This window comes from Patagioenas fasciata, chromosome Z, assembly GCF_037038585.1.
Source record: "Patagioenas fasciata isolate bPatFas1 chromosome Z, bPatFas1.hap1, whole genome shotgun sequence".
Lineage (NCBI taxonomy): Eukaryota > Metazoa > Chordata > Aves > Columbiformes > Columbidae > Patagioenas > Patagioenas fasciata.
Window position 1 is genome coordinate 33,779,422 of NC_092560.1, and position 144,179 is coordinate 33,923,600.

Here is a 144,179-nt window from a genome sequence, read left to right on the forward strand (position 1 = left end):
CTTGCTGAATCTGAATCAAATGGAATAGGAATAGCTCAGGACTATTCCTGAACGATCAACCCTCTGAAAATGAGTTTCCTGATAAGTTATTTAATTTTCTTTCAAATTTAAAGATAATTAATCTAATTTAACACCGAAAACAGAGATTTTCAGGTATATATCGAATTTGCCTCCTAGAGGGCAGATTGTCTTTAAAACTGTAATCACTATCTCTATTTTGCAATACCACCCTACTGGCTAACTATGAATTACTCATTTTTTTAAAAAACTTTCTACTGGAACTGATCACGCTCTCTTCTTTAGTCATGCATGAACAATACTCCCTAAGCAGTCAATGCAGAGAACATAAAGTCTTGCTATCCACATTTTTCCTTGTTATATTTGTACTGCTCTTGAACTGCACAGCAATGTCCATCAGAGTTATCTGAGTGCCAGCTTAATTCAGGAGATAGAGATAAAAGCTTTCAAAATTATAAATTGCTAAAACCCAAGATGAGACTGTACACATTAGAAATCTGTCAGTAATTTCCACATAAAACATAGCTCTTTGGGAAATGCTGCATTTACAAATAGAAAACAAAATTAAAATGGGGCTGAACATAACATCCCTTTGTAAAATGCTGCTTTCAGATACTCTTAGACAGTAAGCTTTATAAACATTATTCTGTACATAGACTCATGACAAAAATCTATAGAATTATTTTAGAACATTTTCAGCATAGCAACTTGCTGTCAGGATTTCAAAGAAGTAAACATTTTTCTCAAAAATAATATTTATTCCCAATGCAAATAAAATATCCCAGAAGTTTTCAAAACACTCTGGATTGAGTTTCAAATCATATGCAATACTTACATTTATTCCCTGCCACTGTTGTGTGCCAGTTATGAACCAAGACGAGAAATAGCAGCTTCAAGAAGATTTCAGTGACAGAATCCATGTTCACATTCACTGAGACACCCGAAAGAAACAGTATCAGGAAACAGCTGGTCTATACTTCAGTCCTTCTTCTGCCTCTTCTTCTCACTGCCTCTCCTCTGCCTCGCCTCGCAGTGCTTCCCAGTGGCCAGACACCTCAGGCAAATGCACTCCGCGTCTCCTCACGCAGACACACACACACCTCCAAACCTGCTTTTCCCTCTAACAACGGCAATCCCTGAAGAGCAGCAGCGACAATCTCTCCTTCAATTTTAGGGAATCAGTCGGTGCTAACCTGCCAGGCTGCCGGCACCGCGCGGTGACTGCTGAAGCCTCAGCCCGGCAGCGGTTCCGGACACCCCTTGTGGTGACAGGTAGGAAATGTGGGGCTCTGGTGGGAGCCAGACAATAAAACAGAGCAGCCAGCACATGAGCACTGAGACGCAGCTGCTCGCTCAGTGCTCGCCTTGACCAGTTCTTTGTCATTATCTTTTTTTTTTTTTTTGAGAGAGAGAGACAAGCGGAGAGCATTAGCTGCACATAGTGCCATTCCTCGTGTTTTCTAGTATGGTATTTTGTTTACACTTTCAGCTGCAAAAGCATTAAGAGTTCTGCATTTTTGAATGAGCATATTTTGTCTGTAGTAGAAAACCTGAGCTTACAAATAAAAAAAGCAGTCTACCTTTATGTATGAAGTGAATGTAGCAGCAAATGTCAGCTGCCTCTCAGAAAAATGCAGCATGAATGTACCTGGTCAGGTTTATTGCTATTAATATTAGCATTGGAGAATTAAATTCCCAACTCCTAAGAGTAAATACTTATGATATAAAAATACAATTGTGCCAAGCTTTCACAAAAAAAAAAAAACACTTTAGACCCAAATACCAACATTGAGCACACTTTTATTTCTGTAATTTTGCAAAGAGGAACCTGTCTTTAGTCTGTCCTGATGTTTGTTATTAGCAAACTCCTGACACTAATGGGGGCAACAGCTGCATAAAAGGACCACACCAGTGGCTCCATCACTCCTGCTTCTGGAGGGCTTCCACTGTATGGGCTGTCTTTATATTTTTACTGAAATTACTAAGATGGTGCACTGCAAAAGGAAATTTCTAGTTACTACAAGGTGCGTAAACAGTAGATTTAGCAACTACAAATTCAGCCCAGTGGCCCAGACTTTGTCTTCCTGTTTCATATGAACTGGTTAGAAGCTTAGATACAGCAAAAGATTTTTCCATCCAAAGGGATTCTGGTGTGTGGGTCAGACACTAGACAGCATTGAGTTGAGTTTTCTTCTTGCATGTTGCAGACACTATGGAATTTAGTGCAAATTGCCATGTCTGGGTGTCTGGAACAACTGTGAGACAGGGATTAAATGTGAATTAAGACCCAAAATCTTCTAAACTTTACTTATTTAAAGCAACTTCCTCAGTCCTTGAAGGATGTTCTGATTCAACTAGAGAAGGAAGAGTAAACTGTATTTGGGTTTCATACCACCACAGCCAGACTAATTTATGTCTTTGAAAAATGTATTCAAGGATAAGCCAACACACCAAAAATAAAAGTACTAAAAAATGACAAATATTTTTAAAGGTGCTTAATGACGCTTAAGGTTACAGTATTTTTAAAATAGCAGATCAGTATGATTAAAATCAAGAAGGCCTATATCTAAATGACTATACTGAGCAGAAAGATTCAGGGGAAGTTAAAATAATCTGTTGTGTATCCAGTCTTCTTCTCCCCCGTATAAACTTTAATTTGTATGAAAAGCATGGAGAAACTCCATTAAAAATTATGTGGATCATAACCTGCCTTCCAGCTCTCCTAAATTTTCCCTTAAATTCCAAATTCCACTTCCAGAGTTTAGTACAACTATAGAGTAACTTGACCATAAGCTGGATTTCTTTGTCTTGTTCCTTGAGTTAATATTGACCTTCCAACTGAATTAATATGGACATAAAAATTATCCTTGTACTGCATCCCATCTCCGAAGCATATCCCATGAGACAGTTGTGGATTGTGCAGCTAGATGAAGTTTCATGTTTAAAAATAGGACAAATAACATAAAACCCTGGCAAGGAATTCTATGGAGTGATGTTCTTTAGGATTAGCTCTAAGCACCCCAGGGTTTTGAAATAGGAAGAATTATTATTCTTGTAATGCAAATTCAGTAAAATTGTGCGTAAATATTTGTCTTATAAAATAGTTTACAGTCACCGAAAAGGAACATACGACAGAGAAAGGTCATAGGATCTTCTGGGAGGGGATGAATGACAAGAAAATATACAGACGGATATAATGTACTCTTATAATTATGGAAAAGTCAGTCTTATAACAAAATAATATACTGAAATTTTTACATGTTTGTGAGTGGAAAGACAGAATTACAGAAGTGTATGCAACAGTATGGTTCTAGAATGTCACAATAACCATCTTCTTTATCCAGGGATGAATCTATGGTATCTAGAAAGTGCATTAAAATGCATAGCTTGACTCATACAATTACATATTGCCCTTCTGCAACCATGAAATGTTTCTGCTCCCATAATTTTATTTCTCTATTCTAGCATCTCATTTTCCATTTCTTTTCTGTACAATGTCTAGGATTGTCATTAACTTCTGAGTTCCTCTTGGTGGAATTCAGACAAGTGTTCCTCATTTCTGTTTTCCTGTGTAGCATTTTTACAAGTCTCTTTTCCTGTTGCCCTCTTTTTTCCTCCTTCATTTTTTCAGTGTTTTGTTTTCTTTCTCTGGTCTTGTTTTTGAAATATCCCCTGCATACCAAAAATCTTAATAATTATATTTCTCTTTGAAACAAAACATTTTGTCCATTTGATTTGATAGAGGATCTTTCCCAGTGGGTCTGAATACAGATATCATTTAGAAAGACTTCAGGTTACCCAAAATAATGACTATGTGTTGTTATAGATTCATCTTCACTGTTGAAAAATCTGAAAAATTTGATTGTGCAAAACTTGAATCATTTGATTTGGGTATTGTCAACCTTCGTTTACAAATTAATAACTTTGTAATGAAGTTATATTTCTTAGCAGACTCAAACTAAGAAAAAAATATTCCTCTATAAAATTTTTCTCACGGATCTTTTTGTCTATAAAGAGGAAACACTTTTACATTCATGCTAACCATAGTCTTGGTACTACTGTAATCTGTTTATTAATTGGAAAACAATTTTAAAATACGATAAAGACATAGGACAGTTATAAACTGTAGACTAGGGAATTAATTTTCCTCTGTCACTGACAGGAAGTCAGCTTTACAAGAGAACAATTATTTTGATTTTCAGTGTATCATAGTTATTCGCTACACATTATGTAATGACACCAAATGTAAAAAATGAATATTTACTTGCAAAGCACAATAATAGAAGTAACCAAAGTCAACAATCTCCTCACTGGTTAGCTGAAAATATTTTTTTTTAACCTTCCCTGTTAAATTCCTCATTCCCCATGGAGTTCCCAGGAACCATCAACCAAACTGGAAATTATCTATTCACTTATTACCTTGTGCATCATACCTTGCCCTGATCCAGCTCCATCAAGCTCCATTTTATATATACAACCAGCTGTGCCACTTTATCCTTATTGCAAAAGACTAGGAAGAAGGAGGTACAAATTTTAAACGTTTCTGTTGTTTCTATTCTATTTATTTCTCTTTTCTTGAACCACTCATCTGCCTCATGGCCCTGGTTAACCCTCCTTCTAGTGCCACCTGCTGCAGTTTTATTGGTATTACATGTTTCTCTTTACAGCGCCTAGTCATATAATGCAGCTGGAGAATGCATTGTTTTAATGCAAACTGAACTCTTTCAAGATCATGTAAAATCTGCTTTCCAACACTGTTAGTAACCCTGCAGAAAAACACTGCTGTAATTGTCTGAAGAGACTGCAGAGAGCAGAAATGCAAAAGACAAACATAAACCAATACTAAGTGAACAGGGACACATTATGCCAGGTAGGTCAATAATGATATTTGGAATATATTTTAGTCATTTGTAAGACAAAATAAAATCAATATACACATAATACTATTACAGAGTTTTTGTTTGTTTGTTTGTTTGTTTTGGGGTTTTTTTGGTGTGCGTTTTTTTCTTTGTTTGTTTGGGGTTTTTTAATCATTGATCTCTATAGTAGGAATGGCATAGAGCAAAAGTGCTTGTCAGAAATGAAGGCAGCATAGCTACCAGTCTTAACGTTTTTAGTTTTTTTTTCCCCGGTAGGGGCAGAATAGTACAGTTTGTCTTCTGACTGCAAAGTTGAAAGTTTCCATTCAGGCTGTATTTGTTAAAAGGAAAAATAAATAAATAGATAAATAAATAGCTAGCTATGTCCAGCACATTTTATAAATTATTGCAGCTTAATATGATTTCATTATGGATTTAAAACCTATTTATTCCTCAGGTGAGACTCAAAGCCCAGAGCAGAGCAAACATGACTCCACGCATGTGCAGAAGAATTCACTCCCTTAACATCATTGTAAATGTGGATTTGAAGGATGGGACAAGATATGTGGTTGCACAGACAGTTTAGCTACTGCTGCTGTCTGATCATTCAGATTTCTCACCTGAAAGGATGCAGTGAAAATCCTGAAGGTATTTTTTTTGAGATTTTGTGAAGATGCTTCCTTTTAGCCCTTATGAATCTTCTCATTTCACAGTGAAGGGTTTTATTCCTTCCACAGTAAATACTCTGTGTATCATGGTTCCCAACACAGTAAATTACAGTTTCAATACAGGACACTGGAAAATGAATTTATACATCTTTTAATAAATACTATTAATGTCTCACATGTGAAAAGGGTAGTTTGTAAAAGGGTAACATAAAAAATAATTTGTAGAAATATAAGAAATGGTGGGATAATAAAAGGAGGTAAGAAAACAGTCTTGTAAGCTTGATACTAAGCTACTTTCAGTGGCTTTGCTCCTAAGTGGGGTGTCTTGAAGGACAGAATAATGAAAGACATGGAGCTTGAAAGTGGACAATGGAGCCATAAAACATAACATGAATTTATAATGCCAAAGGCAGATCATAGTACACTTAGTTGATAGCTCTCTTTGATATCTGATTCCTTCTTAAAGGAAAGAAATATAAATTCTTGACATAGAATGCATATGACTATGATATCATTACGATGTTTCTTTGATAATGTAAAAAAGGTGGATTATAGCAAAGGCTATGTGCAATGAATAAGAGGAAGGTGATAACGAAAGGGACAAAAAGGTATTATCATTAAAGTATAAGCCTTGTTGAATATATTCACTTAAGGGTACAACGTGAATAGAAGGAAGAGGCTTGTGGAGCTGGTGATTTGGGAGACATCTAGGAAAATATGCAATAGTAAAATATTCAGAATGTACCTTATCTAAGGCTGAAAATGAAGGTAAACATGAATATGTTGTTTATGTAAAATTTGTTTAGACCTCTTGAAAAAAATTGCAGCATTATTAGACTTCATTTATGTGTAAGTGTTTCATGTTCAAAATCTGTCAATTCAGTGGAAAGCAGGCAATGATTCAGTTGCTACACAACAAAACATGTAACTTACACAAGCCTAATTTCTTCAGTGTTTGGAGAAAAAGCCATGTAATATAGCTTCTATATCTTAATTTGTGTGAAATTGTTCATTTGCCAACAGAATTTGTGACTGTACTAGGATACAAATCTGATGCTTTGTTGAAGCAGTGTGTAACAGAGAGATAATATGGAAGAAGAATGGCAGTGAACAGACTTGTGAAAGTTGAACAAGGTCAAAAATATGGGACTCAGCTTTTTAAAAAATGTAAATGTCTCTAAACTGAATTGTCAGGTCTCACCTGCATTGTCAGCACTTAGAGTAAGCAGCAAATAACCAGTGTTTCATTGATCTGGACCCTGGTTTTGCAGACCAGGGTCAGACTCTGCATACTGTAGGTTAACTGTTGCTGACATTGTTCAATGTGTTAAGACATACACACAGTTCTCTAAAGGGAAATTATTTTGTTCTGGTTTTTGTTTGCTTGTTTGGTTGGTTTTGTTTGTTTATTTTTCCTTTAGGTATTATTTGCAGGCATCAGAAAAGGGAAAATCACTTTATCCTTTTTGTTCTTAGCTCCCTCTTTCCCTTGTTATATCCCTATGGAAATCATATGTAAAGTATCCAGCCTGAATGTGTAGATTTACTTAAATGTGGTTTAGTAGTATAAACACCACAAGACAGTATAAACAACTCTTAATATACCACTGCCTATCTGTTAAATAAGATAATGATCTCTTCACAGAATAGAATTTCTTTGTAGGTGTTTTGCAGGGAGGTAGTCTGACTTTATGTCATTGTGAAACAGAGACACTGAGAGGAAGAGACGTTTGGAATACAAGCAGTGACAGAAAGATCAGCAACTTCTCCTCGTCTGTATGGGGAAACAATCAAGCTCTTCCAAAGGCTGTTTGATTCTGAATGTAAGATGAACAATTGTTTGTATGATTCTCTTTTATATAAAGCCAAAAAGAATAAATTCTTCTTTTCCTTTTTTTTTTTTATTGTTACAAACATGACTGGACACATTCACTCACTTATTTAAGCTGCTCTTTTGCTGAATACTGCATCAAGAACCCAGACCAGTTCTTGTCTAACAATGAGAGATCCATGGGAATTATGTATTTCTGTGTTTGATCTCTAGGGAAGTCTTATGAGATACCGCATCTCAAAGTCCTTGGATGACAAACAAGATGCTAATGAATCAGAGGTGCCTAGTAGCTTTCCCCAGCTGTTATTCTACCCTTTTTTTGCTTACTGCCAGCTTTTTTTTTTTGCTTACTTTTCCCCCAAGATTAGCAAAACAACAAAAAAGACAGTAACTACTTGGTTAAATACACAGTATCACATAGTATTGCCTTGTTTGCTTTAGTTTGTCTAGTGCTCAATACTTAGCCTCTGCACACTCATTTTTCTCCTCTTCCTGAAGGAAGTGCTTGTCTTTAAATACAAATAGCTCATGCTATTCTGCCACTACAGTTTGCTTAAAGCAGAATTAGTTTCTGAGTCCAAATATTGGTGTTCTTTGAAGCAAGAACTAATACAAAACCAAGGAGACAGAGGCAGAGCATCCAGTTTGCTAAGGGGAGGGATGTCTCAAAGGAGTACTGCAGAAGATAGGCATCTGTATCTTCATGCTAGAAATCAAGATTCCCTTCATATCCTCATGCTTGATGCAATTACAGAGAAGATTATATTCTTTAGGCCTTCCATTCTGTCATTTATCACTCCTGAAACAGTAGATAATGCTCTGGGTTTTCCACAAATCAAGATTTAATATTGATCTTTCTCAGTGATTTTCCCATAGAAGAGAATGATTCATCTGTAATATAATCTTGATTGCACTGTGCATGCCCCTGCTGATATCAGCAATACTACTAGTGCAGTTAAAAACTAAGAAGGGTTAGAAAAGATGTAGATTTTATGGAGATGAAGAAGAACACAAAGGACAGACAGACTGACAGGCATCAACATTAATTTTGTGATGCTGGAAAGCACTGCAAAGTAATCCTACAATCAGTCAAAACAATCAAGTAAAGTTTTGTTCTTGCTTCAGAACCACTCAATGGAGAAGATTGGACATAAATTCTTGAGCTTTAAAATGAACAAACAAACAAACAAACAAAACCAAGCACCAACTGCAAAAAAATAAGAGAGCAATTTTAGGTTTATTCTTAGCTTTACATCACCAAAGAGGGCCCACAGAGTATGTCTGTTGTTGCCTTCTGCAGAAACTCTCCAACTTTAATTAAAATAAACTGAAAGACATTCTATAGTCTCTTTGATCCCATCATATTTTCATTGTGGGTGCCCACACAGGGATGGCAACACAGTGGAAGTCATCTATACTGTTGATAAGCCCATTGTTCACCTGGAAAATTCTCTCCTTTCTCCTGTAATCCTTTTGCAAACTTTAAACACAGAGACAGTGTAACATAAGTCACTATTTGTCCAGTATCTGATAAACAGAGATTCAAAAGATGGGATTTTTCACTTTCATAAAGTCCTTAATGAAAAAATGCTTACAGAAGACAAGAAGATCCTAGTCAGTGTTGTACACTGATGGATCTGCTTGTTCATTTGTATGTTGTACATGATCATACATTAATCTCATATATGTCAGGTTCAATATGTTTTATAGTTGTTCTCTTCTTTGCTTTTTCATGTTTTAATAATGGGAAAGAAGAATTCTAGTATTCAGCTGTCTTTGCTCTGTTTTGAAATGCAACTTCATCATGCACTTTCTGAGTACAAATGATAATATACTTTTTATTTCTTATATAACCTATATAGGAAAAGGGATAATTAAAACCTGAAACTTTATATTGAGACAGAGTAATGAGCTCTCACTTATTTGTAACTCCATATGAATAATGCTTACTCTCTGCTTTTAATGTGTACATAGAAAAGAAGTAGTTGACAACCAATGAAACCTTTACATAGACTGGGTTTCAAAATTCCCCATTAAGTGATATTTCAAGAAGGTATTAATTTCTACCTCACATGATTTAAAAATCAGAACTTCAAAATACTCGCAAACAACAAAAACAATACAAAATGGTCTCTCTTGTATCTGTCAACAGGACTACAATTCCAGCGTTCCAGTTTCGGTCAGACAGCTATCAGTGGGAGTTTTGTTAAACCAGAAAATTAAGCCTCTGAAAGAAGAGTAATACTAGAAACCATAACATTTAAAATCTAGAATGCCATCTTCGGAACAAGTATCTGTAATTAAATTTCTGTTATTACATATGACATTTAAATAATTATTAATCTTGGATATCAGGGAAATGATAGGTTCTTGCTGTTTTGACTAACTAAAAATAACTAACTTCACTTGGATGTCAGCCAGACTCTGAAATTAGTTAACTTGAAAATTCTGCTCATATTTAATAAGAGAATAAGCATAAGCTGATAATTTTGGTGCTAGTGTAATACAGGATATTGAGTATGCTTTTCTTGCAGAGCTTTCCTGAATACGACTGAGCCATTTAGGGTAAGATCAAAAGGAAGCTATCTAAGATTTATGATTAAGGTGTTGCATCTCAAACTACAGAGCTAAAGAATTCAGCCACCCACTAGTCCTGAAAGCATCTTTGCTCCCAAAACTGTCTCTGTCTTCCAATGCTGATGCTTTTGTGATAAAATGTATTTGGTTTGTTTATGTATTTTAAGCATATTGTATTATAAAAACTTAGAGAAGCTGTTAATTAGATTGACTAATTAAAATATATAAATAAGCTGTCTCCTCATATTTATGGGCCAGAGTTCCTGTCACAAAAATCCATCTCTCTTGAAGCAACCTCTTTGAAAGCTTACACTTTAAGAAGACCCAAGATATATTTTATGTTTTTTCGAAAGCTGTTCACTTTTCCCTCATTTACAGGATCTTTATATTGGTTTGTTACAATAACGAATAAGAGACGTTGCTATTTACTCTTCATTACTTTTGTAGTTTTCTCCTGTGTGCCTGGATTATCTTCAAGGAAATTAAGCTCAGGAAATACTACAGTAATGTATACAGAAGAACTACCACAGGGAAAAGCAGCACAAGAACCAGAAAAAACATAGCAAGACTCTGTGAAGTAGATTTGCAAGTCTGCAAAATATAACATTTTCTTTATTTATTTAAAAATAAATTGACACATTCACTTTATGATCTAATAATTTTTTCCTTTTTCTACTACAGCTTTTTAGGCTGAAATATTTATAAAATAGAAGTTTTGAGGACACCATAGAAAAAGCTAGGTAGTTTCACATGTATGTACACATGCAATAAATCTACTTCCAGAAGAAGTCCTGATCTAGAATTTAGATGATGAAACTGGAAAGCTTTGCATGAGTTTCAAGGATTTTTTCCGCCTAACCCTCAGCTAGATCATTTAACCTAAGCAGTGTGCAGTTAGAGCTGACAAATTACGTTCATATTTTATGAATCAAACAATTTAATTTACTCAAGCACCTTTCAAATAGTAGAGAAAAGTTTATGTATGAACTAATTTTTCAGAAAGTTGAACTCTTGGCTTCTCGCTATAAATTAAGTCCGGCTATAGAATATTAGATCATGGTTGGACTCGATGATCCTGAGGGTCTCTTCCAACCAACACAATTCTATTCTATAAGTATTTTAAACACAACAGCTTTGAACCACCCGGTGTAGAGAAATACATGAAGCTCATGGACAAAAATTTATTTGTGTCAGCAGTACTCTACACAGGAGCTATCTACATACTAATGCCAAAAGACAGCCCCATCAGTGACATTTCAGTAGTTCATTCAGTGACTATGTTTCGGTACTAAGACAAAAACATAGAATCATTTTGGCTGAAAGAGACCCTCAAGATCATCGAGTCCAACCATAAACTAGCTCTGGCACTAAATCATGTCCCTAAGAACCTCATTTTAAACACCTCCAAGAATGGCGACTTAACCGCTTACCTGAGAAGCCTGTTCCAGTGCTTCACAACCCTTTTCATGAACAACTTTTTCCTAATATCCAATCTAAAGCATCCCTGGCACAACTTGAGACCATTTATTCCCATCACTTGCTGCTAAGAAGAAGAGACCAACGGGCTCAATGTTACAATCTCCTTTCAGGTAGTTGTAGAGAGCAATAAGGTCTCCCCTCAGCCTCCTCTTCTCCAGGCTAAACAACCCAAGTTCTCTCAGCCATTCCTCACAAGATTTGTGCTACAGATCCCTCACCAGCTTCATCGCCCTCCTCTAAACTCCCTCTAGTATATTAATGTCTTTCCTGTTGTGAGGGGCCCAAAACTGAACACGGTATTCAATATGGGGTCTCACCAGCACTGAGAACTGGGGGATGATCACTTCCCTAAACGTGCTAACCACACTATTCCTTATACAAGCCAGGATGCTGTTGGCCTTTTTGGCTACCTGCGCAAACTGCTGGCTCATGCTCAGTTGGCTGTTGATCAGCAGCCACACATCGTTTTCCACCAGGCTGCTTTCCAGCCACTCTTCCCTAAGCCTGTAATGTTGCAAGTTGTTGTTGTGACCCAAGTGCAGGACCAGGCACTTGACCTTGTTGAACCTTACACAGTTGGGCTCAGCCCATCAATCCAGTCTGTCCAGATGCTTCTGTAGAGCCTTTCTACCCTCAGGCAGACCAACACTCCCACCCAATTTGGTGTCACTTGCAGACTTACTGAGGATTCATTCAATCCCCTGGTCCAGGTTATTGATAAAGAGATTAAACAGAACTGGCCCCAATACTGAGCCTTGGGGAACACCACTTGTGACTGGCCACCAACTGGATTTGACTCCATTCACCACAACTCTTTGGGCACAATCATCCAGACAGTTCTTTACCCAGCAAGTCTATGACCATCCAAGGCATGAGGTGCCAGTTTCTCCAGAAGAATGTAATGGGAAAAAAAATATCAAAGGTTTTACTGATGTCTGAGTACACAACATCCACAGCCTTTCCCTCATCCACTAAATGGGTCACATTGTCATAGATCACATTGGTCAAGTAGGACCTGCCTTTCATATACTCATGTTGACTGGGCCTGATCACCATCTTGTCCTGTATATGCTTCACGATGGCACTCAGGAAGATCTGCTGCATGACCTTTCCCAACACCAAGGTCAGACTGACAGGTCTGTAATCTCCCAGATCCTCCTTCTGGCCCTTCTTATAAAAGAGCATCACATTTGCCAGCTTCCAGTCAAATGGGACCTCCATGGTTAGCCAGGACTGCTGATAAATAATTGAAAGGAGCTTGGTGAGCACCTCTACCAGCTCCCTCAGTACTCTTGGGTGGATCCCCATAGTCTTATGCATGTTTAAGTGGTGTAGCAAGTCACTAAGCTTTTACCCTAGGATTATTGGGGCTTCATTTTATTCTCCATCCCTGTCTTACAGCTCAGGGGTTTGTGTCTGGTCTCAATATTGAAGACTGAGGCAAAGAAGGTATTGAGTAACTCAGCCTTTCCCTCATCCTCCATCACTATGTCTGCCCATGCATCCACCAGAGGTTGGAGATTCTCCTTTACTCTGCTTTTGTTGCTGATGTATTTATAGAAGCACTTTTTGTTCCCTCTTAGAGCAGTAAGCAGGGCTCAGCTCTGATTGAGCTTTGACCCTTCTAATTCTCTTCATGCATAACTTCACAGCATCCCTGTAGTCGTCCTGAGTCATCTGCCTATTCTTCCAAAGGTTATAAATTCTTTCATTCCTGAGTTCCAGCCAAAGCTCTCTATTCTGCCAGGCTGGTCTTCTTTCTCACTGGCTTGTCTTTCGGCACACAGTGACAGCCTGCTCTTGCACCTCTAAGATTTCCTTCTTGAAGAGTGACCAACCTTCCTGGACTCCTTTGTCCTTCAGACCTGGCTCCCATGGGACTGTGCCAACCAGCCTCCTAAACAGGTCAAAGTCTGCCCTTCAGAAGTCCAGAGTGCTGACTGCCCTTCTTATTTCCCCAAGGATAGAAAACTTGGCCATTTCATGGTTACTATGTCCAAGGTGACATGTTACCCATGAGTTATGTTATCCTAAGAATAATGATGTTATCCTAATAGCCATAATTAAGATACCTGCATACCTATAACAATGTGAAGGTGTTAGAACACCCAAATAAGCACTTTGCAAAACTTTTATTTCTAATAATTACAAAGCAGCAAAAACCCCACTTAGAAGGGCAGCAAAATGCATAAAATGTGACTACCCCTTCCTCAGAAGAGTGAAGTTATTGTGCCAGAAATCTTTAAATGACAAAATACACTCTTCCTATTTTATGTCTTTCAGAATGTCTAAGCCTCTAATAAAATAAATGGACAGCCTCACTGAAGATCCCTATCTGCATTTCTTTTCTTTTTCTTTTTTTTTTTTTTTCCCCTTAGGAAATGCTTTCTTTACAACATTTGTAGTATTTCTTGTCTGAGATGGTTTAACATAAAATAATGTTTTTCCTAGTGACTTTATATCTCAGTAATAACTGAGTGACAGAAAAATTAGGTGAAACAGAGGTTTTAGGTCTTGAAAATGTATTGAGAAGTAATATAAAAAGGCATTCAGAATTTTCTTAAATATTGATTCCAAAATAAGAAAATGTTTGCATACTTTTTTAAGTTTTCTGTGTCATCATCTAATCACTAATTCAAATGTGTTCTGTAGAAATATTTTCATAGGATGAAGGCAGAGCTAAGCAAATCATTCCCAGCAAATAACATACTCAACAAATGTAAGCGTTTTCCTGATGTTATAGGGAAACCATGAATATAAATTCATAAGGCAATTCTTGTAACATCAAATGTTGCCAGATGAAGATCCTTGTGGAATAGCCATCTGCTCTTGACAGTACACAGTCCATTCTATACCATTTTCATGCCCTCTATTCCAGCTTGGGCATGGAGTCTCCTGATTTCTGAATATGACCTGCAGGGATTCAGAAAACAGACTCTGTAAAGGTGATGTATCTGGTTTTATATGATTGCCTAATAATGAGAGAAATGACTAGCTAGAGATCTAGAGATCTAGACACTACAGATCTGTGTTTAATTCTTTGCTTAGTCTGAGGAAATGCTTGTCACATATGTTCCATCTTCCAAAAGTGTTGCTTCTGAGTTTACAAAATAGAGTATTTAATGTGAAATTCAGGTTCTACGATAAACATCAGATCCCTTCCTTGTGAAAGTCCTAAACAGTAGTTTGGTTTGTTCCATCTTATTCTCTTTTTTATACTGTGAATCTTCTATTTTTGCTGCAGTCATCCAGCTTCCAGTGAAGTAGTGCAGAGTGCCTGTTCTTTGCCTTTGAGATAGCATTACAGTCAAGACATAATCCTGTGCAGCTAGAAGATAAAAACTGGAATTTGTCAGGTGAAGAATGACAGAGTGCCACAGTTTTTCATCCACTAGGCCAACAGTCCCGTGGAGGATTGGTGACCATGACATCATACCATAGAACCATGTTAGAAAAAATAATGGCGATAGGATTTTTTTTTTTAAAGTGTTCATTTGGCAGAAAAAGAAAAAAAAAATTAAAAAGCATGTTAGGATATAGTTGAGTTCAATACAAAGACTGTCTCCCTTGAACATTCTGATTCATGCCCTACAGCACATAAATACAGGTTTTCACATTAAGAAAACAAACAAGCAAAGACCACTTTTATGTTTAGCATTTATAGATAGCAGTTTGTACAGGTTGCTCTGTGTCTGGTATGAAAAGGTTAAAAATCATTCTTGATGTTCTGGTGGCCCTTTGGAAAACAAGTACTTAAAATTATGCACAGAATCCACTACTTTGTTGATTTTCTTCATAGAAGCTTGCATGGGGCTATGTTTTGGATTTGAGCTGAAAACAGTGTTGATAGCACAGGGATATTTTCATTACTGCTGAGCAGTGCTCACACAGAATCAAAAACTTCTCTGCTTGTCAGTCCACCCCACCAGCAAGGAAGCTGGTGGTACACAAGAAGCTGGGAGGGGATGCAGATAAGACAGCTGACCCCAGCTGACCAAAAAGCTATTCCATGTTACATGACATTGTGCTCAGTGTATAAAGCTGAGAGGAAGAAAAAGGAAGGGGAGGACATTCAGAGTGATGGAGTAGCTGTTACACATGATGGAGCCTTTCTTTCCTGGAAGTGGTTGAACACCTGCCTGACAATGGGAAGTAGTGAATTAATTTCTTGCTTCACTTTGGTTCCATGCATGGCTTTTTCTTAACCTATTAAATTGTCTTTATCTCAAGCCATGAGTTTTCTTGCTTTTCCTCTTCTGATTCACCCCCACATCCCACAGGGAGGAGTACACGAGCAGTTGTGTGGTGCTTAGCTACTGGCTTGGATTAAATTACAACACCATTACAGAAATGAGAATTTTTAATTGGAGGAAGGAAAGAAGAAATTGCTTCCCTGAGTGTAAATAACTTGCTGTTATAACTGTATGTACCACATACATGGATTTTCTTTGTTTTTATCTTCAAGCAGCTCTAGATACTTACTATTATCCAGAAACTACTCCTTGAGTGACAGCCTTTGCCTTCATTTCCCATACTACTTTGTGCCACAGAATGATAATAAGCTGAATGGATTCCCAGTGGGAAGACATTCAGAGTTAGAGGCAATATCTCTGCAGTCCCTGTGTCTTCCACAAGTGTTCTTTTACAATTGACATAGTAAGGGGCACTTTTTAAAGCCCCTTCACTTGTATTCTCACTTTTCTCAGAGTGGCCGTCAAAACTGACACTTGTTTTCTTTACAGGAGGTGTTCTTTTACAAACTGTTCCTTACTGTTAATAAGAAGAGCAACAGAAGAGAAGGGAGTATAAAATACATTAACCTGGCATTTTGATTGATGATCTAAAGCAATCAAAACCTGTGGGGGGCAGAGCCATAGCTTGCTCAGTTTTCTTTTCCGATTTATGCAGTCTATTATAGGTTACTATCCTGTGACTCTGAGTCCAGTGAACAGAAGTTCAGCAACAGAATATACAAGTCAAACAAATAAAACCACAAACAAAACAGCAAAGACCACACATAAACAGAAGGCAAAGATAAAAACAAACCCAAAAGAAACACATGCAAGGTAGCAATGTTAGCCTTGCTCTGGTCACAAAGGATAAGCTATGACTTATGAGGACAGAAATTTCTTAACTCAGTCCACTGGTCGAAAAAGCAGATATTTCAGACTAGAGTATCCTTCTTCCTTTGCCCCTTGTTCACATTCTCCACCTTTTGCCTTTCTTGTTGTTTAACTTCTGGCTTTACCACCAGCTTGTTCTCTGTCTCTTCCATCCCTACATCCTCTATCTTGTCCCTGCTGAATTTGGTCATGAATTTATTCTTCTAAGAGAAAGACTGCTCTGGTTGAGAATTATATGCAACATGTGAAACAGAATATAAACACAATATAAAGCTAAACAACAATGAAATATAGAAGTAAGCAGTCAGGGGTGTAGCAGATACATACAGTGTTAAAGGCAAACTAAACCAGACATCTGAGGTAATTTTAACACAAGGAAAACCCTGCATTAGGTAAATCTTAAAGAGATGTCTAGGACCTGAATATTTATCACCATGAAACTAATGAAGGTCTTTTAAAGGATAATTATAGACCCTTTTGAATACTTAAAGCTCTGTTAAGAATCTGAGAAGCATTTAAAGGACTTACATGGATATAAAAAAATAAACAAACAAAAAAAATCACACCACACTATAGAGGTGATGGTGCATTAAAGCCACAGTCTAATAAAACATCACTTTTCCATAGAATAGTTATAAAAATTATTTACAGATTTTAAAGTTTATTGACAAAGTTTGGCCATGAAGGAAATACCACCTAAACCAATTACTCCAAAGGTGCATTCTGTGGAACTAGAATACAGAAGTAGGTCTTGTGCCTATCCATCTTAGAAAATTATTAAATGTTCTTCATTGCCCTGTGTAAAATGATTCTATGTTATTGGTAGAGTGAATAAGGATACTTTTGGTCCTTATTCTGTACTGTTGTATGTGTCTAAGTAAGGTCTTAGAGTACTAGGATTCTCCAATTCCTCTGCTCAGAATATATGCACGAATCAAGCAAGCATGGCCTTCCATTTCAAAATACACAAGAAAATGATCTTATTATAACTGCTTCTGTACTGTCTGCACACTTGTGTAAAACTAGTCATAGTCCAAAAGCTATATTCAATCATAATCACTCAAAATTCATGATGGAAAATACTATCCGTGCAGTATCTGTGAATCTATTTATTGTGTTCTTGCTCAAAATCCAAAAGAAAAAGAGAAGTGTTATAGATTTTATTTTCAAAGTTTAGTTTCACAACTCAAATATGTGGTCAAATTATTTATTTGGTAGAAACTCAGCTTTGTAAAAGGGGAAAGATAATTTCAGACAGATAAACCTGATCTCTGATCACATGGTGATCTCATTCACATTTTTGAACCTAAAAGAATCTACATAGTGACTCTACTGTGTTATTTAATGAAGCTATGCTCTCTGAAATCAGTAATAATTAGGCTTTGATGATGGGTGTTGGAGCAGATATTGATACTACATATAAATAAACTGTAGTGGCATGTTTTGTTTTGGTTTTTTTCAAATACATAAAATATTTACAAGGACCTCATTTTTATCTTGATTTACAAAGCAGCAGTTACCTCTAGCATGAATGTAACAGAAAATTGTCAAATTAAGTAGCTTGTCAATTAGTAAAACAAAATGTCATTTCAAAAAAAAAAAAAGGAAATATTCCTCATTGCATTACTTTAAAATCCACATATGCATCTGTTCTCTCTCTTCAGAATGTTCTAAGACTTAAATTTTAAACCATAATAAAAGTGTGTTTAATCAGTTTTTGAAGGCAAGGGGATTTCTACTTTGTTTCATTTCTATTGTTTATTTCATGGGACAAGCTAAATAACTTTCCAAAAATTCAAGTAGCATGACAGAACTTGTTATTGAGATAAGCATCTGAATATATAGATAATAACTTGTATGGACACAAATTTGAAGGTAACCCCAACGCATACTTTGCAGTATGTAACTGAACATGCAAAGTCAATTAAAGATTTTGTCCATTTGATAATAACTGTGTGTACACTGTGCACAAAAACTAAGGTTTCCTTATGTGTATTTTTTTTTTCTTTTAGCTGTCCTCACAACAGAGCTAGAGCTTTTATAATCATCATAATAAAGACCAAAGCAGAAACAACCCCTGGAGGGTGTGAAGACCCAATGAATCTTGATTGCATTAGTAGCCTGGAGAGTCACAGGCTATGCACAGCACATTTGTGCCAGAAACCTTAATGCAGTACAGCCTCACAACAACAGAAGTACAAAAGATGTCTTTACATTCCTCACTCCTCAGTTACAGCTAGAGATTTCTTCCATTGTGCTCAATACACTCCAGATTTATCCTAAAGGTGAAGTGCAACCCAAGTCTGAAGCACCGTTATATTTATTTTGAAGATATGCATGCCCAAAAATGCTGTATAGACACACACAAATCAATACTTGGCACATTCACAGCATTTCTGGAAGGTATACAGGAATACAAGCAAAAGTGGTAGGGACAGCAGTGCATAAGTAAATACATGGAAACGGCTGATACACATGCAATGCAAGTTAAAACTGAGCATGAGATGAGCAGCAGCATAGATACTGTTGTCTTGCACTAGTCACTGTTAAGCGCACAGCAGAATTGAAACTAACCTAACCAAGTAAAAACCTGGTGACAAATTAATAATCTTTAAAATGTATATATGTGGATATATGGTAGGAGGATTTTAGGTAGAGTTTTGATTATTTTTAGAAGACTGTTTTTCCAGATCTGATCTTGACTGAGTAAAGGGAGGCTTTCACACACACACCCCATCACCCTGCCCCAGGATATTGGTGATTGCAATATGAACTAGCATCTCAGAAAAACTGTGTAGAAAAATAAGACCATTCATTTCTCTAAAAGCACTTAATTACATCTTCTAGTTATGTTCTGTATCGTCCATGAAAATGGAGCCATGTCCAGGACTGAACAGCTTATTTAAAAAAACAAAAAACTTTTCCAAGCATTAGTTTGTTTTGCACCATGATAAATCTTGGTTTATCTGTATTACAAAGATTTATACCACAAAAGTTAAGTGAAAATGTTTTAAGAAACAGCAAGTACTGAAGATTCTGAGAATAGCTGTCTAGAAAGAAAGTCACATCCTTAAATATGTGAACATTGCATTACAACCCAGAGATTTTTTCAGAAGTAGTGTCACATGCAAAAGTTTAGCGTGGGTGTTTACTCTCCTAACTCCCTGTCAAGGTGAAGGTAGCTGATGTGTATTTCACCTTAATGACGGTGTGTAGCTCCTATTAACTTTAATTGCCTAATGGATTTGTCAAGAAGAACAAGGCTGCGGAATCAACTTGCAAAGTTTCCATGAATTTTCCTAGTCAACTCAAGGTGAAATACAATAATAACATATTTACCTTGCCTAGATAAAAATGAAATCATGTTAGATGCTACAGGAAAAGGGAAAAAATATCATTTTAAACTGCTCCTTGTTTTACCAGACCGTACGTTAATTTAAAAATCAATTCACAGTCTGCTGAAATAAGTAGTGTCCAATTAAATGGGAATAATGAGACAAATGGAGCTTCAAGGTACAGGTGTGCTAAACTGTCAATTGGTAATTTCATCCAAAGATGTATCAAGGTGGAAGTCTAAGACTTCTGCACATCCTTTATTGAGTTAGTTAAAACTTGTTCACAGAAGATCTTAACAAGGTAAATTGCCGGAGCTGTGTGAAACAACTTGTATTTTATTACTACATTATGTTAATGTAAATTCCTACCCTGGTTGTTTTGGAAGAGTGTAAATGTGTCCTCCATCAGGTTATTTCAGACCTCTGCTCATTGTCTGCAATTATGAAGTTCCTGAGAAAAGAGATAAAAAATGTGAAGACATGCAGATATTTATAGTCATCCATTTGCCAACTTTGAGCATAACTTGTAACAATGTAAATTCCTAACAATTATTATTATTGAAAATACCTTACACCTTTTGGTATTTTCCTACTGAAAGTATCAGAAGCACTTTGAAATTTAGCAAGTTATTGACACCTGGAAACACAACACATATTGCAAACTGTGTGACATGAAGCTTTCAGATTGGTTAGAGTTGCCCCAAGTCCACTTCCAAACCTGCACCATTGCCCACATTTTTCACCCGTCTCATCTTTAAAACTGATCATCTCTGTGACTATATCACAACCCATCTGTGTATTTTGCCAGCACACATTAACCCAGCTTTGCATGTGGCTCTTGGAAGACATCTCAGCTCTATGGTTCCCAAGAACATATGCATCCTCCAGCAACTCTACACATCTCTCTGCCTTTAGTTAGATTATACTACTGTTGATGTTTATACGAATTTCCAGTACAAACTATTCCATGTTTTAGTGTCTTTACATCAATACTAACCAGACGTATGCATCTCACATTAATGGAATACAGATGAAGATAGAAGAATAATTCTAATATTAATTTTAACAGACATTAAATTATTGAGTTTGCTATAAATAATTATTTCATAGAGATACAAAAACATGGTTAATGTGTTTGAATGAGGTAAAATTTTGGTTTAAGGTGATTTTCACTTTAAGAGTGCTGAATACAAAATATTTGGATTTTAATAATTATTTCTATTACAAGAAAAAGTGTTACTAAAATATACAATTCATAAAACAACAAAAGAAATTGTCTAAATCTTTACTACTAGAATATTAAAAAAAAAAACCACCACAACAACAAATAAACAAGAAAACAAAAGTAAAATTGGTAGTTAAAAAAAGATGGCATGTACTGATTATGTTAAACTACAGTATGCGTACGTAGCTTATTTAAGCTACCCTTCCAGTCTTCACATTCCAATCATGGCTTATGTGACCATCTTGAACTTTGGTGAACTTTGCCCAATCAAATGTTCATGTCAATCTATAGTATTCAGTGCTCCATCATTTTTTTCTTCGTATCTTTTCTTCAGACTCCACTTTTGTTTAAAAGGTCAAATTTGGTTATTTGTAGTAAGCTCTTCAAAGGGAAAAATCTAAAAAGCAAAGACACATATAATGTACAGCATAATTCTTGGCAAAAGTAAGTAGTGTCTGAAAATGCACCACTTAAAGCACAGACGAATCCAACAACTCAATTAATATAAGTTAAGAGCAACAAGGACTTTTAGTCCATGTTAGTATAATTTATCACAGCAACCCAGTTAAAAATTACAGAATTTATTACCAGCTTGCTGATGATTGACCCAACCAGAGTAGAATATTTTTAGTGTTTTAGAGTATACTCGTTGATTTAAAAAAAAAAAAAAAAAAAAAAAAAAAAGTTTTTGTTTGTTTTTTTGGTGTGGTGGTTTCTTTGGTTTCGTTGTTGTTGTTTGTTTGTTTGTTTGTTTTTTTCCATCAGTGTAGTAAATTGTATTTATCAAGCACAAAAATTTTCCAAGTGCGTAATGTCAATAACTACCTACATAACTGAGTGTTACTATATTGTATGTTTTATTTGACTTTACAAATATAGTGCTGTCACCTGCTCAAAGCACATTTGCAACACAAACACAGCAAATGTGAACACCTACATCCTATAGCTTCAACACTGCAAACTTTCTAGATGATAACTTCATAAACAATATGTCATCTGTTAGACTGTGACATGTAAGACATAGACCCTCTTAACTCTGTCTCTTTCTTCCCCACAACACTCAGAACAACGCACAATTTTTTTAAATGACAAGCAGGTTAACAGGCATTGGATTCTGGAGTTAATTAGTCTTCACAGATAACATCCCGGCAGATTTTGTTTTAAAAGTGGTATAATTTTAACTTTCCTGCTTTTCCCATACAGCCAGGTCCCAATATATGATCCCTTAAATACCACTTGAAAATGGAAAGGAACAGAGTGAATCTTCAAATATATGGATCCATCTGACAATTGGCGGTCCACATGAAAGCTGAGACAGACTTGAGGCTTCAGAAATGGTTTCAGAATTTAGCTGGGTACAGCAGTGTTTGTTCTGTCAAACTGCATGCAAACTTCTTACAGCTGATTATGGATCTGAAAGGTCCTTAGGGCACCTGACCTTTTCCATTCTTAGACACTTGCCAGCTTATTAGTCAAGTAATTTTTTTTTTTCCCTCCAATCTCTGTCTCTTTTCCAGATGTAGTCCTGATTTCTGTAATTATCAGCTGCATAGGTGACATGTGAATATGTGAGCCCACAGTACATTATGCCCATACTCTCATACTGGAGCCAGAGTAAGATCCCTCTATCACATTTCATACACTTCCAATACAGATTTTTCTGGTGACTTTCAATGGTCTGTATCTCTAAGTATAAAAAAGTGCTGGCTTTTGCTTTGCACAGATGAAATAGAACTTTGCAAATTTTCCTACAAGAGACATTCTCACAGCTCTTCAACATTTTCTAATTAAGAAAATCTCTTAAACTATAATTATCTCAAACAAATCTTTTATTTCACTGAGGTTACAACATTAAAAACAAACAAACAAAAACCCACAAAACCCCACAGAAAATTCATTAATTTCCAAGGAGCACTCTATTGGAATTAATAAGGTGTGGGGGTTTTTTGTTTTGTTTTGTTTGGTTGTTTTTTTGGTTTTTTTATTAATAATTAAACATTTAACAATTATTTAATAAGCAAATCTAATTACAAGGCTCTTGATTAATTTAGATTCTCCTCACAGTCTGCTAGAATAAGTAGCATTTAATTAAAAAGGAACAATTAGACAAATGATGTCTGAAAATAAGTGCCAAACTACCAGACTGTAATATTAGTACTTCTCTCTGAATGTGAGTGTATGTGTACTATCACCTGCAAGGTATTTTTGCTTCCAGATAAATTTTGTGTACCAGAGAAGTTAGCCATTTACAATATGCTGAAATATGCTGCACATTGTCTAGAGATTCCTTTTCCTCATGGAAACAGCAGATTCTGCCACATCTAAAATATCAAACTAATATTTAACTGGGCATGATCTAGTCTAAAGGTCAAATCTTCATCCATGCCATCTACAGACTTTAATAGGACCAGGATATTTAGCTTTAAATCACAGAATATTTTTCTTTTTAAATTACAAGATTTATTAGATTTTTCATATAGATTTAATTTCATAGATGGGGGGTGTTGTGTCTGAGGTAACTCAGGATAAATTTACCTCAACAGTTTACTGTATAGGGGAATCAGAGTACAAGTTTCCAGAATGCTCCTCCTCAACCATAAATACAAGACAACTTACCTTTTTTTTAAAGGCTTGAAGAAAACAGCTATGGAATTCAGACAGTTATGAGAAGGTAGCATAAGATTAATCCAAACAGCAGCAATCCTTATAAGCTTCCTTTTGTTCTACAACAATACCTGAACTTTCCATCTTAGGAAGGGCTTGTATACAGGACTATCAGGTGCACCTGCTACAAACAACACTATGCAGTAATGTTGTCCCAGGGATCCCCAATGTTGAAAGCTGAATTGGAAATTGAAGGCAGCTGCTTGGGTCAACCTATCACACTGCTTTAGCGGCTGCCAGCACATGAGCTGCAGGGAAAGTCCCAGGGTAACAAGAGGCAGAGGTAAGGAGGGCACACACCTATTCCTTTCTTGTGCTTTCTAACAGCAGCAGGTGAGCCTTTAGTAAAATGTAATTTAAAATGTGTATTTAGACACTGATTCTCCTGTTCCCAAAACCCTTAGACACTGAATCTAGCATCCCTTCTGCTCTGTGCCATAATACCTGCTGCAACTATTAAATGTTTGTGCTCTATTGCAGTCTCACAAGAAGCCTTGAGCCAAAGCTGTCAGTTCAGATTAAACCACATTAGTTGCTCGCTATTACACACATGGAGGCACAGTACATGCAAAAACTTTCTACATCACAAATTATGGATTTATTTTCAAGGAAAAAAACCACAGAAATCTAACTTCTGTGGAAAAATGTGACAACATCCTCAGTCATTACTATTACAGACTTATTCAAGCATTGTCAGAAATAGCTTCAGTTCATCACTGTTAGCAGACTTATAAGATAAAGGGAAATAGTGTTACCAGGCAAAATTGATCCACAGCATAAATCTACTAGATACATTAGTGCAAGGAATCAAAAGGCTACACTGGTCTTCAGGTAAGTGTTGTCAATCCAAGAGGGAATAGAAAGCAAAGGGAAGGTTGCAAGTCAAAGAACATTTAATTGTGATTTTTTGCCAAAAGAAATTTTTTCTGCCTACCTGACACTGTCTGTGGGGTTTTCAGAATATTCTAAGCCAACTGAGAAGGCAGACCCAGACAAATTGTACAAATGTGTTGACTTCTCATGTTTAGTCTACCAAAATAAAGGGACAGAAAGTGTGTAAAATAACTGAATAGCAATCTGTCAAAAATTATTAAAAGTAAGCAGATTAAAATGAGGTAGGACATAATTCTTCCACCCCACAACAGCTTGAAACTTCAGTATAGAAAACTTTTAAAGGAATTCAAGAAAAAAGAATGCTTGAATAAACAAGCATGTCTGGAATGTGGGAGAACCAAGCTGAAATCCTTACTCCAGTGTACATGCTTGCTGCAGGAGTGATTTATGCATATGCTTCAACTGAAAATTTCTGATAAACTGTAGGCACATGACAGATTACAGGAAGATATCAAGACCCCTTTGATAGAAAGTAATGGTTCTTTATGACATCTGTCATGTAAAGTATGCTTTCTTCTAGTTTCTTAGAGAGTTGTCACAAAAGTCTTGAACTTTAAGTCCTTGGAGCAGACAAAAATACCGTTACAGTTTCTGTGTAAATGCAAGGGCCAGGAAGGAAGTTTCTTGCATCTGGGAGTCAAAAGTTTCCATATCTCTAAGTGATTCAGAAACCCTAATAAACTTGTGTTAAACACTAATAAACAGATATTTATTTCTAAGAGATTTAAAGACAGTAGATGAAAAGAATGGGTGTAGACTATTTGCCTAAAATCATTATGATATTTGAAAATTTATATCAAAAATTGAGGAAAAAAGTAAATTTATGTCATAGCAATTAGAGGAATCACCTAAATGCAGTAGCATAGATGAGAAATAAATATGTCTGGCCAACTTGTTGTTTTAGAAGCTCCACATGAAGCAATGTTGAAAAAAGTTTGGGCGCAGCTAGTACAGGGTGAAGGGTGAACTTTTACTGTGCCTTTTAATGATTTTATCATGGCTTAAGTATAACAATATTTAAATTTTAGATTAATAGAGAAGTTCTCAGTAATTTCAGTCTAGATAATAATAATAGTAATGATGGAATTATGAAGCCCTACTATTCCACTTCTTATTCTATTTTTTTTTTTTTGCCATGGATTAATTGATTAAATCTCTATCTTTCTTTGATGAATTAAGAAGATAGAAATTATACTTTTGGTGAAGATATTAAGAACCTTATTCTTGTTAAACTAAAACTCTGTATTCTTCATATCAGTAATCATTTTGCCACATTCTCAAAATTAATTTTTGTTTATTCTTATACATATTTCATGATAATTTTGGTCTTGACTAAGAGTGAATCTAGAGATCTAGAAATGTGATGGAAAAGGACTACAGTTTCACACCCGATAATGAACAATTAGCAGGCTAGATTATAAGGATGTGACACCTAGTGGGAAGAGAACCCTGGATTGTCTTCTATGACCTGTCTACTATGCCTAAAACCTAAACTGTTCCAAACTACATGAAGAGACCCATATCAATGTGAACTCATTTTACCACTACCAAAACAGCAAATGAGAAGAGGGAAATGATCTGGCTCTAAACTACAAATATATGCAGAGCTCAAGATAACACAGCAGAAGCCTGGACACTGAGAAGCTTTAAGTAAATGTTCCTCCCCGCATACTCCGTGATAGGCACTATGTGATCTGGCAGATCTCAGGATTTTACTCCAAATCATGTGACACTGCAAAGGTTCCTGTTGGAATCCCAGCTGTTGGAAAAGTTTTACTATCAAAGTATACATTACATTCAATTTTCACTCAGGCAGAAACTTATATATATAACTTTAATTGCTCCAATAGAACTTGGGCGGGGGAGGCGGGGGGAGGGGAAACACAACTGATCTGATTTGAAAGACAACACATAACTATTATGGAGTGATTGAGTTTTCTGTTCCTAGAGAAATAAGAAGGGCGGTCAGCAAAACTGTTACTCTGAACTTCCGAAGGGCAGACTTTGACCTGTTTAGGAGGCTGCTTGCCAGTGTCCCATGGGAGGCAGTCATGAAGTACAAAGGAGTCTAGGAAGGCTGGTCACTCTTCAAGAAGGAAATCGGCAGGAGCAGGCCATCACTGTGTGCCAAAAGACAAGCCAGCGGGGAAAAAAGACCAGCCTGAAAGGATAGAGAGCTTTGGCTGGAACTCAGGAATGAAAGGAGAATTTATAACTTTTGGAAGAAAAGGCAAGTGACTCAGAGAGACTACAGGGATGCTGTGAAGTTATGCATGAAGAGAATTAGAAGGGCCAAAGCTCAACCAGAGCTGAGCCTGCCTACTGCTCTAAGAGGGAACAAAAAGTGCTTCTATAAATACATCAGCAACAAAAGGAGAGTAAAGGAGAATCTCCAGCTTCTGGTGGATGTGAAATGAAACATAGTGATGGAGGATGAGGGAAAGGCTGAGGTACTCATTGCCTTTTTTTTCCTCAGTCTCTAATAGTGAGACAAGTTGTGCTTCGGGAGCAAAGCGCCCTGAGGTGGAATACAGAGATGAGGAGCAAAACGAAGCCCTAATAATCCTAGGGTAAATGCTTAGTGACCTGCTACACCACTTAGACACAGTAGTCTATGGGCAGATGGGATCCACTCGAGAGTATTGAGGGAGCTGGCAGAGGTACTCACCAGGCCACTTTCAACTATTTTTCCGCAATCCTGGTCAACTGGGAAGGTCCCAGTTGACTGGAATTTTGCAAATAGGCTGCCAACCCCACAGCATTCTCCTGGAGAAACTGGCATTATATAGATTGGACAGGTGCATTCTTTAGTGGGTAAAGAACTGGCTGGATAGCTGGGCCCTAGGAGTTGTGGTGAATGGAGTCAAATCCAGTTGGTCATGATTGTCATTCCCCAGGGCTCAGTATTGGGACCAATTCTGTTTAATATCTTTGTCTGGATGAGTGGCTTGAGTGCACACTCCGTAAGTTTGCAGATGACACCAAGCTGGATAGGAATGTTGATGTGCTTGACGGTAGGAAAGCTCTATAGAGGGACCTGGGCAGACTGGATTGGTGGGCTGAGCCCAATTGTGTGAGGTTCAACAAGTCAAAGTGCAGGGTTCTGCACTTGGATCACAACAACAGCATGCAACACTACATGCACAGGGAAGAGCGGCTGGAAAGCTCCCTGGCAGAAAAAGACCTGGAGTTGTTGATTGTCAGCCAGCTGAACATAAGCCACCAGTGTGCCTAGGTGGCCAAAAAGGCCAACAGCATCCTGGCTTCTATCAGGAATAGTCTGGCCAGCAGGACTGGGGAAGTGATCGTCCCCCTGTACTCAGTGCTGGTGAGGACCCACTTTGAACACTGTGTTCAATTTTGAGCCTCTCACAACAGGAAAGACATTAATGTACTAGAGGGCATCCAGAGGAGGGCAATGAAACTGGTGGGGGGCCTGAAGCACAAGTCTGATGAGGAGCAGCTGAGGGAACTTGGGTTGTTCAGCCTGGAGAAAAGGAGGCTGAGGGGAGACCTTATCGCTTTCTACAGCTACCTGAAAGGAGGTTGTAGCATGGAGGCTATTGGTCTCTTCTTCTCAATAGCAAGTGATAGGACGAGAGGAAATAGCCTCAAGTTGTGCCAGGGAAGGTTCCAACTGGATATTAGGGAAAAGTTCTTCACAGAAACGGTTGTGAAGCACTAGAACAGGCTGCATAGGTAAACGGTTAAGTCGCCATCCCTGGAAGTGTTTAAAAGATATATAAATGAAGTTCTTAGGCACGCGATTTAGTGTCAGAGTTATATTATGGTTGGACTCGATGATCTTGAGGGTCTCTTTCAATAAAAATGATTCTACGACTCTATGATTCTATGAAGCTCTGTGATTTTTGCACAAATCTTATGATTTATGTCATCTGCTATTTTTTAAGAATACTGAAATTAACAAAACTGAATTAAGATGTTTTCCTTACATCTCTGCCATTAAGGTATAACTTTTATTACCAGAGAAATAAGTGAGACTGTAGTGGAGAAAGAGGCAATACAGAGCATTAAACAGTTATTCAACTGTGCTATTTAAATATGTTCCAGAAAAAGTTTAATAATTTGATGAAGATGCACAATTAAGTACATCTAGCCATAAATAGTTTGCCTCTGAAAATACATTTAACTGAAAATTAAGTAAAAATATTTATTTGGCGCTGGGAAAACAAAATTTCTGTCGTTCCCAAGCAATACATAAATTAAAGTTGATAGCATTTTTTATCTTGATTTTCTCTTGCTAGATTAACAAAATTTTAGTTCCTGGTCTGTTTTGTGCAGTAATCCTGTTGTTAATGCTGTTATCCAATCAGTAAGTTACTTGTTTCTTTCCTTCCCTGTAGGTTTTGTTCCTCTTGTTTCCCCTTCCCAAAAGACTACTCCAGCTGTCAGACTACCTGGTATTCTCAGGTAACTTTTGTTGAACTGTTCTTGTAAAGAAAATTAATATAGACTACTTAAAAAGTAATAAATACAGAGAATTATAATGGTTTATTTACCTGATAGGAGGAATATCATGTGAGGGGTTACCATTATTTATTGTGATCATAATTTTCAGTTTGACAGCTACCCTGAAAAATCTGTTATTCACCTAAACCTACTTTTACCTGCTACATGCTCTTCCTTAGGATGCCTAATAGACACAATCTACTTTTAAGAAATGAAACACAAACTAGTCAGTTTGTCTCCCAGTGCTGCTCTTGTTTCTGCTCTACTCATTTTTAATACATTCTTTCTTATGGATAAAAGATTGAATGGCTGTCTGGAAATGGAAAATCTTTACTGAGCTTTATGGATCCTAAATTACAGTAAAATATCTCATGGTGGGATGGCCAACCAGGGTGCAGAACAATGAAAAAATCTAAGTTCCAACACTTAATTAATAAACTATATGAGTACTATCAGTATTCCACGATAATTGACACTTAAATACAGATTGATACCAAAGTAGGAGGAGTGGCTGATACACCAGAAGATTGTGTTCAGTGAGACCTGGACAGGCTAGAGAGTTGGGTGGAGGTGAAACTAATGAAGTACCACAAAGGCAAATGTAAGGGTCCTGCACCTAGGAGGGAATAACCTGAGGCACCAGCATAGACTAGGGGTTGAACCGGTGGAAATGAACTGTGGAGAAGGAGCTGGGAGTCCTGGTGGACAACAACTTAACCATGAGCCAGCAATGTGCCTGTGTGGCCAAGATGACCAAAGGTATCCTGGGATGCATTAGGAAGAGTCTTGAGAGTAGGTCAACAGAGATTATCTCACCCTCTACTCTGCCCTAGGGAGGACATATCTGGAGTACTGTGTCCAGTTCTGGGTTTCCCACTTTAAGAAAGACAAGGAACTATTGTAGGACTAAAACCCTGAACTTCAGCAGGGCAAATTTTGGCCTCTTCAAGGTTCTGCTTGGAAGAATCCCAGGGGTTAGGGCTCTAGAAGGTAGTGGGTCCAAGAGAGCTCGTTAATAGTCAAACATCACTTGCTTAAAGCTCAAGACTGATGCATCCCCATGAGCAAGAAATCAAGTAAAGGGAGTAGGAGGCCAGCATGGATAAGTAAGGACCTTCTGTCAAAACTCAGGTTGAAGAAGGACGTTTATGTAATGTAAAGGAAGGGACAGAACACCTGGGAGGAATATAAGGTGTCTGTTAGAGTATTACAGGGATGCAATGAGGAAGGCTAAACTCCACTTAGAATTAAATCTGGCCTGGAATGTCAAAGACAACAAGATTTTCTTCAAGTACATCAGCAGCAAAAGGAAGATCAAGGAAAATGTAGGGCTGCTGCTGAATGAGGTGGGTGCCCTGGTGATAGATGATACAGAGAAGGCAGAGTTACCGTATGCCTTTTTTGCTTCAGTCTTTACTGCTAGGTCTGACCCTCAGGAATCCCAGACCCTGGAAGTAGAAGAGAAAGCCTGACAAAAGGAACACTTTCCCTTGGTTAAGGAGGATCAGGCTAGAGATTGTTTAGGCAAAGCAAACATCCAGAGATCCATAGGCCCCAATGGAATGCACCCACGAGTGCTGAGAGAGCTGGCAGGTGTTATTGCTAAGCTGGTCTCCATCATATCTGAAAGGTCATGGAGAACAGAAGAGGTGCCTGAGGACTGGAAGAAAGCCAATGTCACTTCAGTCTTCAAAAAGGGCAAGAAGGAGGACCCAGGAAACTACACGCCAGTCAGCCTCATCTCCATCCCTGAAAAGGTGATGAAACAACTTATTCTGGACATCATCACCAAGCATGTTGAAGAAAAGAACGTTATCAGGAGTAGTCAGCATAGATTTATCAAAGCTAAATCATGTTTGACCACCCTGATAGCCTTCTAGGATGGTATGACTGGCTGGGTAGCTGAGAGCAGAACAGTGGTTGTTATGTATCTTGACTTCAGTAAGGCTTTTGACACTGTCACCACATTCTCATAGGCAAGCTCAGGAAGTGTGGATTGGATGAGTGCACAGTGAGATGGATGGAGAACTGGTTGGATGACAGAGCTCAGAGGGTTGTGAACAATGGTGCAGATTCTAGTTGGAGGCCTGTAGTTAATGGGGTTCCTCAGGGGTCAGTGTTGCCCAACAGCAGGAAAAAGGGCAATAGGCACAAACTGAAACATATGAAGTTCTGTCAGAATGTTAGGAGAAGCTTCTTTCCTTTGAGGGTGACAGAGCACTGGAGCAGGCTGTCCAGAGAGGTTGTGGAATCTCCTTCTCTGGAGATATTCAAGACTCATCTGGATGTGATCCTGTGCAATTTGCTCTGGGTGAGCCTGCTTTAGCAGGTGGGTTGGACTAGATGATTTCCAGAGGTCCCTTCTAACCCTAACTGTTCTGTGATTTTTTAAAATCAGAAGAACAAAAGGGGAGAAATTAATCAAGTTATGTAGTAAAAATTGTAATTACCCTTGGGAATTGTAAAATTATTCATTCCCATTCAATACAAAATTAACCCATTTGTAGTCTTTACATGTTCCATTAACTATAATATGGTCCTCTTCAGCAAGGAAATCACAGAACAGATGAGATTTGCTGATCCAGCATGTAATTCTCAATGCAGCACAAGAAATCCTGACAAATGAGTGCCTGTTGGAGTCTTTGAAGCTAAGGCATGACTTATAGATGTCCTATTAGGATGGCCTTACGCTTCAAAAAATATGATCTAATAGATTCAAAATCAGCAGATTCAAGCAATTTGTCATGTATTATTTTTTCAGTTTCAAGATTATTCCATAGCAGAAATAAAATACCAGTACCATTCTTTCTAAAAAATTGAGGCAAATAAACCTTCTTCTCTTTTTGGTTAATGAACTTATATTGCACAATTTTCAAATCCTGCTTTAAATATCAAAATGTTGACACCAATCACCTTGAACAAGTTTGATAGATGCATGTTTCTTTCAGGCTGCCTATCTTAATTACATCTATCTTCATAAATTTAGAATCATAAATTTGTACCATTAGCAAATTCTTAATTTTAATGGAGCACGAGTGTCAGATGAATACTTACTTTAGAATATTCATAACACTGCTAAAAGTGGATCTTGCTAACCAAATATAAGTTGAGATTAACAAATATTACATTATTCTATTGCAATTATGGAGTCAATAAGTGCCTTCTTTCTATTTTTCAACTTGCTTTGACTGTAGGCATTGAGCAAATTAAAATGTCAGTGTTAGTCCTACGTAAATACTTTATTTCCCAAAGATTTCTACTTTTACTTAAAAATACAACATGATAAATCTACCACTAATCTTTTTTCTCAGATCACTTTTCTGATCAAAATATAATTCAGTGAAAAAATAGATCTTATTTCCTCAAAGCTACTTTTAAATTAATCTCAATTCAAAACTCATAAGAAGGCATATGTAAAAAGGCCTCTGCTACATCATCAGATGCTTGGGAGAATTGGTCTTGGACCTGTAACATCTATCAAGACCTATCCTGGCAAGAAAGATCCAACATATCTCTTCCTTTCAGGGATTCTTTTCTCCTGTTGGGTAGTGAACAGACACACACAAGTAGCTTCTGAATTATTTCAGCACTGTATGCATGACTTGCACCACAATCAGGTATAAATAATGCATATTAAAAAAATCACTTCATAGGATTCAGATGTCTCAGAATCTCCTTCATACAAAGAGCTTAGACATTGAAATATATACCTTTTCTTATTTATTGCTGCTAGCAGATGGGGGTTTAGGTGTAATCAATTGAGAAAGGTGAAAGTCAAAGTAAAATCTATGACGCCAAACTTACATGGCCACAAAATACGTGTCTTCACCAGATTTAAATTTGAGAGTTTTCAATACCAAGAATAGCAGAGATGTTCATGCACAAAGTAATTTCACTCAGTCAACCATTATTATGAAATAAATCTTAAATGTATTTTAGAGCATTACTTTTTTTCAACCACGACTGCAAAATAATCTATCAGACCATCATTTAGATTTTTTTTTTTTCAGACATCTATTTCCATGTTTTTAGATAAGGAAGGTTCTAAAAGTAAAAGAAAGCCGTAAGTTATAAATGAACAGAAAGGAGTTTACTGTAGTTTTCTTATGAATGTTCAGAAGTCTGTTTCAAGATCTGTGGATTCAGAGAAATACTGCTGTTCTTGGAGATAAGTACTATGCAGTTTGAAATGCCATTTTGTGGTATGTAGGATTTTCCAGGGATACTTATGAATATGAATGCCTATGAATTTGAAATAGTCTACATCCAGGAGAATTTGTTTGTATGAATTTAACACTAAATTCAAAGACCCAGATGCCACACTGGTTTACAAATATCAGAACACCCCCACACTTGCTGGCTTACACCAGTGCGTTCAAGCGTCTCAAATGGGGTATAAGGCTGTTTTGAACTGAAACTGTGGGATCAACTTAATAATGTGCTTAAATGTGCATGTTAATCCTATTTATTTAAGAGTTACAAGTCTAATTCCACACCAAAGATGTCTATGTTGGCCATAGAATTATCAGCATTTGGATATCTGTCAAAAAAGAATTGTAGGTGCAGAGGTAAAGAAGCATCCCTTGTTTCCCAAAGGAACCTCCACCCTGAGAGACCTCTTAGCTTTCCCTTGGGATTTTGACATTGAAGAAAGGCCAACATTGAACCAACAGTCAAAATAAATTGGCAGTATAATATGAGGTAAAGCAGACCTTAAAAAATATTTTCTTAAATTACCTGTGGGTTAGTGAAAAATGAAGTAATTCAGTTTCTAGACTTCTAATATAGAAATGAACATGAGCACTGTTATTCAGCTATGTTATATTTGTTTCATATCAGTATAAGCATCATATTTTTATGTGGATTTTTTGCTTTTATTCATTTATCATAGAAAGCTATTGACATTTATTTTGCTCCAAATTTATAGAAACTGCATTGACTTCATTCTTCTAAAAACATAAAATACTTAATTATTGAGCAGATTCTATGAAAAAATCGGGAAATATTTTAATAATCTTATTATTCAAAGTTAAAGAAATCACCTTGGCTTTTAATTTATCTGTTTTTGAAGCTGATTGTACAGCAAGTACATTGGGCCAAGTGGTAATCTTTAATTTTTTTGTACACCTTTACAAAGAAGTTTAACCTGTCACTCAGATCTTGCTGATCAGTAACACCATTCCCAACCTCAGATATTCATCAGTCTTCCCCACCTCAACAAAAACAACAAGAACAATAATAATAATTAAAAAAACCAAAAAACAAAAAACAAAAACCAACCAAACAAACAAAAAAAAAACACACAAAAAAAACCCCAGGCTAAATAATGTCTTTATGTGTTGGGTTTCTATATTTCATCCTTATTTTCAGTTAGTTCTTTCTTAATTTAGTGTTAAAACCTATCAACTCTTTTTACAAGAAACTCTTGATGGAGACAACAAGCGTACATCGTGACAGCACAGTGTATATGAAACTGCATTTATGCAATTCAGAAAAAAAAATGTCAGTTGATAGCAAATATATTTAGAAATAAATATATTTTCTGTAATAAATGTGTCTATTTAATTTGAATTAGGATACAAGATGTACAGACCCATCCTTACTAGAATTACAAGAGCTAAAATGAAGGTATCAAAATAATATTCAATTACTCGAAGATTGCTGCTGAAGTTTCTGAGAAATTCAGATAACATATTTGGTCATGAGCTACATTGTACCTGCACAAGTGTAAAAAGAAATTTTAAAAATTACCTTACCTTTTATAGTATCTATAACAAAAGACAGGTAGAAACACTGGTTGTCTAGAGAAGCCATACACCCTCTATATCTGGAGATTTTCAAGCCCAACTGAATGAAGCCCTGAGCAACCTGGTGAGAGATCATGCCTTATCTTTCTGTGAACAAGAAGTTGTACCACAGATTTCCTGAGGTCCTTCTCAGCCTGAAGTGTCCTAAAATTATATTCCTACTGCGTGGACAAAGTAGATGAAAAATATAAAGAAAATAACTTTTCCTAAAACCTTGAAGAACAGGTTCAAAAGTTAGTATCTGCAGATAGAACTTCCATTTTTATTAAACAAGGTAACAAAATAGGTTCTGATTTTTTTTCCCTTTTTCCTGTAAATCTGCTTCATTACACAAAATTCTATGTAATTATAACTGTACATCTCCCTGTTGAGACTTATTCATTTCTCAACACAACAAAATCACAAAACCTAAATAGACCCAAAGAGCTAAAATAATGGTTTTCTAGTTTATTATTATTATTATTAATTTCCATTTTATGTGATACCTTTAAAAATTGTTAGAATCATTAAATGGCCTTTATAATTTCTCAATATTTGTTTTATATATTATCCTACTGTACCAAAAGGACAACCAAATGAAGTACAAATACTAGTTTAGTCACCAGTCATCCTACCCTGAATTCTAACTAAGAAGTTCCAGTTTTCTTTAGAAATTGACTAAAGGGTATGAGTGTGAAACAAGGCTAACAAATTATTCAAGTGAAGGGTTCTTTACTACTTATTGAAAAAAAAAAAAAAGTTCTTTAAATCCCTACATTTAAATAAAGTCATGTGGGCTACAAGACACAGCATAGTGAAATCAATAGTGGTATTTTCAATTAAAATTTGAAAATGCAGGAATATCGTGTGATCACAGAGTAAGATATAAAAAGAAGGTTAACTAGCAGGGTAATTGATGCATACAATTTAATGAAAAAAACTGCAAATTTTGTGAAGGAAAAGTAACGTGAATCTTAAATAAGTTCGTATCCTAATGGGACTTTAACTATGAAAACAATAAGAAGTATTTAGTACATTTCATTTTGTAATCATGTCACTACATTTCATTTCCTTCTGTTAAACCACGTTTTCCACAATTATAGAAAGAATAATAACATATTTCATAAAAAAGACACTGAAATATACTATTTACATAAAAAGATGGGTCAATAACTTGGTTCAAAAGATCCAGATATTACCAACAATTATTCAAACCAAGCATAAATTACAAAATAGTGGATTATACAACTGCAAAACACATTAATTTCCCTAAAAATAAATCTAATTTCATACAATTTATTTCTCTCCACTTGCCAACTAAAACAGCTGATACATATCTTGTCCCAGTTTTCCTGGCTAGTGCTGTCTACCAAAAGATATTTTTTCTTTATGGACCACAGCATTATCTCTTCTCAAGATAATCTGTCAACTAAGAAGAGTTTATTGTGCTCTGGATGTGCTGTGAAATGTGCAGTGGAGGTGGAACAGGCATCCTCAGGCTATATTTCTGAAGACTGCCATCTTAAGGAAACCACAGAAGCCAGCCAGTGTCCTCAAAGCACTTTTAGCACAGATGAACAGCATAACTACAATTTGAGAAAAGTACACGTTTATAAGCAAAATGCAAATTATTCACATAGATGACATGAAACATTATGCATTGACACAGAAGAAAAAAAAAAAAAAGAGAAAAGGAATACTTGTACTTCTTCTCATCCTTCCTAACAGTAGACAGACTTTAATCCTGATACTGTAAAAGTCATTTGGATTTAATTCTCCCTTTTCTCCTCGAACATATAAAGTTCATTAAACCATTTTTAGACCTCTCTCTTGCCAAGTCAATGTCTGGCACCTAAGCTTGATGGTCTTATAGACACTGAGAGAGCCAAAATAGTTGTCACATACTTCATCCAAAGGTAGGGTGGAAGTCCTCTATTCCAATTTACATCTGGTCTAATTCGCTAAACTTATTTTACGGTCAATAAAAGAAAATAGCTGCTGGAAGGCTGCAATTCATCTTATCCTGAAGTAGACATCCAAAAAAGGTTACATGGGTCATGATACAAAAGCACTTACTTCACAATAGAATTATAAAGAGAACCCTGATTAGTAGCTTGGGTGTGTATGCTAACATTGTAAGTATCTAAAGGTAAATAAGAAATTTCCATATTGGCTTAACTAAAACCATTACCTCCCTCTGAAGTATGCATATTGTTACTTGGTGGTGTTTAGATCCCTTATACAAACCTCATCTTGCATATGAACACATAACTTAGTGCTCACGGAATCACATGCTAGGATTTATTCAAACAACTCATCTCAGCCCAAACAAAATTGTAACCACTGTCTCTCAGACAGTGACTGGGATTTCCTGTTGAATTTTCAATAAAACTGAATATTATAAGAGAATCTGTGATGACAGAAAAACAGAACTCTTGAACAGGATAAAACCCAGCAATTCTAAAATTGTTGAAGTATTTGAAATCTTCTCATATAACATCTTCCTAAGCAAATTAAGGAAACATCCAAAATGCAATCTCTATGTTGCAAACCTGTTTGGAAATGGTAATCAGAAAATACTTCTGAATGTTTTATTGGAGAAGTGAAAACCTATGAGGAGAAGACCATGTTGTTTCTCTGAGTCTATTGGGATGCAGACTAAAATACGTGCACGGCATTTTTGTAGGCACTATGCTGAAGGAACCTGTCAGTTAAATGGAAAGCAAGGTTTGAGTTCACAAGAACCATGACAAAGGAGCATTGAACACAATTCCATTTTCTTGTGGAAAAAACAAACAAACACCACCCCACCCACACATTTCAATGGGTTCATGTGTGAGATTTAAGCAGGGAAAAAATATAAGCTGCAGAAATAGAGGGTCAGAATGACTGCACAGACAGTATGGGTGCAGAAAAGGGTCGAGAAAGCTAGAATGGGTCACAAAGAGTGAATGAATTAACAGTGTCTTCCTGATACGAATAGCAAATGGACAAGGCAATATAATCAGAAAGATAGGTTCAAAAATGCATGAGCATAAACTTTGCTCGGCAATCTCTCAAGAACCTTTGTGGAATTTTCCATCTTGATGCTTCAAAGAAATATATGATACCTGGAGTTAGCAAAAGAGAACACAAATAACAATCAGCTACCTATCAAGAAAGACTAAAGAGGTTAAGGTTTCTGAATTAACAAAAACCTTGATTTATCAGCTAGGATCTTACAAAGTAGAAGGAGGCAATTTCTTTCCCATTTTTCATGTTATTCTAAGTAATAGACTCAAATTATAACAGGTGAAATTTGGGTTTAACATTAGGGAACTTTTCTGATGTTAACTGCAGTTTCGTTAAAAGAGATGCCACACTTCTGTCAGATACCCCAGCAGTTGTCTGTACCAAAACGTGTAATCACAGAAATGACAAAGGCACATTTTGTATAACTACATGAACTTCATACCACTGCACATTTTTCCTGTATATAATATATAGATTTTTTGGTTTATGCATTCGCATGATACAGAACAATTCTGATCGTTCACTATCAAAAAATAGTTCCAATCCTGAAAATAAAGTCATACTGAGAATACTGACACAAATTTAAACACGGAGGGCTGAACACTCTGCTATGATGGTAATTAGTAACAAAGTTGAGGGTATTTTCAGTAGTGATGCCAACTATACATTATTTGCAGCAGCTGAACACAGTTTCAAACACAATATATTGCAGGGACTTAATTTCTGTGTTTTGCATTGAATTTACTGAGAGACTTCAGTGGTGGATGTGATGCAGACATTACAAAATAGAAAGAGCTTGCTTCACCTTTAGTAGAATTTACATGTTAGTTGAACATTAACAAAGTATAAATGTAAGTATAAATGTGTTATAATTAAGTTGCATATGTGCATGAAAAGTCAGCTAGGCTTGGTTTGGACAAGAAAAAATCTGAATGTAATCAGACTGTAGGATTGAGGCAACATCTTTAAAAATAAATAGAATCAATAAAAGCACATAAAACAGTCAAAATAGAACTGTATTTATGTTCATAACTGCTGGATGATTTTTCTCTTTCTCACACTTGTATCAAATTCAGTGAACGAAGCAGTGAATGTTTCAACTTCAAAGCATAAAGATCTGCCTGATAGAATAAATTTTTGGTTATTTGAATAAAGAAGCATATCCAAAGACCTGCAAAGTTTTTATGAGACCTTTTCCTGATGAAATAGCTGTGCTCAAAATAACAAATATGTGCAATACCTGAGACTGATATTTAGGAAAACTGTTGCACACTATGAAAATAAATTGTTGCATATACAGGCAAAATTCATAAAGAATTTAGGAGAAACTCAAGGAATATAGGTGTTACACTGAGACCTAGAACCTTTCCAGTGTATGCCATAAGCATGCAGTATCTGTTGCCCTTATTTGGTACAATGTTTTTCTTTCCAAGTCCAAGACTTCCACTGTACAGACGTGGGAATCATTTGTCCCATTTTACAGACCTTTTATGTTCATAGAGAAGGTTGCTTCTCACTGTTTCCCCAGCTTCAAATTCTACTGTGCAAGAAATTTGGGAATGTCTTTGGACCAAGCTAAGGAGTAGCTCTTTTGAATTTGAAAAGTGAAACAATATTATTTAATCTCTGTCCTCACTGAAGCAGGATGATTATTTGGCTTATTTTGAAAACATGAACTTCTAGAAAAAAAAAAAAAATAACACTTCTTAATTGTTGATCTGTTGGTGGGTTTTTTGCTAGGTTGTTTGTTTCTCACCTAACATAACTTCTAAAGATATGGCACTTTTTTTGTTGAAAATGTATAAAGTAATACAGGTTGCAATGAAGTGATGTAACTTAGTCTAACTTGTGGTGCTTCTGCTCATTATGGTTTTGTAGTAGTTAAGGGATTTAAAAATTTAACCTGGAAGCAGTCCTTTTTTAGCCTTCATCTCTACTACGCACGTTAACTTTGTCTTAAACTGCCTTATTTTAGGTGAAAACAGAAGGCAACTGTGTAAAATGTTTATTTATATTGCCTTTTCCAAGTTACTGCTTTACAGATGTCCAGTGGTCAACCTTGCGTTATCCTCAAGACTCACTTGTGTAAGAGGTGACATTTTCTAACTTGAACAAATGTTATCTTCTGAACGACGATGACTTAAACTTGCCTTTAGTAGAAGGAAGGAGGAGTTGGCAGTGTAAGAGAAGGTAATAAAATGTTTTATTCTTTAGCTTCTTATTAGATGTGGCTACCAATGAGATTTCATTTCAGGCACTTCTGATGTTAGATTTACATCATTTTGTGAGGACAAAAGTCTTTTCCATTCTAGTTAAACTCACTCTATTACCTATATTCAATATTACGAAAAATAACCTGTCTGTTTAACAAGACTCTGCAGAGGCATTCTACTTAAATTTAATTCCCAGAGGGCCTACAGTATCAAACTCATAGATAGGTTCCCACCTTTTATGGATTTACATCTCACTAAATTAAGTTCTAAAGACTTATTTAAAATCAATTTTTTTCTAACATATTTTGCCTGTGACACCTAAACTCCATGATTTTCGGTTTTTTATAATAATTATTCAAAGTGGTAGCATGCTTAGGGAAGCATTATCTTTTCTTTCATGCTGCTGAATCCCTACTATTTGAAGCAATCCATATATATATGTGGTAGTTTCAAAAATGACACTTCAGTGCTAGAAAAATGTTGATTCACAGGCACCAAAATAACATTTACAAAACTATCACATTCTCAAAGGCATTAACTAATGTTACTTCACACACTCTACTTAAAAGATACAGAAGAAACAGCAGAATTCCAACTCTGAGTTTATCAAGCAGGATTACAAGGAAAAAATATAAAAGGAATGTGGTTAGTTTAAAAAAAGGAAAACAATAAAACAGAGTAACAACAAAAAGACAATTAATGGATCTGAACAGAATCATTTTTCTGTTAATGAACAATTTACCCAGTTACCAATTAAGAGTGTGTATTTTTTATGTATGCTGCATAATATGACAACTGTTTCAACTTTCCTAGTCAAAACCACTTGGCAAAAGGTGGACTTACAGAGATGTATAATAATATTCAGCAACCAAGAACTGTGTTGCATGTATCTTACCATGTTTAAAGAAGACTATATGCTACTCCTGAAATAAATGGAAAAACATCCTGCTGTCCACCTTGCCAACAAAGTCAAGTGTCTGTCTCAGGCCATTTGCGTTGTAGAGAAGTGGGATCTTGCATGTGTATAGATTTAGTAGCTTTTAGTCCTGGTTCAGAAATGGCAGTCACAGTTCTTTTAATCTGTTTTTCTATTAGTAAATTTTTCCCTTTCCAGTGTCAGTGTTCTCCAGTTTGGCCACTATCAGGCTGTGTGTGGCGTTCTGTTCTCAAATCTTTCCGATTTCGCATCCTGTGAAATGTATTGAACTGAGCATAACTATCCATATGGTATACAAAACCTACTACAGGCTAGAATTGGATTTTTTTCACCCCAGTTTACAATTCACAGTGTTTTAAACTTATGATTGACATAGATACCAAATTTTCCAGAGTATTATCTGCTACTTAGAATAGAAATAAACAAATTTTCTTTTTCCTACTTAGGGCTTCAGGTTAAGAGGCTTATCCAGTGTTCATCAAATTCTGTAAACAGGATGAAAATGGCATGTTATGCAATGGTTCCCTGTACATTAAACCACTCAATTATCTAGAAGCTCAAGCACTCCTTTTTTGTCTACCAAACATGCACACTAAACTATCTGTCATTTGTTCCCACAATACAAAACAATTCCTTAGCAATAAGGAGAAAAAGTACAGGTATTAGTCAAGCATTTTACTTCTTTAGCAGTAGGTTAAGAAAAACATGTGGTACCATGCAAGCTTTGTTCTCCAATACTGTCCACAGTTTACAGTAATAATGCTTTTCTAATACACATGCTGTGAACTGTAGCACTTTAAAAATACGTTGTCCATAACACCATGGTAAGTTTCCATGCTATACTTATATATTTTGTTAATCCATCTCATTCAAGAACCATGTCAACCAAATCTTATAGTTCTACATTTTATCACATTCTGGTATTTATCAAATAGGCATGACAGAATAGGCAGATAGAATTTACTACTCGTGGTACAAAGAGTAATATTACACATGCCTTTTATTGTTGGTTTTGATATTGTTATTGCAAGTGGCAGAAGATCTGGGAGAGGAAAAAGCATTTCCACATTTACTATTTTATTCACATTTATTTGAAAGCTGGTTTAGAACTTTTTAAAAAATATTCATTTTAATTATTAATGGCTGCTCTACCCATTTGTGGTTGTGCCAAAACTGAGCAAGGTTTTATACAGATCTTACACAGACTTTTTTCATTTCTGCAGTCTGCACCTTGATATATCCCTAGTAAACAGTCTCATCCCCACTTGACCTTTATTTTGTTGGGCAGTGCTAAACTAAATTCAAACGCTGAAAAAAGAAGTCTAACTGCTTAAACGAGAAATACAAACTCTGTCTCTATTAGACTAAGAGTGTTCCTATGAATGGGGACAACCAACAATAACATCCTCATCATTAATCATATGTCCAAAATTAAGATTATCAGTTTCAGTTAATTTATTTAATGAGTTCAGCTTAGGTAGTTACGTAAACACTCAGTGTAACAGACAGTAATTGTATTTAAAGGGCAAACTGTAAGCCATACTGTTCTAGCAGTAAGTCACTGGAAATGAGTTTCTGGAGCAACACTGTAATGTGCTATTTTGTTAATAACCGTTTAAGAAGAAGGAAGCTTCCCCTCTGTCTCTTACATTAAAAATTTAACTGCTCTTAAAGTATGGAGAATGATTTTTGACAGTGATCACAAAGATGTAAGAAACCATATCCAATATAAAAAAATATAAATTCATCATTGAACAGATGAAAAAATACAAATTATGAGGTATTTTAATTAATAAAACTTTTCGTTTGAAGAAAAATAAAATAGGGAAAGAAAATAAAACCACAGCAACAGAAGACAACAAGTTTATGTCAAATCCCTTCTCTTGAAAATCTGATGTCTCTTCAGTTCTATTTTAATCTGTTTCTCCAAGTTTCAGGAGCTACTTCCTCAAAATATTGTATTTTTCTCTGTATGTATATATATATCTATTCAGTTAGCAGTTAGTTGGTTAGAAAGAAAACAAAGTTTTGACTAGAGTCTTTGAGTTCCATAGGAAAAAAAAAATAGATAATTTGTAATCTGTAAACATATTTAATATATATAATAAAATGATTACTTACACATTCTACAACTGCTTAGATTTATTTTCTTCCTGAAACCTTTGCTTACCCCATACCCACTCACCTAAGGGACTAAAGCACATAAATCCAAACATCTGACTCATTTGTACATGTAAACCAAACAACAGCAGGATTTGCATGTCTTAATATTTTGGCACTTATGAGCTGAGAAAAAGTTACAAGTGTCCAAGGAATTAATGGAAAAACCTTCCATTAACTTCGCTCCATTTTGAAATACTCATGCTTAACTACATAAAATGGAAGCTATGGCTCTTTGTCTGATAAAACGAAAATGCTCATTTCTGCCTCTCTAGAAGGAACAAATAGTATTTTTGAAAGATAGAACATAGTTCAGATATTTTCCCCATCTTTCACAGCTGATTATTATGCATTTTTCACTTCTCCTCTCTTTCTCAAAAGCCATTAAAAATTAGGATTCATATGAACATCATGTGTAGCAGAAAAGTCGTTCCCTTAGCAACAGAAGCAATGTGAAAACTCTTCATAGTCAAGATTCAGTTATTATTTGAGATTCAGATGTTTTGGACAATGCATATTAATTGATATCTGGTCTGGCAGATGTTCCTCTGCAGTAATGTGTCACTTAAATAAATATGACCAGATTCATGCTAGCATTAGAAGTTTTGAGGTTCTATGAAAGCATCGCATACATGACACTTCTACTCCTTGGTAAGTGCAGAATATAAACATATTAAGAGGTTTCTTCAGGTCGCTTAATAAGGATAACCTTTAATAAGAAAGTTTTCACCTTTACTTTGTTTCATGTCTTGGGGTGAAAAAGCAGAAAGGGAATAATTTTCTTGGCATCCCTCACCATACATGTCTGTAACTTGATATCTCTCCTGTAGGGATAACTGGGATGTAATAGACAGAAAAAGAACTACTTAGTTTGAAATAAACAAAAAAATATAGAATATGAATTTTGAACTTAACTCTTCTTTTCTTGTTTTGGAAAAGAAAGAGCATGTTTTTGTTACTCAAATGCATATTCATAGAACAACTACAGCTTTTCTGTTTCCAGTTTAGGGTAGCATTCTTATATCTCAGAAATGTGTGGTACCATTTAATTTAATTTAATTCCATTTAATTCCTACAGACTCACAAGTTCTCAGTGGTACCAACTGGATCACAGGTTTCTTTCCCTACTAGCACCCTGTCACCATGCATCCTCTTCAAAGGAGACCTTCTGATCCAAGGGAGGCAGCAGTCATCTCTATGCAACACAGAAACTTCAGTCTGACATTCTGCTTACATGGATATCCAGAATATTTACATTTTTATTCTTATAGTTTCCATTTGCTATTCAGATTCATTGTATGCTTTATACACCCATTTGGAAGACTAGGAATTTCTCTTACATGTTTGATTTTCCCTCTAGGCTACTGATTTGTTTTTCATTACTAGAGACTTGCTTATACAACTTATCTCAGCTGCAACTGCTTCCTATCTTTCCTCCAAAGACACTGCAGTCTGCAGTTTTATCACCTCTGAGCAGCATCTTGGCATCTGTTTTGCACCAGAACGTGCTGGCTTGTTATGATCCCAGTAAGAAAGGCACTCAGAGTCTGTAAATATCAATTCAAATACTGTTTATTAAATATAACAATACACAGAAAGAGAGAATAGTATAGGTAATCTTGCATCTCTCAGATGTTACGAATCTAGAGGTGTGCAACATAAAATGTGCCTCTAATCAGGACACAGCACACAGTGCAATTTCTGTCTGTGCTAGAGTCCATCATTGTTGGTCACTTTTTAAGTACCACCTACTAAAAGCATAGGATCAGGTCACTCCAAAATGCTGAAAATCTATCAGGAAAGGCAAAAAGCCAGCTTGGCTGAACAGGGATCTTTTTTAAATATGATGAAAAAATAAATTGCATGATCAGTGGAGGCAAGGTTAAGTGTCATGAAAGAACTACAGAGATGCTCCTCGCCACTGTAGGAAGGAAATTCACACAGCCAAAGATCGATTAGAATTGAAGCTGGCTAGTACTGTGAAGGAAAACAAAAAAGACTTTCTAAAATATGTTAATGACAAACGGCAAAGAAAGAAATAACATTGGCCCATTACTTGATGAGCATGGTCACCTCATTAACAGGGATATAAGCAAAGCCGAGACGTTTAATGCTTTCCCGCCTTTGGTCTTCAATGCCGAAGATGGACTTGAGGGTCCCCATAACCCTGGGTTAGAGAGCTATGGCTGCATGAACAATAAAATCCCAATAAATCTGGAAATGAAAGGGCATTTGCTACTTCAGCTAGATCCTTACAAGTTGATGGGGCCTGATGGAATTCATCCAAGGGTGCTTAAAGAGCTGGCTGATGTCATAGTGAGACCTCTGTCTTTTCCATGCTTCTCAGAATCTGGAGCAGCCTCAGTTGACTAGAAGCTGGCAAATGTTGTCCCAATCTACAAGAAGGGCAACAGGAATCACCCTGGTAATTACAGGTCTGTCAGCCTCAATTCTCTGCCTGGCAAAATCATGGAGAAGATTATTCTGGGAGTTATCGAAAAACATCTGAATAACAATGCAGTCATTGGTCTCAGCCAGCACTGGTTCATGAGCTTAAGTCCTACTTGTCAAACTTAATTTCTTTCTACAACAAGGTTACCCACCTACTTGACCAAGGGAAGCCTGTTGATGTGATCTTCTTGGATTTCATCAAAGCCTTTGATTCTATCTCTCACACTATGCTCCTGGACAAGATGACCAGAATAACACTGGATAAACACTCAATGCAGTGGGTGAACAATTGGCTGACAGGCCAGGCTCTTTAAAGGGTTATAGTAAATGGGGTTATGTCGGGCTGGTGACCAGTCACTAGTGGAGTTCTGCAGGGATCCACCTTAGGGCCAGCACTCTTCAATGTCTTCATAAATGACTTAGACATATGATCTAATGCCAAAGTAAGTTTACTGATGACATAAAGTTGGGAGGAACTGAGGAACTGTTGAAAGGACAGAAAGGGCCTGCAGGGGGATCAGGACAAGTTGGAGAACTGGGCAATCATGAACCACATGAAGTTTAACAAGGGCAAGTGCCTCATTTTGCACCTGGGACATGGCAACCCTGATTATACATTCAGATTGGGGAATGATATGGAGAGCAGCTCTGCAGAGGGGGACCTGGGGGTTCTGGTCGACAGCAAGTTGAACATGAGCCAGCAGTGGGCCCCTGGGCAGCCAAGAGAGCCAACCATGTCCTGGGGTGCATCAAGCACAGCATTGCCAGCTGGGTGAGGGAGGTGATTGTCCTGCTCTGCTCTGCACTGGTGTGACCTCACCTGGAGCACTGTGTGCAGTTCTGGGTGCCACAATTTAAACAAGATATGAAGCTGCTGGGGAGTGTCCAGAAGAGGACTATAAAGTTGGTGAAGGGTTTGGAGAGGAAACTGTATGTAGAGCAGCTAAATCACTTGGTTTGCTCAGCCTCGAGGAGTCTGAGGGGAGACATCATCATGGTCTACAGCTTCCTTACAGGGAGAGGAGGAGGAGCAGGTGTTGATCTCTTATTTCTGACCAACAATGACAGAACCTCAGGGAAGCAAGGTGTGCCAGGGGAGGTTTAGGTTGGACATTTGGAAAAAGTTCTTCACCCAGAGGGTGGTGGAGCACTGGAACAGGCTCCCCAGGTAGGTAGTCATGGCCCCAAGCCTGAGAGTATTCAAGAGGAGACTGGACAATGCCCTCAGACACATGGTGTGAACTGTGGGGTTGTTATACGCAAGGACAGGAAATTCTATGATTCTATAATTCTATCACAGTATCACAATATCACAGTATGTTTGGGATTGGAAGGGACCTTAAAAGATCATCTAGTCCAATCCCCCTGCTGGAGCAGGAATGCCTAGGTGAGGTCGCACAGGAACATGTCCAAGCGAGTTTTGAATGTCTCCAGGGAAGGAGACTCCACAACCCCTCTGGGCAGCCTGTTCCAGTGCTCTGTCACCCTCACTGAGAAGAAGTTTTTTTCTCAAATTTAAGTGGAACCTCTTGTGTTCCAGCTTGATCCCATTACCCCTTGTCCTATCATTGTTTGCCACCGAGAAGAACCTGGCTCCATCCTCGTGGCACTCATCCTTTATATATTTATAAACATTAATATGGTCACCCCTCAGTCTCCTCAGTCTCTTCTCCAAACTAAAGAGACCCAGCTCCCTCAGCCTTTCTTCATAAGGAAGATGCTCCACTCCCTTAATCATCTTTGTTGCCCTATGCTGGACTCTCTTCAACAGTTCCTTGTCCTTCTTGAACTGAGGGGCCCAGAACTGGACACAATATTCCAGATGTGGTCTAACCAGGGTGGAGTAGAGGGGAAGGAGGACCTCTTTCGATCTACTGACCACCCCCCTTGTAATACACCCGAGGATGCCATTGGCCTTCCTGGCCACAATGGCACAGTGCTGGCTTGTGGTCATCCTTCTGTCCACGAGGACCCCCAAGTCCCTTTCCCCTACACTGCTCTCTAATTTCCCAACCTATACTGAAACCTGGAGTTGTTCCTGCCCAGATGCAAGACTCTACACTTTCCTTCGTTAAATTCCATCAGGTTATTCCCCGCCCAACTCTCCAGCCTGTCCAGGTCCCGCTGGATGGCAGCACAGCCTTCTGGCGTGTCAGCCACTCCTCCCAGCTTAGTGTCATCAGCAAACTTGCTGATAGTACACTCAGTTCCCTCGTCTAAATCGTTAATGAATATATTGAATAATATTGGCCCCAGTACTGACCCCTGAGGCACTCTACTAGATACTGGCCTCCAACTAGACTCCGCACCATTGACTACCACTCTCTGGCTTCTCTCTTTAAGCCAGTTTGCAACCCACCTCACTACTCTATTGTCTAGACCACACTTCCTCAACTTAGCTGTGAGGATGCTGTGGGAGATTGTGTCAAAGGCTTTACTGAAGTCAAAGTAGACCACATCCACCACCCTACCATCATCCATCCACCTTGTTACATTTTCATAAAAGGCTATGATGTTGATCAAGCATGACTTACCCTTGGTAAAGCCATGCTGACTGCCCCAAATAACCCTCTTATCCTTGATATGCCTTGAAATGACACCAAGGATAAGCTGTTCCATTACTTTCCCAGGGACAGAGGTGAGGCTGACCGGTCTATAATTACCTGGGTCCTCCTTCTTGCCCTTTTTGAAGACTGGAGTGACATTTGTTTTCCTCCAGTCCTCGGGCACCTCTCCCGTTTCCCAAGACTCGGCAAAGATGATGGAGAGTGGTCTAGCAATGACCTCAGCCAGCTCCCTCAGCACCTGTGGATGCATCCCATCTGGACCCATGGATTTATGGATGTCCAGACTATTTAATTGCTCCCTAACCCAGTCCCCATCGACTAAAGCAAACTCCTCCATTGACCTGGCTTTATCCGGGGTCTCAGGGGTACAGGGCTCCCCAGGACAGCCTCCAGCAGAGTAGACAGAGACAAAGAAGGTATTCAGTAATTCTGCCTTCTCTGTATCTTCTGCCACCAGGGCACCCACCCCATTCATCAGTGGGCCTACATTTCCTCTGGTATTAATTTTATCTGCTATGTATTTGAAAAAGTTCTTTTTGCTGTCCTTGATCCCTCTCACCAGCTGTAATTCTAAGGAGGCCTTGGCTATCCTAGCTGCCTTCCTACATCCTCTAACAACAGCCTTATATTTCTCCCAAGTGGCCAGCCCTTGCTTCCATGACCTGTAGAGTACCCTGTTTTCATTTTTCACTAAAAATTAAAAAAAAAAAAACAAAACCACTTCATTCATGATTTCCACTGTCAAACATGGAAAATTTTAACACAGAACCTCTGGCTGAACTTTTTGATAAAGACAAGGCCTCACTGGTGGCATAATCACTAGTGCCACATGGGAGCTGTCTGCTAGCTCATCTGTTACCACCAGCTGGCTGAGTTTTCCTTGCAGCCACAAGTTCTGTGCAGCACAATGCATTCTGAAGGTCACACCGGATATGCAGGACAGCACAGACCTGTACCTCTGCAGATTAGCTGTTGTGTGGTCTTCTGCTCAAGATCACCATGGCATCTTCCTGCTTTGTCAGTTGGTTGTAATCTTGTATCTCGTATCTCATCAAAAAGGCATACTTGGTTTGGTCATTAAGAATTGAAGATGGATTTTTGTTTTAGAAATATTAAATTTTTTGAAAATACAAGTTCTTATGGACTTTTTACATCCAGGATGGAAATGTCAATCAAAGTGGAAAAAGAAGAATCATTAGTCTTAAGAGAAATAGCTGACTGTATATCAAGTGCAAAGAGCTGAAATTCTGGCCAGATTGTTACAAAAATTAATTAAAATATTTCCCTTTCAACTCCTGTGGCTACATTTATTTTTTGCATTCACAATGAAAGCTCCACTGCATAATATAACCCATCAAAAAAAAAAAATAGCATACAGTATACATTGGTATTTTTGCTAGTTTGAGACAAAATTACAGATTTAAAGAGATTGTAGAAGTGAAATATTTTCAGATTTTTTTCATACCTCTATTATTACAATGAAGTTCATAGTAAAACTCTAGATGAACTCCTGAGTTAATTTTCTTTTTTTCCAAGTAAACTAATAAAACAGTACTTCATACTAATCTTACCCTATCACACATAGCTTTCTAAACCATTGCTCAGTGTCATCGAGAACAAGACAAGTAAATTTTTTTTAAGTTATCAGCTGAAACAGATGAATCTAATCGGTCCACAAAGTCTCAAAAATCAGGTGATATCAAATGTAGTTGCTTTGAAGTATTAACATCTTCCACTTTTCTTTCTATTAAACAATTCCAATTTACAATGCAAAGGTTGTTATGCCATCTCTTCAAACACAGATATATTACACCATTTGTAGTTTAATATTCTAACTATCTGGAAGAAGAGATAGGATGCTGCTGTCAAGAGAAAGGATGTGGTATTAATTTATGAGATTATATAAGTTATTGATGGCTTTTCTCCTCATAAAAAGGCACCAAACTTCTCAGCTTAATGCAATTAACACTAGAAAGTACAGAAACACAAATAAACAAAGTAGTTTATTAGTAAAAGTATTTAATATAAGACTTTATAAAATTTTATCCCTCATGTTACTGAATGGGAAATTAGAGAAGTTAATGTGAGTAGTTTGAAAATGCTGAAGAAGATAATTAAAAATGGGTTAGTGCTCAGGAGATGCAGGCTCTCTAAACTGGCTCTCCAAACTACTTCACTTACATAGAGACAGGATTGTTAGAAAAAAATTCCTGAATTTAGGAAACGTGATACCCTATCCTGTGTAGATGTTTAGAGTTCTAACTGTTCCTTTATTCTGTGAGTTACTTTAGATAACCTCAGGTACAGTAAAAGGGAAAGACTTTTTTAAAATTTCTTTCCAGCTACCCCTCAGGTTACCTTTGCAATTACATAAATGCAACAAGACCACTAGATATTGGAGAGATAAAAACTTATCATGGGATGACTTGATAGAAGGGTTTACTTCTGAAGAATTAATCAATCTCAGAAAATTTAAAAAAATATATAGAGAGAAGAGAATTCATTGATTTATGGGATGAGTTCATCTCCATTGTGACTGGTGAAAAACTAGCAGAGTGACTAAGTCTGTTTTTTATTAAGATGATTCATAACTCCTTCTATAATTTGCATAGAAAGAAGTGGTGATTAGGATCTTGTTTGAGATTCATGTTAGGAAATTAGCAGCTTTGTCAATTATCCTGTTATGAATTTCTTAGTTTTCTATAAGCACTCTCATGAGATGGCAACAGATTTCTTTCAATACAAGAGTCTTTACCAATGGCATGCCAGTCTGGAGGTGTTAGTAATGTCTCCTCCTATTTAATAGTGTATCAATGTTTTGGTCTTAAAGAACTGTATTGTAGCAGTCAAGGAATAGTCATGTTACTTAGCTGCTGAGGAAATTTTCTTGTTAACCTGATAAAATCACCCTCTAAATATTCCCTTCTGATCAACTTATGTAAAGAAGTACTTAAATTATCTGTCTGTATGAAGTCCCTTCTATTGAAAGATGGTTAAATTATACTTAATGATCAACGTGAAATGAGTTGTCTTACACAGACTATTCAATAAAAATAAGAGAGCTACTGAGTGTCACACAGAAAACACCTTAGTTTGTCAAAAAACATTAAATATCTGTTGAATTCAATGCACAAAATTGTTAGCAAGAGCAGGGTCTATTAGATATTCCTGATAGATTTCCCCACAATCATTTTGGGGAAAATTTGACATATTCAATATAAAAATAAAATAAAGTCCCAGGATTGTTGCCAGGTAATGAAAGAAAATGAGTTACATATATCATAAAAGACAACAGAATATAACGGATTATTCCTGAAAGAACCAAGCCTTATGAATTATTGTACACAGTCACTAAGCAAATATTTGTAGTGGGTTGAATTTGGCTGGCTGCTGACCCCCATTTGTCTTCTTTCTCAGTCCCTTTCCTCAACAGGACAGTCAGACAAAATAAGATGGGAAAGCTCCTGGGTCAAGATAAAGACAGGGAAATCACTTACCTTTTACTGTCACAGGCAAAATAGACTTGGCATGGGCAAAATTGTTTTCATTTATTGCCAGTGTAAAAGTAGAGTTGAATGGTGAGAAAAAAAGACAACCACTCTAGCACGGGTCCTTTCCACAGAATGCCCCTTCCCTCAGGGCATGTTCACCAGCTGCAACATGGGGTCCTCCATGGATTGAAGTGTGGATGTCTGCTCTGGAATGGTCCTCTTTAGAGGCTGCAGAGGGACACCTGTTTCACCTTGGTCTTCTCCATGGACTGCAGGGGCATTTCTGCTCTGGTGTCTGGAGCATGGCCTACCCCTCATTCTCTGACATTGGTGTCAGTAGGGTTATTTATCTCAAACTTTTTCTCATTCCGCTGTTCTCACAACTCCTTCACAATGTTTTTTATGCTTTCTTAAATATGTTTTCCCAGAGGTGTTATCAGCTTTGCAGTTGAGCTTAGCTGTGTCTTGGGGTTGGTCCTCTCCTGAGCCAGCTGGGTCTCTGTCCAACATGAGACAACCCCTGGTCTTTTCTCAGAGGCCATCCCTGCAGCTCTCTCTACCCCCTCTTACCAAAACTTTGTCATGTAAACCCAATATAATTTTATGAATAGAAAAAATTTTTTTTAAATTTTACTTTAAATTTTAATGGATGTTACTTTCTTTAAAACTTACCAAAAAGGTCTGTGGCCTAGATGATTCATCAACTTTTGCAACAAACCCTTTTTTTTTCTTTTATGTGATTAAAATATTTCTCTCATTTTCAGACCTTACTTTAAGACTAGTATTTCTCATCTTAATTCTCATTAACTACTAGGGTTTCATCCTACATCTTTTAACATTGCATAGTGGCATGCCAATCACTCAGAATAGAGAAACCACACTTTTCTGCTTGAAAGTTACAATCTGAATCACCTCAGCTTTTGAATATCTTATCTGTTTGTCTCTTTATTCAAATTTCTATAAATCTCATTGCATTTCCTAGATATGTTAATGGAGAACCCCAAAATTTTTGGATAACTGATTTTCTTATTGATGAGCGCACACAAACCAAAAGAATTAAGCAGAGTGGGAAGATACGTAAAATAAAACCAGAGTCTACCACAGCTACCCTTCTACTGCAAAAGAACAAAATTCCTTTCAAGCCACAATCACATCATGATTGAGGTTGGAAGGGACATCTGGATGTCATCTGGTCGAACATGCCTTCTCAAACAGGCTCACTTGCAGTATATTTCCCGGAACCATGTCCAGATGGCTTTTTAACATCTCCACAACCTCTCTGGGCAACTTGCTTCAGTGCTCAGTCATTCTCACAGTAAGAAAAAAAATCCTGATGTTCAGGAGGAATGTCGCATGTTTCAGTTTGTGCACACTACCTCAGGTCCTGTCACTAGGCATCACTGAAGACAATCTGGCTCTGTCTTCTATATAGCCTCCCTTCAGGCATTTGTACACATGGATGACATCCTTCCCCAGACCTCTCCTTCAGGTTGAAACATCTCAGGTCTCTCAGCCTTTCCTTCCATGGGAGGTGTACAAATCCCTTAATAATCTTAGTGCTCTTTGGCTGAATTCCCTTTAGTAGCTCCTTCAGTGTCTTGTACCAGGGAGCCCAAAACTAAACACAATACTCTGGGGATCTTTTCCTTGACCTGCTGGCAACACACCTAATGAAGCCAAGGATATTTTAACCTTCTTTGCTGAAAGGACCATCAAGTTGGCCAACTTAGTATCTACTAAAGCCTCCAAGTAATTTTCTGCTAAGCTACTTTTCAGCTCAGTATACTGGTATACCAGTGCATGGGGTTATTCTTCCATAGGTGCAAGACTTTGCACTTCCCTGTGTTAAACTCCATGAAGTTTCTGTCACCTCATTTTCCTAGCTTCTCAAGGTCCCTCCCTTGGCCACTTCTCCTGATTTTGTATCATCAGAAAACTTGCTGAAGGTAAATTCTGCCCTACCATCCAGGTTATTAATGCAGATGTTGGAAGAAGTATTGAACCCTGGGGTATATCACTGGTTACCGGCCTCCAGCTAGGTTTCATGTTCATCATTCATGATCACCATTTTCTAAGCCCAGCCATTCAGCCAGTTTTCAAGCCACATCTCTGCCTAATTATCCAGGCCATACTTCAACAAATTCTCTCTGAAGATTGGAGGTTAATATTCTGTTTTCAAAATAAGGCTACTATGCTGTTTTAGGTTTTGGTCCATCAGTGGCTTTGAACATAAAGAGAGGCAGAGACAACTGACACTGTCTTGGCCCTTTTTTCTTGTTGTTGAAGTGTATGCTATGTATAGCAGCCCCCATATTTTAAATGGTTCAGCAGTTTGTATTTTCTGTAATCAACCGTGTTGTTTGTTTGTTGTTTTTGTTTTCTTTTTTACTGCTACAATACACGAGATGGTCAGAAGCCAGAAAGTTAATCAGGACACACAGCTATGCCAACTGTGAGCAATCTATTGTACATTATTTTCAGCAAACTGTGTTTGTTCATACTTTTAGCTTCTAGAAGAAAAAACAGACAGTAGAATTAACATTACTACTTTAAAGAAATATGAGAAGATAATCTAGTATTTTTCACTCCACTGTTATAAAAAATTGAAAGAATAAATCCTGACATTAGTTCTATTATTGAATGAATTCCTCTAATGAGACTCTAATGCTTCATTAAAGAATGATAAAAAAATGAAAGGGAAAGTTCTTCTCTCTTTCTCTGCCTTGTTCCCCCACCTTTCCCTTTTTAAAGTGAATCAGCTTGCCTAATGAACTAAAATCATTCAACAACCTCACTTTTTTCTTTACCAAAAGTGTTCTACTCTAGGTCTATAAACCGATTTTGAAAAGCATACCAATTATCTTAAGACCCACTTCTACTTTTAGCTCCTCGGGGACTGCATTTGCTGTCTTGCACATAACGAAAGAGAAAAGAACTGCTGTCATGAAAGATGTTTGCTGGGGAGCAGACCTGCATCTCCCCTTTCTATAGGCTAGAAGATGTTGCTATCTCTGCAAGTGATAAATGACAAATTCAATCGCAGGAAGTGTGCCAGCACTTGTAATAAAATAAATAAATAAATAAATAAATAAATAAATCCGTAGAAATAACTGAAGAAAATGTATCTTTAAAACAAACACTGCACAGCAGGTAACCTATGCTCTCCTTCTGCCTTTTAGAGTTACCTTAACTCCTTTAGGAACCCTTTGCACTTTGCTCAGATTATTTGCCGATGGTGTTATCTTTGGTAGTAGTAAATTTGCTGTTGGTCAGCCTCAGACACACAACATCAGACCTAATACCTGTAAATTTTTAGAGATTTGTCAAGGTAATAAATGTCTTGAGTACTTTTCTGGACTCTTGCTTTAGCTCAGCTGAAGATGCTGCCCTGTCTTCCCTCTACCTTTTTTTTGTTCCTATTCACATTTGCATAGAAGCTTTGCAATCACTTTGCCAACATTCCATTTTTTGAGGAAAAGGACAGAGAAAAGGAGGGTTAGTATACAAATTTTAGGTTTGGTATTCTGTGAAATAAGAGAAAATGGGGTTTGTGCTCTTCCCCACCTCCTCACTACAGTGGTTAAAGTTCTTAAAACTGAAGTGATCATCAGACTAAAACTTAAGCTCCTTGTCTCTGTGTGTACACTGAAGAATACTATAAAATACTATCCAATAATATTTGAAGCAAGACATATTTCTAACAGAAGTTTGCTTTAATCAAGCAACCTGTCATCAAGTGAAGTTTTAAAACATATTCCATGGAAGGGTATGTGGAAGGAGAGAGAGTCAGGTCCTTTAAAGCTCTCTGTCCAAGGACCTTTTAAAACCAAAAGGGATAATAAATAAAGGAGGAAGCCATAAACAAGACACGGAGACACAAACCTGAACAACAAACGGTAAGGGAGGCAGTAATGGACCTGGTCAGTTGTACTTAGTTTGATAATTACTGGAACATGCGAATATTCATTTCAGGAGAGTTACCTGATTGAGGACCTTGTCAAAAGGGGTGGTAAGGAAAAGAGAGAAGCCATGAACAATATACACAGGAACATGAAGCTCTCAGGCAAACATAACAAATAAAAAAAAAGAAACTTAGTCAGTCACACTAACTGATGGGCTACCAAGGAACAGGATGTAAGAGAGACTTTACAGCTGACAGGGTTGCAAACCTGAGAGTCCAGGATGTTAGAGGGCTAGCAGCACTGTGCAAACTGATGAAAGACTGTGGAGGACAAGGGGAGTGGGGAGGAACAAAGCGGAAGCAGGCAGAAATTGGTATAAAAGGAGCTGGTTGAATGTAGAATGTGTCAGTCAGTTTGCTTTTCTGACTGAGGCTTACACCTGTTTTCTGAAGTCCGTCCTATCTTCTTATTAAATCCCTTTTCAACTATGTTTTTGTGTAATCTGAATCTATCCTGTGTCTGTGAGTGCTGCAAGGAATAAGTGATAGCTGCTTGGGAGGCTCATGTGAGGTGAGTGAGGGGCTCAGTGCCAGCAGCTGAAGCAGGACCATGAGTCATAACCCATATGCTTGGTGCCAGATACTGGAAGGGTGCAAGTGTCTGTACCACGCCCAAACTGTGTGTGTGAGGGTCTTCTGTATGTGTAATTTACTTGCAAACCATAACCTGGACGGCTCTTAACACTATGTCTGTTGTGAAAGATTCTATTTGTTCTCCACCAGGAATTCAGAACCTCAGCATTCTGTTATTACTTGATTTGTTCATGGTAACAAAACTGTTTTCCAGATAAGCATGACTTGTTGAGGGCTTCATTGTTTAGCATCATGTTTATAATTTTCTGAGCATGCCTCTCTTTGCATTAATAACACAATTTGACTGTACTTGAGGTGAGAGAAGTTACTTTACAAATCTGCTTTAATTATATTTTAATATAAAATGGCAAGAAATGTCAGGTGGATTGAGTGAGGACAGACACCACCTTTGTTATTACGTTTCACCCTTATGAACTGAAAGTCCAGGCAAATATAGTTGCCAGCATGGGTGACTATTGTGAGTTTTCTTTGTATTAGACACATTTATGACATGCTGGTACCAAACCAAACTGATCTGTTTGCCAGCCCTGGTTCACACTTAAGCTCTTTGTTTCTGATCACTACAAAAATACCTGATTTTTGTTCTGCAAAAGAATTAGCACTTCTGCCTGAACCCAAAAGGGGTGGTTCAAAAAATGATAAATCCTAAAAATGGTAATCCTAAATGTAAATGTTATGGAAAATTCATTTCTAGGAGTATAAGAATATGACAGACACAGCACAGGAATAAACTTGAAGTATGAATCATTAGACTGAAATCAAGGAAACTTCTCAATTTTTTAATCTTATTAGCTCCTCTACTCCAAATTCCATGTATGGTCTAAGAACACCATACATTGTGAATAAGGCCATTCTTTAGGTTTAGGTGAAAAACCTGTCCACTTGAATGGATTTTCATGGCAAAGTAAATACGTAACTGGGAAGAAGGAATTCACCCTCTTCTGAGAGGTATAACTAAGAGTCTATTGCTCTCTCTCCTTGAGCTTCTGTTAATCTAATTTGTTTCTGAATATGTAGTACAGGAAGTATTTACTCTGCATTTTCAGGGAGTGAAGAAGACTGCACCATGCTGACCCTAAACCTAACTTCCCTTAACCCATCAATGGGGAAGTCTCAGGTACTTATCTCAGACACAAAACCTGGTGCTGCTTTAAAAGGTAGATGGTGATGCGAGATCAATTATAATAGCATTTATGCTGCTCTTTTTCAGGGGAGATAAACTTTTAATTTTCAAATAAAGCTTGCTTTGATGGAGTTTTGGCTGAAGCCATTGAATTGGTTCCTTTTCTATTTGTTGGTTTGTAGGCTTATTTGTTTCCTTGAGAGATTCAAACTGGACTCTTTAACTTTTACATCAATACTGTTATTTTCAGTATGGGAATTTGTTAAGTAGTGTACTAAATATTTATCTATGATGAATACATTTTTTCTAATGTGGTAAGTTTTATAGAAGTAGACTGAATCAGGAATCAGATTGGGTTGTGAAACCAATACATTTTGACTGTGTCCAACTGGACTGTGTATAGATATACATATACATCCCATTACACATATGTAAAAATATATATATTTAAAAAATAGAAGTATGTCTAACATGTACATAACAGAAACATATGCATTTCTATACTTTTTTATATAACTACTGTGAGCATTCCTGAGTTAGAAATACTGTTAAAAATGCAACTCTGAGTTCCAAGGTAAACCTATTATTAATTTAGTGGAGATTTTATTTTAAGACTCACTGAGAGAATTTTTTTCTGCCTGTTTTCTGCTGTTGTCAAAACTGTCTGCAAATAGGAAGCAATGATGCTCATTTCTTTTCTATACTGTTGACAGCAATACGACACATACATACTTACACAAATAAAAACCATTCTATATTAAAATATGAAACTCATCTAAACACATTTCAAACTGCATAAAGTGTATAAAGTATCATCAAATGACACAACTTATCTATTAAGAAAAAAACAAAACAAAACAAAAACAAAACAAACAAACAACAACAACAAAACCACCATGATGCTTAGTATTATTTAACACTTTTGAAGAGCTTGTGTACAAGAAGATATATTTTTTTTCTCCATCAGACTGTTAAACAGTATGCACTGACTGGAGCCAGAATGCAAATGTTTTGTTTTCCTTTCATATAGAAGCTTTATTTTAATAGGGATTTTCATTATTTTATGACCCTTTTAGGTTTACTACTTTATGCTGAGTCATGGAGTCTTTGTTGTTATTTATGTTCAGCTGGAGATTAAATTTTCTGTTTGTAATGGTTAAAAAGTAAACTCTTAAAAAGCATTAGAATTCTGTACAGACAGTTCCAGCTACTCTTCTGTGCACTTTTCCCAGTGGTGTCTTAAGATAATGTGTTCATTTCCATGCAAATCTGAATATGGATGTTTAAAATAATAGTTAGCAAATTTTTTTGAATGTAAATTAAATCCATCTGTATAGGTTTATAATGAAAAATCCACATATGTCTTAGAAAGCATGTAAAAATATATATCTTCCCAAAATACAAAGCAACACGGAAGGATGTGTTTCATACCTCCCTTACTTGACATTTATATGGTAAACAACTAGTGTTATTCATGATGACTGCAATTAATAAGAATAATTTATAATAGCGGAAATTATTTTAACTATATCACCAGAGTAAATTCAGTGAATTTCAGGCTAAAATTTTTATTGCTGTAATACCCTTGCTACTGCATTTTTACAACACTCATAAGACAGAGGAAACACATGCTAATTTCAGGTTTGAGGATGACCTGACACCAAAATAGTATGCTACTCTAACAGAGTACCTCTGCTCTTTTATAGTTATTTTTATTACAGAAAAGAAACAAAATATATAAAACATTAACTGTGCACTCATCCAAAATCTAGATTTTTTTTGAAAAAGAAAATTGTATTTTTAGACTGCATCTAACAAAATTCCTTTGTAAATGACAGAGAAAAAAAATCAGGCATAAGAGAGATTAGTAGACTCAAAAAGTTCAACTGCTCCTGAGGAAATGAGGCTCAGTTTACTTCAGAGTCAATTAAGACAACCTGAATTGCTACCCTATACAAAAGAAAGTAGAGTATACCTTCTCCAAATACTTTTATTCTGAGCCTACATCCATCTCAGATAATTTGAAGCAACTTTCTATTTACATCCACTGTCTTCAGACATGGAACATCAACTCTGGGGCTTCTGAACCACCTCTGCCACTTCATAACCATGGAGGGAAGAAGTCAAGTGTTTGCCCTTTGCTGCTGAAGCCAGTAGATTGTCAGTGTCCAAACAAGATAACTCTAACTACGGTAGGTACAACCCACGTGAGCTGCTGTCATACCTTTCAGTTGCACTATACTGTTACAGACACAGTAACTTTTCTGGATAAGTGCATAATATACTCAAGAGTAATTGACTACAACATAACTTCTACTGCAAAGCAAAGTGTGCCACTCATTCCTGGAGGAACTTATAACATGTATTAGAACACAGTTCAACTATTGACTTCTCCAAATTCCATGTATAATTTCAAATTGCAAGCATGTGACATCAGGGAGCACAGCTAAGCTGACATGGAAAATTTAAAAGAAATAAAATAATAGGTATGTCACATTTGAGCTAATTGTGTAAGTTACCAATATCAAGTTCAAAATCCATTAGATCACAGCTATGAAGGGGACATTAAAAAAAAAAAAAAAAGAGTCATATTAGCTAGAAAATGTACAGAATTTCTGAACATTAATTGAATATTTCTACAATGAAGTGCCTATAGCAATACTACCATGAGCTAATACTTGCATTGTGTGCCTGAAGTGAGAGAGAAATTCATTAACAGGAGTTATACTACACAGCTCATGTAAGGAGCTATGCAGAACTGAGGTGGAAAAAAAATTAAGTCCCAATATTGAGAGGACAGCTGATGGAGAAGAAGAGATAAAGCTGTATCAGAAAATTGTAAATCAGATTTAGTATAGATACATCACAAATTCAGGATATTTTTGTTAAGATAACTTTCTTATTATGCAAATTTCTCAATCTGACTTTTTAAGTTAACATTTTTTTTCAGTTAACTAAAAAACTTCTTATTTTAAGATATTAAGGTTTTTATTTTAATGAAAAGGGCTTAAAAGAAAATATTTCCATGTGAGCAATGTGTTAAAATATTCAATATTTTGTTACTGAAAAAAAACTCAAACTCCAAAGAGAAAAATTTGGAAGAAAGAATAAAAGAAGGAAAGTGAGATATAATCACTAGAAATTACTGAAACATTAACTCCAGAGGGCAAATTGAACATTGTCCCAAAGAGCAGCAGAACTTTGTTAGCAAAGAGTATCTGGAAGACTAGTAAAAGCAGACAAAAGAAAAATAAATAACTTGGTATATAGACAGTAGTTTCACGAAAGCATGAAAAATGTGTTGCCACTGACAAAATCAAGGTGTCCCACTTTGAAGATGTTACAACTTTACAAATGCATGGTAACCACAAATTGAATTATTTTGAATGGGAGAGATTCAAGAAGAAGGAGAAGTCTTGTGGATCAGCAGTCTTAGTTTTATAATAATAATGATCAATCCTTCAGCAATAATTTCGCAGACATTGTGTATAGCATACCAGGACTTCTTGTCTTATGCATGCATTATACACACTGATCTAAATGTGTATGGTCATGTTTCAGCAATAATTCACAAATATAGTTCATCCTGTAATAATCCTGTCCTACAAATAAAATTAAAATTTGGAAGTGCTTTGTTTTGTTTTGTTTTGTTTTTAAAGAACTATCAATAACTTTTTCTGTTGTTTCAAAGGTCAATGAAAAAGAAAATTTAGCTTTACTTACATGTGAAAAGTAAAGTTTCAGTTCCTAAATGGGTCAATTAACGAACTGTTCATTTTTCAATAAAACAGATTTCAAAAGCCCGCGATTTATTAAATAATTTACCATCTATTTCAAAAATGAAATTTCAAAAAAAAAAAACCCTTGGAATTTATAGTGATTAATTTGATAATTTTTCTAGGGAAAAAAAAAAGTGCATGTCACTCTGCAATCTGGACATGTGATTTAGGCACCTAATGCCTTCTTTACTGGGTGTCAGATTTATTGGTACTTTCATCCCAGAATTTTTGTAGGGTACTACTGCAATTCTTCTATTCCTAGAAAAAAAAAAAAAAGAAAAGGAAAATATCGCAGGGAAATATTTCCCTCCAACTGCAGTCAATAGTTATCAGGCTGATTAACAATCACAACTCCCAGATGTTTGCAGACATCACTGAAGGCATCACAGATGCTGAAAGACAAACAAGGTATGTCTATGTGCACGATTAATTACAAGTAATTACAAACAGCATAAATGCCATCTTGTTTGTATAGCTCATATCTTAAAAGAAACATTTAGGACAAAGGCAGTTTAGAATGTAAGGCTAGTCGCGAGCATAGAATACAGGCTACATGGAAGGAAACTTAAGATGTTAAATTGAACTTCAGGAAAGCCAATCTTTTCACCTATCTAGTCATTGCCTTTTTGAGTGCTTCCAGCTTTAAGGCCACTTCCACCAGCTCAGCAATACAGTGAACTCTTAGATGGAGCATGGCCAGGATATGTTCACCTCTGGGATAAAGGGTAAGTGCTAAAGGATAAAGAAACTAAAGCAAAACCCAGATGAAAGTTTCAAGCAGAAGCAGAAGGATAATGACTAATACAAGACAGTAAGGAAAATTTTTCAAAGAGCTAAGTTTCAAGAATCTCTTAAAATGAAGAAGCAGAACTGTTGTGAGTACAAGTGCTCAGTATGAATTAGGTAAAGGCAAAAGAGGGAACAATAATTTCAGTGAATGGTGATTTTTACTTCAAAAACATGCTCAAAGGTTTCTAGACTACAAAGCAATGCACCACATATCCAGTGAAAAGCAAAATACAGAGACATAATTATTCATAGATGTAGCATCTTCCTCTAATGAAGAAGGGGTTCTACCAGCTGGTGCTGATGAGTGAAGAAAGGGACATTAAAATATCCTAACATATATTTTGCCACAACTTGTAGATCGTTTGGTTTAATAATTGAGTTATATTGAGCTTTGCTTTTGAAACCAAGGACACATGCATAAAACAGTATTTTAGGGACTGTGTTTTGTTCTGTTTCCAGTACAAACCTCCACATACCCTGTGTCTTCTAGTGATGGAAAGGAGTCTGACAACAATTTGTACTACCCAGGAAGGTACTGGACTGATGCATGAGTGTAACTGAATATTATTATAACCAAGATTACCAAGCTGCTCATCAGATAAGTCGTTAAATCCTCTATAGTATTAAGTCAACATTTCTGAGTAAGGTGAAATTCAGATTTAAAATCTTCTGTTTTTTTTTTTTTTTTGGGGGGGGGGGGCGGTGGTGGTGGTGTTTTTTTGTTAATTTTTCATCTTCACATGATACCATTTGTACCTTATCTCGCTTTTCCTGATGTCTTCACAAAGTAGATCATCTGTGTCACTGAGGTCACTCATTTGTCACTGCTCTATTTTTCACAACTGAGAGTATTAGCATGCAATTTCTGTTCAACAATATAGTCCCTGCACTTATACTGTTTGTTGCAACACAGGAAATGTTAATCTGCACTGCACTTAGGTAATTAAATTATCCCAGTGGTGCTGTTTGCTGAAAGTGAAGTACTGGTCCTTGTTTCTGAAAATAATGTATTACATCGTTATTTTAAAAGTGATGATCCTCTTCCCTGTAGCTGAGATTTTGACTATCTTCCATTGTAAGTTGTTTTAACTATGCATTTCTTTAGTCTTCAAAAACATGTACTGACCACTCTTGCAACATGTTTCAGTTTAAACTGCCATTTTCCGTATGTTTTTGATAGATTATCTGACTCTAATTTATCTCCAGGAGCTTCTCTGCACTGACCTGCTACGCTGACTCCCTGCGTTGTTGTTCCTGGGGCTCTCGTTTCCATTTATCTTTGCCAGTCTCATCACTGTTGATGCTTGTTTTGCATGTCAGACCAGACGGTGTACCATCTTGAAGGATCCACCCTGTATGTCATCTAGCTAATTAGGGAGGCTCAATTTCTGAGGCAACAGCTTGCAGTGTCTGAGGGATCTTCTGTCAACAGACACTACCACAAATCACTATTCAGAGTGACATTAATTAATTGGTCTCTTCCCAGGATTTTTGGCAAAGATATCACACCATTTTATTAATACTAGCTCTCCCTCCTCTTCACTCTGTATTCAGCTCTATTGCAGGATTGTAAACTTTTATTATTCATATTGAAGATAATTTTTTTTTTGCCTGTTTCTGAATTGTCAGTTGATGCTTTGTCATGGGCTTGTGGCCCTCCAGTTTCTTGGCTGACTGGCTCCTTCCACAGATCTACTCATTATTGTTCACAACATGACTGGAAGGCTTTGGGATTTGCCCAGAGGTGCATTCACTCATTGTATGGTTGAACTGTTCCTTTCTTCAAAGGGAGATGAAGAACTTGTAACATAGATAAGTTTCCTTCTTCCATTATAATGGGAGAGATGGTGAATGTCAGCCTAATCACTAAATCTTCAGTACCCTTCTTTTTAAGTATTTGTTTTCAAAACTGGTCCTGCATAAACTATCTGCTTCTTAATATTAAACATGGAATGGGAAACTGGAATATGTAACTCCTGCTTTAGAACGTTTAAAGAGCAACCTTATGTGATTTAATGCAACAGTGTCTGCACAGAGGATGCACTCCTCCCCACCTCCTCTGTGGAAAAAAAAAAAAAAAAAAAAAGGAAAACATTGTGGACAATATAGTCAACAAGACATGTCTCTAAGAAATAAAAAAAAAAAAAAAGAAATACTTGTTGGAATGTACAAATTCATCCCAATTAAAGTGGAAGTATAATAAGGAATCATCTTGGTTTGCAATGGCCAAACATAATTTGTTAATTCTATGGCATATGTTTGGAGTCAACTTTAGATTTTGCCTGTTCGCTAACAATGATAGCAGCTTGCTAGTTAATTTTTAAAGTAACCTTTGGAAAACGGTGTGTTGCATCATGTTTTAGCTTCAAGGTTACTATGATACACGGGAATACAATATTTCAGTATGAATGTGAGGCTGCTCCCCATAATCTCTGAGAAACTGTGAAGACCAGAGGATGTCCCGGAAGACTGAAAGAAGGCTAATGTCAGCCCCATCTACAATAAAGGCTTAAAGGATGATCAGGAAATTATAGGCCCATCAGTCTTATTTCAGTGCCTGGGAAAGTTATGGAACAAATCCTCCTGCAGACTCTCACAAGTCAGTTTAAGCACAATTGGGAATAGGCAGTGCAGATTAACCTGATGAAAGTTGTGCTTGACAAAACTGGTTACAAGTGGTCTCTGTGGTGGGTGAGCAACTGCCCGACAGGCTGTTCCCTGAGGGTGTTGGTGAGTGGCTCCTTTTCAAATTGGCAACCTGTCATTAGTGAGGTCCCATAGGGATCAATACTGGCGCAAACACTGATGAACATCTTCATAATTTATATGCACAATGGCATCAAGTGTACCCTGCTAAAGTTTGTTTACAATATCTGTCTGACTTGGGAAGTGGATACTTTGAAAGGGAGAGCCACCCTGAAAATAACCTGGATAAGATGAGGGAACGGATTAACAAGAACTTTACCATAGAATCATAGAATATCCTGAGTTGGAAGGGACCCTCAAGGATCATTGAGTCCAACTCTTGTCCCTGCATATGACAACCCCACAGTTCACACCATGTGTCTGGGGGCATTGTCTAGTCTCTTCTTGGCTTGGCACCGTGACTACTTCCATGGGGAGCCTGTTCTATTGCTCCAATACCCACTGGGTTGCGGGCGGCAGGGAACGACATGCAGCCGACTCAGTGTGAGTGATAAAGCACGATTCAATTTATTAGCCCGAATAGCGCTCATTTATACAGTTCACACTAATTATGCCTACTACTCAATCTATGATTGGTTTAAGTCACCAATTAATCATTTACAGAGTCCTCCTACTTGAGATTAGCTAGTTGTGCACCCCCCTCATTCTTGGGGCTCTCACCTCTTCAAAGTTGTTTACGATACTCCAGGGTCTCGGTGTCCCTGCTGTTCTGCTGCTGTCAGCATGACTAGCAGTTTCAGTCAAGGCCTGAGGCCTAGTCTTGCTAGCATACTATTTAGAATTGGCTCTGCCCGTACAAACGTTCCCATGATCTGTGGCCTTTCTCATTTAGCCATTCTCCAACACTGGGTGAAGAACCTTTTCCTGATGTCTAACCTAAACCTCCCCTGGTACGTCTTCCTGCCATTCCCTCAGGTTCTGTCATTGGTTGCCAGAGAGAACAGATTGACACCTCCCCTTCCTCCTCCCTTTGTGAGGAAGCTGTAGACTGTAAGGAGGTCTTCCCTCAGTCTCATCTTCTTCAGGCTGAACAAACCAAGTGGCTTTAGCTGCTCTCCATACAGCTTCCCCTTTAAACCCTTCAACAACTTTGTAGCCCTCTTTTTGACACTATACAGCAGCTCAATATCTTTTACTTACTACGGCACCCACCCAGAACTGCATACAGTGCTCCGTGTGAAGCTGCACCAGTGTAGAGCAGAGCGAGACAATCACCTCCCTCACCTAGCTGGCAATGCTGTGCTTGATGCACCCCAGGACATGGTTGGCTCTCTTGGCTGCCAGGGCACACTGCTGGCTCATGTTCAACTTAATATTGACCAAAACGCCCAGGTCCCTCTCTGCAGAGCTGCCCTCCAGCATCTCGTCCCCCAGTCTGTATGTACAGTCAGGGTTTCTGTGTCCCAGGTGCAAAATGCAGCACTTGCTCGTTGAACTTCATGTGGTTGGTGATTGCCCACTTCTTATGAAATTCAACAAGGACAAATGTAAGGTCTTACACCTAGGAAAACATAATTCAGAAATGCATCACAGGCTGGGATCTATCCAACTGGGGAGAAGCCCTGTGGAAAGGCACCTAGGGATCCTGGTGGACAACAAGGTCAAGATGAAATAACAATTTGCTGCTGCAACAAAGAAGGCCAACTGGATGCTGAGCTGCATTAGGAAGGGCATCAGCAGCAGGTACAAAGAAGTTACTGTCTCACTCAGTGCTTATCAGGCCACACCTGGAATACTGTGTTCAGGTTTGGTCTCTGCTATTGAAAAAAGGTGTGGAAAGGCTGGAGAGGGTCCAGAGAAGGGCCACAAAGATGATCAAAGGTCTGGGAAGCTGCCATATAAGGCAGGTCTGAGAGAATGGAATTTGTTCAGCCTTGAGAGAAGGAGGCTTAGGAGAGACATAATCACCATGTTCCAGTACTTAAAGGGTGGCTACAAAGAAGATGGAGACTCACTTTTTACAAGGAATCATATGGGAAAGAGGGAGGATAATGTATCCAAGTTACTTCTAGGGAGATTCCCATTGGACACAAGAGAGAAATGTTTCACAATGATAACAATCAGCCACTGGAATAATCTTCCAAGGGAAGTGGTGGATCCTCCAATACTGGACACTTTTAAGATTCAGTCAGACAGGGTGCTTGGCCATCTTGTCCAGGCTGTGCTTTTGCCAGGAAAGTATGGACCAGATGATCCCTGTGGTCCGTTCCGAGTTGGTATTCTATGATTCTCTGGTCAGTATTATGGGATATGTCAGTGTTCTTGGGTATCTGTAATCTGAGTTCTGCTGCTGATGTATCGTTTGTTGTGTGGGTTGTTTTTTTTTTCCTCTCATTATTAGGGTTGTTGCTACACTGTTTGCAGCCATGGTAACTGCACATGCAAATATCAGGACATAATTGCAGACCTTTTTTTCTGAGTGGATCATTACATTTCATTGCTGACTGAGTAGCCAACAGTGCCAGTGTATGTTTGTTTAGGAAAACTTAGTGTAAGAAAATAATCTTTTAAAATGCAAAAAATATAATTTAATTGCATTTTTATTATGCAGGGTATATTGCTTATGTTACATGGAGAGTTAACAATAATATTGGAATCAGTAGAATTTAAATCCGTATTTTTTATACCATCAGTTTCAGATGGATTTTTTTGTATGGAGACCATAAATCTTTCTGAAATTAGCTTCTATGTGTTAAATTCTCAACAAAGGTTTTGCTTAAATATTTTTAAGCATTTAGACAGTTACAATTTTAAAAAGCTTTCTTTTTTTCTCTTATTTCATCCACTAGCAAAAAACGAGTACTTTAAAATAGAAATTTGCCCACCCATCATTTCAACAGAATTATTTGTGACTTTGCAAAGTCCATTATAATTATTAACAAAATAATAATAATACACATCGCTATTACTACTATTACTACCAGTATTGTTACTACTATTACTACTATTATTACATCATTATTATTACTATTATTACCTTTTCTGCACCTGCAAGAAAAATGTAATAAAGGATTTCAGTGTATGGTACTGACAGAAAAAACTGTGATGATCTTTGGACTTTAATAATTTAAACTGGGGGATCGGGAGCATTAATTTCAATCTGAATGTGAGGCCTTCAGAAAGCTGAAGGCCTGTTGCATTGTGTATATGTTCAATGTATAATTAAATCTGATCAATAGGATACTTTGAGTACAAAGGTGAACCTAAGCTTCTCTAATGACCTTCTATTAAAGTGCATGGAGATGACTCCTGTGACTTAATGTACGTAAAACAGAATCACTTCAGTGTCCACGGCACTTTATCACAGATCTAAACACAGTTCCTTTTTCAAGGGGCGAAAGAAGAATTTCTTCACACATTAAGAAAGAAGGGTCTCTTCCCCCAGGGAGTGACTCAAGCACCAGACTGCAGGCTGCTCTCGCTGAAAACAACATCCATCCTTCCCTTCTTCAAATGTATCACTATGCAGAAAATGCTGTGAAAAAGAGTAAAAAAAAGAAATATTAATTTATTTACTGCATACTCACATACAAGTTAAAAAACAACCTCCCTCACACCTAGCACGTTATAGTGAAATTTATTTAAAGCATAAAGATCGTAGATATCTAGATTTCACACAGCTGGGTAAGCAAAACAACTTTTCACAGTATTGAATTATCAGTGTATAAACACAGAGGAGCATTAGAGCATATTAAGAATCTGTTAGATGAGAAAACACACTAATTAAATAAGTTAAAATAAAAACATAAAGGTTTGCTTTAAAGTACTAAAGTCTGAAGTTGTTCATGATATGACATATAATATCAAGTTCCTTAAGGAAAGATTTAGAATAAAAATTTATTAAATACTGACTAGCAAAATTAAGAAGTATGTGCACATATAAAAATTAGCAAGTTGTACAGGAATGCCATTAAGTTTAGAAAAAGTAGACTATGTTTAAATTACTGTCAAATGTGGACAAGAACTTTGAATTATTTTATTTCTTTTCCATATTTCCTAGGTTTTCAGTTTAACTGTAATACTAGCTGTAAATAAAGTATATTTAACACTAACATTCCAAATAATTATCTAGTTGTGGGGGTTTTGAGCATTTTAGTTCAAACTTTTTTCTCCTCCTGGTGACCCGCTAATTACTTTTCTCCTAGCAACTCATAATTTTATGACTAATACAATAGTTTGAGCAAGTAATGTCAGATGTTTTGACTAGTTTCCTACAAGATCTGCCAAAACAAAATACAAATCAAAATTATGACGCAGGGAAAAAGAGCTTATAAACCTCTCTCCATTATGACTTATATCAGTAGTCCTTAGAACTGTTTGCAATAAAGCTGCTTAGACACTTTAAAGTATTTTTGTTTTCTTCTGAAATATAAGCCATGTATTAGCCCTTCAAAGTGTGGTGATCTGTCTCAAGCCCTGTGATAAAGAGTTTACTCTCAGATCTTCAAAATAAAAAGTATGAGAACTTCTAATATCAATATGTGTAATTTGCACTTTTAAAATTAAAATATAATTTCTGTCTTTAAATTATTTTTATTTTGAAATTAAACTAATTGCAGTCTTAATTATAGAATGATGAAGAATCAAATAATTATTTTCTGAAACAAAGTTATCTGATTTCTTTTGAAAAATATCATTTATTGACAGGTCGAGAGTGGTGAAGTTTTGTATAATCTCAAAAAACATTTGCATGGAAAAAACCAGAACTGCAATTTTTCCCAGTGTTTACTGGTTTGTTTTCCAATCTCACATTACTTAAAAATGTACTTAGTTGACATCTATCCTGGCTATCTTATTATTGCTCCTAGAAGCAGTATGGAATCTATGATACTAGTCTCCTATTACTCATATTACACTGTGTGAATATACCATAGCACAAACAAATAAACTTGATACTCAACACATTATTGGTTCTGCAGAAATATTTTATCAGATCTTCAGAAAGATAAGAAATCTGGGAAGGAAAATTGCTTGTTTGTAAACTTCACAATAATAAGAAAATAATAAAAAGTGATCTTCATTCCATTTGGAAATGTTCAAAATTCGAAAATATAGAGGAAGTTGTCTAACCCATCCCCACATTCCTATTTAAAAAACAGAAGTTCAACTCTAACAAAGATGTGCTTTGAAATATGTGATTTTGAATTCTTTGCTAACACACTCACACTCTTCTTCATTTAAAGCATCTAAATTTCCTGGTTCCTACACTTTCAGAGCACAAATAATAAAAGATTCCAATACTATCCCAATGCTGACTATCGAATAAGCTCCTTTATACAACCGAAATACCAAGTCGTATAAACTTCTAGACTTTGCTGTATGGAAAAAAATTCTGTTTCTCACTATGCATGTGTAAACATTACTGCCTGTACAAATTAGTAGGAAGGATGTATATTATATGAAAAAAGGCAAAGTTTAGACTCATTTTACATTAACAACACTGTTTATGTGTACCATAAGAATCTAGAAATAAAATGAAATTATCAAGGAGTGGAATGTTAAAATAAAAAGTAGCTAAAAATTAAACATGAATAATGACTTCTAATGTACTTACAAACTGGGTTGCTAGATCTTGTGATACACATGTATTGATTCACCTACAGGCTTACACTGAAAGAGGTGCATTTGAGAGATGGAATGCCGCAAAGAAGAAATCACAAAATAACATATGCAATAATTGTCCATAGTTAATCCTACTTTGAAGGTGTATTAGTGTTTCTTTAAGCGAACAAACAAACAAAAAACCCAAACCAAACCAAACCAAAACAAACTTCTACAAAGAAGGTAATGATGTTGAAAGGTAATGTAAAGATTTCACATTTCTGAAAGACAGATGCCTGGTTTCTGAAGAAATTCTTCTGATTCAGAATTAACATAATGACTATTTTTCTACAATTACTCCTTTCTTTTAATTATAGAATCATAGAATAGTTTGTCTTGGAAGGGACCTTAAAGATTATCTAGTTCCAACCAGTCCTGCCATGGACAGGAACACCTTTCACTAGACCAGATAGCTGAGAGGCCCATCCACCCTGGCCTTGAACACTTCCAGGGATGGTGCATCCACAACTTCTCTGGACAGCCTGTTCCAGTGTCTCACTACCCTCATGGTGAAGGATTTCTTCCATATATCTAATCTAAATCTGCCCTCTTTCAGTTTAAAGCCATTACCCCTTGTCCTGTCACAGCATGCCCTTATAAAAAGTCCTTTTCCAGCTTGCTTGTAGGTCCCCTTTAGGCACTGGAAGGCTGCAATATGATATCTCTGGAGCCTTCTCTTCTCCGGGATGAAAAACTCCAGTTCTTTCAGCCCGTCTTCGTAGGGGAGGTGCTCCAGCACTCTGACCATCTTCATAGCCCTCCTCTGGACTCACTCCGAGAAGGCCATGTCCCTCTTATGTTGGGGGCCCCAGAACTGGACACAGTATTGCAGGTGGGGTATCACAAGAGTGGACAGAAGGCCAGAATCACCTCTCTAGACCTGCTGGTCATACTTCTTTTGATGTAGCCCAGGCTTGGGTTGGCTTTCTGGACTTCAGGTGCACATTGCCAGGTCATGATGAGTTTTTAATCAATCAACATCTCCAAGTCCTTCTCCTCATGATTGCTCTTGCTCTATTCTCTGCCTAGCCTGTAGTTGTACTTGTTTAATAATCACTTCTACTGCAACTGCTTCTTACTTTACTTGTATTTTTCTTCTTGTAGTGCTACAGTTTTCTAGTAGTTAACTATCTTATGTTAGTACAGAAGTGCCATTGGACAATAAACACTGAAAAACAATAACAATGACAAGGCCAGTTGTTGAAGTCCTAACTTCTGCAGAGGACCATCTTAGTCCTAGTTGTAAAAAGGTTTCAGAAAAATGGCTTAGGCTTTACATCTGTTTCTTGCTGTCACTACTATTGCATGGATATCTCAGAGGACGTCATTCCATGCTCTGAAAACTAAGACAAACTGAAAGAGTGTCTTTTTTCCCCCTTCTGAAAAGATCATATTACTATTTATTTGGATCATATCTGTATTCTAGTGTTGGTTTTGGACTTTCAGGCAGTTTCTTAAATATAATCTGTTTTTAGATAGCCTAATCTAAGCCACTGCCTTTCAACAGAAGGTTGAAGGAATACAGTGCTAGTCTTTTTGTTGTTGTTGTTGTTGTTGTTGTTGTTGTTGCTAACTGTTCAAATGTATAGCTACAGTAGTGACACAAGATAACCACCCAAAGTACCTTTCCAAACTAGTCTTTTCTGTGGTTCTATAGAGAAGTAGCAGGAGTTCAAATCTCTTATTGGGTAAATTCTGGAAGAAATGAAACAAAAAAATACACATACAAATTTATTAATGTACATTATTCAATTCAGAAATCCCCACTGAACAAAGAAACTGGTAGGAACAATTTAACAAAAGATGTGTACAAATTTAAAAAAGTAAAAAATATAGTTATTATCAAGTGTAAGTTGTCATAAGACACAAAGATTGTTCTCTTTCACTGGTAACCACATACTTTCAAATTAGAAACAATTGGAAGGGAAATGTAACTCATCCTTTTTCAAACAGCCATTTATCTTCATAGATAGATGTATTCTCCTTGATATGTTTCTCACAATCTCGTTTGTTTTATCCACATTTCTCAATAGTCAGTTAATGATAAGGTTAAAAAATGGAAGCAGAGACACTGTAATACCTACAACCTGGCAACGAAGGACAAAGCAAACAGAATGTGTACTGGATGTAAGGGTGTGAATAGAAAATTGGAATGGAGTAACAAAAGATGGGGTGACAATAGAATAGAGAGCAAAGTGAAAAATACAGAATGAAGGTGAGAAATTAGCCAGATGCTAAGACTATTTGATGCCTTAAAAGTAACCTTTACATTTTTTTTCAGTGTAAGAGAATGGCTGTCAGGAGAAATGATACAGAAAAAATGATACAAAATGTTTCAGAGAACACTAATGCATCTAAAGACAACGCTGACAAATGAATATAAGAACAGATCCAAACTACTGTTTGAAAGTGGCTATCAGTGTAATCATCTAGAGGTATCTTCTCTGTACTTCACACATCTACTCACGCTTTAACACAATTAGCCAAATGCTCACTTTCAAACATTCAGCCTCTGAAAGAACTTGTTTAGCAATTAGACTGCAGAGATCAGTTAGGTAGGTGTTTCATATAGTCAGTACTGAATGCTAACAAAGTTCTTGGTTGTGGACATTGTTGAAACCTTCATTATTTTTTGCAGATACACAGCAAATATGCCAAACGGAGCACTGGAGCACTTTAACCACACTATATTGTTTATAATTACTGTAGATTAGCTATTGCATAGTAAACTGTTATGATACGGTCAAAACAAGTATTCAAAGTCTAACTAGATGTAACTTATGAATAGGAAAAAAGGAGTCAGTGTTTGCTCTGGTATTTAACTTAAAATATCCTTTGGTATATTTCTTTAATTTGCAGCAGTTTAGTAGCACAAGTGCAAGGTTGTTAATCAGACCCTGAGAATACAGCAATCTCCAGTCTATAGCATTTTGAAGATGGTTTCCTACTGACATGTAAATGGTGCATTCATACTCTCAGGTCAAGCCGAGACATGGCTAGGACAGACCTACAAACAAATAGTTAAGATGACTTCAAAACAGCTTTGAAACTCCTATGTCAAAGAGTTTTTTCTGGAAAACAGCATGGTTTATAGCTGCTCAAGGTTGCACTAGATCACTTGCATGCTTGTCTATACAAGCTGTAGCACTAAAACACAGATGGTGATTTAAAGTCACTAAATATATAGCCACATAACTTATGTATACTTTCAAATTCCAATCTAATTTATGGAAATTATTTAAATAAAATTCAAGAATGTCTCTTATTTCATATAAACAGACTCTGTAATTTGGTGTTGCACCAATATTGCTTTAATGGTTTCGTATTGGTATAATTATACTGTCAACCCCTCCCCCCAAAATACAAAGGAAACAAAAACAACAACAACAAAAACACAAAAAAAGCCACCAAAACATAAAAAGTCCTATGTAGACCAAGACTATCTGCAACTTCAACACTGCATTCCCTTTTGTCAGCTAAGTGAAGCCTGTATGTCACTTCTACTCTGCAAGAAACCCTCAGCTAATTTTGAAAGCAGTTACAAAGCTGAAGAATAGCTGAGAGCGACCGTGTACATATCAAGAATTTTAGTCTACGTATTGAAAGCTCCTTTTTATGTCTAAATGAAATTTATATGAACTACCTTTAATGCACATCTTTTTTAATTAAACTCTAATTACTTTGGTACTTCAAAGTTATATCTCTGAACTAAAATTAATCCATTGTTTATATTTGTTAAGCTCATTTGAAGCCCAGGAGGCTTCATGATCTGTTCTCTCAGACGAGAAAGAATCACTGAACTATTCACGTATGCAGAATTCTTACTAGTGTCTTACCTGGTACAGCATTTATTATGACCGAACACCTATAACACTACAATAAATTAAAATTTTGATTTATAGTAAAGTAGGAGCGACCTCCTCTCCATTGGAACTAATGTGTTCTTAATAAGACATTTTTATAAAAAATCTTTTTCTAGGGAATGAAGCATCCTTTTCATTTGTACCAAAGTACCTGATGAAACAAAGTGGATGAAACAAACAATAAAAAAAAAAAAAAAAAGAAAAAAAAATCAGAAGGGGAAAAAAAAAAAAAGGGCAGTATGGCAACTTTAAAACAGGAGCACTGCTAGGGTGTTCATGCTCCCTAGCTTTGTCTATGCAAAGCAGCTTAACTAGATTTTCTTTTCCTGTAACTATAAACCCACAAAGTTTCCTGTGCACTGAAGAAAGGAAGAGGCAAAATCTGTACCAAAAATGTCAGCCAGCAACCCAGAATGGTCAGAAATGAAAGCCAACCACAAAATTCATGTAACTGCAAAAGCCTGGTTGGCTGAGCCTTTCTCCTTAGTTGGGAGGAGAGAATTCTGTTTAAAGAATAGAGAAATGGCATTCAGGACACAAAAGTGCATAGATTCACATAGAAGAAGATTTAAGAAACTAATAACTGTAATCATTTACTCTTATATTTAAGACAGTTAGCATACAAGTTTCCATAGTGAGGATGTAATCCATAAAAGTATCAATGTGGCTGGACAATGGTCTACACTAAAATCTTGTGAAATTATAGCTTCTACTATGCTGACTCACTGTTTTACTCTTGTAAATTTTGGAGATTATGTTATGTGCAGATAAATGAAGTATGCATAGAATTGACATTTTCCAAAAACTTGAACTGAATTAGCCTTACAGTGTTCTCTCAAAAATAAGAACTTATATTTTCTGTGCAAATATGTCTATGCAAATATCACTTCAAAACACTCAGAATAATTTTCACGTTGGTTACATTTCTCATTTGGAAAGCTTTATGGTTAAACATTAATAAAGCCTTTCAAAATGAATGTGAATAATATCCTAATATTCAGGATTTGAAAACGCTGGCTTAGAGAATAACATCTCAAGTTCTGTGTGAATACGCTTAGAAGGGTAAGACTTCCTGGTTTCCTAATACCAAAGTTTAATCAAATAAAACTCTTCAAATGTTAATAGTAACTAAAGAAGCAAGACCAGTAAAGTGTTAATAGTATCTGAGAAATGCTAGGAAAAGATGTAACCACATTCCTATTCACGATTTTAGTTATTGCAGAAACATTATCCAGTGCTTGATACGTGCCTCCCTCCAGGTATGTGTAGGGTTGGAATTTATATATTTAACAAATAAAGTATATAAGGTATCAAAGCAGTCTAGAAAATGTGACAGAGGGGCAAGAAAGAAACAATTTTACTCTGAGATTCCTGTACGAATTTTGACAGGAGTAAGTTTCTGAACTTTAAAACAAAAAGCAACAGGAAAAATTCAAGTACAATTATCTCCATTACAATAAGATTTGAAGTGCTTATTAGCAGCAGGAATGTTGCTAAGGAAAATACCTCTTTATCTCACTTTCAAAACACCATATCATTATCAAGCAAGACTTTAGAGACAACATATTTCACAAAATGATGAACATTCCTTCATAAAGAATATTTCATACAGTATGCTTCCAAGGCAGACACAGATGTTCCATAAAGTAGCATGGTGTACCAAGGGAAAGGAAAAAAAACGAAACCAAAAGCAAAACCATGCAGTCTCAAAAGAGAAGTGTAATTGTGCAGAGCCCTGGGAAAAGAAAACCATGGTCACAAGGGGTAGTTTCCCTGCTCATGCCTTAGCCTCCAAGATCTTACTTCTCCCTTGAGCCTCATGTAGTCTTTGAGGTCCTTTTCAGAAGACACAGAAAGGTAACAAAAAGGGCACAGAAACAGTGCCTCCAGAACTACTAGACAAAGCATTCAGTTTAAAGAAATGAGGCATTGGCTATTGTATTCAATTTTTTTGAGAGTGAATCTCCAGCACTTCTTGAATTGTCTTTTTCAAAACAGGTTTGCCAATATGCTTTAAAAATGCATCTAACATGCCTAATTTTATGACATGGAGAACAGTGTCTCAGAAAAGTTAACTTCCAGGGTTACTCTTGAAAACGGCTAGCCAAACACCTGTAGCCTGCTGTCTCACTGTGAACCAGATTAAGCTGTATCTCGTGACCAGTTTCTTCAAAATAACTGCAGGTCTGAAGTAGTAATGTCTTGTTCTCCATGTGGAGAGCTCAAGTCCAGATAAGCATCTCCACAGATGGACTACTGTGCTCACTGCAGTTTTTATGAGATCCTCTTGCCCATATCTAAAATAGGATCAGTGTAAAAGGAGATGAAGACCTCCTCTAATTGTGTGCAAGCGCATTTATTCTCGCTCTGTAAGGTTATATATTTATGAAGGAAGAGATAATCCTACAACATAGCATCAGAGATCATATCTGGAATTGGGTACTACTGGAATAATCTCAAACTACATAGTAGCAGCAATTTTTCATTTAACCCGAGAAGAAAGAAAGAATAAAGAGAGAGTTAATAAAAATAGGATGTTCTACATATCAGCGAACCCTCTAAAATCTTTTTTTTCTCCACTTTTGTGAGTAACACGATTTGCATGAAGGAATTTACAAGTTCTGTGCTTTTCACTGCTAAATAGTTAAAGACAAGATTTATCCATTTATTTTAAAGGCATAAATCACACAACATTAAGCTAATGTAAGTTCAGGACCATTTAAACTTTTCAAAGACAACCATGACTGTAATTTTTTAATTCATCCTTGTTTCAAAACTCTTAAAGAATGGAATTAATGTTAGGCATAAATTCTATAGTTAAGTTATCCTGCATTTATAAAGGAATGTGTTACCACCTGTGTTTACATCACAGTAAAAGCTCTGATTACGTATTTGTACAAAAAAAAAAAGGGAAAAAGTTGAAGTGACCGTGAGTGTAGAAAGACTGGAATATAAAACTGAAGAAAATGACACATTGATTTTTGAAAGGAGCCTCTTCAACTCAAAGGGCAATTAGGAAAAAGAGCAAATGCAAGATTCTGAACAAATATTTAAAGATAAATTCTTTAAGTTTAAAAATATTCAGCCCTCAATAAAGGACTTAATAAAACGGGAAATTCAAAAAAAGGCCACAGACTGAGCTGTTCAGATGAGAAGGACGCTTTGAAAAAATGTAAAACACTTTTTACTTAAGTTGCAATAAAACCTAATAAATGGTAACCTAACATAAAATATCTGACATTTTGAAATATTTATGAATCATTTTTATCTAAGACTTAAGTCATTACATAAAATTATAACAGTACAATCTAACTTTTACTTACACTACAGAACACAAACTAAAAAAAGCTATGTATATTTCTTTAATTTCACACAGACTTCAGATGTATAAAGGAAACAAAGGTTGTAATTTTTTTTTTTTTTAAACAAATGACAGTAGAAGGAAATGGACCTTGTTTATTTATTAAATACACATGGTCTTAAAATCCTTGATAATAGTATCACTGTTAAAGCAAATTTGTTCTACAATATATATCAACTATGCAAAAAACACCAGTGGTTAAGAGCAGTTATATTTACCAAAATAACTTTCATAGGAAATTCTCTGGGTCAAGATGAACTGGCTTGTCAAAGACAAGGCACAGATTTGACCTGAAAAATTACAATTGGGGTCGAGAAATACTCAAGTTTTAGGCCATGTTCCAAAGAGAGACAATTGTTGAATACTCTGTATCACAGAAAACGCTTGTAAGAACTTAACTATTTGTCATCATTGGTCTCTCTGGAGGAGAGTATTTCAAGGAAAATAAATCTTTCAGTCATCTCATTGTAGAACAGAGACTTTCAAAGCTTCCAAGTTTACATAAAAAACCAGAACTCTTGTTTTACAGCCAGTCTTATTAAGAAGAAAAGTGATGAAAGAGAAGGGAATAAGTTTGAAACTTTTTGACAACTCTATATGTAATATTTTAGCATTGGGCTGCACTGTGATATAACAGTCAACAAAGAACTCTGCTGTTATTCTTTATCTATAACTTGAGTTTTGGCACTTATCTATGTTCTGTAAAACTTTATATCAGCAGATATTTCAAAGTGTTATATTTACGTTTTATGCTTTGAAAAGAGACTCTTTTAGAAAGCAGCCTGCAGTTATGAATGCTTAGAAATTACTTCAAAAAATGGTAGTTAAAAAACAACTTGCTATATAAAAGTTTGGACTCAAGTGAGTACCTGTGGTCTTGCAGAGCAATTAAGTGAATTTTCCTAGCTGTGGGGTATAAACTATTCCTTAGTATATGAATGTGTGACAAAATCAACTTACATTTCAGCAGATTTAGTTAAAATCCAGAAGAAGGATGAGATAAGGAGAGAAGATTGCATTTGTAAAGGCCAGTTGCTCCCTGTTTACTTTGCAAACTGGCTCCCTTGAAGGGGTTGTTCAGAGGTTTCAAAGCTGCACAAATAAAGTAAGTTGTTCAGCTTTCAAAACAGCAGAATTTAATTGAAGGAAAGTCTTGAAGCCCAAGATATGAACTAATGCAGCAAGACAGGACCTATTCATGACTGACCTAAGAGGTAGAACAAAGATTATGTAAATTCAGTTCTGTTATTTTTGGAACCAGCACCCCACCAGTCTGCATAAGCCTCAAGGGTAATGTTGAGAGAAAGCCACCTAATACTCAGAGACGTCATTTTCATAGTCTTTACAAGTACAACAACAAAGCAAAACACAGAAGGAGACTAACTCATTCATGTTTTTCAAAGAGCTGGTTTTTTTCAAAGAAACAATTTATGTTTCTCAAATCTCCCACTGAAACAAACAATAAGAACAGCTTACAATTTCAATAAATAATATTTAATCACTCCAGGTGCATTGGAAACCTCAAAAGAGCATGAGAAAATATGTGACATAATCACAACTGTAAAGGATTTTAGGAGGTACAGAAAACACTGTGTGCTACCTATCACCAGCCCACAGCCAGCTATATTTTCAGAAGTCAGTAAGTGTTTGCATCTAAGTAAATACAAGCAATATCCTAGAATCGACAAAATACCTCTTTTCTTTGATAAGTATCTGTGTAGCATTTTTTTACACCATTGATTAGAATTCGGTTCAGTTGTTAAGAAGACAAAGCCTCTTGAGGTTGATCCAGTCAATATTAGTTCTTTAATTCCAGCAATTCTGGAATCTTGAGACACAATATCCCGCTTAGTTCTAAACTCCTGTTAATGGTTTTTCATTAAAGGAAGCCAACTAAACCTTGTGAAAAACTTAACATGCAAAGGAAATTAGCTTACTGTCAGACTTAAAAGTGAAGATTTTTTCTGAGGTTTCTGTGAGTAAAATAATACCTTACACCCTTCTTTCCAATTCAGTCCTAGGAATACCAACCACAAGGGAGTCTGCAGGTTTTATTTGCTTTGTTAACTGATGGTTTATGACAAAACCAGACAGATGCTCTGGTTGAAGGTGTACACATTAATGTTAATGCCTTAAATTACACATGGCAAATTGGAAACTCAGCTTTAAGTGTTGAGGACTCGAAATATAGAATATTTTTAAGGTCTGAACTCTTCAGCTTGAGTAAGCTTTGGACCTCTACATCATAGTACTGTAGTCAAAATACCAGGTGGCAACGTAGCTGCCGTCTTCTAGAATGGCAAGCAGTTTGACTGGCCTCCACTTGCAATGTCTGCTCAGGATCACACCTGTTTTATGTGCCAAAGGTTGAGGGTCTAATGTCATTTAAAGAAAATCTTACAAAGTCACCCATAAATTTCACTGGTGTGTTTCATCTTGTATGAGGAATTCAACATTGGTGGTCATATCCCTTTCTTCCTATGGCCAATTTTCAGTAAATTTTCACATTTCTTTCCTTGATCTTCCCCTAAAACCCTCCTTCTCAGGTTAAGTTTTCAGTTTGGTTTGGTTTGATTTGGGTTGGACTGGGTTGTATTTTTTTGTATGAGGTGAGTTATGTTTTCGTATTGATTTGTCTCACATTTTTGCATGTCATATATCTGATAACTTCTTTCTGTTTCTAGTACATTATACACTTTTTCATTGCAATGGAGAAAACATACACACACATTTTGTTTGTGATGTGTGTGCAGAACTGTATGTGGAATCAAAAGCCAAATTTTCCAAAATAACTAATTGCCACAACGATCAATGTAATTCAATATAGTCAAGAAGTTCTCGGAAAAAAATGTTTCATATTTTCCACAGAAACCAGCAAATCAGATACAGTATATCCTGTATCTGATACAGGATATACAATAAACATGCATAGATGCATGGATGATGACGCAGAGAGGCATTGTGTGAGCTTCAAAGGAAACTGTCCTGTAACTCTTCTCTTAGATGTAACCATAACCTGATCCTTGGCGATCCTGCCTTGTAGGTTTCGTAGCAATTCTGATGAATGTTCTGTCTTGAAGGAAACTTTCCATTTGATGTAGGTGGCTGTGTCAGTCATAACTACATTTTGGAAACTTGAAAGTAAAAGAATGCACCAAATGCGTTCAAGTAAAAATTACACGGCTAATTATGATGTGTGTGGCTTTGCTTTCCAGGCTAATAATTGAGTCTGATTTGTTTTGTTTTGTTCTGTTTTATCAGCAGTCCAAAGGAAAGCAGAACTTAGACAGCAACTTATCTCTCATATGTATATGCTGAAGACCACAATTTTTTATTCTTTTTTTCTTTTGGCAGTGTTTTTGCGTGAAATATATGTTATGATAGTTATTAGATGCAGTACAACAAAAGACATTGCAACCTGCTAAAAGCCTCTCTATCACATGCCATGAATGTGTACTATCATTCTACTGGTATAATCGAACCTCATTGGGAGATATTTATGTGTCTGATTCTGTTGTACTCATTTGTGTCAGTCACAGATTCTTGTATAAAAGGAACCTGCTGCCTCAGTTGCTCCGGAGAGGTCACTTGCATTTGGAACAGAAAATTCTTAATCGTGTTATTGATCTTTCTTCCTAAGTTTTTGTCATAGTTTATTCTCAGTGCCCGCCCCCCAGCCGCAGCTGGCAGCTAAAACCACATGCTGCTCGTTTGCTCCTCCTACATCTCCAATGGGATGGAGAGGCGAGTCAGAAAATAAAGGCAATACTCCTGGGGTGGGAGTAACGCCAATAATAAAAGAACCTACAAAAGCAATGGGCATACAGCACAACCCGATCTGCACAGTGGTCCCACCACACGGCAGCCATCCCCTTGGTGGTGGGATCCCACACAGCTCGTGCTGAAGCTGTCCCATTCCCCCAGCCACAGCTGGTGCTGAAATTCTCTTGTCACCTCGGACACAGCTCGAGCTGAAACTGCTCTCCCTGGCCTGAACTGCAACTCGCACCCGAAATACAAAAGTACCAAACCACATGATTGAGAAGGAGCTGGTCCAGACCACCTCAGCTAGCCAGCACAAGAGAAAGCACGTCCCTAGCTTCTCTCACGTTTATACCTGAGCTTGAGCTAATATTGTTTAGGATACCCAGATGTCATAAAAGCTTGACTCTAATTAGGTTGAAATTAATGGAAAAGAGTTCTGAATTAAAAGACAGCAGGCTGAATCCTAAGTCAGGTTTCACTTACGGTTTTAAGACCTGTTTCTTTCTATATCTAGGAAAAAAATCTTCTTGAATATGTGAACATAGACACGGCTTTCATAGGAGATCTAGTGTCAACAGTTAAAAACTTCAAACCAGTCTGCAAACCACTGTTCTGTTGGTGGGTAGTAGGCAGTCATCAGCTTGTGGAAAACACCTTTGCCTTATATAATTTCTGTGTTTATGTTATGCTACTTCTTACTGAATAAAAAGATACAGATTCTTCACCATCTCCAGTTGCCAGCTCATGCACCACATATGTTAATAATGCAGACACGCCAAATCACATACGCTGAAGCTACCATCAGCTTGTGTGTCAGTTCTTCTCTGGTTTTGATACATGAAATTTAACCCCATTTACTTTTCCTCACATTACGACAGCTGAAAGAAAAACTCAGTAAACATCTTAGGTTTCTTTGTTCTCTAAACTCTCTTTAACTATGTCGCATAGTATACGTTTATGTATATACACAGTCATCAGTGTGTATGTAAAATAAACTAATAATAAGCATGAAAATCCTCTGACTGCTGGTATTCTAGATTGCTCTATTCCTAACTATCTCTATCTCACTAATACAAATACTGTGCTGTTATTGAGACCTATAATGTTATTACAAATCACAACGTAATAAATTGCACATTTGACGAAAAAGAGCTACAACCTAAAACATTACTTTTATGAAAACAGAACCATGAAATGGGAAGTTATAAAAACAAGAATAGTCCTAGAGGGGTGGTCTCTTAAGAAAGAAGTTAAGGAAGTTTGACTGAGACTATAATTGTGGCAGGTAGAGTGCTCCATAATTTCTGTCTAAGCTTCTGATTCGGATGATTGTTTCATTTCATAACTGTTGAATTATAGCAGAGATGTGTAAACATTTTTTTTCTTCTCAATTAGTGACTGAATTGAAATGTTCTGTAATCACTAGATTACAGATCCTCAGTCACTGCAAACTGCAAAGCTATGTTAACAGAGGAATTATGCTGTATTATTGCCAAAAGATCTAGGTCATATTGACTCACAAAATGAATAATACTTACAAATTTATACCATGCATCTTTATATAAGCACGACTTTACACAAAAGCAGATCCTTGTGAAGACTTTGTGACACAAAGATTGAGAGAAAAGCAGGCCCTCTGGCAGCACAGTGGAGCTATGTATATTTTGATGAGCTTCTAAGTAGCCTGTAAACAAAACATAAATGTGGAGTTAAGAAGTTGTGTTGTTACTAGTTTAATAAATCTTTAATCTTGCTCTTGACATCTGCATAAGTCAGCTTTTGATTAAAAAGAAAACAAAAATAAAACAAAAACCAGAACAAAATGCTTTTATTTCACCTCTTAACCAAAAATAGAATTACACATGGCTATTAATGCTTTTATCTCTAGCTTGGTATGTTTGTGTTGTAAACATACTGCAGGAATAAAAATTCAGTTAAAGAACTTCTAACTTTTCTATGTCACTTTGAAATATAAGAACAAACCTACTGGACCTGAAGCGTTTTCACCCTGTATAGAAAATTCTTTCTATGTAGAGCTGCCCAAATAATGGTGGCTAATATCCTAGGAAACATGGTGTGTCTGGCATGGATAAACCTGATACAGGTTGAACAAGCTCTGGAAACAATCATGCATATCCATACTTCAGATTCTCTGACAAGAATTAATCTGACAGTATTTTTAATGAGTTAGAATAAATAGTTGTTTTTGTTTGGGATAATTAACGATAAGGCAGTAATTCAGCCATTAAAATAGCAAGCCTGTTATGTCAAAATATTGCCAAATCTATACATTTGTGATTTTCTGTGTTTTTTAAACAAGTATCACCCTCTGCCTCATCTTAACAAGTTTCATTTTTATGAAACACGTGGTTTTACCTTCCTGCACTTTTTACTGTTGCAATGAAACTCCTGTACTTTGGGACATTTGATTTTGTGATTTTTTTGGTTCCTACTATTAACTATTCTAGACTGCTAAACTTTCTGGTGTCACTACATCAATAATTGTAAAATCTATGAGATAAGCTCTGTAACATCAACACAACATTAGTTATAGGTTTAAGCAAGGACAAAAAAAATTTAAAAAAACAAAACAAAACAAAACAAGAGCAAGCTGGCATTTTAAAAATTAAATCTCTTACTTATTTTCAAGTTTAATGATAATAAAAAAAAAGCAAAACAAACAAACAAACAAAAAACCAACTAAATTTAGATCATTTACTTCTGGAAAGGCTGGATCTAGACTATGTTTGACCCAACATGTACATGTAGAGATCATCCTGTCCTATAGGTCACTTCAGAACTTGCACAGTTTTAATAAGGGTTTAGTCCTTCAGAAAAAAAATACAGAGAATGAGTGACCCACAGATATTTCTGTGATGTATTTTCAAAAAACGCACAGCAAATTTAATTTCACTTCTCTGCAAATGGACTATCAAGTGTCATTATGACATGAAGACAGATAGGAGACAGGCACTCATTACAACATTCCTCAAAGTAAAACTGGGTATCAGACACCCAAAATTATTTTTTTCCACAGACTCGTTATTTTCCATCACGCCTGCTCTCGGTCATAAGATATGCATTTGTTTATAAGGTTGTCAGTTTATATGCTGGTATAACATACAAAATTTAGTGCACAGAAATGCTTCTTTTTAGACATTACTCATTGCCTAACTCTCTTCTATAGAGAATTACTGAGAATTCAGTCACAAACAAAAGATGGCAACTGAAATGATAATTCACATACCCATATCCAGTTACAAAAAACAGTCAAGAATATGTCAAAGTTCTCTTAAATAAGCTAAGCATCAGTAATCTTTGAGCACATACTACTCCCTCTCTTTCTTCTCCAGGCTACAGGATATTAATAGGATAGCTGCTGCCCCGGGAATTTTACATCATCTAAAGGACTGCAAAATACTAAAAAAAAGAAAACAAAAAACAAAACAAAACAAAAAAAAACACAACAAAACCAAGCCAAACAAACAAACAAACAAACAAAAACACAAACAAACAAACAAAAACACAAACAAAAAAACACCGTGGAAAAGATGGTTTGAATACACAACCTGTAGAATAAAGCCCTCTGTGATTCTTTTACTGTGTCCTCCTTTAACTGTGTCTGTGTTCTAGAATGAATTTCGAGAAGTCTGTTGTAACAGAATCAATGAAAAAATTCAAGAGCATTCGTGTATAGCAAAGCTTGATTTAATTCAAGGTTCATAACTCAGATTTCCTAAGTTTCATAACTCTTCTATGAAAAGGGAATAAGGGTGAGAATGAACTAAGGGATGATACACAGATCTTCCCATTATACCTGCATAACTGCAGTGTCTGTGACAACTACTGAGGAAGGAGTATGTGCAGAAGTATGTTTAGTGACCAGTGCACAGCAACTGACTCCAAAATCCTACATCTCAGAAAGCATGAGGATCGTAACATGGTAGAACTAACAAGATGGGGCCATGAGAAAAACATCTCTCTGTCCATCAGACAACTCACTTGGCAGAAATTAGCAAAGTGAAAAATAAACTGCAAGATACACTTTCAACCATCTTCTATCTATCAAATTCTTTAGGAATCTGCTACCAAATCCCTTGTGCTTAAGTGGGGACTCAACCTGCAGGACCATAATTCCCAGAAAAGTTTAACTACCAAAGTTCAGTAGAAATATATAGGCATAATGTCCATTGAAACTATGATAATCAATGAGCATGAAGTTTTGTGCCACGGTTACAAAATAGCATATCAATCAAAACCTATTTTAATAATTTACCTAGAATAGTGAACAAGTTACATTTTATTCCTGAAAGCCACCTATAAAGAATGAGAGATGGAGGGTCAGAGCAGGCACACGAACAACAAAATAACTGTGAAAGGCAGCTGGCAGAAATCCACATCAGTAAATGAGAGGATGGAATGTCAGTTATGTTTAAATGCATGTGTAAAAATTAAAATTTCCTCAAAAAGATATTTTCTTTTTCACAGTCTGTAACAGTATCTTAGTGCAAAGAAAAGAAACCACAAAGAAATCCATTACAAACAGGCATTTCACATACAGGCAGACTTCCAATGCAGTCTTTTTTAACAGTGGTGCTATCTAACCATTGTAACACTTCACACAGAAGTTTTACAGCTTCATAGAACTGCTCATTTGTGAGCTATCCAGATACAGAGATATGTAGATTTGGAGATAGCTTATAGAGGTTCAGGAATATTTCTTCTGGCAGACATGTTGAAAAAAAATAAATACTATAATTCCTATAGTCTTTGCCAAAAGGTCTTATTGTTTTGTTTGAAAGCATCCTTTTTCTCCTCACTTTCTATGTCTAAAGAAATAATTATTTCCCACTCTGTCGTGGTTATCATAAGCCTATATCTTAATTCTTAACTTTAAAAATTCATATAAATATAAAAATAAAGACCCAAAAATCAGAAGCAACCACTTTCCTGAAATGGAAGCTGCATTTGAAACAAAAGTTCTGTTTCTTATTTATCAATCAGGCAGTCAGGTCCATGAAAACTGTTGTCTGACAGAAAGATCAGCTTTATCATTCCAACACTATAGGATAGCATGGACTAAGGGACCTAAAATCTAAAAATTATCATATATGTTCTTCCTCAGGCATAAAGGAAAGATTAATGAAATACATAATGTGGTAGGATACTTAGAAACATTTCTGAATACATAGTGGTATACATTTTAAATAAAGTATGGTTTAAAAATTCTTTGAGTTAATATGTTTGCTGTTTAGGTACTTAAGTATTAGAGACCTGCAGAAGATCTGGTGAAGCAATCTGTAACTTTTCAGAAAGTGAACGTCAGAGCTATGAAACAAAAGCACAGTTAATATTTCATTGGTTACTATAATACTATGTGGCAAAACAGATAGATATATGTCAGGTTCCACCTAGAAAAAGACTGTTAGCATCAGGAAAAACATATCTCAAGACAGCCACATAATTCATCCTGTAAACAATAAAGTGCCTCTGTAATCTTTATGTTTCTGTCCTTTTTTATGATGTGGTCTAAAAATTTTTCTGTTTTCGAAATTTATAAAATACGTTGCAGCTTTGCAGCATTGTTCTTCTTCCCAAGAGCATCATTAAAAGGTAGTCTTTCTAAATAGATCTATTCATGTTTAGCATGATAAAAATTTAACTCGCCTTTGTACTTGTGCCATACTTGCAACCAGTTTATGTTTCCTTGATCCAATAGGAATATATTTCTCTTTATATGAAATAATATTAAGTTTTCTGTGGTTCACCACTTAGTAATATTAAAAAAGTGATAATTTCTGAAAGGGTTGCAAACCTGCAACTTTTTCAGTCTCTAATTTTTTTTTTTTCTTTCATTTCTCATTTCACTTCAGTGCCAGTACTCTTTAAAACAGCTAAAAGCAATTGCTATCAATGTTTCTGATACAGTGCCTCTCTCCTTTCTCCACATTTCTGTATCCATGCATAGTTAACAGCCAACCTACTGTTAATATTGCAGTACGTGCCAGTGGCATGATTAACAAACCCTGCAAAGCTTGCCAAATTGAAAGTAACGCTGCCTATTTGAATGGAAATTCTTAATGCAGGATATCATTGCACCTTCTGTAAATTGTTTATTGGTGTGTAAAATCTATTAGGAAGCACTACAAATTACCAGATTTTACAGACAAATACATTGAGACCTACGTAAAAAAAAAATAATATTTTTGCACTGAAGGAGTACCAGTAAGTTGAAATAACATTTCAAAATTAAATTATATGTATGAAGAGCCCTCCTATGCTATGTTTTGGGGTTTTATTAATTACAAAATCAATTAATATGATAGCTGAAAAATGAAAAACCTATCACAAGATTCGAATTTCAAATACAGGAGGCTGTAAAGATCATTGGTTTATACTTGTTTTCTTTCTTAAACTACTGAAAATAGTGACCTTACCAGAATATTTTAGTTTGGCTACTTCCCATGTTTACAATTGAATTCTTCATTCCTAGACAATTATGGTCCCATAAAAAGATCAAAGAGTTTTTCATTGAAGTGTTAACTACTGAGATTCAATAAATAAGTTTTGAATACTAGACATGATCGGAATGCTCAACTGTTGATAACAAAAAGACAAACTGTAAAGTACTAGCTTGGTAGTGATAATAATGTCCTTAGCAGTGGTAATTTTGACACCATACTAGCAAAGTTAGCATATTTATTGTTAAATAGACCTACCTAACAGAGACAAGAAAACAAAAACAAAACAAAACAAAAAAAACCCACAAAACCACACAACTAAATGTATAATAAATAGAGAAACATGACATTTTTTAGTATGGAAAGTATGTCAGATGTTCAAGCAAGCATTCTAACCATGATAGAACATAAGATGCGTATTTCAAATATCAGAATTCTCATTTTTCTTCCACTGCTTTGCTATTCATTGTTGTTGGCCCACTTGCCATTGTTTCAATCATAAGTCTCTTCCCTGTTGGGATTTGTACCTTGCAAACACAACTGTTCAGTTTGTTTGTTAATGATGCATACATGTGTAGATTTATCAGAAACAGATATTTAATAACTTCTGAGATGATATCAATAAACTGGTTCCCTGCTGACTGTTCAAATCCCTTCTAGCATCAGCTGTCTGGCCACTATGTGTTAGATCCTACTTAAAGGTTTTATTTTTCAGGAATTGTGTGTCTTATAATTTTGCAGCAGTACAGCAACAAAACTAAGAGCTCTATTTCATGAAAGTTAGACAAGGACTATTATATACCTTCTGGTGCATACAATAAAAAAAGGCATTTGTAGAGTTTGGTTATTGAATGTTTAGGAACATACAGGTGTATTCTGAAAGATTTAACAAAAGAGATTTCTCTTTGAACACTTCCAATGATGGGGCATCCATGACTTCTTTGGGCAACTTGTTCCAGTACCTCACCATCCTCATAGAGAAGAATTTCTTCTTTATATCTAATGTAAATCTACCTTCTTTCAGTTTGAAGTCCTTACCCTTTGTGCTGTCATGATATACCTCTGTAAAATGTCCCTCTCCAGCTGTCTGGTATGCCTCATTTTGGTAGTGAAAGGTCTTTTGCTTTATAGATTAGAGCTGGACTTTCTACAGTATGTTTTTTCCCTGGCCTGTCCCCTTTTCTCACCACAATATATATGGAAAAATATCTTTTTTAGACCTTGACAACAAGCCCACAGACAACTACATAAATTCTGTGCTCTACAAACTTACATTTGCTTTAATAATTTCAAATCAGAAAAATATAGGGGAAAAGGCAATATTCCAGAAAATAATTCTGTCACCAGAAAAAAGACGAGATCTTGGAGTAGGTGTTTTGGGGTAGAAATGCATATTTTATATCACTGCATACACTGAATTTATTTTTCTATAAAAATGACTCTGTTATGCTTCTTAATCTGATAGACTCAAAGAAATTATAGCGGAACATTGATCTTCATTCTCTTTATTGTATGGATCAACTAGCTAAGCATCCTGCAAGCAGAATATACATAAATTTATATATGTTTATATCATATATAGCAAATTCCCAGAATGATATGGAAAATAAAATGCAAAGGGAGAATAAAGAAAAGGAAATATCTCTATACCAGGTTTATATAGCCTGAATACTAAGTTTCCAAATTTTATTTATTTTATGCTAAAGAGTAAAACGAAGATCAGACTGCACATAAGAATTACTACCCTTGAATGTACGAGAGATCTACCCAGTTTCATAAACTGTCTGGAAGAGAAGGTGGTCCTGAAAGACTGATGGATATACAGTCTTATGAACAATGTTGATACAAATACCACTAGCACTACCTAATATCTTCTAGATATTTTTTAGTTCTGATATTCTGGTCTGCATGCATGCACTACTATTTTTCCTAGATAACATTACTCAGGGACCTATCCCTACAGATACACTTTAAATACATGTATTTTTTTAGTAAATCAGGGAACATCCAATAAAATAAGTGGCAGAATTAAAGATCTCTGATCATAATACCCTGATTTCTGATCAATGATGAAGTTTTACCAGTTTGCACTTAGGCCATGACTGTAGGCTTCTCTCAGACCTCAGAAATCTTCTGTATCTGCAGATAATAGGCTTCTGACCAGCTCAACACCAATGCAAAGAAGGCTACTCAACAGGCTGAAGCATCCTTAACACAAATCATTACAGAAAGGACTAAAATATAAAGCTAAAATAAAAATCACAGGATTCTCAAAAACACTTGCCAGGCACCTATATGTGAACAGTGATCAATTACAACAGTTTTCTCCACCGTCTTAAAGCCACTGTCCTCATTTTCAAAACTCCATGGCTTCTTCTGCTGAGTAAGAAAAATTTCTCACACAGACTTCCCAAAACAATTACCTTGCCAGAAACAGGAAACTACACTGTAACAAATGAAGCCCCAAGACCACAGGACACACTATACAGATATATATATATATATATTTTTTTTTTTTTTTTCTGTAGGAAGCACAAATGACCACCACAAAAAAAAAAAAAGTATTTTGTGAGTCAAGAACAACTGTTTCAAGTATAACCTTGCCTTGAAAAATGTAATAAACTGTAGTAAACTGTAAACTATATTCACAATATGCATGATATTTAACAAGAACAAGTGCTGAGTTCAGCACCTGGAAGGAGGTACGCTGGACATAAGTATAAATTGGGAGAGAAGTGACTGGAGAGCAGCCCTGTAGAAAGGGGACTGGGGGGTTGGTTGGCAGCAACTCAATACACAACTGTCGGTTGACAGCAGTGTGTGCCCTGGCAGCCAGGAGAGTGAACTGCGTCCTGGGGCACGTCAAACACGGTATAGCCAGCTGGTCAAAAGAGGTTATTATCCTGCTGTATCCAATGTTGTTGCAGCCTCATGTTGAGTGCTGTGTGCAGTTTTGGGGCCTGCAATTTAAGAAGGATGTTAAAGTACTTGAATGTGTCCAGAGGAAGGGAACAAAGCTGGTGAATCCAGCAACAGGATAAACAGGAATGATTCAAAGCTGCAGTAGTGGAGGTTCAGACTAGACATTAGGAAACATTCCTTTACCAAGAGCATGGTCAAACACTGGAACAGGCTTCCTAGAGATGTTGTCAATGTCCTACACCTGACAGTGACTTAAAAAAAGGCATTTGGATAATGGCCTTAATAACATGCTTTAACTTTTGGTCAGCCCTGAAGTGGTCAAACAATTGGACTAGAAGGTCGTTGTAGGACCCTTCAAGGTGATAAAATAATTGTTCAATTTGAGATCTCTTTACTTTCAAATTGCTTTATTCAATTTTTAATTAGAAAATCCGGTCTCTGTGGAAGTTACTGGACAAAAAATACTACACTGAACAAATTGAAGACCTTTTCTGTTACTATTCATTTTAGTGTTTGTGTGCTTTTTAAAGACTGAAAAAGGAATAAAAGAAAGAATATATCATATTACTATCAATTCAGATCCATTAGAGCTACATTAGAAATTTTTGGTTTTTTGTGAGTCACTTCAAAAAATTTAGTACAAAACCGCAGTCCGGTAACTCCCTTTTCTATATTCATGGTGGAAAGACTGGTAGAGTCATTAATTATTTAATAGAGATATAATAGCTTTCCTCCAAATTTCATTTGGCCATGTTAAAAAAAAAAAAAGAGAAATTTTATGTATTTGTGCGAACTGTATTTTGCTTTTAATTTCTTAGTTCTTCTTATTTGAAATATATCAGAATTATAACTTCTACAATGCATTTGCAACAAACCTTTTGAGTTTGATTACTACATTTTTTAAACCCCTGAATAGATTTTTTTTTTCTTTTTTCTTTTTTTTTCATAATACTTTCAGTAAAGACTTCATAACACTTCAAGACAAACATTCTGTTCTGGCTAGTTTGGGTTTTTGTGGGCTTGTGTTTGTTTGGTTGTTGTTCCTTTTTTTTGTTTTTAATCTATTATTTTTTGCACCTTCTTCTTTCGAAACTGGACCTAAGTCCACATCTATTCACAGAGGTGACTGTATTACACTAAAAGTATTGGGTAATGGCAGCCCTCAAGAAATCCAGTAGCTGCTCAGACAGTATCCAGGTACTTTTTTAAAAGCTAAATAAAATACAAACTACAGGAAGTGTCTATTCAGTAGAATGAAATACATGTAAAACAATAACTGTGTCTTTCTTGTGGTTTCAAACTCAACTTTGATTAACTTTGTATTTAACAGTTTTCACTTTTTCCTGGCTGTGTATGTAGAGATTCTTTCAAGACTTTGTAAATTATATTTCATACCAACTGTAAGATTTGTTTGTCCTACATTTTCACATTTTTATAGGTTTAGATTATTATTCGGAATTGCTGGATACTCAACCAAACGAGCAGTATCAGTTGTAACCTGACTTTCACAGTGGCATACTATAAACTGTACCAAAGGAAGAATGGAAGAGAATTTTTGTGTCTTTAGTAGGCCTCTTTGCCAAACCTATGTAGCTTTATAGGTACTGTGTCTGAATGTGGGGCAGAAGATTCAAAGGTCAAATCACAAGCTTAAATAGGTATAAGATTACCTGGACAGACAACATTGCATCTTTCCTATAACTTTATCCATGACAATGCAATGTGAGGCAATCAGTTGTCATGTGGAAGTTCAGATACTACAGAGACTCTAATACTCCAATGTCAGGGGACATGAAATAAAAAGGAAGGATTTAAACTTCTTTCATCGCTAATCACAGGTGCTATTACTCTGAGACAATAGAAGAAATGCAAATATGTGGAAGCACTGGTTTATCTGTGTGGTCCTGGGCCTCTGGTTTCATTATTGACAGCAAGAGAATTTCTCCCACAGTCAGCCACCTTGGTGAATCAGAGTTACTCAAATCAGCTACAGGTAATGTGAAAAATATTTGGTCTCTGTAGGATCTCCTTATATCCTAAACTGCAGTTTCCTTGATTCCTTGGTTCATTGGTTTGTATTATAAAAGGCAGACAGCATTCTTTTAGGCATCTGTATAACAACATGAGTAAAACTCCAGTACAGGAAAAAAAAGAGGTATTTTAGAACTAACCATTTTCTAATGTTCAAAGCAGTATGTATTTTAACTAAACAGATAGTTATTAGTGAAAATATGAAATAATACATTTATTGATTTGAATAACCAGTGTAAATTAGGACTCCTGCAACAGTATACGCATTGTTTCATATGCAACAATACAAAATTTTGTAAAAATGAGAAATATTAACTCACGATACAAAAGCATCACATGTTCCTGCTCTGATAGGGGGATTGGACTAGATGATCTTTCGAGGTCCCTTCCAATCCCTAACGTTCTGTGATTCTGTGATTCTGTGACTGTCGTATACACATGTAGTTTTAAGTAGTGTCCCTCTATTGCACTATGGCAATTGAACCTGATCTCTGTGCAGGTCCTTGCAACATCTCTGAGACACCAGAAAAATCATGGCCTGATCATTGGCCCTGATTAATATGAATAACATTTTTTTTTTAATAAATAAATACATAATAGGGCGTTAATGAACCCTGGCCAAACAAATTATTGGTTAAACCAAACACTAGTCTTGACCTAGGGAACGGGACAAGAAGCAACAAAATAGAAGGACTGTTCAGTTTCAAAATGGTGGGGGACTTTTGAGAAGTCATCTCAAAAGCCTGAATGTAAATATAATTCCAGAAGATGGAGATAAAACCATCAATCTTAAAAGTCAAGAGAAATTCTAGGGAAATAATTAACGTGGGGCTGGAGTCTCACTCTTGGGTCCTAAGAGCTATGAGATTGTACTGTGGGAAGTGATCATGTGGGCACACACCTCAGAGGTGTTTTCCAAACAACTTCTGTCATCATTACTAAGATCAGCCACGGAAAGCAAGCATGAGAACTTCAAACCAATCTGTAATGCTTGAAGGTGGACACTGAGAAATGATTAATGTAATCATTATTATTTCTGGTATTTTAAGAGGATACTGCAGGAATAAACTGGACAGTTAGAAAGCAAATCAGCATCCTGAGTAAATTCACTGCAATAAGTGTTTAGGTGATCCAGAGATGTACGGACAAGAAGTGAAGTTAAAGCTTTAATTTTATAGCAACATTCATTTTCACTGAGACCAAAATTAAGAATAGCTAGTTTTAGTTGCTGCATTTAAAATTAAAGAAATGGAGAATGTCCAGTTCTTAGGACCACACCTTTTAAAGGGCTGAAAAAGGTGTTTCAATGAGAAGGTTTAAAAACAAGATGAATCAGAAGCACTATTAAATATTAGAGACTTTGGCAAACTGACAGAAGAATCATGGGTGGAAGCTACACACTATAGACACAGGATATTAAAAGTTGGGTTTGTTGTTGTTTGTTTGTTTGTTTGTAACTGGTGAGACACGTAGCCAAAATTATAAAGAAAAACATGAATTTGACAAAAAGTTCTTCATCGGTTACCACCATCACTTTAAGACAATGATGTAAGAAAAAAATAAACTTTTACCAGTGAAATGCAAAATACTGAGTTCAAAATATAACAACTAATAGAAGACAAGAGGAAAACTGTACTGGGTTGGCTAAAATAAGTTTAATTTCCACAGGAAGCAGGGGGGATGACACAGCCAGGACAGCTAACCAAAACTAGCCAATGGGATATTCAATACCATATAAGGTCATGCTCAGTTTAAAACTGAAGACTTGACCAGGATGAGAGTCTCTGTTTCTCACCACTTGTCAGCACGCTGGTCCAGAGTGCTCTTTAGCTTTCCATGACTGCGCAGTTTGGTGCTATTGTCTTACGGGGGTAATTGTTACTCAGAAAATGAGCTGCACATCAGCGTTGCCATGTGGTGAGAGATTGCATTGTGTATCTCTTCTATATTATTCAATAATAATAATAATAATTTTTATTATTATTATTACTACTACTACTGCTATTGCTATTACTATTGCTATTTTGATAATGATAATAATAATTATCATTATAATGATGACGATGATAATAATAATAATAAAATAATAATAATATGCTTTTCTTTTTGTTGTTCTGCTAAACAATCCTAATCCCAAACCAAAAATTTTGCCGTTGTTTCTTGATTCCCCTCCCCAACCCACCAAGAGTAGGGGAAGAGGTGAGTGAGTGGCATGTGGTTCTAATTTTCACCTGAGGGTGGGGGCTGGGGATAAACCATGACAAAAATACAGGATGATCCACATTAAAAATAAAAATATAACTGTTTATTATAAACAAGTTTTTATTTTCAAATGGAAAATTCTCAGATACTAAAGCAGAATCACTTACTTATTTTTGCTATATCAGAAATTTGAAAAAATAGAAAAAACAGCACGAGCAAAACATATTACTGAATCAATGAACTTCTGGATTTAAAAATGCATTTGCTAAACAGCTGGTGGAAAGTGTCTAATTTTACAGGAAATTATTTTAGAATCTTTGAAAAAAAACCTCTGATCTACAGTAGCAAAATGCAAAATGCTATATTTGGCAATTTGATTATCTAGAATTACCCTATTTAGAAACTGTTAAAATGTTAGCAGAAAATCCATAAATTATCCTAGACACAATATGATTTAAAATTTTTCTTTCATAATCTAAGGAGGGAAAATATTAAGAAAACAAGAATGGCTATGTATTAGTGGTAATATGAATTTAAATAGTTCACTAGCATCAATATTCAAAGTTATACAAATAAGTTATACAAAGATATACAAAAAGGCTAAACTTGCTAGTAGATGACTGAAGACTAGTGCTTAACTCTTCAGCATGCATTAGGTGTTTAATAAGTGTTGCCACATTTGCAGAATTTTACCTGTTGTATCCAAATATTGTAACTGGGGCTTAGCATGTAACATGGGCTTTTGAAGTACATTGGTATTTTTCCTTTGAACACTGAGATTCTCTCAGAGAAAACAATGTTGTCCACTGGACAAAATTTCATGGAGTGATCCTTTTCACTGAAGGAGGTGAGAGAGTGAAAGACATAAGAAACACTACCGAAAGACTATAACATGACAAGGACTAAATATGTGCATACACGCACACATGCACACATACATATACGTATATAAAACCAACTTGGGGGACTGGTGCTGCTAGATACAGGGTGAAAAAGGAAAAAAAAAAAAAAAAGAGAGAAAAGAGACAAAAAGAGACAGAGAGTCTCTTTCTGTTGAGATCGAAAATACTGCAATTTTCCAGTGTCAAATGTAATGGAAATTGTTGCTATAATCATAGCAGACCTTTAAAATCATTGCTTAACAGCACAATTTAAACTGTTTTTATCAGGAGTGGTGCAAGGTATTTGATAATAGTGGTTTTCGTTTGTGAAATTAATGGTCATAAAATTACACAACCCATTTAAAAATGAAGTTACATTATTTAGCTAAGTGACTTATTACTGGAACAAATTCCCCTACTAAAATGAACATATACATACACTTTTATAGTAGCATTTTATTGCAGATTCTACTTCACCACTACCCCTCAGGACAAAGTTAAGAGAATAGCATGACCAGCTTTGAGTTGACTATAAATAACTTAACACTTTGCTAATTAGAAAATGTATAAGCATTCATTGTTAACTTGCTTTATTGTAAAAGAACTCACACTTCCTTGGAACTTGTATGTCCATGACATATCTACTAAGATTTAAACAGTAGCAAATTTATTTTCTTCCCCAGTTTGGCTTAGTTTTGTTTTAAACAAGAATTACATTGCACAATACTTTTCATTGACCTGGCCACGCTGATCTTGAGTCCCTCAAAGCAGACGTTGCCTCAACTTTGCATACACTCCTTAAATAGTTCTGAAATAAATAAGTAAATAAACAAACAAACAAACAAGCACATGTATATATATATTAAAAGACTGGAACTGCTGCTGTTGTTTCATAGTTTTTTGTTGGTTGGTTGTTTAGGTTTGACTTGATTTGGTTTGGTTTGGGTTATGTTAGGTAAGGGTCATGGTTTAGTCCCAGCTGGCAACTAAACACCACTCACTCACTCCCCTCCGATGGGATGGGGGAGAAAAGCAGAAGAGTAAAAGTAGGAAAATTCATGCATTGAGATAGAGACAGTTTAATAAGCAAAGTAAAAGACACATACATCCAAGCAAAATGAGGAATTCATTCACTACCTACCATCAGCAGGCAGATGTTCAGCCATTCCCAGAAAATCAGGGCTCCATCAAGTGTAATGGTTACTTGGGAAGACAACCACCATAACTTTGAACATTATGCTGTTGCAGAAACAGCTTTGTCAAAAAAAAAAAAAAGATTTAACTAAGCAGAGGAAATTTTCTGGACTGACTAATTGAAACAGAAAGCTCTATTTTTCCTAATTGCAAAATAATTGATTTGTAAAATGTAACTTTGGTACTATGTGAAATTACATTCATCCAAACCACCATACAATCTTTGCATCTAGTGTTTTCAGTTAAAGATTAGAAGCATTTTAAAACATAATGTTTACCGGTCTTATTTTATTATCTGGAAATTCAAGGAATAATGCACGTAATCCAGTTATGAATGGGCAGTACAAGTGAATGCAATTCTATGGGTTAGTCATGGATTTCTAGGTATCCACTTGTGTAAAATTGTATGCATACTGCCATAAGAAAGAGAAGTGCATAATCAGTAATTAAAGACTAAGCATGACTTTTACCAGCTATAAAATTAAGATCCATATCCTTTACATAAAATTGGCCTAAGCCATTAAAAATAACTTTCAACATTCTTTATGACTGGTACACAAGTAAGTTTTATTTCAGTCTTTTCTTACCACATTCACATGTTGTATATTATCGTAGAGAAGGTGAATGAGAGGGAGGAGGTAAAGGAGAGATATGCTACAGCTGATAAATGTAGTTTCATATAAAGAAAACAGGGTATAGAAACCATTACCTCCTTCTGAGTCAGTGAGTTTTACAACAGGCAAGAATGAACATTGAATCCTTCTAAGGAGGGCTAAAATTAGAGCTAAGTGGTAGTTGCTAAAAACAGTGTATGAATATTCACTTAAGGTTGAATGAATCAGGTTGTTTTCAAAGTGATTTCATCATTACAGAGAATCTGAGAAGGTTTTAATGTTGAAACAAATCAGTATGGAAAGAAGTTAGGTCTTCAGTAATTACAGTGCAAAACCAAATCGAGATCTGTCTGTTTTCTTAGTTTCTTGCACCCCTATGTTACTTTAATAAAATAAAGTAAAAAATAAATGAGATACATAGGATTAGTAAGGTTGTACAGCCCTTACTTTGCCTGTTGAATTGTCCAGACCTGGAAGAATGCTAGCCAAGTTTCCTGTCAAACTTATGACAAACTTCTTATTGCTATGGCTAAATCAAAACATCTACCTTAAAATACAATTTTTATGACAGTTTAAAAACATGTCACACATAATCAGGGACATTTTCCTTTCAAAGTCATGCAGAACTTTGCCCAGTTTTCCTATTAAAACAAACATCCACATATCACAGCTGCTTTTTTCTTATATATACCAAATACACAAGCCATTGAAAGCCATGGCAAAATGCTTCACCTATTTTTTAAAACTACTATGTAACTAATAAGTATAAAAAGCAGGTGAAGCATCATGCCATGGCTTTCAATGCTGTTGTGTTCTCAATGTAAAATATGTTTCTTCTAAATCCTCTTTTCAAGTCAAATATTTACTGACAGCATTATGAAATATCAAATAACCATTTTTAGTGATTTTCATAAGAAGTTTTTCTTGTTTAATTACTGCATTTCACTAATCTATTTTTTCCAAATAGTTATAAGCTAATGCAACTGATATTTGACACTTTAATTACTAATGAATAATTTATGCATTTAAAATAATTAATATGAATATAATTTAGAGAACAATTCTTTATCTTCATTAATGTATTACAGGGAATCTTTTCCAGAAACTTTTTATAAATTGGAATAAACTTACTAGCCTAGAAATACAACTATGAGGGCTGAAATTTTCTAGAAAATTTTAACCAAAAAATAATCAAATATTATATTACTTGTTCTTAAGAGTTACTTATGTAATTCAAAGCCTGTCCAGTGCTTATATTCCTCATTTAATTCTCAGAGAAGTGACAATAGAGTAACCTTACACATTTATTTTTACTACTATACAATTAAATTTATACATTGGCAAAATACAGAGCAGGTACTGTTAATTAGCATGAGTGTGAGTCCGTAATTCTCTGCTTAGACCATAAAAAACATTCCTGAAAGCTGACTCAGTGTGTACAGGATGGATTGGCAGATGAGATCAACTTCTCAGTACTTCTGACATATTTTGGAAAGATAATAAAACCCAATATTATAGTGTCTCTGACAGACATGTTCTGTACTGAAATTGGGTAGAGAAGGCCAAGGTCTTTTCACAACAGTAAACAGCTCCACAGTACAGCAGAAAAACAAATACAAGCACTATGGGCCAAGTCTTGTGTTGCTCAGGCTAAGGTGCAGCAAGTACACAAATATTTTAATGTAATCATACTTTTAGAAAGAATGTTTTTTATACTGATGTAAATTTTCACTATATGATTAACTCTACAACTGCCTATAAATGTAAAAGGTGAAGAGTGGAAAAACATTGAAAGGATGTAGTATCATTACCTTCTGTTTAATCAATGTAGACAAGTAATTTTCCAAATAAGGGATGTTTTCCAGAAAGTATTGTGTATCTCTGTGCTTTGTTCTTCTCACCATGGCAAAAAGCAATATTTTGTGAAAAGTCTGGTTTATGTAACTCCCCAGAATGACAGAGAAATGATGGAGGCAAACATTATAACAAGAAATCTTATGCACATTAGTCACAAAATTATTGAGAGGATTTGGGATATATCTTGTGTAAAAGGGAAATAATGTAGTTAGAGCATTTCTTTTGAAATTAACCCGATATTTAGAATTCTTATAATTTCTTTGAAAATCCTCTGACTGGCCAACACTCAAAATGTACTCACCCTGATTTCTTGTTACCTGAGGTGTGGAGTATTCTATATTTATGTCATCTTTGTAGAGGAATCTGTAGGATTAGTCTTCATGAGACAGATTTTTAATATTAGTGTCATCACAAATGTGACACTGGAATGGTAATCTGTAACACTTAATGTAATACTACTGCAAAAGTAGTATTGATCAAAACATTTAGAGAAACTTCCTTCTAACTCTAAAATTCTAGACTTATTCAACTCATCCCCATCAAAGTAAAGCATAATTCATCATGGCATGATGAGATACTAATAAATTCATTAAACAGAGTTATAAAAAATTGTTATGCTACTGCACTGAACCAGCAACTCTTAAAACTGTGAATTTAATATATATCATGACTACACAAAATTCCAGGGAAAAACTGAGTTTATGTCTAAATGTAAATAAACTGGTGTTCTATGTGGATTCATATGTTATAAAATAAGTAAATGATTTTGAAAAATAGTGATGTCTCTGCAGGATTCTGCAGAACCACCTAGAAGCATGTTTGTAGAAGAACAACAGCAAAGACTTAAGACCTGTCAATTATAAATTAGCAAGGGAGAGGATATTACACCTGATAAAAAACAATCATAAAATATATTAGATCAGAAATAAAAGGCCAAACATATTGGCTGCCAGGCCCTCTTTCCCTCCCTCCACACTTGCACTTGGAAGTGTTTCAGAAGATGTAATGCCGCCTGCTTTTTACAGACTTCTTGAGTCTCCAGGTAAGCCTTTTATTTCCAGTTTATTGAAGAACTGAAGAGTGAATCTGATTGTTGCTCTTGGGCCAAAGTTTTCACATCACCAGCACTTCCTGAAAAGAGAAGAAAAAATACAGACCATTTCTCATGCAATACCATGTTTGCAGTGCATTTTTCAGTGTTTACCTTCCAACAAATGAGTTACACAGAAGGACCAGGGATCTGATGCACAAAACATTATTTAAGGGTGAAATAAATGCACATCCAGCACTTTGAAGAGACCTTTACTTTTACATTCAGCAGCCTCCAGTCTTTATTTACAATGCAAAAAATACCTTATGATAACTTATTCTCTATACTCAGCATGTTATCCATTCCCTTGCTCCCAGGGTTGTTCTGCACCAAGTATGATCTGCTTCTTATCTTCCAGCTGAAGATTTATCTAATTGTCTCCTTGTCCCCATTCAAGTTTCCTGTCACACTTCATTCATAGCTATACAAATATCTTCCCTTGTCTCACTAATCCTTATCACTTTCTCATGCCCTTTCTCTTAATACCAACCTCTGTTCCCCTAGATGGTGACAAAATTACAGGTGGTTGCTTCATACCTAGAAAGGCATAATGCCATAACTTTGCCAACCTAGTATGGACACATTTGTTTTTTAATGTTTATACATAAGTTTCTCACATGTCCTACTTTATATTGTAAATCTTCTGTAGAGAAGCCTGGCATTATTTTGTAAACTGTTGTCTTCTCCTGCTGTGCTGCACAAATGAAAATAATCTTGTAAAAGCTGCATGCTACAGAGAACTCTGAAGATAAAACTGGATATGTTGATTATTTTGTGACTTCATATTTTCAAGTGAGATCATTTTTTTTCTTCTCTCTCTTTCTCAGAAAGTTTCACTGTTTTGTTGCTATAGAAGTATCTGTGATATAAATGGCATAATGGTGGTATTCAGTATATTCAATAACAAAGATTCTTTAAAAATGCACCTCTCCAAAATACACAGCAAGCAAGGAAAAGGTTTCAGAAATTGCCCGTCTAGTCACTTCCAAGAATAAGTGATCAGCTATTCCACAATAATATTATAAATAGATTATATTTGCTTTGGTGGTATTTTATTTTAAAGGCAGTAATTTCTTGTCATATATTTGATGTGAGATGTTAAATTTAAAATAATTTATTTTCTGACACTTTTTCAAATGAGCAAGTCAGGATACATCTTTGTATTTCTTTGCTATAGACAGGATACTGTGGTTCTGTCTGTGACATTTTGGTAAATTCATTTAAAAAATTTAGAATGAGAGTTAAACCTTTTTGGTTGCTTGGTTGCTTGTTTGGTTGGTTTGGGGTTTTTTGGGGGGTTTTTTTGGGTTTTTTTGATGACACAGGATCATAGAATCGTTTGGGTTGGAACGGATCATCTATTCCAGTTACTCTGTCATGGACAGGGACATCTTCCACTAGATTAAATTGCTCAAAACCCCATCCAACTTGACCTAGAACACTTCCAGGAATGGGGCATACACAACTCTCTGGGCAACCTATTCCTGTGTCTCACCACCTTCATAATAAAAAACCTTTTCCTTATGCCAAATCTAAACCTAGATCCTTTGTCCTGTAACTACAGGCTCTGGTAGAAACATCTTTCTCTGTCGTTCTTAGAAGCCCCTTTAAATATAGAAAGGCTGCAGTAAAGCCTATTCAGGGTCTACTTTTTTCCAGGCTAAATAACCCCAGCCCTCTCAGCCTGTCTTCATAGGAGAGGTGTTCCATCCCTCTGACCATCTTGGTAGCCCTCCTTTGGGCTCCCTCCCCTCCCCTCCCCTCCCCTCCCCTCCCCTCCCCTCCCCTCCCCTCCCCTCCCCTCCCCTCCCCTGCCCTCCCCTCCCCTCCCCTCCCCTCCCCTCCCCTCCCCTTCCCTCCCCTCTGATTACTTGTTCACCATCTCCTTTAAAATTTCAATTATGGGGAATCGGGTGGTTCAGAACAAAGAAAAAGGTATACTTCCTCAGAATGCTTCTTGTGTAGTACACCAGTGGTACTCATTCTTAATGCACAAGTTCAAGGAAGACTGAAAAGTATCTAGAAGAAACCACCCTGGAAGATATACAGTCATCAACTGCCTCAAGAGGGGCTCTGAAATGAAAGTAGCTGGACACTGAAAAAATATAGAAGAAAAGTAATATATGTTTGCTTTTAGCATGTATTCATAGATACTGTAGGAATTAATGGTTCTTTGGTCTGTACAGCCATTTTACACATGATACCTGGGAAATCACAGATACACCTTAGGGAAGTAAAACATTAAAACAAAACCAAAGGACTAGGCTTAAAATAATTTGGAAAAAAAAAAAAAACAAACACTTAAGAAAAAGTTTAAACATTTTAAATGCCTCAGATATTAAAAGTTAAGGGAAGTCAGATATAAATGAGAGTTTTGATAGTCACACTTCGCATTACCTGACCATTCCAGAATAAGCCTGCATCTCTGCAAGTCAGCAAAAACTCATGCGTCACTAAGGTATTATACAATGATAAGCAACTTCTAGCTTTAACTTCCAATCCTTCCCTAATGTGACTTTGTGTCCTGGTTTTGTCTAGGACAGAACCCATTCTTCTTTCAGTAATTTTTCTGTTTCAGTTAAGTTTCTTCTAAGTAACTACACTTACTGTAGCTAGCTGTGTTTTTCAGTCAATGTCTGCTCCTAGAACTGATAATGCTTGACGTTTACTGTTGTTACCAAGGTAACAGTACAAATGATATGCAGAAAGGTCTAAGCTTATACTTTTAGAAGCCAAGGTCACTGCTAAATCTCTTATGTTCCCCAAGCGAAGGGATGCAGAGGGGTCACACCTGTGGGGATGAGTGGACATGACAGGTGACCAAAATTTGAAAAACAGAGTATTCAATCCCATACAAATTATACATAGTTTAAAACTGAGAAATTATGAGATTCATGTTCTCTTCTTTCATGTCTGGCATCTGTGAAGGACTCTTCCCATTCTCCTGCTTGCAATCCCAATCTGTGAGTTTCTGAATTGAGTTTCATTCTACCACCGAGTCCAGTCTGGGACTTCGCAGAGTCTGCCCTGCAGCATCAGTGGTACTTGCCATTGTGGCACACAATTCCAGTATCACTGGGGAAGCCCAGAATTTGTTTTGTACATTTTTCATTATTTCTGTTGTGGTTGTTGTTATTATTACTGTTATTATTTATTGTCATTGTTATTGTTTTATTAAAGTTGTTTCAAGTTTTCAACTCATAAGTCTCCCTTTTTTTTTTCTTTTCTCTCACCTTTGTGGTAAGTGAAAGGCCTAATAAAGAATCTCTGTCTTCCATTTAATTGCCAGACAAGCCTTAAATGGCGACAGGTATCACGATTTTTTTTTCTGCTACCAGACTGTAAGATTGTTACTTGTTTACTAAATTTGCTGTTGATGATTTGATAGAAAAAGCACAAAGGGAAAAGAGGAGGGAACTGTCTAACTAGCCTGCAAGAGTTTTAATAAATTCTAACCTTATTTGGGAACTACTCCAACAACCATCTGAAACAACAGAAAGACTTCTTGAATTGAGTGGTAGCTGAATAAAAACTTTTAAATACAAATCTTGATGCTACTTTGATTGTGGATCTTCTCTGGCACCTCCATGTAAAATAATACTTCAGCAAAGTATTTTTTTTCAAGAAAACACTATCTCCTTTTGATATACAATGGCAAGGAACAATTAACATAATTATTCTCAGTTCTCATTAAATAATTATGTAATTTATTGTACAAGTAATTAAACTAGAGCAATTTAATAGATTGAAGATCCAAAACATATCTAATTTATATTCATAACTGCACTACCTTTTCATAACAATGATAGCTAGCTAACTTTTACTCCAAGTTGCACTGGGTTTCATTATTCACAATGACTTTATTCACAACATTGTCAAGTGTCTCAAATATTATTCACACTGAATAATCAGAACAGTATTTTAGAGAACCTTATGTATAACAACCATTCGAAATTTCCCCCAAAATTAACCTGAAAGTTACGTATACATTTATGCAGTATTCCAATATCCTCTGTTCATTTAAGTAATTTCTGGACAGAAATTATTTATATTGCATCTCCATGTTTCGTGTAATTTATGTCATTAAACATAGGTATTCTGCAGTGTTTTGCCTTGTCTAAGATAATTTATTTTTCAGTGCAACTGGAGTGGTCTTCTACTTCAATTTCATTCATAAGATATTAAGCTTAGAGGTGGTAGTGTGAAACAATTTTAGCTTACCTCCTATTTCTCTGATCATTGTGACCATCCCTCATCAATTTTAAGATAGAACAGTCTTCCATGGGTAGTCCAATTGCAAGATTAATTTAGCAGGTTCTTGAATCAGTAGATTTTAGATTCAACATGAATTTTTCTTTGCTGGAATTAGCTAATTACTTTCATTGGATGAGGACATATTCAATCTTTAGTTCCCTTGTTGAGTTCACTTTCTCTAATGAGAGTTGACATCAAATCAACTTATTTAATAAATGTACAAAGTTTGTGAGCATTCTAGACAATGCAATTTACAATTTAAACAATGAAATTACTTTCTAACAACGTCAGAATTGCTGCACTGGTCTGACCAGTAGTCTTTTTGTTTATCGACATTTCAACTGCAGCGTACATAATCAGATCTATTAAGAAAAAAAAAATAAGATCCATCACTGTATTCAGTTACTGTTTCTAGAACAAAAGGTCATCTACAAATTAGTCTTATCTTCCTCATCACCCCCTATTTCAACAAACTTTGTGCTATTCCAAGTTTTAGTACCTTAATATTTACTTTGAACATCTTGTTGAAAAACATAATTTAGAATCAATCTCAAGAAAAACACATATATTAAACCCTAACATGACTACTTTTTGAGATCTGTGGTAGAAATAGAGGGAAAAAATATAAACTGCAACCTTTAAGTGATGACTGGAGAAAAAAAAAATCTTTGCTCTCTTCTAGACTGATCTGGAAGAAATTTTGTAGTTTTACAGTAAAACACACATGTTGAATTGCAAGATTTTAATTTGTCTTTTCTCTCTCCCAGCTTATGAATTTATAGTTAAATATAGTGACAAAATCTATATAGGTTAACATATCTAAATATACTATCCAATACAATTCTAGATTGAGTTGCATTTTTAGGTCAAATTGGAAAACTCTATGGATGGCTATAAATGCACAGCCATTGATTGCTGTCTATGTACACTATAAAAAATATACACCCACTATTTTAAGTCCTCATATTTTTATGCCGTGAGTACCTTTTACAGTCATGGCTATTTATTTGCTCTCAATATAAATGAAAATGTTTCACATTATTCCATTTGTTTTCCAACTTGCTTGAACCCTGAAGTCCTTCAGATTTCCCTCTTACTGTTATCATAACAATAACGTGTTGGAAGACAGCATTGGCTGCCTTAAATCTATACACTGGTTTCTGTAGTCATTATTCCATTTTGCTCACACAAACTTGTGACATGGAAATTAAATATAACTGTAATGAAATAAATCTTTTAAAAAGGACAAAAAAGTTTTCAGGTTTTAGTGGAAAATCTATGCGACTGTAACCTATAAGAGATGTCATCTTCTGCTTCTCTAACTCTATTTCACATATGGAAGTGACATTATGACATCTTACTATGAATTATTTTACCGTCACCTTATTATCCAGATTCTTATTTATCTGAATTAATTTAATATACAACAAATATATAATAACATATTAATCACAATTTAACCATGGTTATTTGGTATTGTGTGATTTTATAATGTCAAATGTGATTACTGAGATTCAGTTTTTGTAAAGTCTAGTGATTAAATAATTTTTAGCATAATCAAATCCAAATCTGCAACATGTCATTCTGAAGGTGATTGATTAAGTATGGAATTATGTACATCCATGAAGGGAAAGAAAGCAGCTTAGATTTTGCGTCTCATTAATGGTCACAGTAGATTCCTAAATCTTCGGACTTTGTGAAATTGGAGAGCTAAAAGTGATAACCTATCAGAGGAACTGTTTATGAAAAATGACGAGAGCATAGTGTTGTGAATCACAGCTCAGAGAAGAGCTCAGATAGAGCCTTGTAGAAATACTTCCAGATTAAATATATATTTACATCTGATTCATAGTTTTGTGAAACTGATTCAAGTTTTGTGAAACTAAGTACGCAAATAATGAAATGCACAGCTAGCAAGCAGTTACTACCTTCACTACATAGACTCAATCAGCAACATAATTTGTGGCAGCTATAACATTACCTATTGCTAATGCAGAGCAATTGTATGGGATTGCAGATTCTTAGGTGCTCTTGCTCTTGTAGATTGTGATGTGAGTGGCTGGAAAATGACAAATGATGAATAAAAATGAAGAATCCTTTAGACAGAGCCAAGGCTATAATTATCACTTTCCATCCCACAGCCACTGTGTACTGAAAATACTGACCGTCAAGAACAATAGAAACAGTAGGAGCATGTTGCTTTCATGCAATTTCATGAAATGTCAAAGGTGATGTAACTGCTTGAGAATGAGAAATTACATGCAAAAGCAATTTAAAGCAATGGAAACATGATGAAACTTTACAACTTAGATCTCCAGATTTGCTTTATGGAAATATTAAAATCCATGATGGTGAATTCTGCAAACTTTGAGCATACCTCATATGTATTGTATACTTTAAAAACAATTAACACTTTAGATTTACTTGAATGCATAACTCAATTCCATAGTTATTCTTTATTTCTCAATTTCTCAGAAGTATTGCCTCATCATGTTTTCTACCATCATTATTTTTTCCATGATAATACAATTTTATTTAGAAATAACATTTTAAGATATCAAAGTGGTAAAAGTATTAAATAAAACTAATAATACTATAGAGTTATGGAAAAAAACCCAAACTTTTAGCTTTTGATTTAAAATTTCAAACATAAGAATAATCTGATGCTGTTTAAAAAGTTCAGAAAACTGCAGTACTTAGGATTATCATAATATAACAATAACAATAGGCATCTTTAAAAAGAACAGAATTCTCTATACTGATGTTTAAACATAAAGTATTTATTTTTGGTTCTTCTTTCTAAGACTGAGAAATTATAGAGTTCTCTCTTCTTACTGTCCTTCATGTCTATTTTACCTGTCATTCTTAAAGCAGCAGGTCACTATAATAGTTTATGTGATTAACTCTGATGGTTTCTAAAATCAATGACCAAAACGAAAAGCAAAAAAACTCTTTGCCACAACATCATTCTGTATATGAAGTAGTCTTAGTGCTTGCTATAGTTGAAGTCAGTTCATTTTTAAAACAGTGCTGAAGAGTGTTTTGAGCTGTGCATAAAATTGAGATTCTCCAAGTCTTGGACATAACATTTTGGTCTCAAGAACATTTATATAATATTTCTTCTGATGTAAAGAAAGACTCTGAGCAGTGGACCTCAGCTGATATGTCTTCAGTGTTTCTTTCTCAGTGTAATTCTCCCACCTCCACCAACATTTTCGCCCATTGGTTCTAAATTACATTGTAAATCAGTACAATTTGAAACATAAAAGAAAGAGGCAAATGAGATAACAATGGTGTATTTAACCAAAATGTAGAAATCATCCACAACTGATGCGAGACTCAGAACTGAATGGGAGCAGCCCCATATGCGATTGAAGCCTATCTATTTTTTATACTAAGTCAAAATCGTATGCAATTCTTTGTGTGCTTTGAGAAGAGGCAAGCTCACTTCACTCTGTGCAGAGTGTATCTCTTCTGTAATTCAGCATGCTCCCTCTTTGATGTTTTTAACATAAAGTAGGAAGTTTGAAGACCTACTTGAAATTATAGGACAAAATGAGAGCAGTCGTATTTGATCTAAGTGACAATGTGCTGGAAGCGGGATGACAGGGCTGCAGCAGTGGCTTCTGTGAGGAAAGGGTGGATCTGCTCTGTGCTGGACACTGTCAGTTCCAGTAAGCTCCAATGGACCCTGCAGCTGAACCTCACAGCCAAGCCAATGTGCCTGTGAAAAAGCATCTTTAAGAAGTGGAAAACCACTGCCAAGCAGTGTGAGGAATGAAGATTAAAAATGTGTGAGAAACAACCCTGCAGACACTAAGGCCAGAGGAGAAGGGTGAGGACATGCTCCAGGCAGTGCAGCAAGTATCTACACGGTAGCCTGTGGAGGACCTCATGCCAGACCAAGTGGATATTCCCCAAGGAACTGCTGCCTTTGGAGACTACACTCTGGAGCAGAGAATGGGAGGTCAAGAATCTCAAAATGAAGGAGTGAAGTTGAGCCTGGGAAGAAGTGGTGGATGAGGGAAAGGTATTTTAGCTTTTGTCTTTGTACCTCACCACCCAACTCCATGTTAGTTCATGGTAAATTAGATTAATTTTCCCCAATGTTAGATAAGTTCCTTTTCCATAGGCTTCCCATAGCAGAGACTCCATGAATTCTTCTAAAATAAATATTTTTTTCAGAAGGTATATTGCAGAGCAGCTTGAGCTGGGTACCTCCTGGATACCTCAGCAGGAAAAACAAACAAACAAACAAACAAACAAACAAAAAAAACCACAATATGTATACCCTCACACTCAAAGTCCCAACCACTTGTGCATTACTCCAGGCCAACTGCAAAATTAGAGCCTGGAGTTTCCCTGTTCTTCATTGGATCTCTTAATTGTCACCATTCATGCTGTCAGTTAAAACTCTGACCTTAGTTGGTATTTTGCACCTACAACTGGAGAAAATAACTTCTTGGTAGTAACCAGAACATTTTTCTGTTAGATGCCATTCTGTTCCTACACTTATCTCCATGGATGCAGCTGCCCTTATCTTCTAGCTTGAAGATTCTCAGGCCTTTTTCACTTTATGAAGCAGAAAGTTTCAAAGGTTCACAGCTTGCAGAAGTTAACCTAAGCAAATTTATTTATGCTAAGTGAATTTTGTATAAGCAGTTTCTAAACAAGTTCTATAAGAAGTAGTATACCAAATTATTAAAAAAAGTAAGGCAGTCTATTCTTTATCACCAAGTTGATTTTGTTTTCCCTATGACAGGAACTGGTAAGTGATCTCCCTGTCTTTATCCTCATCTGTCAACGTTTTAATCCTGTTTCCTACCCACCATCCTGCTGAGGAGGTGGAGTGAGAGAGTGTCTGGGTGGAGGTCTGGGAGACAGCCAACATCAACCCACCACAGAGGCCTCTAAGACAGAAATTCTTGTTATCTGTGTTTCATATGAATGACAATTCTACTAAATTAGGTCATAATTAGATCATAGTTGTCTCCTAATATGTGGGGTATAATATAGCTGAATAATATTGGTTTGCATTGAATATTTAATCCTGTTTTTTACTGTTATTTTAAATAGCAAAAATCTCACCCGAATTATGAGTAGCATATACCAACTTGGTGTTATGAATCAGAAATCAGCACCTGCATTTCAATGTTGTTAATATGTAGTTGTGGTTTTCAACAGAATGCTTTCTTGTATCAAGTACACTCGAAGAAGTGTCGACTCTTTCACAACATATTGGAGTTGGTTTGAATATTTGATTATTCATTAGTTTATTTTGTTAGATGCTACTAAAGACAAACAAAACTAAATGCTTTCAGTGGGAATGAGGAGAAATTTCATTTTTTAGACAGCTATCCAGATTAACTCTGAGTGAAATCTTTTTCTGCATTTCAGGAAGGAAATTACCCCCAAAAAAACGTAACTTCCAGAGGACATAGCAAACTCTTAGAATTTGCCTCAAAACTTATATTGTGAAGTAAATTAATATCTACTGCATTCTGATGCAACTGCTTCTTCAAAAGTAATACATTCACAGCTATCTTCTATTAAACAGAAAAACAAAACAAAACATAGTGACCTTTCAAAATGCAGAGAAATGAGTTTCACAAGTTTGGAAATTAAGCTCAGATGACTAATCTTTAACTTCAGCTATTGTCTCGACTGTTTTTTCAGAATAAACTTTTAGACAGAAATATAATATTTGCTTTCATTATTAATTTTGTGTATTTCCTGACACTGTGACTAGTAAGTGTTTAATTTGGTTCTAGACAAAATTTTCACTAAATGCAGCTGCATTTCCTGGCACTAAGTGCACTCATTAGTACACATGCTGAAATTTTGCACAAAAATTTATGTACAAGAACAGTCTATTGTATGTTTTCAGCTACACCTCACACCATTCCTCCTAAATTATTCCATGTAAGTCTGACCTTCAGAAGATTTCTATCTATTTGCAACAAAATTGAAGACTTTGTACCTTACTTATTTTACAAATTCTCCTTCCAATACCTATTTTTTCAATGGTCTAGGGAAACAAACAAACATACAAACAAACAAGCACAAAACAAAACAAAACAAAAACAACCAACCAATCAAACAAACAAACCAACAAAACCCCACTATGGATAAACCAACCCTAAGTTACTCAGGTATTTGATATTGTGGTGGGTTGACTTTGGCTGGACACCAGGTGCCCACCAAAGCAGCTCTATCACTTCCCTCCTGAGGTGAGCAGGGGAGAAAGAATATATTGAAAGGCTCGTGGATCAAAATAGCAACAAGGAGATCACTCAGTTATTACTGTCACAGACAAAACAGATTCAACTAGGGGAAATTAGTTTCATTTATTACCAGTCAAGTCTGTGTAGAATAGGTAAATAAAAACAAATCTTAAAACACCTTTGTCTCACCCTTTCCTTCTTCCTAGGCTCATCTTTACTCCTGATTTTCTCTACCTCCTCCCCGCAAGCTTCAAGGGGGATGGGGAATAGGGGCTGGGGACAGTCCATCACACACTGTTTCTGCTCCTCCTTCTTCCTCATGGGTGGACTCTTCACATTCTTCCCCTGTTCCAGCATGGGGTCCCTCTCACAAGAGACAGTTCCCCACAAACTGCTTCACATGGAATACAGTTCTTCATGAACTGCTCCAGCATGGTCACCTTCTACAGGGCACAGTCTTTCAGGAACAGACTTCTCCAACACAGATTCCCCGCAGGTTAACAGGTCCTGCCAGCAAACCGCGTCCAGCATGGGTTCCTCTTTCCATGGGTTCACAGGTCCTGATAGGAGACTGCACCAGCACAGGCTTCCCACAGGGTAACGGCCTCCTTTGAGCAGTCACCTGCTCCAGTGTGGGGTCCTCCATGGGCTGCAGTTGGATCTCTGCTTTGGTGCTTGAAACACCTCCTCCCTCTCCTTCTTCACTGACACTGGTGTCTGTAGAGTTGTGTGCCTCACATATTCTCACCCCTCTCTCCAGCTACTGCTCCCCAGCAGTTCTGTTTGTTTGGGTTTTTTTGGTTAGTTGGTTGTTCTGTACCCTCCTTCTTGAATATATAATCCTAGAGGCACTACCACCATTGCTGATGGACTCAGCCTTGGCCAGTGGCAGGTCCATCTTGGAAACAGCTGGTATAGGCTTCATCAGATATGGGGGAAGCTTCTAGCAACTTATCACAGAAGCCACTCTTGTAGCCCCCCCACTACTAAGCCCTTGCCATACAAATCCATACAAGTACCTATGTTTAAACACATATTTTGGGCTGCCTGTGGCATCTCTGTGCCATATGCTGTGACTTCTTTTTCATACTCTGTGAGACTGGGTACTTTGAGTGTTTCATGATCGGAATGGGGCAGATGAAAACACCATAAGAGACTCTAACTTGAACAGATGAGCATGAAGGTTTCTCCAGTTCTGTTGCCAGCCAGAAAGAGGAAATATTCCTCACCACTCTTCTCTCAGATATTGTGCATTTGAAGAGCTTCCTTTCCACAGTGATTAACCTCATCCTTCTTGCATTGAACTTCAGCTAGTTATAATCCACCTATGGATTTGTCTATCCAGACACTGTAAAAGCCTTGAATATCCATTTAGAAAGAGAGTGAGATGAATCACCAGTACATCATTGACCTTTCAAGTGGTACTTTCTCACATCTTCCTTACAGAGGTGTTTTACAAGGAGGATTGAGTGAGGAAGTCTTCGGCAACCCTGCTTTCAACATAATGTGTTGGTAGGCACAAGCAGACAAGAAACTTTGGTGCTAGTCACATTACTAGTCAAGGCAATACTTTGATCAGCATTAGTTAGCTTAGTGATCATGTTGAAGCACTCTAAACCCCTGATATCCCCATGGGAGAGAAGCAACAACAATTTTTGGGTGGCATCAAGCCTGTAAAAGCTCAGGGTCGCATTTCTCAATGTTTAGTCATTAAATTAATAAAACCTTGGTCATTAAGAGTGTGCAAAATTTAGAGCATAATACCTACATTTTTTTATAAATTACTTGCTTCTGTTGGACTACTACAATATTCTTATTGTTAAGGGACAAGAAGATGTAAAGATACATGGTTAGATTGGAGCAGAGAAAAGTAAGATGTTGAAAAGGAAAGTAAAACCATTCTTTTCCAAAATGGACTAAAACTGGGTAAGCTTTAGTTTAGAAAGTCTGAAAAAGCATAGACTTTTTTTTTAACACTTTTTTTCTTTGTGAAAAGAACTCATATCAGTATTGTGGTTTCAGATATTTTTTGAAAATAAATTGTTGTGTTCTTTTCCACAGATACCCAAAAGGCACTTATTGATATAAAAATATACACACACTTGCTTTTAGACTGGTCCAAATATAAAGATATACCCTTCATATGTTTAGAAGTGACTTGTATTAACATCGGAAAGTCAGTTCCAGTCTGTAGTAAAACTGGTATAAAATACAAACAGTATAAATTTAAGATCAATTTATATCAGCAAAAAATGACATATTTCTAAAGCTATATATTTGCACTTCTTTTTAACTTGGAAAAAATATTTTAGTGGTTTTGGATTTTTTTGGTTTAATGTTTTTCATTTAAGAAGAATTTTACAACAAATCTAGGCCTGATTTATTATTATTCATTCTGAAAAATGTTACAAGATAGAAGGTTTTTTTATTTTCATAAAATAGTCTTTTTTGTTTGGGAATAATATCAGATTATGCCCTTAATCTCTGAGTTGTAAAGTTACATAGGCTACTGGTTTATTTTCTACCCCTACCATTTTAAATTAATTAAGATAACTGATTTAAACCAGCAGTTTTGCTCTTTTAAAACACAGAGTACAAAACATTTATAGTTTAAATGTTGGCCTTGAGTAACACAAAAGAGACAGAAAACCACAATCTACTAGAATGTAATAACGATATGAGGCACATTAAACTGAAATATTAGGAAAATCTTACTGCTTTTCATTAGAAAAAGCTGCCCACTTTTTCAAGCCTTTCTTGAAAAGTAAAAATTTGGGATGATGTTCTCCTGATCACTTGTGGAAGGATGCAACATGATTTGTCTTCTCTAAAGCACCACTACTATTGTTTTTCCAGAGCAACTTGACCACTGCTGATGGCAAGGCCAAACACGGAAAGATCATCCGCTGAAGTTCGTGTCTCCCTAAGTATTAGGACACTAACATTCATAGCTCATGGTCACCAGAGAACACAAATGCTGAACAGAGCTCAAACCTATAATGTACCTAGCACAACAATAAAATTACCATGCAATGTCATCCCTATATAGACATAATATATCAGAGGAGATGCAAATCTCGTAGTTTTGATGATTTAAGGTTGCTGGCACTGAGTATTTTGTCCAGGATATTCAGATCAGTACTATAACTAGCAATGAAGAAATCCATTTCTGGCTACTGCCTATAAACTGTGTTTTTCATCAGCTCTCAAAACTGTTGGAGATTCCTTTTTTTTTTTTTTATGTCCAGAATTAAAAAAAAAAAAAAGGAAAAAAAAAAAATCTTGTCTGTCCAGCACAGTTTCTTTAGAGTGAGCTCAGAGTAAAACCAGTGTTTTTTCCAGAAAGTCAGTGGGATCAAGTGTTATTCTGCTAACTGTGGCAAGTGAAACTTTCTGCTTCTATCTTTCCAGATCAAGACAAGACTAGAAAACACAATTTAGGATAAGTGTTTTACCACTTGCACCTCTTTTGCAATTTCATTTTTCTAACTGACAAGTTGGAGGATGCTACTTGTTCGTTCTTTCCAGCTACCCTTGAGTAACAAGCTATATTTAATGCATCCTATTTTCTTTAGCTAATCATACATGTACAGATTAGCATTCCAAGTGACAGGGCTTTTTTAATTAAAAAAATGTGCCCAATAGCTACTTTCTAAAAAATTTGAAGCTGGGGAGTTTTCACATCATGGAATCTACCACAATTAGTGAAACGTAAGATCGGCTGAACAATGATTGACAAAGACATATCGGAGTAGTGCTCTAACTCAATTTTCACTGTCATCCAGACTTGATAGGTAGTTATGCTGTAAAGTGAAGTTAGACCTGTTGATGGGGTTTTCTTAGGTCTAGGAAAAAAAACCATAAACTTCGTATATCAAGAAAATCTTGCAAAAATCACTGGCTATCATTAGTTGCACATCCTATATAGCAAATTGCAGTAATTTTCATGGCCACTATTGCTTTTCATGAAAATTAGCCTTGCAAAGTTTTGAAAAAGCATAAAACGTTATTTAATGCTTAGGGTCAAAATCTTGAGAATTTCCAGGCGTACAAACTATTACTGATCAAATAAATATTCAAAAGTGTTATATTAATCGATTAAGAAACTAGCAGCAGTAGTGTTGCACTGGTTGTAAATTATTCTGTTTAGCTGGATTAAGTAGAATTACTTTACATCCAGGCAGGTCTGACAGCTGGGAGTCCTGACAGAGGAGACTAGTATGGGTAACATTGTAGTAGCTGTAGCTATAAGCCACCTGCTTGGGAAGAAGAGATGGATAAGGCCTTCTACAGCCAGCCTGAAGTAGCTTTGTGTTTGCAGGTCGTGGTCCTGTTGAGGAAATTGAATAACTGTTGAAAAAATAACAGAGGAGGGCACAAGCAATTAAGGAGATTTTTTTCCTGATGAAAGCAACAGAGGAGACGACAAGGAGAGATATTCTAAGAGGCATCATATTCCCCAACAAATAGGGGCTTTTTGAGAACATTATGGTTGAAGGCAGCCTTGGCGTGCAGTGACTGTGACAGGGTAGAGTTCAGGATCCTGAGAGAAGGACAAAAGGCAAAAAGCAAGATCACAGCTTTGAACTTTAAAGTGATATGCTTGAAAGTGTCCCATGGGATAAAGCCCTGGAAGAAAGACAGGATTTATGTTGTTTGATATTCAAGAATCACTCCCTCCAAGATCAAGAGTATGCCATCCCAGTGAGTAGGAAATTAGGGAAAAATGTTAGAAGGCCCACATGGATGATCAAGGACCTCTTCTAAAGACTACAAAAAAAAAAAAGAAGTATATAGAAGGTGGAAGCAGGGACAGCTAACCTAGGAGAAATATAAAGACACTAATTGAACAGGCATAGGAATGTATGTCTAGGAAAGCCAAAATCTACCTAGGACTGAATGTGGCAAGACATGTTCAAGGCAATACAAAAGACTTCTCTAAATTCATAAATAGGAAAGAGAAGAGTGAAGAAAATGTGGGCACGTTGCTGAACGAGGCACAAGACCTGGTAACCCCAGACACAGGAAAAGGCTGGGCTACTGAATGCCATCTTTACCTCAGACTTCATGAACAAGACTGACTGTGAGAAATTCGAGTTTGCAGAGACCATGGGGAAAGTCTGGAGCAAGGAAGATGTGTCCTTAGTGGAACAGGATTAGCTCAGAGAATACCGGAGCAAACTGGGCATACACAAACCCATGGGCCCTGAGGTTGCTGCACTAACGAGTGCTGAGGCAGCTGGTTGATGTCATTGCAAGGCCACTCCCAATAATCTTTAAACAAACATGGTGAGTGGGCATCTGCCTTCCTGGCTGGTAGTCTGTCAGGGGGAAGCCCTCAACACGCCTGTGATGATGCTGGGGGGAGGCTGTGACAGCCCTTAACCAACGTGCTTTTCAGCAGCTGCAGCCTCCATCTGCCTGCCTTTTGTTCAGGGCTCCTTTGGGCACACACAGAAGGTGCAGGCTCCAGCAGGACTTTCAGCTTACTCTACCACCTTTGGCATGAGGGACAGCAGCAGGTCTGGGCTCTATACAAAAGCAGCACCTTCAAGTGTTCCTCTCTTCTGCATGGCTGCATGGTGCGGTGGGTCCTGTTAGAGCCTCTTCCACAGCCATAGGCGCAAGGAGGGTGACAGGATTGGCCGTGGTGAAGGCTCCCAGTTTCCTCCAGCTTCCCTGATGGCCTCCAGCACGTAGCCTATGCTAAGCCAGTGGTGTCTTAGGGAGAGCACATGGACCCAGGGATCTTGGGTGTACCAGCTCTTCACCCAGCGGCCCCTGACAGCATGCCAAAGCTTACCCCTGGTGCCTGACCTGAACCAGCTTGAGCACTGGGGAGGTATGGAGGAGGCTTCTCCTCCATCCCTCCCTCCTTCCCCTCCTCCCTGCAGCCCACCTACAATGCAGCACAGAGACAAGGACACATCACAACCTGTCCCCACATCTCTGTGCCCTGCTCCAGCTCCTCCAAGCCCCAGTAGGAGCCTCTCCCACGCAAAGCTACATGTGTTCCCACTGCCCAAGCCCCTTTGCCCAAGGCTGCCTTGCCTTGGTGCCTGGATGGGAGGTTTCCCTGGTCACTGCCTCTGTCCAGGGCAGGCAGCCTGCCTGGGGCAGCTGATGTGGGAAGGTAGGGGTAAAGAGCAGCCCTTGGGGTTGCCTGGCCAGTTGGACCACAGGGCTGCAGCTACTGCTTTCCAGCCCCCAAGGACAGGTCTCAGGAGGCCCTTGACTCTCATCTCCCACAGACTTCTGGGGATTCCTTGCCTTTTGCACTCCTAGCACCAGACAAGCTCCAGCACTTTGCATGTCTCTCTTGGCAGGACATGGCATTGGGTACCGAGGAAGCCATGGAGGAGAGTGGGTCTGTGGCATGAGCCACAGTTGCCACAGGAGGGCTGGCAGAGGCAGAAGATTTTCAGTGCCTCACCTGCCTGGGAGACATCAACAATGTCTACATTGCCTCCTGCATGCAGTGCTTCTGTTTTGCCTGCATCTGCCAGTGGGCTAGGGGTAGATGCCTGCCCAGCCTGCATGCAGCCTTTGGAGCAGCTGCTGCACTCGATGCAAGGGGAAGACTATGAGGAGTATGTGGTTGGCCTCCCATCTGCACATCACAGTATCACAGTATGTTTGGGATTGGAAGGGACCTCAAAAGATCATCTAGTCCAATCCCCCTGCTGGAGCAGGAACGCCTAGGTGAGGTCGCACAGGAATGTGTCCAGGCGGGCTTTGAATGTCTCCAGGGAAGGAGACTCCACAACCTCCCTGGGTAGCCTGTTCCAGTGCTCTGTTACCCTCACTGAGAAGAAGTTCTTTCTCAAATTTAAGTGGAACCTCTTGTGTTCCAGCTTGATCCCATTGCCCCTTGTCCTATCATTGTTTGCCACTGAGAAGAGCCTGACTCCATCCTCATGGCACTCACCCTTTATATATTTATAAACATTAATAAGGTCACCCCTCAGTCTCCTCTTCTCCAAACTAAAGAGCCCCAGCTCCCTCAGCCTTTCTTCATAAGGGAGATGCTCCACTCCCTTAATCATCTTTGTTGCCCTACGCTGGACCCTCTCCAGCAGTTCCCTGTCCTTCTTGAACTGAGGGGCCCAGAACTGAACACAATATTCCAGATGGGGTCTCACCAGGGCGGAGTAGAGGGGAAGGAGGACCTCTCTCGATCTACTGACCACCCCCCTTGTAATACACCCAAGGATGCCATTAGCCTTCCTGGCCACAAGGGCACAGTGCTGGCTCATGGTCATCCTGTTGTCCACCAGGACCCCCAGGTCCCTTTCCCCTACACTGCTCTCTAATAGGTCATGCCCCAACCTATACTGGAACTTGGGATTGTTCCTGCCCAGATGCAGGACTCTACACTTTCCCTTGTTAAATTCCATCAGATTATCCCCCGCCCAACTCTCCAGCCTGTCCAGGTCCCGCTGGATGGCGGCACAGCCTTCTGGCGTGTCAGCCACATGGGGAGGGCTTGCAGCTGGTCCCTGCAGAGGCACTACAGCCTGCTCAGTTGGCCCACCACCAGCCACCCCTTGGCTGGCAGAAGTGGGCTTGTGAGGACTGGCAGTGCACAGAGGCAGGTGCAGCTTCAGGGCCACTCAATGCCACCTCCCAGCAGGCTCCCACAGCCAGCGTTTCTGGGGAACCAAGCCTGCCAAGTGCAAGTGAGTGCCCAGCTGGCCCTGATGTGGCTCTGGAAAGGGCAGTCCAAGAATCTATAGCAGTATCCCCTGGGAATCTGCTTTTGATGGCTTAAGGGTCCATGAGTGTTGGTCAGCTTTAAAGAACCACCTAGATCTGTAGTGTTCTGGGTTCTTCACAGGAACACAGAGAATACTAGGCTTGAAAGGACCTCAGGAATCATCCTGTCCAACCTTCAAAGCTGCATCAGAGGAGGTTCAGACTTGACATTAGGAAACATTTCATTGCCAAGAGGGCAATCGAACACTACAACAGGCTTCCTAGAGAGACGGTTGATACCCCATGCCTGTCAGTGCCTTAAAAAGAGGCATTTGAATAATATATTTAATAACATGCTTTAACTTTGAGCAGTCCTGGAGTGGTTAGACAAGTGGACTAGATGATGGTTGCATGTCTCTTCCAACTGTCATGATTCTACTTCTATTCTATTCTATTCTATTCTATTCTATTCTATTCTATTCTATTCTATTCTATTCTATTCTATTCTATTCTATTCTATTCTATTCTATTCTATTCTATTCTATTCTATTCTATGCTATTCGTGAAAGCTGTTGAGCCATATGAAACCAGAAAGTGGTTTTCTGACACTGAAGCTTCTGGGGACTGTTGCACAGTGACTTTTTCTTTCTTAACTCCAGCCTGAACCTCTCTACTTTCAGGAGATGGCACTGTTTCCTACTGTCCAACCAGGCAGTGCTGAGAAGAGCCTAACCCCACCCCCTTGATGCTTTCCCAAAAGGCACTGGCATGTGCTGTGAGGTGCCCTGATGCCTTTTCTGCTCCATGCTGAACCAGCCCCAGCCTCACAGAACCTCCTTGCCTACCCTGAACCTTTCTGGTTTGTTTACCTTTCTTCTATTTGGTACTCCAAAGAGGACATAGTGCCTGGATGAGTCTCAATGGATGCTCAGCAGAGGGGATCACCCTTGCACCCTCTGGCAAGGGAACAAAGACAGGACAAAAACTGCAAAAACCAGGCCAAGTGTTGCCTTTGACCCTCTGTGGGAGATATCAGGGGAGCCCATAGGGCTAATCAGCAATGCTGGGCTATGGGGAGAGCATGTAGGACTTCGTCCTGCAGCCTCCCAGGGAAGCACAAGGTGTTACGTCTTGCTATATGCACCTGGAGATGTGTGACATGGCCAGACTGACCTGGTGGGGCTTTGGGAAGACACAGCCAAGGCCTTGATGGCTGGTGTGAAACACCAAGAGAAGAGACGGGGGGATGAAATGGGCAGTGGCTCTGTGGTAACCCTAGACATGTGTGCTGGGGCACAGCAACTCCATGGGCAAGGATGGTCATTTGTGATGTCACAGTATCACAGTATGTTTGGGATTGGAAGGGACCTTGAAAGATCATCTAGTCCAATCCCCCTGCTGGAGCAGGAACGCCTAGGTGAGGTCGCACAGGAACGTGTCCAGGCGGGCTTTGAATGTCTCCAGGAAAGGAGACTCCACAACCTCCCTGGGCAGCCTGTTCCAGTGCTCTGTCACCCTCACTGAGAAGAAGTTTTTTTCTCAAATTTAAGTGGAACCTCTTGTGTTCCAGCTTGATCTCATTACTCCTTGTCCTATCATTATTTGCCACTGAGAAGAGCCTGGCTCCATCCTCGTGGCACTCACCCTTTATATATTTATAAACACTAATAAGGTCACCCCTCAGTCTCCTCTTCTCCAAACTAAAGAGACCCAGCTCCCTCAGCCTTTCTTCATGAGAGAGGTGCTCCACTCCCTTAATCATCTTTGTTGCCCTGCGCTGGACCCTCTCCAGCAGTTCCCTGTCCTTCTTGAACTGAGGGGCCCAGAACTGGACACAACATTCCAGATGGGGTCTCACCAGCGCGGAGTAGAGGGGAAGGAGGACCTCTCTCGGTCTACTGATCACCCCCCTTGTAATACACCCGAGGATGCCATTGGCCTTCCTGGCCACAAGGGCACAGTGCTGGCTCATGGTAATCCTGTTGTCCACCAGGACCCCCAGGTCCCTTTCCCACACTGCTCTCTAATATGTAATTTCCTAACCTATACTGGAACCTGGAGTTGCTCTGCCCAGATGCAAGACTCTACACTTTCCCTTGTTAAATTTCATCAGGTTATTCCCCACCCAACTCTCCAGCCTGTCCAGGTCCCGCTGGATGGCAGCACAGCCTTCTGGCGTGTCAGCCACTCCTTCCAGTTTGGTGTCATCAGCAAACTTGCTGATAGTACACTCAATTCCCTCATCCAAAACGTTAATGAATATATTGAATAATATTGGCCCCAGTACTGACCCCTGAGGCACTCCGCTAGATGCTGGCCTCCAACTAGACTCCACACCATTGACCACCACTCTCTGGCTTCTCTCTTTAAGCCAGTTTGCAACCCACCTCGCTACTCTATTGTCTAGACCACATCTCCTCAATTTAGTTGTGAGGATGCTGTGAGAGACTGTGTCGAAGACTTTCCTGAAGTCAAGGTAGACCACATCCACTGCTCTGCCATCATCCATCCACCTTGTTACATTCTCATAAAAGGTTATGAGGTTGGTCAAGCATGACTTACCCTTGGTAAAGCCATGCTGACTGCCCCTAATGACCCTCTTATCCCTGATATGCCTTGAAATGACACCAAGGATAAGCTGTTCCATTACTTTCCCAGGGACAGAGGTGAGGCTGACCGGTCTATAATTAGGTCCTCCTTCTTGCCCTTTTTGAAGACTGGAGTGACATTTGCTTTCCTCCAGTCCTCGGGCACCTCTCCCGTTTCCCAAGACTTGTCAAAAATGATGGAGAGTGGTCTAGCAATGACTTCAGTCAGCTCCGTCAGCACCCGCGGATGCATCCCATCTGGACCCATGGATTTATGGATGTCCAGACTATTTAATTGCTCCCTAACCCAGTCCTCATCGACTAAAGCAAACTCCTCCATTGACCTGGCTTCATCCGGGGTCTCAGGGGTATGGGGCTCCCCAGGACAGCCTCCAGCAGAGTAGACAGAGACAAAGAAGGCATTCAGCAATTCTGCCTTCTCTGTGTCTTCTGCCACCAGTGCACCCACCCCATTCATCAATGGGCCTACATTGCCTCTGGTATTAGTTTTATCTGCTATGTATTTGAAAAAGTTCTTTTTGCTGTCCTTGACCCCTCTCACCAGCTGTAATTCTAAGGAGGCCTTGGCTATCCTAGCTGCCTTCCTACATCTTCTAACAGCAGCCTTATATTCCTCCCAAGTGACCAACCCTTGCTTCCATGACCTGTAAACTCACCTCTTCTGCTTGAGCATACCCAACAGATCCCTATTCAACCACACAGGCCTCCTGGCTCCCTTCCTCGACTTCCTATGTGTGGGAATGCTCTGATCCTGAGCATGGAAGAAGTAATCTCTGAATGCAATCCAGCTCTCTTGGGCCCCTTTTCCTTCAAGCAGTCTTGCCCATGGGATTTCCCCTAGCAATTGCTTGAAAAGGCCAAAGTTAGCCCTGCTAAAGTCCAGGGTTGCAATTCTACTTGCTATTCTGTTCCTGCCACACAAGATGCTGAACTCCACTATCTCGTGGTCACTGCAACCCAGGCAGCCCTCAACCTTTACTGCTTCGACCAGACCCTCCTTGTTAGTGAGGATGAGATCCAGCAGTGCACCTCTCCTAGACGGCTCCTCCACCATCTGCATGAGGAAGTTATCATCAATGCACTGGAGGAATCTCCTGGACTGTGGCTGGCTGGCTGAATGGTCCTTCCAGCAAACATCAGGGAAGTTAAAATCACCCACAACAACCAGGACCTGTGACTGTGAGGCTGCTCTCAGCTGCTCATAGAAGGCCTCATCAACTTCCTCAGCCTGATCTGGTGGCCTGTAATAGACACCTACAACAGTATCACCCCTGCCAGCCTGTCCCTTGATCCTGACCCATACACTCTCAACTCGTTCCTCATCCGCTCCTGGGCAGAATTCAGTACATTGTAGTTGCTCTCTCACATAGAGAGCAACTCCACCACCATGCCTGGCTGGCCTGTCTTTCCTGAAAAGGGCGTAGCCATCCATGACCACATTCCAGTCGTGTGAACTCTCCCACTATGTTTCTGTAATTGCCACCAGATCATAATCTCCCGACCGAACATAGGATTCTAACTCCTCCTGCTTATTCCCCGTGCTGCGCACATTGGTGTACAGGCATTTCAGGGAGCGAGCAGAGCACACCAATTTCTCCCTAGGGGCACAGGAGGCCACCCGGTCCTCATCTGTTTTAGAATGCTGCCCCACTGGGACAAGCCCAGCTACAACCCCATCCCCCTTCGAGCCTAGTTTAAAGCTCTCCAAATGAGCCCAGCTAATTTTTGCCCCAGTATCCTTTTGCCCCTGCGAGATAAACCTTTCCCGTGTAACACTGTCCGGACTGGAGTCTTATAAAACCAGCCATTATCAAAAAATCCAAAGCCCTGCCTGCAGCACCAGTCTTGGAGCCAACCATTTAGAGACTGAATTTTCCTATTCCACCCCACATCGTCACTTGAAGATGGAAGGAGCGAAGAGAAGATCACTTGAGCCCCTGAGTCTTTCACCATCCTTCCCAAGACCTTTAAATCGTTTTTCTTTCCCCTCAGACTATGGGAAGCAGCTTCCTCCCCATCTGTCTGGAAGACCAGCAGCAGGTAGTAGTCTGTCGGGTGCATCAGTCTGGGGAGCTCTCTAGCAATATCCTTGATCCAGGCTCCAGGTAGACTACAAACTTCCCTAAGACGAGGGTCAGCCCTGCATATTGGGCCCTCTGTTCCTTTCAGAAGGGAATTTCCTATTACAATCACCCTTCTTTCTTTCTTATCAGAGGCAGTCTTAAGTTGTGAAGTCAACCGCCTCTTCCTATGTGATCTTGTAGGCAGGCTTGGCACCACCTCCTCACCTACCTCCTCCTCCAGATCCAGGGCCTCAAACCTATTACGGAGGGGCACCTGGGGAGGCAAAGAAGGCAGGGAGGGGGGCTACCCATGATGCGGAACTGGAATACGCTTCCAACTCTCATCATCTTTTAGGTCCCTTACCTCTGCCCGACAGCGACAAGGGTGGGGCTGTCTCAGGACCTCCGCCTCTGTCGGAGAGGGCAGGAGGTCCATCTCGTTTTTGGGGGTACCTCCCTGGGACCTTTCCGACTGACACGTCAGGGTGTTACTCCACCAGTCGATCTCCCTTTCACACTCCCTGATGGACCTCGGCGTCTCAGCCTCCTCCTTAAGCTTCACAACCATGTCGAGCAGATCTTGCACCTGCTCACACCTCACACAAGTGGAGTGCTGGCCCCCCTCCTCCTGCAGCAGCAGGCTCTGGCACTCCCTGCAGCCGGGGACCTGAACAGCCACCGTTTGGGACAGAGCCTCAGTCTGCGTTGCCACAGTCTTTTTGAGAAAAGCTCTCCTTCTGGAGACGACCATAGTCATCAACAGTCTGGGATGCTGGTAATGAGTTAGAGGGACTGACAAGCAACAAGTGCTCTCTGCACCCCGCTGCACGAGCTACCACACCCGCTGCACAAGCTGGTTGCTCCTTTCTGCACCTCGTGGGCAGCGACTAGTCTCTGCCCTCCCGAAAGCTTTTTCAAGGCGAAGTGAGGAGGTGTGGTCGCTGTCACCGTGGGAACGCCCCCCGGCACGTCAGCCACTCTCTCCCAATGACTGCCAGGGCTTCAGGGATCGGGACTGCCGGAAATCACACTGTCCCTGTACATTTCCCTCTGAGCTTCCTAATCTCAGCTAAACTTCGTGGTCAGCTGAACCTCGCCGGCTCTGGCTCTCGCTGCGCTGGCTCCAATCAGCAGGCTGAATGATTTGTTATAGAGTCCCCAAGTGATGAATTGTGATCAGGCATCCCTCACTGCTTATACCTGGGTGGCAAGTCCCATCCTGCTGGTTCATACCTGCACTCCATCTAGGCAGTTTGCGAGGTTTGGAGGGCTGAGTGAGGCCTTGGTGCCGGTGCTGTGCTCAAGGAGTTGTTCCTTGTAGCTCTTGGTGCCTGATCCTAGAGCTGTCAGAGGATTTTACCTGACTCTGTGAGGTTCAGGTAGCCGGGCACCCAGGAGGCAGGTCACAGCAGCACATATGAACTGGGAAGGGACACCTCACCCTAGGAAACTGGGAGGGTTTCCTTCTTGACCAACCTGGGTATTTCTTCTACTGCTCCCTGGGCCCACCAAAGACCATGGCCTCGCTTCCTTTTCTATTGTGACATCCCCAGCTCCCCCCGGTCAACTGCAGCAGGTGGAAAGCATGACCACAGAGCTAGAAAGCCATTGTCCCATCTGCCTGCACAGCTGGACATCAGGGCAAGACTGTCCAAGCCCTTTGACCAGCTACCAAGCTGCAGGTCTTAATAGCCTGTCCATCATCCATCTGTCATAGGCATAAGCCATGCTAACAACCCCAGCTCTGTGAGGTCCTCTTCCTGGTCCCTCCACATGCAGACATGCATGGCCATTCTCTGGTCACCCCAACTTCCGCCTTTCTCTAACACTTCTCTCTAAAAGTAGTTACATGCTTCCAGCCCAAGAACCCATGTCTGTGTCGAGCAGGCAGGAGAGGCTTGCTCTGCTCTTCTAGTGACATGCTCTCTGTTTCTGTGCTCTCTGCTGGACTCATCAGGACTACATAGAGATGTTGCTACTAAAGCAAATCCAGCCCAGGGGTGTTTAGGTGATGATGGGTCTTAGGCATCTCACATACGAGTAAATTTTGAGAGAGCTGGGAACAGTGTATCCTAGAAAAGGCTCATCACAGACATCATCTATGCATATAATTATGAAAAGAGGGTGTAAATTAAACAGAACCAGGATCTTTCAAGTAGAATCCAGTGAAGATCTCCACTCATGGAGATCCTCAAGAGCTGTATGGAAATGGTGCTAGGTAATGTGCTCCATGTGGGCCTGCTTAAGTGGGAGCACTGGACAAGATGATCTCCTCAACAGAGTCACTTCCAACATCAGCAACCTCATGAACTAGTTCCAGTGCATGCCAAAGAACTGTTATTATAGTAACACATTCCAAGTAGCTTCCAGCTTTTAAAATAGATGAAAACATCTTCCAAAACCAGATAATTGGAATATTTTCTGCATATATTGGAGAGGTGCAGATAACATTTAGGAAAGAAGTAACAACAAATAAATGGGAATAGAGTTTGGTGATATTGCAGAATCTGACGGTAAAATTGTGCTGCATTTTGATATTAAGTGTGCAGTAGTCATTCTAGTGAAAGGGATGCAAATAATACCATTAAATCAGATGTACATAACTCCAAATGGGTTTTAGAGTTCTTACAAAAACGATTTCCTCTTTACAAGAACTGGAAGAGACACAGAATGTTGTATTTTTGTTTGTGCAATGGAACCCAGAATTGCTTATCTCAGATATCAGATCGAATTGTTTTAGGAGTTTTAGGTTGAAGTCTTTCGAACTTGACATTTACTTCCTACCATCAGGAAATACGTTTTTGAGTCACTGTGATGTGCATTAATTTTCACTATCTCTCACCAGGAAGATGAAAATGTGCTGGCTCCTACATCTAAAAATTACATATCCAACACATTTTCTGTGTACTAGGAATGGAAGACTTCTCCAAAACACTGAAAAGATACTTAGATTACAAAACTGTTCACTATTATGGGAATCCTGTGGCATTTCTAATCTAGTAATATGGGCGGTTTTTCCCCTATGGTATGAAACACATCTATAAGGAGTCTCAATGCGTACTTTATAGATTAAATTGCAATAGCTGCTGTGCTTCACAATTTCAGGAAAGTCAAGGGTTACTCAGTTCAGATTTTCCCATAATGGGAAATATGATTATATTTTCAAAATCCATTGTAATTAGACATTAACTAATAACCAGAACCTCCATATAACATTTCATAGAAACATTACACAAGCCCAGCTAGCAAATATGAATCCCACCTTAGATGTAGTTATATTTTATTATTTGTTGATTTACAAAATTAAGATGATTTACCTGTTTTACTCAAAAGTGCAATAACATCTTCCTGCTAACTTTGCAAAAGGACATTCAGTAAATTACACATTTTAGCTTGAAATCACCTAGGAATATGCTTTATTTTGCTAAATAAAGCCCTATTGTACATAGGACCATCAGGGGTTTTGTTTGCTGCAGTGCTTTTTCTTATGTTAACTATTTTACATTAATAGAAAATGTGCCGTAAGTACAGCCAATTTATTAAAGTAATTATATAGAGAAATTGATGTTGAGAGCTGAGGTGGCTTTTCTGTACATTATACTGTAATATACCTAATGATGTCAGCTATATGACTGACTAATCTATAATAGTGGGTAATTGCTGTATGCTACATTTGGTAATAGAAATAAAGATGGATAGTAGAAACATGATTTATAACACATTTGGTTATGATTCCATGTTAAAGCATTGATTTATAGTGCACTGACCTGCAATATAAGTTTCATACAGGTTCTAGAATTTTTACCAAAAGAAAATAGTAATAGAAACTTTGTTAAATATATAGAAAAAAACAGGTGTGTGCATGTAAGCACTCAGAATTAACATTATTGAGATCTGATGATTTACTTGTAGACTATCTTTCTATCATGTAGAAAGATTGTAAATCCATTCTAATGAGTATGACCTTGGAGAATCAAAAACTATTTTACTTGTTTGGGATGATGTTATTAATATCATGGAAGAGCAGATTAATCCATTTAAATTCTAAACGTACAAAATGTTCTTAATAAAGCAAGACTCATGTTAACCTGGTTTATAAATATCTCAGAAGCTCAGTATATCTTTCAATATTGCACATTTTAGTTAGTGCATTACTGCTTTTTTTTTTTTTTAAATAAAAAATAATTCAGAACACCTAGCATACTGAATATAAAGTAGTTCTCAAATGCAGCTATAGGTGATACATGTTAGCAAAAAGATGTGTTGGTACCTCAAGAAGCCATCCATAAAACTATTCTAGCAAAGTACCTTGACAATTTTGGAAATATCGATGTACTAGCTAAAATACTTGACTATGATAAGGACATGAATTCACTGGTTTACTGCACAGTTATCAAGAGATAATGCAGCAGCATTAACATGTTACCAAATAATTATAGTTATTTCTAATGGAGATATCATGTTGTCACTGATAAATAATGCATTTTATATTGTGGTGATAGAACAATTACGTCACCAGTATCCTCATATTACTTGCTGTTGTCCTCTGGGTTAGCAACTCTCTTCCTATTGACAGCTGAATATTCAGAAAGGCATCTTTAAGAGCTCTAATTAAAATGTTTTAAATGCCTACTAAATCCCCTAATGAGAATTACTACTGTGACAAGAGCAGCAAAGCTTTGCTTTCTATGGTAATGTAGATTTTCAGCATGAACATGTTTCTTCAGGAAGTACAAAATTGATCTAACTGCTAGGAGAAGAAAAGGGTTAACATAATCTCAGAAGTAATCGTGTATTGCAAACAACACTAGATCACTATTTTGGATTCCTTCACAGTAGATTTCTGACAAGCAAAATTCAATTGGAATGGAAGTATATGATCACTATTATACAGGTTCTGGGGTTTTATTTAATAGAGATTTTGCCCATCTGAAACCATGATACAGACCAAATAGATGGAATTTTTGAATTCTCTGCTCTCAGTATCTTAGATTATGCTGCACAGCCTGTTAAACATCAAGATATTTAAGAATCAGAGGTAGGGGTAAAATTCCCAGCTGTCATATAAACCCCACAGAAGATTAGGGACATTGCAGTCATTGAAGTCACATGACAGCAAGTTTGCAGGATACTGTTTCTTCTCACAAGATTTCCATAAGAAACACCTTGTAAATGGATAACAATTCTTCGAAGTCTTTGAGTTACAACCACAAATAAATCTCAAAATCTTAAAATCATCACTTAAATAATTGAAAGTTTGGTTCAACTTCAGTTAAGTACGAACAATGCTTCCTGTTATCTCTGGTTATGCATTTTTTAATACTAGTACTGTGCAAGCAGCACAGGTGTATTGTTATCCCAGTATCCATACTTTATCAAAAGTTGGTCTCTTTGCTTCAGCAATTTATTGTTCAAGGTTAGAAAGATATGCATCTTTAATAAAAGGAAATATGAGATTTTATGGATTCTCTGCACAGGAAATAAAAATAGTGGAGGTTATATCACTGAAGTTTTGTTTTGGCTTTGCATACTTGTATCCAAGCAATCTAAAATTCAGCAACTAATAAAAGAGAAGGGCAACTTTTCCTGTTTCTCGATAAGTATATTACCTCTGTGTCCTTGTCATCCAGTAATAAAATGAAGTTTGAGAACAGAATCAGAAATGGCTAAAATGGTAGTTCAGATGAAGCCTAAGTCTCCTTGGCATCAGTATTTTGAAAAACAACAATGCTGCCCATGGAATATAACTGAGAAAATTCTTTCCTGTGTATTGTAAACTACCATTTCCTTTCAATTTAAAACTGGTTTAAGGTAGGTTACTCTTGTTTCTCATCAGTCAAACTGTTCTGAAATATACCAGAAATAGTGTGATTGAGTTGAGTCACAGCTACACAGTTCAGCCTTTTTCCATGTTTGCAGACTGCAAATTGCTTTTCCCAGATAGTTGCTTACAGAAGCATTTAAACAGGCTATGAACTTTCATAAGTACAGAACAGTAGATGAGTTAGCATCATAAAGAACAGAGATCCTTTTTCATATTACTCAAGCTGAGCTATAAATGGTGTAGTTGATTAACCTCTAAAAGTCTGATAGATTCTATGGTCACTCCACTTTCTTAGGCTTGATTTGTTTGTTGTTGCTTTGAGAAGTGGACCTTAGAGACCATCACCATGATTATAAATGTGAACAACAACTGAGAAACAATCAGAGAATAAGTAGTGGATCTCACAGCAATTTTGCAAGAGGCTTTCATTACTCTGCTCTCTTCTGTGCCCTCATATTCTTGCTTTACAGTGATCTGATTCATTACCAGTTTGCATACCCAACAACAGCTTCTGACATGTCTCTCCCATTAGCTGGTGTTCCTGATAACATTGAAGGATTGTAATGACACTACCTAATATTGCCTTCAAAATTATGTTTGTGTCTTACCAAATTTTATCGGGGGAGGGAGAGTTTAGAAACATATATGGATTTCCTTTAAATCAGGCATGGAACACTACTTCAGCAAAATATTTTGTGTACATTTAGCTACTATCCACAGATCTTCACAAACTGTGATTTTATTAAAGTATGCTATTGATATCAATGGCAATATAAATGACCATAAAACCATAAGGCCTTTTGGACTTTTCAAGTTACAAATTCCCAGCAACTGGGGAGTGCTTATATTACAGTATTTTTCAAAAAGTTTTGAAACTACTTTTCTAAAACTGGTACTTGGGAGTGGGCTTCTGGGACTCTCTGTTTGCAATCTGGGGGTTCGAGTGTTTACCCAATGTTTTTATAGTATACCAGAAGCCTTGAAGGTCACCAAAATTTGCCTGGAGGTTACTTGATTTTTCAGGCTTCTGTGATGATATATCTCTGGCTTGTATTCGAATAGGAATGTACTCTGTTCCTGAAGGCCCTACTTTTTAAACTCATCAAATCCTTGAATGTTAAGAGCCCTTCTGTAATCCAGTTACTTTAAATTACATATAATCCCAGGTTAAGACAAATGCACATAGCAAACATTTATCTGTAATATCCAAACCACACAGCATAGTTCAAAATATTTATAAAAGTCTTAAGCAAGGAAACAAAACAACCCCCAAAGCTAAACTGAAATTCCAATGGAGATGCCTCTTCCCTTCCTGAAAGTGTGGCAACCATGGTTTCAGTCTCTGTGTAGGTATCTTTGCTTTGTAGAAGTTGGAACTAATGTCCACTACAGCTCTTTCAGAGCGTTTACACTGCTAAACTTTCACTACTTTTTTTTTTTTTTTTCCCCTTAGGTAGATGATGTTTTTCCTCTTCTTAATTTACTTGTTTATCTGCCCTAACTACTTCTACATTTGTTATATTAGGAGTTCTAATCTGCATTTCATCGACTGAGAAACAACCTTTTATTTCATGGAGGTGTAAAACTTCTTCTCTTCCCTTTCACATGCACTTTGCGTTCTTCCATATAACTTATCTTCCGTGAGATCTTACACCCTGCATCTTTTTGTAGTTTAGAACAATATATGATGCAAGCATCTAAACAGGCTAAATAAATACAGTTTTCTTCTGTCTAATTAATGCAGTAAACTGAAAAAGAAAAAAAGAAAAAGAAAAAAAGAAAAAGAAAAAAACCCAGATGTTGTTACATTCTGTTCAGAAACTGATTCCTTGCTTGTCTTTCACTCATTATCAAGAGAAACAAACACACAAACAAAATTAATGAGTAAATTAAACTTGTGGGTTTTTGTGTCTCTTAACCAAAACATTTTCCTACAGTTACCCTTACCAGTTGATGGAAGTCAAATAGATATTCATGGTCACATTTAAAATTTAAAAGTTGGCTCAAATGATTTTGAGGTCACTTAGTCCAAAGAATTTCAAAAAGTAATAATAAAAATGCTTACATTCTTAAATTATCATGTAGATACTGCTGTAAAAGGAAAATATAAGTTGTAAATGTAAAATACTATGTAAAAAAGTAATCTGAAAAATAAGCAGAAATATTTACTTGAAAACAATGCACTTAAACTGAATCATCAAATAATGTCTGAAAAAATGCACAAGCTTTGTGATTGACTTAAAACCAATTATTTTTCATGTCTGAAATTTCTGACCCTGACTTGCACTGACACAATGCTTAGTCAGATGTTCTTGCTTCTATGAATTGGTTTTTACATTCCTGTAAAAATCAGCTGTTGTGAAATGTCAAAGCTTGTCTTTTTCCCCTTTTTATGAAACAGTTTTGAATAATACAAAATAGAAACAAAATAACCACTCAGACTGTCTTCAGTTTCTGAGAGCAATAATTGTTTTTGTGACCAATGAAGCTGAACTGAAGACGATGTTAACTAGACCCTTCATCCATCCACCAGTCCTGTCAAGCTTGTCCTCAGCATTAATGTGCTGATCCTGCAGTCTTCCTTCTGAAATACCACATATTTCAAATTTGTTGGAGTGAAATAAAGAATTTGAGTTAATTGCCCAAAAGGTGGGAGATATTGAACATTCAGAGATTATTCAAAACTGAATGGAGATCTGATGCTTAATTCCTTGTCTTCTTGATTTGAAAATTCCCTTTATTTATAAATATACATGTAGCATTTGATCATGTTACCTGAACTTAAATATATACCTGTATTCATAACTTCTTCATAGATTATACTACTTCAGCTTTTATGCCCTAAACAGTTTTCCCCAGACTAAGTATACTTGGTACAATTCTATTAGTTTAAGATTATAAATGCTTGTGAAAACCTGGATATTCCTGGAAGGAACCTGTGGAACCATCAGAGCTTTTCCCACGCAACCATGTATAAGGAAATTCTTTCAACAAACACTCTCAGCCATACACTATGCATTTTGACAGCGCTAGAAAAAGATGCAGGATTTGTTTCTTTTTTCATTTACAATAGTACGACTTCCAAAAGACTGGAAATTGTTCCACTGTGCAGTGTCCTAAGTAAAAGGGACAGTCAGGCTACACCTGTGCACACAGCTAAGTTGCAAACAGTAAGTCCACCTAGCTTAGAGTTATTTTATCTGGCATGGAGTAGTCTTATCCTAAGCAAATGTTCAAAAAGGATATTTGACTCCAAAATTATATTTTTCCAATTTCATCCACTTCGTTCTCTACAAAATATTTTGACGCACGCAGTTGAACTTATTGTTTCTAGTTTTAAGAGATCACAATGGGAATGAAAACCAAGAGGAGGTCAGACAAAAAGAACACCTTCTTTATAGCTTAAGAACAAAGAACCATGATGATTTGTGGATTAAGAAGAAAGACAGTTGTGAAAAATTCCAATAACAGATTGTAATTAAACTCCATAGAAACAGGATCAGAGAAGCCTACTGTCAACAGATACCTTACTTCATAGCAATAGTCATGTAAAAAACACATTCTCAAAGCAGACTTCCACCTTGTAACATGCTTGAAATGTTTTACAGAGCACAGTTCAAATCTTACATTAACAGGCTCTTGTTATTTAATGTAAATAAGTTTTTTATTACTGTTTGTATATAACAGACACCTTATTATTATTTGTTCTGCATAATTCTGTTTTCCTTTGGCTCAGATGAGCCTCACTGATATCAAACTGTCTGTACTCTGCATTTGTTCTAGAGTGGGTGGGAAAGGTTAGAAAGAGGAACTCAGTCTTTACTTTCCCCTATATAAAATTGTATAATAGTGCAACCCACTAATAAGCAGTACATACTTTAGTGTAAACTGTTTCATTAAATTTGTATCTTTTAATTGATTTAAATAATGTCAGCCAAATAGCAGTTCTGTATTAAAAAAACAAAAACAAAAACAAAAACAAAACAAAAACAAAAACAAAAACAAAAACAAAAAACAAACTTACAAAGGCAAAGTACTCCCACAGCAATCATAATCTACATATTACCCAGTGAATACTTTCTTGTTTTTGTTTGAGGAGACGTGTTTAAAATTGAAATAGATAGCAGTTACACACAAATGGCTCTGCAATTCTGCTCATCAAATGAATAAAAGTGAATGAATAAAAAACAGAAGATGAACATTTAATTGGATGAGCAGTTAGAAACATTTTTCCAGCTTCTTGAAGCTTTCAGAGTTAAAGCGCTCAAAGACTGTGTTTATGTCTTATTTGCCATAAAGATATTCCAGTGTCATTTTAGGATCAATTGTAATATAGGCAACTGGTAGGAGCAAAGTATTTTATTACACCTTTCCTATCATTAATAGCTGTTTGAGTATATATCTCAAATTATACTGAGGACCCATATAAAACTAAGATCTAACACAACTGAAAGGCAGGTTTCTTGGTGAGGCAGTTCAGCAAAAGCAAAGCAGACTATACTTAGAGAGGCTGCCAAGCAGTTATTTCTGGAAAAAAAGTTCCAGACTGGTGATTTTTAAATAGAAGTTTTCAGATTGTCATTGCTCAATTTTTACCCATCAGCTATGCCCACATTAGTAAATTAAACAATCACAAAACATGGGCCTGGGTACTGATTCTCAATTACCACCCATACTGACTGTCAACATGGTTCCTAGTTTTAATTGCTCCCCACCTCATAGCACTCTCTCACCCAATGCACAAAATGCCCGAGGATTAACCCAGACCATAAAATATCCACAGCAGGCAATACAGTTAATTCCATACTTATCTGACACACTCCCAAGGCAATATAGTTAATTCCATACTTATCTGACACACTCCCAAGGTTCAGTTGTCCAGGCTGACTGACGTGCCTAAAATATCATAGTCAAGGTGTTCGTTTTTTTTATGTACGGGTCAAAGAGAAGACACTCAGGATTGAGTCCTTGTAGATTCTGTACAGAACTGGGTAAAAGTTAGGGAGGTTGGCATAGGCCAAGAATTTCTCACTATTAATATCAAGTAGGAAGAAGCCTGGAATAGCCATGGTAGCTATCAGCACTCCGCCACAGTGTTGGCATTAGCTACATGGAGATACACAACCTGAACCACTGCTTTAGTGGTACTCAGCAGTGTAGTCTATGTTACCAAGACTGTATTAAGAATCGAAGATGAAAGTCCTTGTTTCACTGTCTCCATTGGAGCCAACAATTCTAGGCTCTCTTTGCAAATCATCATATACCATGACAGGCACTGGAGCTCAGATTTCTGTTCAGGAGATCCCTGGTGAAGGAGTCAATCATAGGAGTGGGATCTGGCCTGAAGTCAGACTCTGGCAAGTGAAAACTGCTCTATTCCTGTAAATAAGAGAGGGTGAAGGGGGTGACATGTATACATATCGACATCAGAATTTTGCTGACTGTGTGTGCCGGTTTAACTGAAATTGAGTTAATTTTCTTCATGCGGTTAGAAACTTATTTTTTGTAGCTGGTACCATCACTGTCTGGGTTTAGTTTGAGAACAAGAAGATAACACCCCAGGACAGAATGAATGTTTTTCTTCAAGTAACTTTCCAGTGGTTTTAAGTTGGAATGGAGAGGATGTAAGAACTTATTGGTATCTTAGCCATTGTCTGGGAACCAAGGTCTTTCTGGTCCTTCTGTCTGTAGGTGAGAGGCAGGTATGACACAGGCCATAGATGGGATGAACCTTGGCTGACATCCAGGTTGATCAATGAGAATACGGCTTTTGCCATTCTGCCATTTTGCAGTAGTCTCTGGGCTTATCTGCCTTTTTGGCCTTTTGTTCTCTCTCTCTCCCAGCTGTTTGGGACCAGGGTGCTTTCTCTCTTCCTGGGGCTGGCTGCTCGGTACAGATGGAGTTCGTGAGGAATTGCATTGAGTATCGCTAATTTTATATTTTATTTTTATTTTACATATATTAGTAGTAGTAAAAGTATAATTATATTGGTATTTCATTAATCTGGTTTTTTGACAGTCCGTGAGTTTCTCCCTTCCCTTTTGATTCTCTCCTCTATTTGAGGAGGGAGGGGGGTTGTGAGGGGAGTAAGTGAGCATTTTGCATCATTTTGATTGTTAGCTGAGGTTTAACTGTGACACCACAGATAGACTCAGGAAGAGATGGTGTCATGAATCTGTCACCGCAATAAGAAGATAGTCTCCCACTTCAATGTCAGCAGATAGAGCAACATCTGTCAAAAGTTACATGTGGATAGTAATCTGTTATGCCACAGAGCAGGGTGCAATGTCCTGTGCCTAAGTGCTGGAAAACATGAGATCATCCAGATCACAAAGCCAGAAGAATGTAAGAAATCACCATGTGATAAGTCACAGCTGCAGTATACAACCAGCACTTATCATGGTACAGAAATATGGACATATACACACCACGGTCAGAGAACCCTGTGGGATGTATTTTAAGCAAGGATGTATGTCTGCTAGTTTAGACCAGACGTGTTAATATATCACTTGACCCTAGGACCAGAGCACGATCCCAGGTCATTTAGTTGATAGAGAGAAGCAATAAGCGTATGTTTGCTTTTCTTTTGTACAAACACAGGAATTATATTCTTCCTGTTCACATGGCAAGATTTTGCCCATAGTGGCAAATTACAGATGCATAAATAATAACAAGTGAGTTAATTAGTTAATATGACTAATAACTAGAGGTGTAATTAGTACTAGCCTCATGCTGTAAGAGTGGCTTCTGGAACACATAGACAATCAAAATATTGGAGAAATATACCGAGTTCATTGAAAAAATTGCTGCAGTTCTTTCAAGCTGCATATCATACTTGGTCACCAGATTCTCCCTGGCATCTGAGCCCCATGTTTCCTCAACGGAAATCATCCATGTATTGTGAAAAAGAAAATTCAGGACAAACTCTAACCTAACTACACATTATCAAAAAAAAAGAAAAAAAAAAAAAAGGAAGGCGTAATGCAGGAAACAGGACGGCATTTCATTTTTATTCATGTAAGTATTTATACATAGTGAAGCTTTTTATCATAAAAGCAGCTGTCTTTATATTACCCCTCACATACACAAGCATACACAAAAGTAAAAATACAAGTCAGCCAGGCCAACTAATACTTGACAGAATACAATCCAACACCACCCACCCCCCAAAAACAAACAAACAAACAAAAACAAACAGACAAACAACTTGCTGCTATATGCTAAACTAAGAAACTAGAATAAACCTAAAAGTCTCTTATTTCTCTTGCTTCTAGCTTCAAACGTGTAACAATCCATCAGTTAATACTGCTTTGTTTTTTAAATTTCTGTGAAAATATTTGGGGAAAAGCAAAATTTTCCACACTTTCTGCAAAAAACAAGGTTTCAACAACCAGGTGCTCTTATTTTTCCTGGATCAGTGTTTTCCTATTTCACTTTTAGAGACAGCTTTTAGACAACAGAATAAACTGACTGAGGACAAACACAACAAATAATTCAAATACCAGTTCTTAGCATTTTCTCTGCCTGATGTGCACATGTAAAGTTTTTGTTAACTGAGCATACTCATACTCCTGTGTCACAAAATAAGTTACCTACAAACAACAGTCTATTACTACGCTTTTCTCATCCACATTCATGTTCACCATGTAAACAGCAGACCTCTCCTAGTTCATATTTCCCTCTTCTTTAGGAAGACCAGAAAAATAGTTTGGAACTCAATTAACAAGACCTTCTGTAGTTGATAAAAATGTCTCCAGACGTCCTAGATCCTTTCTGGGAAAGAGACAGGAAGAGTTTAAATTCAACAGACCCTTTCCCTGAAACTACATCCTGCTTTACTTTGTGTTGCATGCCGGCAGGATTGCTGTGATACACAGAAGAGCTCACACCTGGTTTACTGCATTGACAGGTGGTTGCTGTCTCTTTTCTTTCTCTCCCAATAGCTACAGGACAGTTTTCCTACCTGTTGGTAGCTAAAGGCCCCACAGATTTATACTGATGTTCAGTAGATTGCCATGAGTAAATAGACTAAACAGTATCTATCTGTACCATTTATCTTAAGATGCATATGTCACATTACACAACTGACAGAAGCAATTGCTGCTGGGCAAGCAGAAGTCAGAACAATTCCTACAGTAAACATATGCTTAGATATGTTAAAATCTTAGCTGACTGGTACTTTTTTTAAGAAGAAAAGCAATGCTGGTAGAGTCTGTCTGTATAAACTGCAAAGATACTGAACCATGGACTGACTGTGAACACAGAAAATCTGATTTAAATAGTGATTATCTGTTCCACATATTTTCTGCAGAAATGCATGGGGTTTTATCCTCTAATTTTTCAGCATAGGCTGCCCTTAAGCATTGTTTTAAGATCAATGTTTTCTTAGTGGAAAGATATGACCTGCTTGGGAACTGACTCAAAATACTTCCGCCATCAAATAGGAAAAAGAACAAAGAACCACCACCCCCCCCCAAACAAAAACAAACAAACAAACAAACAAAAAAAACCACCCACAAAACCAACCAACTAAACAAAAAAACCCACCAAAACACAAAAACCAAACAGAAAACAAAACCACAAAACAATCAAACAAAAAACACCTAGCAGTATACTTACAACAAACCCTTCAGCAGGAAAGTTTTGTTTGTTTATTCCATTTAGGCTTTGTATTCTCCCTGCATATCCTGAGTTCGTTCACTTGATATTTTCTATCATTTCTTTCCATACCATCAGATTACTGTGACTGATTTTTATAGATACAAGCATATACCCATATTTGTAATTAACTCTCCAAGGTGCCTGATGGATCTGGTCTACAGAGATCACTGTCACAACCTGGCAAATTCATATAACTGACTGCATGAATTCATCTTTTTGCTAGTGTTCAAACTGAGCCAATTTTTTATTAAAGACACATGTGGCATGTTTTCCAGTGTCCACTTCCCTTGTAGATTTTTCATTCTCAAAACTCAGAATTGCTACTTTCACAACTGGATTTCAAAAGTTAGCTTGCAATAGCAAGTATAACTGTTTCTGTTTTTTTAGACTAATATTCATAACACAGGAGAACCACTTAAGCTACGTAAGTTACCAAAAGCTGCGTAAAAGAACTATGGTAAAGTTATTGCAAATTCTAAATTATGAACAATCATAACAAATTTCCTTAAATTTATATGTGGGCCTATACTACTGGACAGATATTATAAGGCACATAGAAAATTCTTTTAATTCAGAAAGTTCCCAAGTCACAAATCACTGAAGAAGACTTAAGTACCACTACTTGCTTTCCCTATTCATAGTTCTTCTCTAGGTAGTTGAGGTACTTGTTACTGGACAAAGTCAGCAAAATAATTCCTGTATGAGACACTCACACACACTGGTCAACCAAACTAGACATTAGCTCTACATATTCATTAAACTTTATTGCGCCTTCTTTTTTTTTTTTTAAATTATTTTTAAAGACTTTGAATTATGGAAATGTTAGTTTAAAGAGACTTCTGGGGATCATCTAGCCCAGCCTCAAGCAGGGCTATCCCATATCAGGTCAGCTATGTTTTTTCCTGGCCAAATCTTGGCAGCTGTGAGGTGTGGAGTTCAAACAATCTCTCTGGTGACACTGCACAGCCCCCATGGTAAAGAATTGCTTTCTGAAAACTAGGCTGACTCTCCCAAGCTACAAGTTGTGGAATTGCTCTTTGTTATGCCACCTACCCTTGTGGAGAAAAGCTTGTTTCTTCAACACTGTAACCTTCTACAAGTAAGCAAAGGCCACCATTAAATGCTTCCCTAAGTCTCCTCTTCAATGGTTTCAAGAAGCTAAGCTCCCTCATCCTCTTTTTCTGTACTCTAAGTCAGTTGTCTACAAACTAGAGTGCATGGGCCCACTTTTGTCTCATCCATTTTTAATTTCAATTTTTGTGGATGTTTTATAATGTACATGATTTATCAGTACAGTAGTACATACATATAAATTATAAATAATAACTATACAGATCTTGAGGGTGCGGGCTCAAAAAATTTTAATGATACACGTGCAAAATCAAAAAAATTTTGACCCCAATATAGGGTTTTCTCAAGGTCTCTTTGGGTTTAACTTTATTGTTCAGTAGATACACGACACTCCTTAATTTAGTATCACCTGTAAATTGTCTGAGGGAGTATCTTTCCAGACTTCTATATCTGAATGCAATGGCCTTACCACCATTTAGCTGTAGCACACACCATTTCCAATTGCCTCTTAGCAGACCTCCATCATATACAGTCAGGTCTTATGTTACTGATATGAAAATCTTCTGTGAGATGTGAAGGTACAGAAATATTAACCTGTAACTCTAATTTGAAGGTTTTTAAGCTCTTACCTGTAGCAATAGTCTCAGTCTTTCAGTCTTCATTCAATCAACTACAATTTATCAACATCTCTAAATAAAACCTTTTCAGTAGTATCCTGTCTACTGCTTCCTTCTCTATGTTGCTCACTGTTTGGCTCATCTCCTGAGCTGTCATTAAGCTCACTTCATTCCTTTTATGGTGATTTGCTCACTAATTAGAGTAACTACCTTATCAAGCTTAGCAGTCACCAAAAATTTCAAATATTTTTTCACTGCTAGGCTTTTAGGAATATATATACCTTACCTCATGATATCTGAATAGACATAGGAGCATGGAATGTCCTATGGATGTCTTTATTCAATGTGCTTTTGCTTTGCTTTCCTTTAAATGCATGAACTGAACTGATAATACTGTTCTGTACTTAGAGTGAGGGCAGTCTCCCATGCTATTAGTTGTGTCTTGCATTATTAGTAGTAAGAGAATCATATCTACTCACTACTTACATTTAAGGCACAGGAGTTGGCAAGGACTTCTATGGTGCCATTTTTTAGACTTGTTCTGATTCAAAATTATTGAAATATATCACTACATGATATAGAGGAACAATTCAACTGCTGCATCTTTACAGAAGCGGTACTAGTAGAAAATAAATGTTAAACAAAAAAAACCAAACCACTATAAAAATATCTTTGTCAAGGTCTACCTCAGTTCACATCAGTGGGACTATATATGACTAATTTATTATCCATTATGAGTACACAGTTGCATAAAAAGATCACTGATGATAAATGCAGGCATACTTCATAAATGCAGCATTTTCTTTTCTGTAAACATGTAATGTAACTTAATGCACCTTATGTTCCATCCACCATTTCTAAGGAACAAGCTATGAAGTAGTGGACAGAAAAATCTGTTATTCTTCAAAAAACTGGGCAACAAGAAAATGTTGTTTGAGAATCCTGATGTGTCTCACAAGTCAAACAATTTGACCTAATATGTATTTCAATCTTTGTCTGAGAGAGATGTAAGTAGAATTTTTTAAAGAATAAATATACCAAATGCATGTACTGAACTCGTGCAGCCTTTAAATTCCACCTTTCCCTGAGAACACAATCTGCCTTCTAAGGCAATGCATGCATATTTTAATTTTATCCAGGTTGTCAGTGTTTATACTTACTTAATTTAAAATTCTGTTCTTAAACATTACAGATTAATTATTACATCTGTTATGGGTATATTTCAAGTGATTTTTCAAGGGAAAGGTCTTAGAAACTGTTGTTAAACAGTAAAAAGATCATGATCATGGGAAGTTTTTCCAAGAAAGGGAATTTTCCTTTAGAAAATGTTCTGCATCTTCATGGTGTCTTTTATACTTCGTTGCATTTCTTTATGTCAGGTCATTTTATGGTAGTGAGGCACAGTATATTGAACCTATTTAAGAAAGAGCTTGAGTTTTAAAATATTTGAGAAAACTTGCTTCTGTCTTCCTTTAAGACGTTCATTGACAGAATACTGCCATATGATGTTTCTACTTTCATTATGCTAAACTTCTAATCTGTAAAATAGGGTATGTTCTGTCTTTTGTGTGGTAAAACTTAATCAGATTCCCGAAAATCCCAAAATGATAATTTTAAAGCAAAACTTGAAGAGCAAGTAGCCATGTTGTACATGATGCGAGAAACTTGTCAATGTTGCCAAACCAGAATTCTTCAGGCAAGGTTCTACCAGTACAATAAACACAGTATCAGTCACAAAGGTCTTCTGCTGATATGAAAACTTAGCATTTCTGATAAAACTGGAAAAAATATATTGCCTACTCATTATCATCATAGGAATGAGTAGGGCTTGTTTATTACCATGCAGAATCAAAGTCCTGGGACTGTTTAAGGGAAGGAAAATAATGAAGGCAAATATATTAGGCACTGCATTTTTCTTCTTGCCTGTGTATCATTACCATATATCTCCTCATCAAAAGTACTAAAAAAAACCATATTGAACTGTTAGGAGAGAGGCTTCTGCTGCCTTATTAGAATAATAAATTGTCCAATATTTATTTCAAAATAAAAGGGGAAACTTAAAGCCATGTGATTGTTGCAATCACACAATCACCCTGGTAGGAAAAAACACTGTCCCTTTTAGCCATGTGGGGAGAATGACAAGTGTTGTGCCTGAAATGACTCAGGCAACTATTTTATATCTTCATTAAAAATAGCAATAGAATGTGATTTATCTTACTTACTTAGCCTGACTCACAAAATGCTGGAATGTTTATTGAAAAAGTAACACACATGGTCAAATTGGATTAGTTTCAATCACATTCACTGGCAAGTGTTTCTTATTCATCCATATGCAAAATAAAATAATTTCATTACCCATTTAAACTGAACTTGTTTACTTTTTATTGAACAGGACTGAAGAAAACCCACACAATTAGTTTCTCTTACACAACTGAGCAGGCAATACCCTCATCTGGACATGCAGTTCCTAGGAGAAACAAGCAGAAGTGTCTCAAATAACTCTCTAAGTCCGCAGGAGTTTTCTTGTCTACAATATCTGCTTAGGGATTTGAAATTAAATTACTTTTTACAGAAAATAGGGTTCTGTGTTACAGAATGAAGAAAGTACTGCACATGAGTTTTCTGTTCAGATCTAATAAATCGGTTCTTGGAAATACCATTGCAACATTCAGTCATAGTTATTAACTTGCCTTTGCAAAATGAGTGGGTTTGGTTTGAGGATGATCCCAGTACAACTGTATCTAAACTACAAAGACTGCAGTCATAATGTCACTGACTTGTCATGCACCCTGAGAGGCCACACTAAATGTCTGCATTCTTTTTAGTTTTGGTGTCAGAGAAGGTCATTCCAAAAATACTGTTCTTTCTGATTGTTAGAGAACTAGGTAACTCCAGTCTTGAATTACGTCTAACTTCTTTCAAAAATAATTGGTCAGTTTAGGAGGAGAAACCAAATGAGATGATATTTTATGTCATGAAATGACAGAAACTTTATAAGTTTATAAAGATTCATATTTCTTTGATTAAGGGTACCAGAGAAATGTAGAATTACATACTGATGTTGATTTTGCCATCTTTTGCCTCTCTTTGTTTCACTACCTGATTCTCCTTTTCTCTTGAATGTTCAGTCTTAATAATATACTTTTTGTAGCATAGAGAGTCAAAATCATGATCCCAGATAACTAAAGAAAGGAGAGGAAACTGCCTCACTTTGAACCCTTTAAAATATTTCTTCCTCATAGGATATTGTGGTAATCATGATATAGTAATCAACTCAAAATCAAGTGCTATGTCCTTTTATTTTTTGTAGATACCTTATTAATTATAATTTTGTTTTTCAGCTGTAAGATTTTATATTATTCTTTCTAAGAACATAAACTTTACAAATTCAGAGAATGAAAACACCTAGTAGTTGGATTACAAGACAAAACAAGATAAAACAGGAACCAGCAGCAGATAACTCCTCCCTCACATCCCCCATCACTGATTTGGCCAGTGTTATCTCACAGGCTAATATATAAATCAAACATGGCATGAACTTCCTTGAAGTCACAGATCTATTTATACTGTTTGGAGCAGACTTTTTTTACACACTCATGGTTTGGATTTATACTGACACTTGCAACTGATGTGCCTAATATTTCAAGGAAGATCACACTAAAAGAGTATATATCCTGATCCTGCTCAGCATATTAGACATGCAAAAAATAGTCATTTAATGCAGCATGCAGAAAGCAGAAAGTCAGACAGAATATGTTTTCTCTGAATAAGGATTAAGGGACAGACAAATCAAACGGGTGTTTTCGTAGGAGTCTACTGTTGGACACGCAGCCAGGATGAAGACAATAATGAATTATTCTTTAAGGAACTAAGGGAAGCCATGAAGATATCTACCCTTGTCCTTATGGAGGAGATAAAGTTGACAGATGTCAACTGGGAACATCATACAGCTGGTGCAAGCAGGTCCAGAAGATTCCTAAAACATCTGGATGATAACTTCTTGATGCAGGTGCTAAAAGAACTGACCAGGAAAGCTACCTTTCTAGATTTGCTGCTCACTAACAGAGAGGGTCTCATGCATGAAGTGATGATTGGTGGCTACCTTGGCCACAGCGACTACAAAGCAGACAGGTTTAAAATCTGTGCTAACAGGAGAAAAACTACCAGAAAAAACTCAGCTCTGGATATGTGGAGAGCAGACTTCATATTGCTCAGAGAACTACTTAGTAAGATTCCCTGTGAAGAAGTTTTTGAAGGTGCTTGGGTCCATCAGTGTTGATCGCTTCTTAAGTACCACCTACTAAAAGCAAAGGGGCAGGCAATTCCAGAATATCAAAAGTCAAGCAGTAAAAGGCTAAACAGGGATGTTCTTCTTGAGCTATGGAGAAGAAAGGAAGTATATGGTCAGTGGAGGAAAGGCCAGGAGTCATGAGAGGACTACAGAGATGCTGCTTATGATTGTAGGGAGGGAATTTGTGTGGTCAAAGCTCAATGTGAGTTGAAGCTGGCCAGTACTGTAAGAGACAATAAAAAGGCCTTTTTGAAATATGTTAATGATGAAAGGCAAACTTGAAATAACATTGGTCCATTACTTGATGAACATGGT

At 37.1% G+C, this 144,179-nt stretch overlaps 1 protein-coding gene across 2 annotated transcripts in view; it reads right to left on the bottom strand.

Annotated features, from left to right (window-relative positions):
- Window positions 1-1,374, bottom strand: part of CNTNAP4 (contactin associated protein family member 4) — a 246,424-nt gene extending 245,050 nt beyond the window's left edge. Inside the window, exon 1 of one of the 2 annotated variants that reach the window (XM_065860464.2) lies at window positions 854-1,372. In XM_065860464.2, coding sequence (XP_065716536.2) covers window positions 854-938 — 85 coding nt within the window. In that variant the 5' untranslated portion in view covers window positions 939-1,372. Of the gene's footprint in view, window positions 1-853 lie in introns of both variants that reach the window. The other variant, XM_071801956.1, reaches the window with a different exon arrangement.
- Window positions 1,375-144,179: the final 142,805 nt, after the last annotated feature.